Consider the following 144179-nt stretch of genomic DNA (forward strand, 5'->3'; position numbering starts at 1 on the left):
TGAACAAATTATTAGACCATGGATGTTCCTCCAAACAAATTCAGAGAGGCACTCAAGGAGGTACTTCCTAATTAACTTCTGCAGAAGGGAGTCTGACGTGCAAGTCTTATTTGAACAGTCACCTCATCCTGTGCATGTGGATGTGGCCCACCCTCCTTCCATGTTGCCCTTCCTCATCTTGGAAAGGAGTGAGCATTCAGCCTAGAAATACTTTGTGCTGGGATATAGATCAGGTTTCCCTCCTTGTCCCTCCTACAACTTGTGCTCAGTATTTTATTCCTACTACCCTGCTTGGCTCATTTGAGTGATTCCTCTTGCACACTTTGGCCCTTATCTTGTATTATTTTACTGTGAGATTCTGGTGAGAGGTCTCTTTTGGAGCCAGCTGTTCTTAGTTGTGTGTTATCAGAGAGCCTATACATAAATCATTTGTCATTTTGAGTTACAGAAGGTTTGTAAGCACAAGGGGTTTCTTTCTCATGACAGGCACAATTTAAGGAGGCTGCAGAATTACCCAAGCTTTTGTTCTTTCATTAACTAGTTGAAGATATTTTCCTTAATGTGCTCACTACACAGAAGTAGTGTTCAGGAAGGGCCAAATTCAGCTGGCAGCTGGCTAAGCATAAATCCATACTGACTTTTCTGGTTTTATTTCAGGACATTGGATTAATGCATCGAAACATAAAACACAGACTTTGACCTTGGCAGAGTGACCTTATCACCAGTGTAACTTTCCTGACTTTGACAGTGGAACCCATTGCAGCATTTCCAGCATCTCTTATGGCTGTCACAGGCCCCATATGCTTGGTAAATTTATATAAAGTTTGAGTTCTCCATGACATGTGTGAATGTAACAAAATTACAGCTTTCTTTAAAATAACTAGGGAAAAAAGGGTTCTGGTACCAGGCAAAAGAATTTGAAAGTGTGACTCCAAGGCTCAAACCAGAGGAAATAAATAGGATCCAATTAGCTGTGTTTCTATATTCTGTCTCATAGGCTGGAACAGCTGGAGTATAGTTCAGGTGTTACATTAGGGTTGACTGGCTCAAGTGTTTAAGTACACGAGTGGGTTACATGTGATATCTAAATATTATGCATGTAAGTTTTAGAGGGGAAAAAGAGTAAGAAAATCCATCTAAGTTGTTTTTTGTCTTAACCTCAAGTTCTTTAATGTTAGTTACATTTGACTTCAGTGGAAAACCTCAGCAAAAAGTCTAATTGAATAGTAAGGCCATAGGACCTGTGTAAAAGCATGTGTGATGTCATCTCCTGAAGCAAATACCATTGTGACAGCCAATTCCCAGAGTGAAAAATAAATGTACCCTAATTTACCACTGGTCCTTACGTGTCTGATCTTGCTACCCCTTCCCTACAAGTATGCTTGTCTGCAGCCTAGTGGCCCACCAGGATGCCCACTGAATTCGGTGCTGAGTTCCCCCTGCACACCAGGGGTACATCTGCAATGCCTTTTGACGAAGTCACTTGGGCTGGAGTCAGCTCTGGAGCCACCTGCCAGGCAGTAAGGAAGTTGGCCCTCTGCCACTCAGCTTCAGCTGGTAGGGTAGTGGGCATATTGAGGAGCAGGTGCTAGGAATGGGTATCCCAGCAGAGGTATCCATGAGGGCTTTGGGAGGATGGGGAAGGAGCAGGAGGATTTTATGCCATTAAGGAAAACAGAGTATGAAACATGGTAGGTTGTTATTTGCAACCTACCTTGTTTTCTGCCTGTCTTAAACTTAGGCCACAAGTCCTTGCCATGCTGTGATGTTACTTCTTACAAAGTTTATGGGCTTTTAAGTCATGAGCCATAAGCCTCAAATTAGCAGGAGATGCGCACAGTTCCTTGCCCTCTGCTCAGATAAAAGGCAATCAGGAACACCAGCTCTGTTCAAAGCAAAGCAAAGCCTTCTCTGACTTCACTGAGTCCAGTATTCTGCTCAAGCTTCAGTTCCAGACACTGGACCATTTCTACCCCCTCTTGCTCTATTTGAGAGACTCAAGACACACAGGACAGAGGGTCTAAATGGCACAATGGTGGACTTCTACCAATGCTTATCAGCTAACTGCAACTAGACTTTAATTTTGCCTTTTCCACTCTTAACCAGTCTTCTTTAACTGCTTTTATCCAGGGTAAAAGTAAACATGAGGAAAAAGGCTTATTCAGCATTACAATTATCTACTCCCAAGCTGTATAACAAAATGTTTTACACATTTAATTGGTTTTGTCTAATATTTCCACGTATACAGTAGTCCTATTAATGAATATCATAGCTTCATTACTGCATATCACATTTTGCTATGTTTTGTACCATAAAATAACGTCAGCACATCAATAACTTAAATAACACAAATGTAAACTCATTTTCTGCTTATTATGATTTTAGCCTGAAAAGGCTTTTGATTTGTAAGACCATTCACATAATATGGAATGTAACTTTTATTTGTTTTTCTTTTGTATATAATGAGACACCGAAAGCCCTTGTCATCGCTTAACAGGATACTAAAGCAGCTCTGTTTCATGAATGACAGCACAATTAAAGCTAAAAATCTTAATTAAAAAAACCCTTTTGTACTGTACAATCTCAAATTAAAGCAAGAAAGATAATGATAATCTTTTGCATTAGCCAGGAAACGTGATTCTCTGCCACTGGGCTGTTTGTTCTTGTTGACAATTCACAGAATGTGTATATGGGTGTAGTTATAGGTGTGTGTATATCCTATGCAGAACAGCAGTCCCTATTTTGTTGATCTAGTTCTTCTAATTGTTTAGTTAAACTACCTAGCTGTTACAATTTAGAATACTACATTAACACATTTAACATCAAGTTTACATACTTGCGTCTTTGAAATACTAGGAACTTTTACACACTTTATTTGGCTTTGTAAGGACTGAAATATAACAGAATGCAAGCTACTTGTCTTTGAAAAATATGGCTGTTCTCAACTAACCCTCTAAGGTTCAGAGTGAAACATGTTTCTCCTCATATCTGTAGCTGACTTCAGAGAAGAGTGTCCTCTTGTCAGTCTGATGTTACAGTACAGATTCTGCAGAGATAGATATATTTAATGAAGGAAAATTCTCTCTGGACTTTAGAGTCAAGCGGTTGCAGCAAAATTACTTCGTTTAGACTAATTTTTTCTATACAAATCTCAAGAAAAACCTATTCCAAGTATGTTTTGTAGTAGTATCTCCACATGACCAGAGGAGGGCACTTTGAACATCTTTGCACTGCCCAGGAGGCAGATGCAGAAGCACAGTGATATCCAATGTTGCACAGTCCTGCCACCTCTTCCAACTCAAGCAGGCACCCTTGTGTCCAACAAAAACACAGAATCTGTATTGTACCACAGAGTTCTGTTTTGAAAACAGTGGGCAGATCTATCACTCTCTTCTTGCTAATTAGGATTTCTCCTGATTTTCCCCAGTTAATTCAGTGTTGCTGCAGGCTACATTAAGAGTAACAGATAATTCCTAAAAATCCCATGAAGGGATTGTCTCCTTCTCCTTCCTGAACATCCCTCTGCTATTAGCCCCTGGTAATTTAGAAAATATTGATTGATTGATTTAACCCTCTATGACTTATCCTGCTGCAGAAATTCCTTGCCTTTAACTGAAAAATGCACTTAGAAAATGCACTCTCTGAGATATGTATTGCAACAGTGCATGTTTTCACAATAAACTCTTGTAAAAGTACTGCTCCTTTCCACCTTCTGAGGGAGGTGACTGTGTGTCCCAGCTCTGCTCTCCTAGCAGAGTACATAGCAGAGAAATCAATTGTTTCTCTTTTCCATTCATGACCATAGTGTGGAGTTCAGCGAGTTTCCATGCAGGAAACATTTTTTCAGCTTCATTTTGGCTAAAGGTATCAACCTTCTATGGAAAAGATTTTAATTCTGCAATCTTACTGTTATCATAGACAGGGTTTTTTTGTCACTTTTGCTTTGTTTTGTTTAACGCTGAGAAATTATTAGAAAGTATTTAGATTTTTTTTTTTTTTGGTAAATGAAAGTCTCTGTTTCACCCTGGGGAAACACACTGCTTATTTAATGTACTTTTCTTCCCCCCTCAATGTTATTCCATTTCTCTTTTCTTCTCTTCTCTGTTTTCTTTCCTTTTTTCTTTTTTTTCCTCTTCTTTCTTTTCTTCTTTTTTTTCAAGAGCAGACAGGTACAAGAAGGAAGGTGTCTTTCATCAGCAGTCCTTTGAGACAGAGTAGAATTCAGTGAGTCCTCACCATGATAGGATCATAAACTTACTGGGTTAAACCAAGCTAACTTTCCCTAAGCTGCCAAGTTTTAGCTGCACCATACATATATGTTTCCTTGTGCCTTTTTTTTTCTTATAATTTTGTTTTTCTTGATGACCCTGAGCTATGGCTTCTTGTTTCTACCACTAGTCAACCTTCCTTTCTTTCCTGGTTTTGCCGATATAGGCCTCAAAGAAAAAATGGCAGAAGAGCACTAAGTAGCTGAGGTACATGAGAGAGGACCAGATGATGTTCTGCACGTGGGAATGGCACTGGCCCTGCTGCATCCAGGAGAAGACCAGGTAATTGATCACGCAACCGATCAACATCTGAGTGATCTGCGACAAGGTGATGAACATGGCAAACTTGCGTGAGACTCTGAAGCCAGCAGCCCGCAAGGCATAGTAAGAGTACATAACAGCGTGTACTCCGTAGTTCATGGTCATGAACCAGCCACCACCAGCCACCATGTCCTTGTAGGAATACCAAGAGTAAAGTAACACAGTAATGTGATGGTACCAGTGTAAGAAGATGAGCTTCTGTTTCCTAAGAATAATGAATATAGTATCACCTGTAAAAAAACAAAACACACAAAAAAAGAAGGGGAGGAAATGAGAAACATATCAAACAATTCCATAATTAGTGCAGTGCTCTCTTCCCTTTGCTGTTGCTGGAGTATACACTACTTTGGAGCATGAAAAACCACCTCAGCACTAGATCTGAGTGCCTGTCTGATCCAAGAGCGAGTCTGGCTCCTAATCTCTAAGCAATCTTTAGAAAACCAGTGTATCTACATTTTCCTGTGTGGATAAACCCCATGTGTAAACTCCATAGGTTTACTTGGCAGGTCTTTGCTGCAAATATAATCCATGAAAGTCTGCAGATGTATGTGTATCATCTCTGTGACATTGTCCATTATATATACTGTGACTGGAAGAGAAATGCAGCTTGACAAAGAGCAGAAAACCTGAAGAGAAAGCAGCACACTGCCCTGTGCTTCAGACGTCTATATGGAAACTGAACCTAATTAAAATCAGTAAAACCTTATGAGCTAATATGCAAAAAAGCTATTGCATATGCAACCTACAATACTGAAAGGTATATTATTGCCAGACAGAGACGCTTATACAAAGAAATTTAAGTTATGCTGAAATGCACATCCTCTTCTGCAAATTCATCTTACTATTGTAGAAAAGTAAATTTTATTCCTCTTTCCTGCTTTTTTCTTTCCTTCTGCTTCTTATGATTGCAATGAGCATCTCAATTAGATATATGGATATACACAGGCTACTTGTTTTCCATTGTTTTCAAAAAGATCCCTGAAATTTCAATCTGGGGACTTATTCTGACCAATACATACCCAAGGAACTATGAATATTAGTCATAGGTGGAAGCAAAACTGCACTGTCTGCACAAGGTCTATAATAAGCCATAATGCTACTGTTTACTTCATTAGCTGCAAGATGTTGCTTCACATTTTAATAAGTAATCATACATTCATTTATTGTTGTCATGCAGCTCTAGCTGATGTTTCCCAGTTTTAACAACTAAATTTCTGTGGGTTTGCAGTCATTTAAGCAGCAGGAAAACAAGGGATTCTGACACAGCACAGCAACTGGTGTCTGTCTCTTTCTACTTTTCATGCTGATAAATTGCTCTCTAATTTGCTGATTCAAATTATCTGCTGCAAGGTAAAGTCTTATTTTTGCTATACACCTGAACACAGGGAGAGCTTCAGCCCTTTGAGGTTTAGTAGGGGCATCCTCCAAAATGAAGGCTGGAGGACTTCTAAATCATTTCCTCCTCCTTTCCATTACAGCAATCCTTTCGTATACTAACAAGCTGTGGATGAGAACACATGACGACTGACTATTAGGTTGGCTTTGGCATGTTTATTGTAAGTAACCTTGCCACAAAAGCTGCTGGAAAGATAAAAGTTTATAAAAATCAGGACTGGAAAAGCTAGGGACATTATGAGAAATGTGCTTCTATTCAGAGGAAGAAGAGAGCCACAGTTTTCAATGCTTACAGAGGAAGCACCTTACTGTTCCTAATTTTGCACTTAGATGTGTATTAAAGGATGAATGCTGCAGAATGGAGGTAGATCCTGACTCAAAGCTTCTCGCTGACATAGCTGATATAGCCCACCCTTCACTGCTGTACCCACGGGGTGAGTGGCTGCCAATTACACTACTCCTATTTGCCTACAAGTAGCTCAGGAAGAAGTACGTACCAGATTGCTTTTACCTCTTGACTGACCTGCTGTGTATAATCACTGCAGTTTATTCCTGGGCTGGGAATGGTCTTATTCAACTGCACATTGCTCTAACTTCAGCCAGGCTGGAATTCATCTCTAGAGACTAAAATATGCAATTTGGGCTTTGTTATGTTTACTCAGTTTTTCTAAGACTTATATGAGATTTTGACAGCACTGAGACCCTTTTTGTGCTTCCTGCATGGACATTTCTGCTTAAAATATGCACACTGAGCAAAAGAGAGAGAGAGTACTCACCTAGTTCAGGTGCTTTGCTTAGCACAAATGCATATGCCCAGAATTTGCTGACAGGTCCAATGTAAAAACTCTGGTCGCACACTGACTGTTTCAGGCCTTTGGTCATCAAAATGTACAGCATATAAGCACCAGTTCGAACAGCACCAAATATACTTTAAAACAAAAAAAGAAAATTAAGACAGTTGAGTGGACATTTGAAATCTACATGACATCATTTCAAATCATTAAGGAAAAAGACCATAAACGTGCTGAAATAGTAAGGTTGAGACAGCCTAAAGGCTGAAGCAACTCTGCTGGCTTCTAGGAAGTTATTCTGAACTCAGACTTCTAAACTGGACTGCAGCTGTATCCCCTGTTGAAAGTCTGGAATGGTAACACTAATGTTTTTAACTTCATTACTACAGGAATGATTCTTCAGTTTTCAGGAGCACGGAAACACCTACTTCAGCTGAAAACAACATGTGGAATTTTGATGGTGATGGCTGGGAAACTAGAAGAAATGAGTTCATAAAGAGCTGTATCATTAACATAATCAGGACCAATTTCCTCTTCTGGTTTTCTCAGAGTTTTCTCTTGTCTCTCCCTGTGTTTCTCAAATCCACAGGAGCTTGAGCACAGACAAACCCAGGTAGGGTGCACAGATTCTGATGGGCTGTCTCAGTCAGGGCAGGTGTTTTGATTGCACATGTTTGACTTCATACTCAACTCTCAACAGGTCATTTCTAGCAGAGGAAACGATTAGTTGAATCAAGCCGTAAACAGCAGGTTCACCCTCACCTCATCAAAGTGAGATGCAAGCTAACAGTGTTCTGTAAATGAGGAACATGGAGAGATTTGCAACTATATTAATTAGTGCAATTACAGAGGGGATAGGTTGACATCCACCTGATGTAAGGAACAAAGGCCTCTGTCTCAGCAGTGAGGAGCTGTGCAGAAGAAACTGACTCACTTTTACAGCAAGAACGAGCTTGCCCACTGTTTACTACTGTGGCTTGTTGGCCATTTATAAGCTATGATGAATACACAGTGAAGGAAGTAGCTTTTAAAAAAAATAAGAAAAGATGGACTCAGTCTCCTTTGGGGTTGAATATATCCTACTTTATGCCTACATCATATGTCCTTGTCCCTCTACCCAGCTCCATCTCATCTCCCCTCTGACTTCTTTGTGACCTTGACCTGCCCTGGTTCTTGCTGTCTTGTCATTACTATTGCCTGGCAGCAGGCAAAACAAGCCACCTAAAACTGACCTATAAACAGAAGTGGGCAATGCAAGCTATCATTTATGCAAAGTATGTGAAATAAGGAACAGTTACTCTGAAGTTACAGATTCTCTTACTTGTCCTTGTCTTGTGAAGTCAGTATTCTTAAAAAAACTGTTTTAAAATCATCAAGGCAGCCTCAAAAGCTGAGGTCTGTGGTAGTTCATATGGTGCTGGGTTAGACTAGATGGTTCTAGTAAGCCTGCTGACATAAAAACTGCTGACGTAAACTCTCATATCGTTTGCACAAACTATTTAGATTTCCAAATCTGCACTGATATACCCAGTCAAATGTGCCTGCTGGTAAGGAACAATGCACGTTGCTCTTCCCTGTCCACTGCATTGAATCTGTAACCAAATAGAGTACCACACTGTCTGGTGCTCTTTGGGATGTTGGTGGCATCGCAGCCAGGTCATGATTAGGAAGGGAGAAGTGATACATCCTGGCTCCCTCACCATTACATTTTGAGGTAGCCATTGCCTGAGGTTTCACTGTGCCATCGGGAAATTCAGGAAACTGTGACCACTTATGAAGCTGCTATTATTATTTGCTATGTCCATGGTGGTATTTGTTCACATGCTCTGTTGCCAGATGAGTACTCTTGTGCTATGTGCAAATAAAATAACCTCCTGCTGTGGTACAGGTGTGCTGAAAAATTTCAGCTGAGTCTGAGTTTCCCATTAGCACTGCCCAAAGCAATGCCTGCATTCCCAGTCTTAGACAGGACAGACACTGCTATCTCTTGTGGTCATCCACCTCTGTGTGTAGAAGAGACAGTGCAGTATTCTCAGCATCTATGCAGCCCATAGTGCATCCTCTCCATGAAGGGTTGTTTCCTCCCAGAAATGCTCTCTCTCTCAGCACTCTTCTCACGTCTTTGAAGCATTGGTCCTTTTACTTGATGTGCCAAAACCTGCAGGAGGAGTTTTGAAATAAGGTGCAATTTGTTCTGTGTCTTCACTTCGGTGTTTAACACATGCACTTTTTTTTTTTTCTCAGGAGTTGCATTTCTCATTCCCAAGGAGACAACAGATCCTGACAGAAATGTGATCTGATCACCTCCTGAGGCAGTGAACTCCTCAGGCTAACCAGGGCATGCTGCTGCTTGCTCCCATTTTGGGTGGTGGTAAAACTGTGTGGAGGAAGATCAGACAGAATAGTTAATGATATGCTGGTTCTCCCATTAGCAAATACCACAGTGCTGACATAAAAGTGGGGGAAAAAAGGAAATTTTAAATTATGAAATCAAATAGCTGCAAACAGTACGCCTTTTATTGTAAAGAAGCTATACTGCTTTTCTAAAATATCATTTATTAATAAGTTTTTAAACCAAAGAGAATTCTGTGCCATGAACACAAAGACAAGAAGAGCACTTGTTTGAGCAACAGGGAAGCATTGATTTAACTCTGATTGAGTATGGACATCCAGGGATCTAATCAGGACTGATAACAGAGACAGAGTCTTTGTCCAGTGGGGATTACAGAGTCTCCCTTTGCTGTGTTTGAGATTATCCTGGTGTAGTCCTTCCTGTCTTTCTCTTTAGCAAGTTCTCTTTGGAGTAGACTTGCACACACACATTCATTCGCACTCAGACTTAATTATCTGTAATTCCACAGGATGGTGGCTTCCTCTAGTTCCATGACCCTAGAAGTGACTCCAGTTCTCTGCACAGTGTGAGTCAGACTAATTTGAATTTTTTATCAGTAGAAACCTACTTACATTTTTGTATAACTCACAAGGGGAGGCTTTATGAGTAAGGAGGATAGCAAACTGGAAGTAACTGATTCAATTACCTAAATAAACACCTTGAGCACATAGGTGTCTATGAGATATGCTGCATGCCAAAACACTACCTTGCCAACAAGCACACGCCACTGGAGACAGAAAAAGGTCTAATGCATGCCTGCAAATGTGTCTCGGACCCAGAGCACCAGGACTGCTTTTTCTGCCTCTGCCACTTAATCTTGTTTGTTTCTGTAAGGTAAGATCAACCAACAAATTTCTATCTTGCAAAGACATGATGTGCAGCAGAGTGATGACATCGCTTGCTCAGTAAATCACTTCTGCTTCATTCTGTCCTCGCCCTGCTCTCTGCTGTAGCTTTTGTGAGGCATTGAAATGAACTGCTTACCAAAGCAGTCTGTCTGGTGGGAATCATCTGCAGGGATTTTAGAAATAAGGTAGCAGTGAATTACTGTACAATTATAGTCTTTTGCAACTAGAGAGACCAATCAGAAACAACCTGTACCAGCTAATGCAGCTTTCTGTTCTATTCAGACTCCAAATGTCCTACATTGTCCTCCATTCAGGCAGTGACTTGTCTTGTAGATTTAACAAATGCTCAATTGATATTTTACTGTCCATAGTATGATCAAAATATATCCATGCGTAAAATAAAAACTAATACATTTCCCTCTTAAACTTGTTTTCAAACAAGGGTTGGTAGGTTGACTGTGGCTGGACACCAGGTGCCCACCACAGATGCTCTATTAGCCTCTCCCCTGGACAAGGGAGAGAAAATCTATCAAAAGGCTCCTGGGTCAGGGCAAGGGCAGGGAGAGATCATTCACGAGTTACCATTATGGGCTAAACAGAGTTGACTTGGGGACAGGATTTTATTACCAATCAAATCAGGGTAGGGTAATGAGAAACAAAACCTAAATCTTAAGAACACCCTCCACCTTCCCTTCTTCCTGGGCCTAACTTTATTCCTGAATTCTCAACCTCCTCTCCCCCAGTGGCTCAGGGAGGAGGAGAATGAGGAATGGGGGTTGTGGTTAGTTCATGACATGTTGTCACTGCCACTCCTTCTTCCTCAGAGTGAGGACTCCTGACACACTTTCCTTCTGCCAGCATGGGATCCCTCCCACAGGTGACAGTCCACAGAATTCTCCAATGTGAGTCCTTTCCTGTAACTGCAGATCTTCATGAATTGTTTTAGTATGGCTTCCTTCCATGGGCTGCACTCCTTCAGGAACAGGATGCTCCAGCGTTGGTCCCCTGAAGGGACATAAGTCCTGTCAGCAAACCTGCTCCAGCACAGGCTTCCCACAGCGTTACAGCCTCCTTTGGGCTTCCAACTGCTCCACTTGTGTCTTCTACGGGTTGCAGGTGGATCTCTGCTCCCTCACAGATCTCCATGGGCTACAGGGGAATAGCTGCCTTACCATGGTCTGCACCACAGGCTACAGGGAAATCTCTGTTCCAGTGTTTGGAGCACCTCCTCCTGCTCCTGCATTGACCTTGATGCCTGCAGGACTGCTTCTCTCACATATTCTCAGTCCCTTCTCCATCTGCAATTGCTCTTCAGCAGTAGCTTTCCCTGTTTCTTAAATATGTTATCCCAGAGGTGTTATCACCATTGCTTAGGGGTTGGCTTTGGCCCAGCTCTGGGTACTTCTTGGAGCTGGCTAGCATTTATGGCACAAGGAGGAAGCTTTCAGCAGTTTCTCACAGAAGACATCTCTGTAGCCCTTCTGCTACCAAAATCTAGCAACGCAAACCCAATACAAAGAGCCTCAAAACACGTTCCATGCACAAGTCAGGCACTGCATTAAGAAAGAGGAAAACTGAGGTCTGGGGAGCTGCCTGATGGGAAGACAGTGCAGGCATTACTGGCTGAAGTATATTGTTGCTTTCTGGTGTCTCCATCCTGCTTGCCAGGAGGGAGTAAAGTATTGTTTCTCAAAAGCCCAAGAAGGCAGCAGATAGCTCAAGACTTCAGTCCAACTCCAGATGTCATTGTAGCAGGCTCAGCTCCTCCTTGAAGTGGAAGTCACTGCCCATTTTTGCTAGAGCTGCTTCCTATGCAGACCCACACCTGCACTTGGCTCCTGACACCTCTGGACACCCCAGTTCAGGATCAACACTGCAGAACTGAGCAAAGAATGTAACTTCTACATAAAAAAAAAATTAAAAGTTCAGCACAGAATACTTCAACATGTCCTAAAGGCTAATCACAGAGCAGAAAGTCTCTGCTCTTATTTGTATCTTTTAAAAAAACTTCACCCAACCAACCAAACCATGAAATCTGTATATGCAGAACTAGATAAAGATGTATTGAAGAGGATAAAAGTCCTGACTATGGCTATGGTGATTGAAAAATATGTTAGCTACAAGGTAGAGATCAGAGGTGGAGCATCTTTTTGAAAGCATGCCATCCTGCATACCCAGCACCAGCAGAGAGCAGCAGTGAAGGCTGCAGACAGCAAGACCCATCTGTGTTATACAAAATTAAGGGCTGGTAGTGACTTCAAGCAGAGCTCCCCTTACCCAGGCCCACAGGCTGTTCAACACAGCCCAAACTACTGGCACCAGCTGATTTAACTAGTCTTTGAGGTGTCTCACTATCTGCTGCTGTGGGCATGCTGGGCTAGTCCAGAAGCAAGCTGGTTGGGCACCCAGCCAGAGATCCCACGGGTCCAGCTCCAGCTCCCAGTCTGGGGCCCAGCGCTCAAAAGGGAAGAAATCTTAATTTTGCCCCAACCTGCTTACATGGTGACTCACAGGAGTCCCAGCAGGTGAGTTTGTGCCCTGGGACCACAAGGAGGTGGCAAAAACATGGTCCTCCTCTGTGAAAGCCACATGGAGCAGACAGTGGTCCTGGGAGAGCAGCTGAGATGACCACACATGCAAATCACAGCCCTCTGACTTGCTTGTACTGTAATGGCAATAGGGAAGCAGGTTCTTTAGTGGTTTGTTGACTATTTTTTTTCATTCTAGCATGTGAAATATTTACAGAGGAAGCACTCTGAATTCAAAAGAAACTTCAAAAGGGCAGGAAGTGAAGAATGTGGAGCTTTCTACTCCTTCCTTCATGACAAATAAACCATGTTCACCTTCTCCTTCTGTTCAGCAACAGTAATTTGGTGGTCATACCAAGTTTCCCTTCTGCTGCTGAAGAGCTGGTCTCTTAATGTAACAAAATGCCCTTTCTGTGATCTTCTGAATGAAAACTCATAGTCCTCAGCAAAGAGGAATGAGTTGTGCTGCCAATGCTGGGGCACCAGGAGCACGGTAAGCACAGCGACCCCCTGGTTCGACAGGCCTGACCAGCAGCGTAATCCAAGAGCACACCTAGAGACAGCAGTTACTGTAAAATGGTGCCAGAGAATATGTCTATGCTTAACAAAGCAACAGAAAACAGGTAAAATACAAACTGATACTGGGAAATGCAGGGAGGAAGCACATGCAAGAGAAACAACTCTCAGAACTAAGTTTCTTGAAAAGAAATGCAGGTTCGTCAAACATTGCTGAACTTCCCAACAAGACAGTTGTCAACTCAGTAAAGAAACTCAGACTCTCCTGGCATTACCAAGCAGCATGTACTATGGTAGGTGCATCTCCATGTGAAAGAACATCTCATATCCTTCAGCCATTCGCTTGCTGTTCTTCTCAACTTATTCCTAAAAATCAGTTTGTAACAAAGCAATTTTTCAACAGGAGCGGTAGATTTGTTTTGCAGTTCTCTAGAAATATTTTTTAAGTTTTTTTGCTCTACCTGGTAAGGGCAAGCTTCTCTCCAATCACTCTTACCTTCTGTAGTCTGGTGAAACCTGGTCCCAGAGTACCAACCCATGAATGATGTGCAGCACACAGATAACATAGTAGAGACGGGTTAGGTGACTGATTTTTTAAGAAATTGATGGATTTTTTTCCTGAAAATTGATTTCTGTTTGTCTCCCATAAACTCCTGCTTTGGCCATGTGAGAAGGAATAATAGTTTTTGGCTGACCTAATAGACACCGAGGCATCTCTGGAGAATGCAGGTAACTAAAGGGGCCACTCCCAAACCAGCAGAGGGAAGGGTTTTTTCCATGCTTGCTACAGTATTACTTTCTCCTAGGTGACTTCAGTAAAACTGGCAGACCAATGTTGGTGAATGGCCCATTCCAGGGAGGAAGTACCTAAGTCCTATCGAGCAAACAGAGCAGTAGTTCCAGGAACATGCATTTGTATGGCGACCACACACTAAATACATACATACATACATATATATATGGAGAGAGAGAGATCGAGATCCATATTATAGGAAGAGATACCTAAACTATTATCTGTGTAGACAGGTGAGTTAGTCAGATCACAGTGTGCTTGCTGCTTTGCTATTGCTGTGGTGATTATACTACCAAACCTCTGGGAAAGACAGAAGATTTAACGAACCATTGGCCTGCTTCCAATCTAAAATCTGTGGTGGTTTAAGGTTTCCTAGGAGCAGAGTACTCTGGGAAACTGATACTCTTTATGGCAAAAAGAGAAGACAGTCAAACAAAACTTTAGCAGCTAAACCAGAAGGTTTATGGGAGTTCTCCCAGGATATGGCTATAGAGAAGGTAGTTTCTTTTTAAAGTTGAGCCAAAACAGAAGGGAATGTCCAGGTTAAAATTCTTATCTGTGTGGTTTCAAATGAGAAAAGGATATTAGGGTCTGGTTTGTGCTGACCAGATTCATGGATCAACAGCCTCCTGACTTTTACTGGTGCCTGGGTGCTTAGTCAAAACCTATTGTTCCAAAATCTTTTGTGGGTAGACATGCCAAACTGTTTTGAGGCTGAGAAGTCAATTAAAATCATAAGAGTAGCGTCCTTAAGAGCCTGCCTGACAGCAACAGCATTCCTTCCACCACAGGGACAGGACTCATGAAACCTGGTCTCACACACCAACCTTTCAGCACAGGGAAGCAAAGGGTGAGTGAGAAATATGTTTCCTGGCTAATTAAGTTTCCTTAAACTTCCACGTCCACAAGCACATGTTTACAGGGTATCACAGACAGTGAATGGGTCCCACTTTCTGGGAGCTTGACTTGTGCAAGAACAGCACAAGCCACCACAATTTTGATCTGCTTTCTGATACCCAAGCTGCTCTGGGAGGTGTTTGTGGACTGGCTGGATTTCATTGCAGCTGTTCCTCTCTCTTTTTTTTTTAATGAATCACCTCTTAACTCTTGTGATTTTTATCCAGTGATGTGCACTTTAATCCACACTTAGCTGGCTCTGCAGGGGGAAGGGAGGAGGTGCACCACCTTCACCGGGCACTATATGATGTTGCACTACAAAAAAATGTTTGATTTTCCAGATGGAATAAACTTTCTAAAAGAGAGGAGGAATCAATTAAGTCTATGAAAACCTTAACATAGAGTTTCACTAAAAGGTTGTCAGACTACTTAAATGTTGTCTCAGATGTGACTTCTGTCTTAGTTTGCCTTGATGGTATTCAATAAAATTGAAGTTACATAAGTTCCATGAATTACCATAAAATCCTGGATCTTCTTGTACTTAAACAGGTGTAGAAACTCTAAGGTTGCTTTAGGCTTATCTTTGATTGCTAAATCATGGTATTTACACAGTGAGAAACCATACAGTAAGAAGCCAATCATTAAGTACAAATGAAATACGGGTTATGACTGAAAGCTATCATTTGGCTGTTGTACAGTGACCTAGATGGAATTAATGGCTCTTATTTTGACTTCACAGAGTTAATGAGACCTGTGGCTACTTGTCATGCAATATGACATGTCCTGTACTCTCACAGAAAAGTAGTCTGGAAAAGGATCTGGCACCCAGCATCCTAAATGGTCAATGTGACACAAGGACAGCCTATATGAAATATTCATTTGCATTAATAACTGACTAGAAGAACAGCTTTGTAAGTCTGCACCTGGTTATTAAAACTATTTTGCTAGGTTTGTGGAAGAGGGTTGTAAATTTTCCAAATTGAATTAATCAGTCTCTTGGTTCGTGAAGGATATACAGCAATGCAGTATTCATGTAAGTAATAAAGAAGTTTGAAAAAGCGTAGTACTGACTATGGATTTTGTGTTTTACAAGCATTTACAAGACAGGACTTCTTAACAGTGAGTTACCCGGAAATCCTGGAGACACTTGTTCAAATTACAGCTGATGAACACGACTGTTATTTTTAGAAGAAATGACAAAGAAAATTAATGTAATTAGGCTGTTGTTTCATCATCTTTCAACATTTCTGAAGTGCTTTCAAGCAACGACAAGGTTACTGATGGAGAGGGAGACCTGTTCCTGCAAGACTGTTGTTATAAGACACCCTGTTTAACCTCCCAGAACCGATCCAGGTACCTCCCCAGAAGACTCTGTCTCCTCACTGAATCCACTTAAGATGAAAAGGTCATCTCCATTCTTTCCACACAGCAGACCTGCTTGTTGCTATACCAAAATTTTGGCCTTCTCTTCTTTCCAACAGCCAAGTGACCTACCGCCTCCAGCTTGAGCTGTCCCAGAGATACCAACACCTCAATAACATTCAGGGCAGCAACTGCTTTAGATCAGATGTTTCTGTGTGAAGAACTGCTAAGTATAAAATTGTCCACAACATGGGGTCTCTTCAGGTTCAGACCTAACTTCCTTCAGACTTCTGTTCATGCTGGCATCTCCAAGGCCCTTAGCACTGTATTTGTGAATACCTCACAGAACCTAATGGCCTTTACTCATGTGACAGCCTCATAAGGTGGTTAAGCGTAAGATCCATGTCAAAGACAGAGAGGCAAGGTAAACAGAAATTTTAATTGTCCTGTCAAAAATCTGTGTCTGAGTTTGGATAAGAAATGATGTGCAATGTCATGAGTTGTGGTTCTGTGCCCTTCCCATGAGGTCTGTTTGATGTAAGCAGAAAGACATTTGACCTCACTCTGTATTAGTGAAAACAATATTACTGAATTAATAGTAAACACACTCCAGCAGGACAAATTTTTTCAGAGTCCTTTGACCTACTATAGATTTTCTTTTCACTTTTTAAAGTTGCTCTCTGAACCTTCAAGTCCGAGACTTTCCATCTTTATTGCCTAAGGTACATGTATATCTTTCAAGATAAATAGTTTATAAGCATAAAAGCCGTTGGTACGCCTCTTAACAACACACTTCATTGTCTGAACATTTGATATTTTGACAGCACACTTTTGAGACCTAAAAATACAAGGGGATGGTCACAGACATGCAGTGCAATTTTACAAAGCTGTGCTGTCCTAGGAAACACTAAAAATTTGAAAACTTTCTGATCAAACCAGACGACCAGATATGCCTTTCATAGACTTGGTCAGACCCTTGCTTTCCCTGTCTTTTCCCCATGATATACTGGGTGAAACCAGTGTGGATTTGACCTGATACAGCTGGACACAAGCCACAGAGAATGTTAACCTACTAAGTGAGTTTTAAGAGCATCCCTGCTTCTATCTCCCCCCTCCACTGTCATACCAGTTGAATTTGTGTAGGAGCAGACCACAGCTACTGACTTTAACCATAGGAGAAAATATTTGGATTTTCTCCCTCCTGGAATTTTTGCATTTGTTCTAACTATTGTAGTTGTTTTTCATTAATGCTCCTTGCCAATCCCCTTACTTGCACCAGTGGACTCCAGAAGAAAATCAGGTAATGATCAGAATCCATAACGGAGGGGTGCCTAACTCCTTGTAACATGAGCAGGTACAAAAGCCATGTTAGTGAGGTGGAAAATTCAGTGCCAATATTCTTAAAACCTCCTATTTTCTTTTACCAATGCCTTCGGTTGATAAAATTACAAAACTGCACTTTTAATCCTATTCAGCAGCAATTGATTCTGTGGGACATTAATTTTAAAGGGCTTCTATCTACCTAAGTCTTTGAAGAAAAGCCTGAAGACATAACCAGTGAGTCGATCATGGACAAAAACACAACCCTAAATTCTCACTGTAAAATGAAAACATCTGATTATTTCTAAGTTAGTCTTGCAGAGGACTGCAAGGCTTGGTTTTGTATGTTTGGGATTTAGGACAATCATAACATTACTGAGCACCTAAGCTGGACTCCCTTCTGCTCAATATTGTTTGCATTTCACGGGGAAAAAAAATCACACTGGCTATAATTTTCTCATCTTTAAGAGAATTAATTTGGGGCACAGATGTGAAAATATGTTACTGAGTCTTCTCTGGTGCTGATAAACTATGGTAACTATTGACATGTTCATTCTATATTTAGCAATTTTAGTGTAAAAGCAGAGAAGAAGGTTTGTACTACCATATTTGACCCCTTGTTAATTGTGTTTAGACAACCATGTGCTTAGTTACTACAATTCAGTTGCTAGCAGATAATTGAAAGCACAGGAACTTCCTGTGTCCCCCCCTAGACTAGCATATATACAAAATTATTTGGGATCATTATTTATTCTCTTACAATTGGCAGGAACAAGAAATAATTATGGAAAAAGCACCTTGGTCCTATGGTAACTGAACACCTTTAAAAGCCCATTTTCAAAAATTAACAGTCGTTTAAGAGTACTTAAGTTAATCTTACTCTTTAAAAAGAACAGAGAACTCATCCTCTTCAGCCCATGTGTCTGAAAGGCTGCAAGGTATCTATCTGTATTCTTCATAATGACTAAACCATTGTAATCAAGACCACAATTTTCACAAATGTTTCAGACGAGGAAATGCTTTTAACTTCCTAAGTTTCCTTAAAGCTTGTAATGACCAATGCCTTTGTTCCTACTTGCAATTTTACCCCTCCAACTGAGAAAAGAGAGGGAATGCATGATTTGTAAATGTTCCCTTACTTGGAGGTGTATGTGATAACTTGCAATGGGCACCCTCTGTGGCACTTCTCTGCCCTGAGCTCCTGTATCCACGCATTCCACAGTGAGCTCTGCTGGCCCTCTTGAACTGGGGCTACCCCACAGCTCAGTCCCCACTCAGGGTGCTGCCTCCAATGCCCCACTGACCACCCAGCTGTACTGGTGCTGCTCTGGCTGGTTACACGGCCATGCTGTTTAACTGCACTGGGGAATGATGCAACTTAAATAGTGTCTCCTCCACTTTTAATTTTTTTTTTAAAAATTACACAGTTTCATTGCTCTTAGTCATAGTGGGGAAAACAAAGAACAGGGAAAGTAGGAGCCTTTCCAGCTAGCCTTGGCACTAGAGATTTCACAGTGTGGTGTGGCATTGAGCTCTGAGCAGCTACTAAGCTCTGGGAAGCCACAGAAAAGGCATTTAAGGCAGTCGTTTGTATCTCTGCTGGATCTCGTTTCAAATATGGCTCCTCTACAGAGTGACAGAAAATCCCAGGACTGACTCAAAATCTTGGAAATACACACTACAGTCAGGAATGCAGCAAGAACCATACCAATGCTGTATTAAGTACCATTATATTTATTACAAATTCTCTCTGTAAACCACTGCTCTGAACAACAGAACTGGGTTGCTCCAAAATATACTTACACCAAACAGTTTCTATCTCTGCAAGGGCATGAGAACACCAAAAATTTAAGAAGGCCCAACAGCATAAAGTTCTGTCTGATGTCTTGTTGCCCAGCTGCTCCTCAGCTTCTCCCCCTGTCCATCTCCTAACTGGAAAGGAGAAGAGATAGAACTTGCAGCTCACCTACTCCTCTGCCCTCCTTGAAGGTGATGGAGACTCATTCATGGTGGAGTCCAAGCCACAGCATTGTTAAAAAAAAAAGTGAGAAAAGGGGAAGATAAGCAATAACACGTTTTTTTTCAAAGTGGTGCTTGCTTATCCTAAAATCTGATGGTTAGCTAATAATGGGGTGTTCTGGCTCTCAGTACCATGTGTATGAGCACAACCTGTGTGGCAGACGACTTTTTTTTTTTGCATAAATTCATGCATACGTTGGGGTTTGGGTCCAGTCCTATCAAAATCCCAAAGTAAAATGTGAGAGAATTCCCCTTCCATCCTAAAAAGGACTCCAATCACTGAACCAAGCACAAAAGCCTTACTTTTCAGACCTGTCTACCACGTCTGATGCAGAGGCTTTTCTAGCAAGTAATGAAAAATAATTTGAGTTTTCAGTTGGGATCAAAACCTGAAGTTAGGCCAGCTCAGAGTGATTTAGAAATTGTGCAAATATTTTACATGGCTCTAAGAAAGAATATATCATTTGTGCAGGTTTATACACCCATAAGCATATGCATACATGGCCTGGGTGGTGTTCAGTATCCCATGTGATAAATTTTGGGGAGGATAATGAGGTCCATTAAAGTGACAGCTTGCTCTGTGGTTTATGAGTGAGGGCAGAGTGCGCCTTGCATCAGCCTTTTTTTCCCCATCGGCAATAAATCCCTCAATGTGGGTCAACTCCCTTCAGCCCTTCCCTCTCATCGGCAGATTTCTCAGTCACAACTCACCTGACTCCCAAAACCATTTCTTTGTCCATTTTATTGATAGAGGTGGAAAGAAAATGAGACAACGTATTTCCTTCCCTCCTCAGGGACCTCATTAAGCATACCCAAACAGTGACATCTCTGAATGGCTCCCAATCAATGGACACTGTCATCTGGAGATTTTAATCACATTAACACCACAGCAGAAGAAAATCCATCTGACTCTCCCTTGCTAAAGTGGCAAACTCAACTAATTCGGCCAATTGCTGCAGCTACTACTCACAAGGCTTTTTCATATGTGCGGATAAAAATCAATCTACCACAGCTACTGCCTTCCAGTCCCTCCTCACAGAGTCTGAATTCCCTCTTCCAGGAATTGCAATTTGATCCCCTAGACTGGCCTTCCCTGTGACTGGGAATCACTATATTCAGACAATCCTGAAAGCAGAGTACAAAGAAAATCAATAAAGTGAAGTTTTGTGAGCTGGTGCAAGAACATGCACTGCTTACAAGGCATAAGTAGAAAAACAAATGCCAAGGCTAGATTCCTACCGGTAGTCTGTGTAACAGAGGAGAATATAATTGGTGAAGGCAAAAAGAGTTATACTTTTATGAAAAGTCTTACAAAGCACTTGGTAGCTATACAAGGCCCATTGGGTTTTGCTAGAGATAAGCAAGGAGCAATGGTCAGGCTGAAGGGCAGCAGCACTCAATCATTACCCAGGAAAATAAGCTGCCTACAGGGACACCATATAATCATACACTGCTGAAAAGCATGTTACTGTTTTCTTAAGTGAATGAAAAACAATTTTTCAGCTCTACCAATGCATCCCTGCATCTCCTCTGACTTCCACAGAGTCAGTTACAAGCTAATCAATAGTAATTACCTATCATCTGGTCTTGCTCTCCTCAGAGTGCTGCTACCTGACACTGCTCCTTGATTATCTGGAATGTTGTTATGGGTTTAGCCAGGTGGGCCTAAATTTAGGCTTTGAAGTTCAGACTAGGCCTGGAATTGTCAGCTGACTTGAGCTGGGCTGAGCTAGCTAACAGGTGACATCTTCTAGCCAATAATATTGTATTCCATACCATATTACATCATCTCAAAAGGGGTAAAATCCAGTGTGTGGGAGCGGCTTAGTCAGTTCCACCATGGCCGGGCTACAAGCCAGTGGTGCAACTTTTGTCCTGGAGTGGGCCTTGCTCCTGCTGTTGCTGCTGCTTGCATTTTGTTAGAGTTCAGGGAAGTAGAAATATTTTGTTGTTCTACCTTCTCTTTCTTGCAGGGTGTCTTTTAGAGTACTTACAGATCTAAAGTAATACACTTTGTATTAATTGGGAGTGGGAAGTTATTTCTTGTTATACATAACTTGTGTGTGTTATATTGTAGTTTTCTCTTAATTTTCTCTTTTCTGTATAAATACATGTAGTTAGCTTCAGCATAAACCTGGTTTAGAGGTTTTTTTCCTTTCCCCTTTCTTTTTTCCCTTAGCTGGTTGGGGGGAGGAGGAACCCTTTCTCTCTGTCTTGGACAGCTGGCGTTTTGCCGGCTCAACCCAAGACACATGTGGAGGTTAGGAACTTGCAGGAACCGTGTTTCTTGATGAAAGCTGTTACTTCTCAAGCAGTAAGTCACTCTTTCATCACTAAATAATAATTGGACTTTTGTTGTAGCCAAAGTTCCCTGGCACCCTATGAAGGCTATATACCTGGAGAGATGGTTTTCTGCCAAGAAACATTTTCTAGTTCTTAGATAATAATTTCAGCAAGTTTGGACTGTTGCTAAATCACTAAAAAAAAAAATCAATTTTCAACTTAAGCCTTGTATTTGGTTCAAAATCTCGCAAGAATTAAAGAATCCATCTGAGGATTTTTAAAGTAGCCCATGAGGATTCACAAGCACAGTGTACCTCTTCAGCAATCCTTAATGAATGCTTCAGGGGCATTTGCACTTGTTCCTATGTCGCTACTGAAATTATTCTCAGCATCCAACATAATCTCCAAGCAATTTTAGAATAAGTGTAGTATTGCAGAGATTTAAATGATAATCCGAAAAAAGTGGCATTATCTAGTTCTGCAGGATAAATTAGAGATACTTACAGGATCAAATGTATCAAGTTGGTAGAGTAACTGTCATGTATAGCACTGAAATGTATGTATTCAGGAGTTTGAAATTATCCTATGCAAATAAAGCCAAACAGTAATAAAGGAGAAGATTTAGCAGAGAATCAAGCCAACCAATGGAGCCAGTCACCAGTAAAGCCATTAAACCGGCAGATAACAAAGTAAGCAAAACCTAAGTTACAAGAAAAGAGTAGCATTTGACAGAATTAAGAAGGCTTGAAGAAGCTAAAAGTTATAATACAGCTGTAATGAGCTACTCAGATCCATCAATTTAATACCAATACCAGGCTTGGAGCCACTGACCTCCTTTATCACTCTCCAGGGCAGTAGTCCTGCAAGCACCTAGAGAAGTTCAGATCTCAGGGCATCTGCCTACAGTTGGAAAATAATAAATGTAATTTTTGTATTCAGCGACCTAGGGAAGATGCTGAATGGTACAGCACAAGGATACACATTTGTTTAGAAGAAGTTGAACTTGTCACAAAACAGTGACTCTGCTAAACCACAGCTCAACACCCATACGCAGCCAAGTCCTGCATACAATCACTGCTGGGTTTGGCAGTATTTATTAACAGCTCGTGCGCAGATGAAGTGTTGGATTTGATAGGTCATGCAAGTTAACACCTCTAAGTGTTTTATTCCCACTGTCTCCAACAAGCACAAGCTGTTAGGGACTTACTCAGAGGAAAATACGTGGAGATTTCAGTTCCCTGGGGATTTCTGCACTGAGGAAGTCTTTTTACCATGCTCATGAACGAAGTATTGAACCTGAGTAAAATGCAGAAGTAAAGTAAAATGCCACCACAGAGAGACAGAAGGGAGGCTTGATTCCTTTTGAATTAATCAACCACTTTATCTCTAGTGCAGTTCTCTTCTTAAGCCACCAGATAGATGTCCCTTATTCCTCAAATACACTTTTCAGTCTGCTCCCCATTTAAAACTGAGAAGCAAAGTCTCCCTCCGAGGGGCTCTGCTTTGGGTACCGTTCATGCCATGCCAAATGGTGGCCTGTGAGGGCTCTTGTGGGCTGGGACTGGGTGATCTCATGAGAAAGGTGTAATTCAAGATGACACACTGAGTATCAATACGCTCATTGATTGTGAGAGAGGGGAAGCAAAAGGGGCAAAATGAGCACAACAACTTTCCAAATAACATACTGAGTTCACTGTGCTAAGATGACCATTTTCCAGCATCAAGACAAGTAAGCTAAATAAGAGAAAAAAGAGTTTTAAAGAAAGGAGGCCCAGCTTAGCACTGAAAAAAGGTATTTTCATAATAATTTTTAGCCAGTCCTATCCATATCTCCTGTAAAGTGCAATCAACCAGGTTTCACAGTGATTCCTTGATTTACTCTTAATTAGGCCCGATTAGGTAAAACCAGTAAAACCATTTCATCTTCAAAATTACTTTGATGGACACAACAGAGTTCACAGCAGTAAGAGCAGAGCAAATTAAGGAGTGAGATTTTAGAAGAGGGTGGGCACAGCATTTTGTCACATGGCATCAGTTACAATTCTGGGAATAAGTATAGTAGATATTGGAGATACATCTTCTTGACAGTACTTTATTGCTCTTGTCTATATATTTTTATTTATTTTGGTCTTTATATTTTTATCATCTCTGTACTATTTTTTAATGCTAGCTAGAATTTGTTTAGCACTGTAGGAATTCACTGTACATATAGCACTGTTTGTTTTCCTACTGGGATTACCATTAAGCTTACGGAAAAGAAACTTTTCTTCTTCAACTGTTAAATCTCATCCAAGGGATTTTTGTCTTCTCTCCAGTCATCCTGAATTCCTTGTGTTCACCCAACTTTCAACTTCTGCTCCAAAATGGTAATTAAAAAGATGCTTCTTTATTGTTATTTAAGAAAACTAGGTAAGGACATAAAAGATGAACATGGTCTTATAGAAATAAATGTAAAGTATGTATATATCTTAAGCCTTTTACTGATTTGGGTTCTGAGAAATGTCCTACTATATGCCTTAATGCTTCCCAAATATAGGGTATGTTTCACTTGGAGTTCATTTGCTTTTAAATTTGTGAGAAGATTATTAATTCACCTGAAATGCTGCTCACTAATTTTAATGTTAATTGGTAAACATTCCTCTTTTCAGTAATTCATTTTATCTTTAAATGTACTGTCAGGACCTTATAGAATTTCAGCGTATTTTAAGATTTTGACGGGTTGCTCAGCAACATATGAAATTAAGTTGTGTTATAATCACCATGGCAAGTATTTGTGAATAGCGGCTCTTGTTGACAGGACATAAATCTCAATAATCTTTAATCAGTTTTCCTACTTTATAAGCATGATAACTAGAATGTAGTTCAGAGTCACAAATCCAAGCAACTGAAAGACTTCTTTAAACATATGTGTAGTCTTTTCCATTCAATTCAGGTCAGAACTGAATTCCTCACATAAAGATGTGTCTCAGACTGCCTTGTCAGGAGCCCTCTGTGGAATGTAGCTGTGCTTCCAGTAAAAAATCAGTTTACACCAGTTCCGTAAAAGCAAAGTGAGTCACCTTCTTTTAGTGAGCCTTTTTGGTTTTGTCTTTCAAATGTAAGGCTTGTTGCTGTTGGAATAGTTTGCTTTTGAGGCTCTGGTTAGCTTTGTAGCAAGCAACTAGTAACCTCTTAGCTACATTTGATATAATTTCTACGACTTTGAGAGGAAGTGTTTACCAGGAAGAAAGACACTCGGACCCCCTGTATTGATACCAATTCACTTCCACACTGCTACAAAGAATAGCTGGGTTTGGATTAGAATGTAGGTGATCTCAGGGGATGATAATTGCTTTATGGTGATGTGGTTTGGCTAGATGAAGAGATATTTCTCCTATGACTGCGCCTACCAGCCATAGTCAGGCTTAGCCTCTGCCTACAAATGATTGTATCACATTAGATGTTTTAGCTTCTTTGCCTCCCACACTGATATGACAGTACTCCCTAGGGAAAACAACTTTTTACTATTATTAGTTAGTGCCTTGACCCTGAAACGTCCGTTGTCAGCCCCTTAAGGATGGAGAGCACATGAAAATGTTCTGATGCTGCTGTCTTGTGTGAAGAGATCAAACACATTAAGCTCCTTAATAGAGATGCAACTTACACAGAGACTACAGGCCTACAAAAGGAATTACAAAAATCCATCTGAGAAGTAATGAAAACATGAATTAATAACTTTGTATCCTTCTGTGAATCCTGGCCTCAGCTTTGCTTATTTCTGTGGATGCCAGCGTGAGACTTTTGATATACTCCTAGTAAAACATTCAATGAATGGCCCTAACTTTGTGTTCAAAGTGTCATGAATATAAAACTGGCAATTCAGGTTTCATGTGTTTTGCAGATTTTTTAACCCCAGGAAATATTCAGAAATGCAGGGCTGACTGTCACTTTGATTATGTAGGTGAATCAGTAATGGTTTTCTTGGCATTTTATTGGACTGAAGACACCTTTTGTGTCATCTTCCTAACAGCAGGTTCCCATCGACACAGGACAGCACAGGACTGCTCCCCCATGACCTCAGTACATAACCAGACTGGGCAAAACCACTTAATTAAAGTGCAAAAATCAAAATGAAACAGGACAAAACAAAAGACTGGAAACATTTCAGACAACAGATCTTCAATGCCTGAAACAAGGCAACAAACCTGCCAGGGACCAAAAAACCAAACCAACCCCACAACTCAAGAAAAATATCTCTAATTTCTCAGCAAAAAATTCCAGAAGATCATATTTTTCACAGTGGTTTCCAAGTGAAAAGCAAGATTTACTGTCATTGCTCCTCAGAAATTTTCACTGAGAAGTGGTAACCTATTCCAGAGACAAAATGTTCAAAACTAGTCAATGCTTTCAAAGGGAAATAAAGCTGCTTTTTTCCTCAGAAATCCTGCTGGTTGCCAGTGTTGACATAAAACTCACTCTTGACCAGGCTCCTGAATGCTCAGCAAGCTCAGCAGGATGGTGTAGTTGTTTTGTTTATTTATAAGCGTTGCAAGTTTCCTACTGTAGCTGCTACCACATTTAAATGATCTTGGCAAGAGCAAAGCATACAAGGATACATTCTGAAAGAAGGACCATGTGATTGCCTGGCAGGCAGTTTCCTCTCTTTTTTAAGCCCAAAGCACATCTTTTCAGCCTCTTCTAAGTGTTACTATTTGTGAGGACATTTGAAGCAGGTAAAATAGTAGCAGTGCTACAAGGGAGATAAGTAGTCCAGAAAAGAGCCTGACACTGCTCTTGAGGCAGAATACTGAGGGCTCTCCAGGCAGGTTTTTCTTCCTCAGTACAACCACTCATGGGTGATAAATGAATTACTTACCATTTCTGCAAGGTATAGTAAGAGCCATACCATTTTAGCATCCCAGAAAGCCAAAGAGAAAGTATTTTTAAAGTTAAGGAGAGCTTTCCTGAATCCATTGTAAGTCTATAGGCAGAACATTGGCACCTAAATCTATCAGAATTGACCTTTGGAGGAAGTAGGAATGTCTTTCAGGCCAAGCAATAAATAAATGAAACATCCAGTTATGCAAGGAGCCAGAAAAATATGAGATCCAAGTTACCTGAAAAGTTTACAGCATTTAAAGTGCTGCTTGCTAAGAGTCTGTACAGCTGGGAGTGACAAAACAATGCTGCTGAAGGAACAGGTAATGGATATTCCGAGAAACACTTTTGTAAGACTTTCATAATTCTTTGGCATCTCCTCTGTTTTCCAGGGAAGAACTCAAGGGGTTTTGTGTGGGATTGCATGTTGCATGAAGCCACAAAGTTTTCAGGCTCCGTCTTACTGCAAACATTTGGGATTGTTTTTCCCACTCCCCTATTTCCCTCTTCTTCATACTACTTAGAGCCTCAGAAGAGCAAAGCATAGTCATATAATTTGCATAATCAACTGATGTCCACTAGCAAATCCAGAATCTTAAATGCACAGTGCTTCTGTGTAGGCCAAACATCTCACACTCCCACTCCTGTTCAGCCCTCCCCCTCCCTGCTGCTGTATTTCCCGACATACAGAGGAAAGGGTAAGTTCTGCAGTGCTTGGGGAACACTTGTTGCTGAATTGTGCTATTTAAACTGATGGAGTAAGAGAACCCTGCAGTAGTGAATCTTCTCTAACTGTGCCCTCCTGGCCAATGCTTCGCATCTGCAAAAGTAGAGTGCCTGCCCTGAGGTGGTCTCTGTGGCAGATTCATCCTGGGAACTTGTAGCTTCAAAACATGAAGTCCATATATTTTTTCTATCACTCAGCAGCTCATTCTGACCATGAGTTAGCTATTTCATTGCTTATGATGGACAAGTCTAACTAGGAAGTAATCATTATGTTGATTTCAAGTTCATCTAGGCAGTGTAGTGTAAATTCATGCTATTCATTGATCACTGCATCAATCACTGACAATTTTCAGAGGAAATTAACCAGTGAAATTGCTTTAAAAACCTCACACTGTGAATGTCAGCCACAGACCGATCTCAAAGTAATGTAATTTTTAAATTCACCCTAGAGATTTTCTGGCAAAGGGCAGTTCTGAAATCATACTTCCCCTCCCCAGACTGGGAATTAAACTACAAATGCATTGCATAAGCCAGCTGGTTTCTAGGGTCTACATTCGGTAAGAAAGCCGATCAGAATGTGCATTTTGGAATCCTGCTGGCTACAAATCACCTTACAAACTGATCCCCAAATGAAATGCTATCTAGGAACCAATTCAACAGCTGCTGAAATTCAGACATTACTGGAACAAAGGACAGCAATTTGCCTACGGGACACCTGAATGAAAAATGATGTTAAATGCTGCCATAAATACAGCACCATATGGAACCAGATGAAAATTACAGTTTTTCACAGTGTTCTTGACTTGCTCTCAAAGTTATCCAGATTGCTAAAAGTTTTGCCTGCTCTTGGACATTTTTAAGGTGTTGAGGAACTATTAAAACTAAGCCAAAATACAGTTCCTCTGTTAGTATGTCCTAGCTGTTAGAAATAAAATTTATTTTCCCCTGACAGAGTTTTGGAAAGTGTCAAGGTGATACAATTTTGGAGGCAAAAAGCAAAAGCCATGAAAAAAGCCAAACTTCTCCATTCCTGCTTCATTTCACTCTGTAAAACCTCTCAGCTCTAACTACTCCCATCCTTTAAAAATCATGCACCATTCACAGCTGCTCAGTAAGCAATCCTGTTTTATGTACTTGTGAACCAATATAATCTGTAATTATTATACTGACATTAGAAAAAGATACAGGCATCAGTGTTCAATAATGGTGTGTAAGTGGTCTCTGTGTTGCTGAGTGGGCTATAACTTACAGTCCCAATAGCCACTGAAATGAAGGATCCTCAGGTCATCTGTATACTGTTACTAGTAAATTGTACCAAAAGTTTGTGTATTTGCAAGGGCTATTTTTATAAGCATTTGTTTGTTCATTCATTTATCTTCAGCCTCATTAAAAATTAGCATATTAAGCAGATAAAAGAGAATTCAGGTTGGTCAGTTGTACTTCTGACTTCAATACCTATCAAGAATCTGAACCTGACATTCCCCATACTCAGTGATATGAAGTCAACACACAGCCAGAGAGCCGTGCATCACTAAAAAAGACTCTCCCTGTGGAGCCACCTTTTCGCTACACTCATAAGCTATTTGTGATGGAATAACCAGAAGCCAGGTCCTGATTTCAATTACAGTGGCCTAATTTACCTGTCATCAAAGCAGTGATTTTAAGTTTACTTCACTGTAATGGAGAAGAGTGTTTTGGCTAAATATTCCATATATACACACATAAAAATGTAACACTACTAGTAAGTGAGAACAAGACTAACATTTTAATGTGTTTACTTCCATTTGTAGCTTGCATGGTAAATTTATTGCAACAATAAGCACTTTTTCTCGTGTCCTCCTTTATTTTCACTTTTGTTCTTCAAGAAGGTTATTGATTTCTCTCCTCTTCAAATAATGTATGATCTGGCAAGTCAAAGGGGAATCATTTCAATGTTGAGGAGCAGATCAGGACACAATCCTGAATAGCAGAACTAAAGAAATGCCATTTCTGGGTGACCCTTTTGCACTGGCAGTGCTGTTGTATGTGAGGATCCCCAAACCCCCTTCATAGCCTAATGTCAAGGGCAGCTGGTGTGCAGAAGTGCCTACCTGAAGACGGCGAGGCTGAGAGACCAGAGCACTAGCGGTTTCCTCAGTTCAAACTTTGCTCGTTTGTTCATTAGGTGACGACCACCAAATATAAAGGCAGCATACAGAGCTGAAAATAGGAATGATTTCTTCCTGCAAAACAAAATAAAAAAAACACCTGTCAAGTGTTTAATTAGTAATAGGCACACAACAGAGTCACATATAGATATCACTGCTAAGGGCTTGTGCATTTCCTCAGAAGGAAACTCTTTTGAAGATGTTCCTGCATCTCAGCTGAGCTTATAATTTCTGTATGAATCTACGTGCCTGCACATAGAGTCAGGGCCAGCAGCAGGCAAAACTGATCCAGTGGAAGTTCTGAAAAAGGACAGCCAAATTTGGCTTCCATTCTTCCCCAGTTTCTGAAGATTGAACTTCTGTGAGGAACAGGACACTGCAGAGCTCAGACACACTTCTGCAAGCCCGACATTGCTGATACTTGAATCAGCTGATCACATTTTGCACCTCATTTATCCTTTTCACATAAATTTTTGTTTCCTGCAGGATTCTTGCTACCTAGCAATTTAATTTCCCATTGTTTCCTCCAAGAAGGCACTTAAAGATCAGGAGCACTGTAACATAACATGATGAGCCTCATGAAAAGCAGAGAACCAGTAAGGGAAGGTCAATAGCCCCATTAAGCAGCAGCGACCATGCTGGGTGGCATCGCCCTGCAGCATTTAAGCCCTGCCTGTGAGTGCCGGTTCAGGAAATCCAGTGCACTGGCTGAAAGGTCAGACAAGGTTCTGTTAATGAACTTCAATGATACTCTTCAAATTGCAAGTTTTATTTTTAAAACTGCCTGATAGTAGTCCAGCTCAGCAACAATTCCCAAACTTTTGAACTCCACTACTGTAACTCATTGTAAATTGACCAATGTCAAAAATAGATTCAGCCTGGGATTCCTTCCCACCCAGCACAGTATTATACTGACTAAGACTTAATGTGTGTATAGCATTAATGGTAGCCTAACTGGATGGGCATCTATTCAAGAACAGAATTTTCTCCACAGAATCTGCAGTTACATTCACAAATATCAGTGGACTACAACTTTGCACCAGAAGGTTCTAGCTCTTTCTGGACCCCAAAAGAATGACAAAGACTTTCAGGAAAGGTAACTACTTCACTAACATCCCAGAAAATGCAGCAGCAAGGTAAAGACCTTTTGTTCCTTCTGATGCTAGAACCCCAAAATACAGGAGCAGCAGACAGGCCTGTGATCAGGTCACAGCATGCTGCCCAGGCTTCCCATCAGGGGCAAGGCTCACCCATGTTGTGCTCTTGAGCATTTTTACAGGATTTTCAACTGGACATTTAAATGAAAGTATGTTGCTTCACCTCAAAATAAAGACAAGTATATGCTGTGGTGTCACTACTGGTGCCAAGAAGATGCAATCCTCAGGCTTGTTCACTACGATTAGCCAGCTGAGGGTATCCCCATGGCAAGGAATCCATAGAGCACAGCCAAGCAATATGTGCAGCACAGTGTGGCACAGCACAGCATGCACCTGCACCTACTCAAGGCAACTGGTACATGGATCAAGACTCTCAATGAACAAGGGTCTTTCTGTAAGGTTCAGAAACACTAAGAAAAGCTGTAACACATCTGTTTGGAAATACAAAGAATGCACATGCAGCCTTCATTCAAGACAAATGAATTTTATATGTTTGCAAGCTAAGTAAAAACTAAGTCCAAGGAGACTGAGGCATATCAGCATACATTCAGCAGCAAGCCATTTTCTGCCCAGTTAGAAACTCCTCAGTTTCTACTGATGTGTTTGTAGCTCTCTGTTGCATGACAGAGGTAACTGCATGAAAATCCACCTGATACTCTGCACTGAGAAGGGAGGACCCAGTGCCTGTGGTTTCTGGGGTGAGCTTTAGCACACATGCTGGCAAAAGCCTCGAGAGTAACACGATGACCACAGAGCCAGCATTCTCTCACATTGTGTGTTGAGAGAGTGTAATTGCCATGGCAATGATTATTGCAACAAGGTTTTGAAAACCACAAAGCCTTAGCCCTTACTCATCTAATAATACAGAAAAAAGCTTTCAGTTTCACTTCTCTGGGATTGAATTTCAGTAGGGGAAGGCACAGAATCACCACATTTGATCATATGATTGGAGTTTCGCTTGTCTGGACATCAGCAAACATTTGTTAACCAGTCTCGGTAATGATGAACCACCTCAAACTTGCTCCTACAGACAGCCTTGCTGTTTACATAATATTTATGGGCTACAAGATAGAAGCAGGCTGTCAGCGTGAGGACTGACTGCATTCCCAGCTCCTTGCCTCTGCAGCCTTATCAGCAGCCTAGTGCAGAGAAGCTCACTGCCAACCTGGCGCTGGCAAGGGAAGGCAAAGGGAGTCTGATGGGCTCTACCCACAGTCTGCAGTGCTGTCCTCACTGTCCCTGGGCATCAGGAGAGATGCCTGCTCTGAATGCTTCTGCCCCTTCAATCCTGCAAAAATCTGGCCTTACAGTGCTCACTACAGACTGACAGCAATGCACATGAGACAAGGTATGGAGATATGCCAGGTGACAGCCAGGGGCCACACAGGAGTGTGCACGCATGCAGCCTCATGCAATGAGGTAGGTGTAAATCCCCCACTGCATGACTGCAGAGGCAGTCCTTCATGCCAGAGGAGGAAAGGTCTGTCCTGCACTGATGCATGCATGGAGCTCCAAAGTAACCAAGAGGAGGATGACATCTCGAGTAGTGCAGGGGAAAAGACTGCAGTACAGTGCTGCCATGCAGCTGCCAACAGGGAACAGGCTACACAGGAGACCATCAGAATTCAGGAGCAGTAGCTAAAGATAGATTTGCAAGAAGGCAGGGAAGAAGTAGTTCATTTCTGTATCATATACATCGAAGACTTCAAAGTAATGGTTTGATTTCATCTTCAGTTCAAGAAAAATAGATGAATTTGATTGAGTTAGTAGCTCAGGTCTGGGTTCTGTTTGACTTCTTTCCTCCTGAGCTAGATAATCTATGTATTTACAGCAAATAACATTTCATTTTGCTTATTACTGAAACTGTTTTTTGTGAGTTCAGTCAGTTTGTTGAAGCCAATAGTTACATTACACTAATTAGAACAAATAAATTTTAGGTCACTTTTAACAGCTTTGAAATGAGTTCAGCATTATTTACAATGATGGTAAATTGTATTCCCACTGTATACAGCTTTGTATCAGCAGTGACAGACATGGTGAGATTTGACTGCACGCATGACGAGAACTGCAGAGCAGCTTCAGAGTAAGCAGTGTCAGACAGGGCAGGACATGGTAGTATTATCTCCACCACTCTGTTTTGACACCTGCTGACAACTTTAGATAACTTTTTGCATTCAAAGGACTTTGAATTTTCCTCTCTTTGCAGCATAACCATGGTTAAAAGAACTGGGCAGGCCAGGTGAGGGGCTGCAGAGGTATGTAGTCTTAAGATAATCTGATTAACTGCATTAGACTGGTATTAACCAGTTTTCTAATCAAATTTTTATGATTAATTTTCCCAAAGGTTTATGACTATAGTCTGTTCCTGGGCTGGTGACACAAAGCAGTGGCAATCTGACAGCATTCAATTATATCTGACAAGATTTTAGTTGAAGTAGAGTGATATGAAACACACATTTTGAAAGACAGAGGTTTGGAGTTGTTCTGAAGCACTGTAACTTTTCATTACTATTATCTAAGAGAAAACAAATGGAGCAGATCAATGACAAAAAAATTAACCTTGAAACTAAAAAAAAAATCCCCCAAAGTAATTCAGCATCAGACTCACATCCAGTAACTTCAACGTTAGCACATTCTCATGTTTATCTTCAATTCTGTTCTGCAGGGTAGCTCAGTAGATATAAAGACAGGGCTGCCAAATCCCCCACATTTTTCTGGCATTTCTGCTTCTCACAGTTGTCTCCCGCCTTCCTACATTTTCAGACTTCAGGGACTAAGTACTGTCTCTACTGAATACAACTCCAGGTTTCTCTGGTGAAAAGTTGCCAGCTCTTTCCCCCTTTATAGGCTTCTGGAGAACTTATAAAAGGCTCTGCTTGGGCTGGTAGTTACTGCTGGAAAGAGAGGCAAGGGTTTGGGGCTACGAGCTGAAGATTTGAGGCAGATCTTCCAGGACAGTAGCACAGAGGTGGCTGTATCATGTGGCAAAGGGACAGGAAGAAGCAGCTGACACAGTGGGAGAAAGAGAAGAGAAAGGACAAATGGCAAGCATGGCAGCAAGTGAGGGGAGCTGGTAACCATGAGATGGGATGTGAAGCTGGGACTGCATGAAGTGAAGGAGGCTTGAAGTCCTTTCTCTGCTGAAGCCCCTGGAAGGATGCTTCCTGCACCCATGGGCACACCTACAGCAGAGGAATGGCGACAGGAAAGAAAAGAAGTATAACTGAGAAGGCAGAAACTGAGGCTGATAAAGGAAGACAGAGGAAACAGAACCCACTAGGAACGAAGCTTCTCCTTATTTCCAGACAGGGAATCTCACCCAAGAAAGCCCACTCAGGCACCAAGGAGTGACAGGAAGGCATCAGCCACCTAAGCCGCAGATAGGAAAACACAACACTGGGAATAATCCAAAGAGGAAAACAAATGGCTAAGGAGTAAGAAATCCTGACTCCCAGAAGTACATTATTTATAAAATACTGAAAATATAAGTATTAAGAGAGTATTCTAAAATAAGGGGCCAGAGCCTGAGAGTGCACCTCATGCACAGGAGCTCAAGACATCCCTGTGTCTCTGATGCAAAGTGAAATAGTCCTGAACATTGCAGTGCTGCTGAAGGAGGTGGTTTCAGCCCAGATGCACTGTTGCCATTTTCCCCCCTGAAAATAGCAGACTGAGTCATTATTGTAGAGTTCTTTGATGTTAATGAGTAAACTGAAACAGAGGTATATGTGTGTTATAAAACTATTTCCTTATAGAAATGACCAAAGGACAGTCTTATCATAGATCTTTTAACTATCTTCTTTCATGTAATACAGAATTAACTGCCCTACTGCATTCAGAAGAGGAGTAGTAAAATGAAGCAGTGTTCAAGCCCTCTTTTTACATTCTATAGGATTTTTTAAACTTTTTAAAATCAAGACATATCTACTTTGCACATGCAAAGCTCTTTTTTTAAATTTACTACCACTTCCCCATATGCTGTAAGGGAGAACAACAGGTAAAATAAAATTCCGCTGCAGTTGCCAGAGCAGAGTGCTTCTGGCACGTAAAAGGTCAGTTTCAGGCTCCTGATGCCTGATCTTCTTTTGGCCTACTTCATCACCATTTTATTGATGTAAAAAATAGATTTACTGACAAAGAAAAAAAAGGAAAAAAAGAATGTTTGGCTGTATGAAATATAAGGGAATTTTCTTATGGGTTTCTCCCAGCTTTCAACAGAAAACAACAATCATTTGGGTTTATAATTGAAACTGCTAACTTGAGAGTCTAACTAACTTGCTTTAACCCAAACCCATATGAATCACACAGCATACCCATGTCACAGATCACAAGTACGGCTGGTAGCCTTGCAAAGTTACTTTCTCTCTGGTGCTTATTTAACAATCACACATTCTGTACAAAAAAAAAAAAAGGGTGTGAAAATACTTCTCGGTCTCTCAGTGTTTCTACTTCAGAAATACTGTCATAGCAAACCTTTCTCTCTCTCTCGTCCCTGGTACGATTTTGACAGAACCAGCAAGAAGAGAACCAGTGTGTGGATATGCCACATTTGCATATGAAAATATAACCTGTACTCCTGACTTTGAGTTTCTGCAGCTGTTTCCCATTGGCCATACCAGTCTTAACAATGGAGAGAGAAGGACACACAGAGGAGGATACACACATACCAACATAGTCTGATTTATTCCTACAGCTCAATATCCTTTGACATTTATATTTAGCACAGCAATGACGACAGTCACATACACGTGTAGGTGACTCACTGATGATGGTCTTTGATGTAACAAGCTATCAGAGAGTAAACAGGGACGTATCTCATACCAATCATCTGATCCCTTGATTTCTAAAGCCTGCCTCTCAAAAGACCATTTCAGCCTCCTCATTACAGGTACTGTTGGATATGCAGGTCTGTGCTTTCCCCAAGACCAGAGCAGCTCTCCAGGTACCCCTCTCCCTGCTGGGAACAAGGGAAGGGGAGTCGCAGCCCTGGAAATGTACAGTCCACGGACTGTTATTCCCCCACCTCTGCCTTCTCTCCAGCATCCCGTTCTCAACACCCAATTCATGTTATTACTGACAGACAGTACTTGTATCATTGCCCAGAGTCCTTAACCCACAGAAAGGAAAAGAACACAGCACTGGGAGGCTGCCAGAGTATTAGCCATATACTTAAAATGCATGCAGCTAGGGACAAAAACAGCAGCAAACTTTTCTTGCTTTCTCTGTGAGTGTGAAAATGTAAGAGAAGCATAAGGATGAGAAAACAGTTAAAATTCAGGAACAATTTTTCATTGTTTTGTTTTCCAGACAGAAGCGGCAAACTCAACTCTGAAGCATATAAAGTCTCTTGTTCTTTATAAGCCTCATACAGGCTTGACAGAACAAACCATAAACCTGTCAAAACCGCAAAAGCTACAATCCCAAATATAAACAATATCACAAGAGAAAAGAACTCTCAAATAGAAAGCACTTCATAAAAAACCAAAACCTGAAACAAAACAAGCTCCAAAACTTTGGCTTTTGAAACCAAGTTGCCAAAATTTTGTTATCACTACAGGAAAATCAGCTTCATCTCTGGCTCTGCCCTGTATTTCCTCCACTATTAAACTATGGTTTGAATGCGGACCTACCCAGCGGACACAGCAGGTGATAGTGTGCCTGCAGTGGCAACAGCCACCCCTGAGTTTTCACCTCACACAGACAGCAGTGGGTTGGATTGCTGGGATGAACCCCACCATACCCTCCTACCCAGATGGCATCCCAGGTGAGACGGTCCAGCCTGAGTCAATGACTGCATCACCCTATCTTCAATGCCCTCACTAATCCCCGGGGATGGGCCAGCACCTGATCTCACTTACTGACACTGAACACCTGTAACAATCATTTTTGCATAACCCTACCAAGATTTACATGGCCAGAGCTGGGAGTTTAATTTAGCCTCAGAAGAGTCATAGGAGCCTACTGGGAAAATGATGACCATTCCCATCCCCATTAATAGCCTTTACAGCAGCTTAGTATGGTCAGAGAAACTCTTTCTTTACCAGGTGCCTCTGCGAAATCCATTCATATTACTCTATCAATATATCTAATTCTTAAGACAAGGGCTTGGGGTTATAACAGTGACTAAGTAGGGGGTCCCAAGGATCCCTTGTTGAGGCTTTGTTGAGGCTTTCAGGCAATCAGTGGAGAGATGGCAGAAAGCAGAGAAGCTAATGTAGGTCATGGGCACTGCAGTTCGGATGAAAAGCTACAGTACTTTCATTTTTAATTTCATCAATGTAGATGTAAACCTCAGGCATCCACAGTAAGAACCTGGAGCTAGTAAACACAACTGCAAGTGAACTTGGGGACTACTAACCTACATCTCTCCAAGCTGAAGTCATTCTGTTTGTTCCCACATCTCATCTGAAAGCAGTTAATGAAGATGCTAGTGGAGGTCTGTCATATAGACACAGCATGAAAATAACTAAATCTCCAACCACCTTACTCCTTTGATCTGCTTTATCTGATTAAATCAATCAATGATTATGACATTTAATAACTTTACACTTAAAGGAGTATGTCAACATAAGTCCTTCAGCTCCAGGAAGATCCCTGAAGAAACTCATAAATGTTGTTTATATAGACAAGTGCTGCTTTTTTAAACTACTTAGCAGACACATACTTGTTTATTTAACAGGACACAACACAAGATAAGTAACAGATCAATAAGAATACTTTACTGAAGCTACCTTTGCATCTGCACATGCAGAAAGCCTATGCACCCCAGTACTGTACTCAGGTCTCTCTAAGTGCAAATGCAATTTGTAAACAGTCTTGGAAAAAAATGTCTGTTGAATGTCAAAAAATATTGAAGTTAAAAATAAAGCAGTCACTCAAAATGAAACATGGAAAATGCAGGGATTGCAAGCAGTATGTTACTCTTCTATCTATCCACCCAAAAAGACATTCCAGCAGACGTTGCTCCCTTCCAGCCTTCTGCAATATGACCTCAGAAAATGATGTTGCTACAACTGTCAGTAGATTGCAAAACACAAACAAATAAAAACTGTTCTGATTTTCCTCAGAGCATTCCCAGCCAAAATAGTCATGAAAGATTTTCCTGTGCAATTTTAGAAACAGAGGAGCAAAAAGTAATGTACAAATAAGCCCTTAAAGCTAGGGCTTGGTGACCACCTTATGGAAAACATCACTCGATAACACTTTCAGTACCGGAAAACTACATTATCCTGGAGGAAACCAAACTGAGAGATTGCCTTAAAAGCGTAATTTACAATATATATCTACAACTCTTCTCTTCCATATCTAAGGACCTAAAACCACATAGACAGATCAGAGCAAGGCAGCAATACCATCGGTGGCCTATTTGATTAAAAGAGAATACTGGTGTCGGTGACATTGCAGTAATGAAACTGCAGAGTAAGATGTTTTGCTTTCAAACCTTGTGAATGCTCAGCTGCCCTGAGGAAGAGAGGGGAACAAATGGAACTCCTAAGAAAGGACATTTTGGTAGAGAAGCAAATGAAAGAACATCTTCCAGCATCCCTTACTGAGGAAAAATCAGGTCATTTTGAGAACAACTGCTCTGACTGGTCCCACAGTACTTTTGGATGCATGATGTCAAACACTGCTTGATGTATGTAATTAAGTCTTCAGGGACATCTGACCTTTGTCTATTGCTGAGAGAGCAAATGACAAGGGATGCTAATGGAAATGCTGTAATGAACCTGGACCTAACTCATGACCAATAGGAAACCAGAAAAAAAAATAGGGCAATCTTGTCATAACCTTTTCAATTACCTCTATAAAATAAAGAGCTCTACCCAACAGCCATCCTCTTAGCCAACTGGGAATCAGGTCAGAACAAATACAAAGGTGTTTCAGCAACAGGAAGCAGTTCTGAGTTGCTAGGAGGCAGGTTTACATGCTGCAACCTCCTTTCAACATGATGCTTTGCCACTTGACCACCACATCCTCTGGCAGAGAAGGTAGCATTAGCTGCTTCTGTTATCATTATCAAATGGCATTTTCATGAACTAAACCTTACCACTACTTACACAAGAATTTTTTGCTTTTCATTCCCAGTGGAGGATTCAGTTCCCAGAATAATCTGCTAATAAATTTCACAGAACTTTCAACCTGTCACAATTCCATGTTACAGACCAAGACCTATTGCTTCTCCATTAAAACCAGAGTAGTTTCACTTGAAATCAGTCAAGGCGGTTCCTTTAAAGCAGACACTTTCAAAGGTAGAGGCAAACTGGCCTGAATCCAACTAAAATTCTTTGAGGAGTACATTAAACACAATGAGAAATACTGCAAGCAATAAACAAGTAGAAGTAATTTTCTAATTACTGTCAGAATTTTCAGGATCTAATGTGGACAAAATTTAAGAGGCAGGATGACATACCTGAACCTGTAGTGGAAAAAATGGGACAGAGGAATGTAGCAAGACCTATACATTCACCAACACACATTCCTCAACTAAATATAAGAGCCCAGCTTTTTTTTGGCTAATTCCTGCAAAGATCCCACTTGCAGTCCTGAACCAGCCTGAAATAATCAGAATAAACCAGGAGAAGTGGCACAAAGCAGTACAAAGTACATGGCATTAATGTTGCTTATCTCTATCCTGTCAGCAATATGTTTGTGACAGCTTGTCCTGGCTTTCCACCTCTGCCTACAGCTTTACTCTTGGCACATGCCCCTTCATCTCTCTCTCGAGGTGGCAGGACCTGCCAGCTCTCCACAACTAGTTTGGGTCTTTCTTTTTGCTTCCAGCTCTGATGGTTTGGCTGACTGCATTCTGCCCTTAGCCATTCCCTTACCTAATTAGATGGAATACTAAACTGCTTAGCAGTATTTCACTTTCCATCACAGTATAAGAAGACCAGGTTACTAAAGGATTAGCAAGTTTAACACTAAAGTGTTATATACACAAGAGGGTTGCCTGTCCTAGTCTCTGCTAAATGCTGGTCACAGGGGACCTGTTAAAAGGAAAGACATCACAGACAATCAAGGCAGTATCTGGAGTATGGTGGAAGTGGCTGCATAGCCCATGCAAAGGAACAGGAGCATTACAAGGAGTGAGCAGTGGTTGACATCCAGCTCTTCTGGACAGGTGGACAAATGGAGCAAAGCATGGCCATAAATAGCGGATACATTTTTAAACAATTCACATGCATCAACAGTTAGAACTTAATGGTTATAATCACTGAGGGGCAAAAAGGAGAAAAATATCACAAATTAATAAGAAAGCCAGTTAGTATGTCAGTGATACTGCTTCATATTCTTTTCAAACAGGAAGGAGCATCTCATGAAGGTGGAGAAATTAAGTAAGTTACCCAATCTTTGTTTGTTCCCAAAAGTCACATGACCAGAATTTTTTTACATCTCCAAACATATTTCATTGACTGTTCTTTTTCTTAATTGGATTGTTCACAACTGATTATCTCTGTAACTTGGGGATTTTGCTCAGGTTTCTCTCCATGGCAAGTTTACTAACTAATGGCTGGCCTATAAAGAGGTAAAAAATATCTGTTCTGGTAAAAAGCCCGGCTACTCCTACATTATTTTCTCTATTACATAGTTAATATAGTAAAATATCGTCTATCCTCATCATCTACGCTTACAAACCTTTTTTCATGTGGCTGTTGTAAGAGCAGCAGTAAATCCGCCTCTTGTATCTGTCCATGGTTTGCCATGTTATGATCAGATGACATGCTCTATTCTGTTTGCAAAGGGAACAAAAGAAACTCTTGGCTCCTGAGTACAGGATCTGGTAGGCAAGAGAGAGGGGGAAGAAAATGCTACTATTTTCCCTGAGGTGCTCCAAGTGCTTTGCAACTCTCCCACCAGAGCCTGTGCCAGCAGCTGAACCAAAAAAATACCCAGTCCTTGGTGACCCTCACTGCAGCTGGTGGCTCCATTACACCACTCACACATGCCAAGACTGGGCATCTTTCATGCCTTCTTGCTAAGCCCACAGGATCCAAGTCCCTACCACAGTCTCCATGGGTGGGGCACTCCAGTTTCTGGGCATTAAATACACCTTAGCAATAGCTTAATTTTATGAGCCTCTCTCCTCTGGGAAGGTAAACGCTGCCTCTTTGAGGTTGGTAAGGATCAACATAATTGCATATTTGCCAACCAGTTAACCTAAGCGCCCTGAGAAAAAGTTCTAACATTGTGTATTCAACAAGTTCTTCCACTTCCATAACACCCTAGAGCAAATGGAGTTTGCTAATGTTTATTGCTTTTGGTTTTGTTTCTTCTTTAGCTGTAACTTGCTTTAAGAGTCATGAGTGTAAGCACACTGTAAGTGCATATCTGAGACTTTGACAATTACTCTGCACCTGGACCAGCATTTCACTCCAGCATGTTGGAACTGAAAGCACCAAGGAACAAGAGTTTACTTATGTTTTAGGGACCTACACCAGTGATTCCATTCCTGTCCCATTACAAGGGGCTTTCCAGTCTGTTTTGATTTCTCTAGTTCACTGGGACTCCAGCCTACTGAAAACAGAAATATTTTGGAGATCCTGACCAGCACCAACAACTGACAAACACACACAACTGACAAACACAGCCCCTATGTTTGCCTGCATACTGCCTATAGTACTGCTGTGTTGAGGTCAATCTGTACCTGCACTGAGAGCCAGGGCAATGGTCTTGGGCATGACCTCTGCTTTGCTTCTCTGGGTCTCTGAGCTTCTACCTCCACATGGTCAGCACAGTGCAGGGGTGCACTGGCTCATGTGGACGTGTCCAACGCAGGCCTTCATTTTGGTCCTTCCCACTAGCCTGAATCACCGAGCTGACGGCACTTGCAGAGATAAGTAGCAGAGAGAGATCTCTGAAGAAAAATATTTGGGTCCTCTGTCTTTTGACAAGAAGGCACAGCACCCATGTTCAAAGTATGTTTCAGTTCAGCAGTTTCAGTCTCATTGATACAACAGGCTGGGCCAAGCAAAAACACATTCAGTTTGTGATTCATTGCAAATTATTTTATTTCAGCCCACAGTTTTAGTCCCACTACCTGTCTACTCTACCAGGAAAAAGAATCAGCATCTCCCCACCTTAGATGTTTAGCAACCTCACAGGACACTGGTGACTTGTTCAAAGATGCATAAAACCTGCAGTTGCCTTTTAGGGACTGAATTCTTATAAATACAGCTTTGCACTTCTTATCCACATTTCTGAAAAATGCTGGGTCTGTGTTATAGCACCCCACCCATCCTGCTCCACCCCTGGCAGCTTTTGCCCTAAATCAAACAAGGATATTAACATGGCTACAAACCAGATGACGGACCTAACTAGACTTTATTTACAGCTGTGCCAGTCGTTATTACTTAAATCAATTTGTGCTTTTTTCTTCTTCTGTCTAAACATTGAGCTGATATACACTGAACTCCCTACAGCACTATAACGAACTTTATCCATGTCTCAGATGTGCTCATTTGCTTGGATGGCGGAGGAATAAATCCCACTTCTACTCCCCACTCACTGTCCTGGCCTGGCTTATTCTTGTATGCCAATCCATTTTGGACAGTGTGAGCAGTCCTGGAAAACTCTGCATCCGAGGCTCCAGGAACACATCAGGACTAGGCCTCCTTCACACAAGGAAGGCTCTGCTCCTTCACTGTGTAGTTTGGTTTCCCAGCGAACCTTGTGAACTTTCTAAATTGTTTCCCTGGTCTACCTCAGGGCAAAATACAGGGCTCTGCTGTCCTTTCTGAAGCTGTCAATACTGGACCAAACAAATGGATGAAAAACATGGTAAAAAACATGAAGGAAACTAAATTCAGGTCATGGCAGTGAGTCAGGTTAACAAGCTGCAGAGTGAAGGTAAGTCCTTTTCTTCCTCTCTCTCCTCAACGCCAGACTTGTTTAATGAGACTCACCTTGGTGAATTTTCTTTCATAACCAATGAAAAGGAAACACGCTTCTCTGCATTAAAAAAAAAAAGAAACCCAAAATGCAGCTGCCTTTTGCAATTCATTTTCATTTTTAATAGTGGGAAAAGGCTTTGTTTTTCTCTGCTTAAGTACAGTCTTACTTTTCAGCGTTCTTTAATTTGTGAGGGAGAAGGAGAACAAGTGAGTGTCTTCAGTGACTGAGGATTTCTGCATTTATTTTAAATCATGAACACTAACAAAATAACAGTCTCTAGCATGCTGGCTAGGAAAAATCTGTTGCAACAAACACAGTGTGTGGCTGATCTCACAAGGTCTGAAAGACTATCTAGATCCTCAATCTGTGCTAACCATACATGCTTTAAATTTCTTTTTTTAAAAAAAAGATCTTCTGATGCCTTACATAGGCTCACACAACTCTTTCCTGATACATGCCTATTAAAAAAACCTGGTAGGTTGAGTTTTCTCTCATATAAGGGGGAAGGTGAGGAAGATACATAATCTCTTCTCTTTTCTTGGCACCAGAACAAACCCACAGATGCCAGTCACCACTAAGTGTAGGCAGGAACATGACTCGCAGTGATTAGGACATCCAAACTCTGTGAGACCCTGCTTTCCAAGTGCAAAAAAGTTTGCCTGCTTCAAAAACGGGGCTTGGCAAGTTTGGGGAAAAAAATAAATTGAAGACTAGGTGATGGGCTGCATGATCCTTCAGGTCCCTTACAAAATAAACCTGGACTTGGGCACTCCTGCCTGCAGCCCATCACTTCCTGGATGACTGTACTGAAAGTGAACATTGAGGACACAGATCCAGGACAGGAAAAGCTTGACGGTGCTTGGTACAGCTGGGTGTGACACGAGAAGGTGGCAGACAAGTTTCACCTCTACTCTACAAAAGAATAAACACAAACAGAAGCACACAAACCTAGCACCTTTAATTTGCAAAAGCTTCTCTCTTGCATTCTGGCACTTGTAGTGTCAATGCAATTCCACCACCTCCCACCCCCCCCCCCCCCCCCCCGCCCGGCTGCAAGGCTGGGACGAGTTAAGCAAAATGTACACAGTGAAACTCTGACTGAGTCTCCTGTGTAGCACTGCAGCATAGAAGCAACAACATACAGCCATCCTCTAAGCAGGCAACTTCCTACAAATCTCATCCTGAGGAGAGCTATAGAGTTATCAGCAAGGAAGGGAAATTCAGAGGAGGAATTAAGGAAAATTAAGTTTGTAAGCATTAAGAGACAGACAGATCTGACCTTGTACAGTCATTTGGTGACAGTCTGCCCAGTTGCTATATCCTCTTTTGCATCACTTCTGCATCCTTAAAGCCCAGTGGCAAAGGATAGTCTCTGTTCCCTCTGGAGACCAGGGCTGTCTAAACCCCTCCAACACAGTGACCAGGAGTTGTGAGGTGGCTTGGGAAATGTCTCCTTAGTCTGGTCCCTGAGATGGGCTTTAGTGGCTGCAGCTGCTCTGGCAATGGGATCAGCAAGATCCCAAAATGGTCTCTGTCAAGGTATCCAGCCTGCCTCCTGCACAGTACTCTGTAGACCCAAAGGTTTTGGCTGCACTGATAAAAGCTGGTAGCTCAACCCAAAACAAATACATTAAAATTAAAATTCCTTTGGGGCTGACTCACAGCAGAAGTGTAGTCTTTTACTGGCCTGTGCTCACCTCCCTTGCAGCAGAACAATGAAGAACTGCAGTTTACCAGCAAACAGGCTCCCACACCTCTCCAAGTCAAGCTCAGCTTTACCCAGTGCTCCACTTCTCTGTAGCTCCAGTTCAGAAGGCAACTCAGAGCCAAATGTTTACACACACCTGACTCAAAGAGCTCACTGAACTGTGCCTGTGCACAGATTCCCCTTCTTTATTTTCATTTGTTTTGCTGAAATGCTTTGCTACATTGATGTGTTTGGTTGACAATAGTGTGTTCCTGGGAACTAAACAATAAACTATTTGCTAGCCCATTCCTAGTAAATATGTCACTTGTAGTAAGAGCATGTTTTTGCTTGTCTTGGTATGACCAGTGGCATTATTCTGCAGTGGTATCATTACAGAGTAAGAAGAGGATAAAGATTTCAGGGTTTGGCCCTACACTGTGTGTGCAGAAAGAAGAGAGAAAGGGAGCCTGGCTTTTAAAAATAACAATATTTATCTGAGCTGAAGTCTTGGTAACCATAACTTTCTACCAGCTGATGCTGACAAGTCTTTTGCAGTTTCCACCCCCTTCCTGGAGACCTCCTAAAGGACAGCACTGCACTGATGGCACTTGGCAGCTCAGCCATTATTACTGCAGCAGACACCAAAAGGGCTGAAGGGGAATTAACTGAGTCACTCTCTCACTCCAGGCCAAGTCAGCCCAGGTCATGGCTGAGGTGATGCGGAGAGACGGGTACTAATCAACCTGTAAGGGTCAACAAAGGGCTGTCAAGCTGGTGTTCGCTCCCAGTTGTAAGTGTGCTTTTCCACATAATTCTCTAGCTGTGACCATGCACATATCAAGAAAAAATAGAATCACAGAACCTTTTATGTTGGAAAAGACTTTCAAGACCATCGAGTTAACACAGCACTACCAAGTTCATCAGTAAACCGTGTCTTTAAGTGCCGCATCTGCACATCTTTTAAAAGCTACCAAAGGACAGTGACTCAACCATTTGCCTGGGCAGCGTGCTCCAGTGTCTGACAACTCTTTCTGTGAAGAAATTTTTCCTAATATCCCATTTAAATCTTCCCTGGCACAACTAGAAGCCATTTTGTCTTATCAATTTTTACTTGGGAAGGATGTCGAGAGGATCAAGCCAGACTGCTCAGTGACACCAAGCAATAGGATGAGAGGCAGTGGGCAGAAACTGGAACACAGGAAGTTCCACCTGAACATGAGGAAGAACTTTACTGTGAGGGTGACTGAACACTAGACAGGTTGCCCAGATAGATTGTGGAGTCCTCTGGAGACATTCAAATGCCATAGGGACACAGCCCTGAGTAACATGTGCTAGGGGACCCTACTTTTAAGCAGGGAGGTTGGACTAGATGATCTCCAGGGGTCTCTTCCAATGTAAAGAATTCTGTGATTAGATGAAAAAAGGCCACCCCACCCTCCCTACAACCTTCTTTCACATAGCTGTAGAGAGCAAGAAGGTCCATTCCTAAGTCTCCTTTTATGTAGGCTCATCTCCCTCAGTGGATCCACCTCCTGAGACTTGTGCCCCAGACCCATCACCAGCTTCACTGCCCTTCTTTGAGCACACTCATAGGTTAGTGCAACTTATATGGCAGTGAAAGTAGGGAACAACCCTTGTTTAGGGCATAAACTGGCAGAAAGCATCTATTTCTACAGCTGAGAAATACAGCTCAGCAACTCCAAACAAAACATAAATTCTGCAGGCAAAGCTGTTCTACTACCTGTCAAATAACATACATAGTTGTATCCTGTCCTCTTTATCCACACAGGCTCAGTGGGAAATAACAGTGAAGAGGCCAAACACTGCCACAATATGTGGTGAAATTGCACAGAAGCTAGGAGAGATTGTACCTCTCTCTTACTTCCAGAGAAACACTTAGGTCTCCTTCAGAGTTCAGGGGCATTAATGGAAAATTCCCTACAATTTCAGAGCACTTTGGAAAGGTTGCACATTAATTGTGGACCCTGTTTTTGTCATTTTTCATCCCTAAGTCAGACAGCAAAACTCAACAGCTTTAACAATCTTACTTAATTTCTTACTCCCCCAAGCCCCTCATCCAGTATGCTTTCTTGATTAGGCAACCTTTATTAATGAACAGAGCAGCTTTCAGTGACCTCTCCTTCTATTCAACGTCTTCACAGGCACAGGTCCATTGAGTATCTGTTCCTTTTCACTGGTGTTCCCTGCAGTACCTCCAAAGTGTTCAACTCTGCCTTTTTCTCACTTGGTTGGTAAGACTGCCACTCCCTATATGCGTATGTTGACTGTATCTATATTGCTTACTAAGTGAAAAAGAAACAGTTGAAAAAGCTGTTCCTCATCTAAAAAATTCATGTGGCCCACCTGCCAAGATTGAGTTAAACAAAGGAATCTCAAGAGTGGAACTACATGTTTGATTGTGTTCCTGCTGTGCCAATCACAGGAGTCAACTCAAGACATTTACAACTTCTGCATCCTTACAACAGGCATGAGCTGGGAGTAAGGAATGGAATAGATATTACTGCAGGCTTCCTGGTGATCATCCTTGTCTGACTCCCACTTACTGTACATAGGTAGCAACATCCCTTGTCCCACTGCAGCTTAGCTTTTTCTTGAGACAAACTGAGAAGGACCCAGGCTACTGAGAACATTCCATACAAAGTAAAAGCAAGTTGTACTCCACTAAATAAAAAAACCAATTTGTCTCTTTCTATTAATTTTTGGCCTGTCCAACCCAGCTGAGCCCATTACAGTTCATTTCATTGGCAGTTGTGGCAGTACTACATGACTGTATTTGCACTGGTGCCAGGTTGTCTGCATTGAGAATTTGCATTGTACAACTCCATTACACTTACTCTAGTGCAGGTTTCTCTAGAGTATGTCTGAAGAACAGAAATAAAACAGAAATTACTGGAGCAAAAGTAACTCAGCCTCATCTTTGGTTTACAGTAGCTCATTGGATACTGCATGTATGTGACATATGTACCACCTCATTAACTTCATTTTAGGTCACTTGAAGTACCTCGGGTTAGTTTTCTAGGTATAAAATAAATATAAAATTATAAATAAAATAAATATACTTTTTCTATGTCTGCATTGACATCTTAAACTTTGGAGATCCCCACCTCCTGCAATGTGTCTGTAACACATCTGTGTTTGCCAGAGCCTGCAACAACACAAAAATCAAAGATAACAAAGCCAAGAGGGAAAATATCTTTTTTCCCTAACTTCTCATACCTGTGAAAATACCACAGCATTATGAGTCACATAAAGACATGCTAATATGCATAGATCCATAGTAATAACTACCCATATACAATACATTTCCTAACAGTGGACTGTTGGCAAATGCTGCTGACTTCAGGCCATAATTACTACATAAAGTGGTTCATCCACCTGAAATGCCTGTGTAACCTTGTTACTGCTCACACTCTTACGCTCTCTCACTTCAGCCCAGAACAGGCCAGTGCCATTTTACAGACAGAAGACTGTGGTACAAAAACAGACTTGCCACATTCCTATCCTTGCTTTTGAGTCCCTTCTGTGGGGGAATGTTGTCCAATGGAAAGAACTAGCAGAAACAGATTTCAGACTTCTTCCCCTTTCTCTCTCCTCCTCAACTCACTCACCCTAGGAAAGAGATAAACATATCTGGACTCTAGAGCAATTAACTTCTCATAGGGACTATAATTATAAATATGGCGCTCTTGGATGACCCTTAGCAAAGAACTATCTCTTTGGTGTCAAAACAGCCAGCTCTCAAACTGTGCCTGTAGGGGAGCAGTTTAGTGGTTTGGAAAACCTTGAGACTTGCCTACAAACCACTTTCAGACTACACCTATTCCTGAGTCTCACATGGAGCTGCTTCCTCCACTTACCTGCACACATGTGGAGGAACAGGCTGTTTCAGTGGCCCCACTGAACACCTCTTGGACCATAAATGACCACAGGACAAGGACAACTTTGTTTTTTTATTCTTTAAGGTAGCAGATACCTCCAGCTGTGTGCTTACACCTCGACACCTCCATGCCATGCAGGTTCAGGAACACATGGGAAAGGAGGGATAATAGCAAAGGAAGGTAACAGTTCTCACAGCAGCATTGGAACCAGACCTATCTGACCTGCTATACTGGGTATGGGAATTATGTGGTGGAAAAATTCACACACTCTGAGCAGACTAGAGTCATTGCAGTGTTGGGCTGCTAGGTTAGAAGTCAGGAAGCTAGAGCTGCTCAACCAGAAACTTTCCTGTGATCTTGAGCAAAGAAAAACTAACCGTGTCCTTAGTCACAATCAGAAGCCAAATTCCCACTAAAATACCTGAACCTTGTGGGCTCTGGTCAGAATTCCTTGGTATATCCAAGTCTCACTTCTGCATATCCAAACTAGTCTTGATATTGGGTTGCATTTGGTTTTATCCAAGTTAATGACAACCCTCCTTTCCCCACAACCTTTCTCTTCTTTCATACTTTCTGGTGTCTGAGTGAGCAAATAAGACACAAAATACTGCCCAAGACCCTTCCTCTACTCAAACACACTTCTGGTTATTAATTTCATTAATTGATTGTATGAAGGAACTGCAGCATCAATCACATCACATTTAGGACACATTTGCATTCTCCTTTTTAGTGCCTCTTCATGATTTGCAATGTATTTCTCTCATTTAGAAGCAGAATAACATTTCCTAACGCAGGCTGAATTTATTCAGAAGCACAGAAGTCAGTTGCCTTTTCCACTGACAGATGCACTTCAATGTAATTAGTTTCATGACTATTAATGAAATAACTCATTTGAACTTTTGCCACTAAAATGTTAATGAGTACGACCAGATAGTGATTTGATAATGGGATATAGATCCTTTTACAGTTTGCTAGTTCAGATCTGGCCCATGTCCACCATGACCAAAGGTCATTACTACCTGAAGACTGTTTGATACTCTGTGCAAGACAAGCTGGTAGCATTAAGCCCATGCTTAGCAAGAAACAGCCTTATAATTTGCTCTCAGTAGAAAAGCAAAGTGGAGAAAGGTCACTGCAGTGTGCTTTTACCCAGCTGCGGTCAGACATTTTCAGTCATTAGAATTGTTCACTCGCCATCTTTCACCAGCAATGAATTCAATGATGGTAGAAGAGAAATAATTTAAGCTGAAAAGGCTTGTGGATTTTCTGTGTAAGATACAATTAGCCTCTCTGACTCACTGTTGCAGATTGTTTGCTTTTAGCACTCTTGTAAAGAGGACAGGAAAAATAAAGAAATATATACTAAACCCATAAAAGATCATACTTGGTCTTTCTAAGTTTCAGCCAGTCTCTCATTAGGTTCAGAAGGGCAATTCAGAGGTGAACCACGTTATTCATGGTATGTTGTTCCCTCTTGTCAGTCCAGCAAACCAAAAGGTTAAACATGACATTCAGTAGTGACCAACACATTGCATTCACTCTTAAAAATTACGCTCTTTTGTATGGGCACTGATATAATTCAGTCCATACATAAGCACATCCCAAAATTAATAAATTCACCCTGACGGCACAACAGTGCAAGCCTTAAAATGTATCACCACCTCTTCACAGACAGTAAAATGTAACATGCACATGCAACAGAATTATTTGCTCAAGGACTTAAAGGAACTAGGACTTACTAAGTTTTCACAGGAAACTTGAGGAAGGGAAGGCACAACATAATTACTCAAACAGAAATTCAATCACTGCACTCAAGGTGGCAACCCTTCTCTTGCAATGGCACATGGACTCAGCTGAGGTTTTATGTCTCACTAACGGAGTGATACTTTCGGCACCATATTACTCCTCATTGCCATCTAACTCCTGCCTTTACCCTGAGTCACAACACAGATGCACAATGAATCCTGAACAAGGATCATCCTAAAGCACTGATTTGGAAAAAAATAGGCAATGGATGCAATAAATGCAACTCCCTAGTTTACCTTAGCTTTCCCCTTCTTCAGTTTCCTATGAATATAGTTTTGTTTGGACTAGCTTATCTTCTGCAAGAGATTACTGGAGGGAGATCTCACAAACCCTCTCCATTCTTTTGGCTGTGGAAAATGAAATTAAAACTGCTGAGTGCCATCCAGGCCTCTGTTGACTTGACACTATGACAGGCATACTATTTCAAATGCAGGTATGGGCTATGGTCTTCAAATGTCCATGTGTGCAGATGTAGGATAAATAAAATGCTTGCAGGGTTATTTAATTACCTTTTAAAAATAATGATCAAGACATAGCTTTCAGTCATATTATGTTAAGACAGTAATTCTAGCTTACTCTTTTTTCAAAGAATTTCAGCGTGGGTAAAAATCAGTTACTCATCTGGGCAGTTGTCATATATTTACTTTTGCACATATAGATAACTTGGCATCAGCACTTAACAACATATGAAACAGCCAAGAATAAATTACCAAGCAGTGTTGTCTTAGATGTCACCGGGGACACTGAGTACACAGTCCTGAAGCTTTCAGATGCCAAGATCTCGGCAGTCAGTCTGGTTTTTAGAGCGGAGCTGCTCAGTACCTCTTGCAGACTCCCATAAGGTGTTTCTGACTAGGAACCTACTGGCAAGTTACTATAACCATTAGTCACTCTGAAAACCTTGAGACATAGTAGATATCCAAGGTTAAGCATCTCACTTCATGCATGTTTCAAAGGGAAACTTTCTGATTGCATCCTGTAGCCTTAACTCCATCGTTACTGGCCTGCTCACAAGCACCCTTTCCCCACCATTTCTAGTTTTCACACAAGCATGTGCAGCAATGAATGTCATGCATAAGATTAAAAAAAAAATTAATCAGTTAAGAACCCTCCAAAGCCCACACCACACAAACAAACATGACTTTTGCCCAAGTTACACATGCAACTTTCAGTAATAACTCAAGTGTTCCGTGCTTTCATTTATTCTGCTCCAGCTGTGGTACTTGTATAAACTCCTGGCTCCACACAGACAACTTCCCCCTCTCTTTGGCTCCAACCAAAAGACCTTTAAGAAACTTTGGTTTCTTGATGAGTGGCTAGTACTTTTATATAGGAAGCACCAACACAGTTAGTGATATCATCTAAACTACAATCACATTCAAATTATTTGTTTATTGACTTTAATACTTAATCTAAACAGATTGGCAGCTTCTGAAACCTATTGATATTAAAAAGTAAAGGCAACAGAAGAATTACCTCAGTGTAGCAATTGTGTCTGAATTCAGAGACTCGACAGAAAAAAGTGCACTCCTAATAGCACTGCTTGAATATAAAGCTTTGATTCTCTAGAAAGGGACTTCATTCTGTATTTATATTTTTCCTCAAACAACAAAGCTATGGCACTATTGTACCATTGAGATCTTTTTTTTGCTGCTTGCAATAATTTTTTTTAAGTATTTGTGATTCTTCTGAAGTGGGATCTCATGCACTTCACAGTGACATTCCTGAAATAACTTTGAAGAAGAAATAATAAGCCTCCCCTTACTTTACAGGTTCTCTAATACAACGTAAGCAGCTTTACAAGGCTTAGCTAGTCTCTGCTGACCTAACGGCACATTTTACTCCTACAATAAACTAAAATAAGCAGTCTGCTTCCACAACAATTGACTAATTAACATAGTGCTTTTGTTAGTTTCTTATTAAAAAACCAATCTTAGTCTTTCAAAAATCAGTCATACCAAGTAACAGTAGAGGAGATTACCAGAAAGAGACACAGAGACAGACACAGATGTATCTCGATAAGCAAATCAGTGTTCTAAGGTTGTTGTGTGATGTTTGGTTTTGGTTGCTGGGGGTCTTTTTCTAATTTCCAGCAATTTAGCATAATTTTTTTTTTGCCTCTGGTTCCTTTTCTCAAGTGCAGATACTATGTTCAAATCCCTGTTGGCTGCTGTGTTTCAGTGCTTGCCAATCAGAGCTATGATGTTTATATGGGATCTGTCTGCTATTGAGTCACTGTGTCCCTGCAGAAAGCATGAGGTCACTTGCTGTTAGATCAGAGCACCCGCAGGGACGGCCTGAGCTGAGCCGGACTGTGGCAATGTCTTTTACATAACAGTCAGGTTCTTCTCCTCTGCCCAACATGAACTGTTCTGCCTCTGCTCCAGAAGAAGCCAAATAACGGGCTTTTTAATAACACACACATTTAGGAAAGATAAGCTCACAAAATGTACAACCTGGACCGCCTATGTATCTTGCACTGTGCAAAAACAATACATATGTACTGGGAGGAGATGGCATTCAGTTGGAACAAACCCCAAAATTGTTTTCTCATACTCAGCCCATCACACCTCTGATGGCAGACAGCATTTAGACAGGGTGTCCCCAGTCAACTTCTTTTGTGTTTGCCCACAAAGGAATCAGCAAATGATGCCTCTCAGAGCTGGTGCCTTATGGAAAAAAACCTAGGCAGCACTCAGTTCAGTTCAAGCTATCAGGCAGAAAATTACATGTTGATGCAAACTTAGTTTGCAAGGGTTTAATCATTTTCTTTTCAAGTATTTCGTTCTATCTTATCTGAAAATCTTGGTTCTTAAACTCAAGAGGCAACTCTGAACAGCAGTGTTTCATAAAAAATCCTGTCATCCTCTAGCTTTACCCACTGCTAACATTTTTTGCTTTCAGAAAAATAAATGGTTTGCTATACATAACCAAAGTTCAATGGCATCAGTATTTTTTGATTCCTCATTTTCAGAGCTTCATTGGCTGATTAATTTGGTCAAAGGTATGTGTGTGTGTGGCTCGGCTTCGCGAACGAAGATTTGGGAAGGGCTGTCAAAGGTATAAACAAAAGAACATAATACAGTGGGAAAAGGAAGGCAATGGTATTTGTAAGTATTGTTACATCCACAGTATGTAATAAAACTATGTAGGTAAAAGACTGAACATACATTTAAGCTGATCCTGTGAACAACAGTGAGCAAAAGTAAAGAAAGGCATGCATCTAGTTTCCAGCAGCTGTTTCTGTGACAAGAAGCCTTACCTCCCAGAGGTGCCACCATCAACACTGGTAATACATGAAATTGTACAAATCAAGAACTGTATATGGCAGTTACAGTAATACAATTTTTTAGCCTTGGTTCACAATTGAAATTCCAGAAACTCTACATGAAAGCTTCTATCTAGGGACTGAGAAGAATATAGCTTTTTCTAAAGATGTAACTATCTCAAGCAGAACTGACAGAAAACAGTTAAGGAAATAGCAAAATCTTCCTAGGTGCCAAAATGTTTTACAGTAGTCTCATTATGTAGGTTAATAATTTGCTCCAATGCATAATCAGACTGCAGTGCTCAGTATTTTCTTTCCTTTCTGGTGCTAATATGACAATTTTGAGTTAAATCACCAGATAAATGTTTGAATTTTTCCTCAGAGGGCATCTTCTGTGACCCCTGAATTATCTGCGAGCTCTTCCACAACTTCTCTTATCTTCCAAATAACACTGTCAATGCAGGATACATGCATATTATATTTTTCAATATCCAAAACTATTTTTTACTTTATTACAAGTTTGGTCTCTTTGGTCACTGACTTGAGCATATTCTGTGCAAGGAAAAACCTGACCTGCTTGTAACAGTAACAGCAGATGCACAAGCACATTCTCCAAAAGAGTTGTTAGGAAACACTGGACGTCCAGAAACACTGGATGTAACATTAAACACTGGCTATGTGCATTTGATTTCTCTACAAGGCACTTTACAAAAGATTAAAAATTATTAAAAGAAGCTGGAATTTCCTTCTTCTTGGCTATAAAAATGAAATACCAAAGCACTCAAAGGCTGAGCAGCACAAGACAAACTGCAAAATGGTTGCTACCCACAAATGTTTGACTGGAGGTGATTCCCAGCCCTTGTGAAGAAACGTCAAAAAAACCTTTGGACGGCTACAACTAAAAGCACCACCTAAGACCTTAGCCACAGTCTCATCAGAAGTAAGCACCAAGGTCCAGCAGAGCACCAAACAAACCAAAGCTCAGCATCTGCTTAACACATGTTTAACACGCCCTTCTGGGGATAAGGAGGCTGAAGAATCAAAGGAAGTGCTGTGCAAACAACTCACCATGCAATTTTGAAGTGAAATTTTAATTGCACAAAAATAAAGGCCTTTGGCACTATCATTACAAAACCAAGTTTATCTTTGTCCTCCTGCATGTTTGAATTGCTCTTGATTGTGCAAGTGAACAAATCACCTGGTTGCGCAAGTTCCAGCAAGGCGACATTTATTCAGCAAATATAGTTAAGAAACTAAACCTCTCAAATACCAGATGCATAAATGTAATTGTTTGGTTTCCTCTAATTACTCTAGGCTGTAATTTAACACAATTGCTCCAGTACAACTATATAAAAAAATGAATTCTGCACCATGTGCATAGATTCAAAAGGCATTCTTTTCTACACCTATGGATGTATTATCAATCCAATCTCTTATTTTATATTGGCTAATCATAAAATGCTTTTTAATGAAAATTTATGGGGCAGAAGCAAAGTAGCACTTCACACAGGAGCTTCTAAGCCCAACCACAATTTCACACACATCTCAGTCATACCATCATCTTGCCAAAGAGTCCATGTATTACCAGCCACACAGTCAAACAAAAAATTATTTTAAGTTAGAACATGTATCTATTTCTTATTTACCTTTCTGTGGCTTATCAAGCATTTTTTGGCAGTCATCCCCCATCTGTATCATTTCACTGTTTCTCCATAAAAATTGCCTTTCCAAAGTTTACATGTAGCCATGCATCAGCACAGCTACATATTCTGAATAATCCAGACAGCTAATCCAGCAAGTATCAAAAAATCCTACAGTTTTTAGTTGCAGACTTACAGGGGAACTTTGAAAACAATTGCCTGAGCCTTGCTCTGAACTAGCACTACACATTTCTGGAAAGATCTTAGTCATCTGGGGCAATTCCGGAAGCTTTCAGGCTTCCGTATGTATACAGTCAAATTCCTCCACTGGATGCCTTGGAACTAACGCATCTCTGATGCCAAATTAAAGTACGATACAATTCTGAGATCCTCAGCAGTGATAAACTTACCAGTGGCATCTTGAATAAAGTTTGACAGCTTTGGAACCCGCCTCTGACCTCACTTTTTCTCAGTCAAGAGAATGGACACACATTTTCCAAAAGAAAGCCGAGATCAATGTTCACCTGCTGCTCTGCTTTCATTACTGCTATTAATTATCCACAAATTCCTTGAACTTTCAAAGGTTTCTGGATACCCTGATGTCCTAGTTTCATTTTGCTGGCACTTAGTAAACATTCAAAGGACTTGCCTGCCTCAGACGGTCTTTTCCACTCTGACTTGAAGCTACATCATTACTATTACATGTGACATGGCAACAAACAGGAAGCCAGGGCAAGCAGAGTAGCTCATCCCACAGAGCTCAGGGGATTGTTTATTTGTGCAACACACACAACTTCATGTGTCATCAAAAGGCAGGGGCAGGCAGGTTGAGTTTTCCAGTCACGTAGTGTGGCTACCTGCAACCAGCAGAAGCCATAATCATGACGATACTACTCTGGGAATGCTTGATAAAGGGGATGGTGCCAAGCTCATAGCACCCCATCTTCCTCCCATGGCTGGCAAGAGGGGTACAGTCTCTCTGCAACTCCTCTTGCCTGAGTACTGAATACAACTCTCAGGGGTTTTTTTTGATAGCAAACTAAGCTGAAACACTTTTCATTACGCAAAGCAATTTGCTCGAATCAGTTCCCAGCAAGTGTGTATGTGGGCATTAGGTAAAGTCAATCCCAGAATAAATAAAAGGTTGGAAAAGACCTCTGAGATCAAGTCCAACCTTTGACCAAACACCACCATGTCAACTAGACAATGGAATGAAGTGCCACGTTCAGTCTTTCCTTAAGACACTTCCAGACATGGTGATTCCACCACCTCCCTGCACAGCCTGTTCCAATGCTTGACAACCCTTTCTGTGAAGAAATTCCTCCTGATGTCCAACCTGAACCTCCCCTGGCGCAGCTTGACACCACTGCCTCTTGTTCTGTCACTAATTGCTTGGGAGAAGAGGCTGATTCCCACCTGGCTAAAACCCCTTCTCAAGAAGTTGTCAAGAGCGAAAAGGTCTCCCCTGACCCTCCGTTTCTTCAGGCTAAACAACTCCAGCTCCCTCAGCCACTGCTCATAGGTCTTACACTCTAGACCCTTCACCAAATCTGTTGCCTTTCTCTGGAAACACTCCAGCACCTCAGTATCTTCCTTGTACTGAGGGGCCCAGAACTGGACACAGCACTCAAGGTGCGCCCTCACCAGCACCGAGTACAGGAGGACAATCACTACCCTGGTCCTGCTGTCCACACCATTGCTGATAAAGGCCAGGATGCCACTGGCCTTCTCAGTCACCTGGGTACACTGCTGGCTCATGTTCAGCTGCTGTCAACCAGCATCCCCAAGGTCCTCTTCCACTGAACCACTTTCCAACCAGTCTTCCCCCCAGCCTGCAGTGCTGCATGGAGTTGTGGCTGAAGAGTAGGATCCAGTGCTTGGTCTTGTTGAACCTCAATCAACACATTTCTCACAACGAAGGGTATAATTAAGAGGGAAATTCCCAAATGCCTCAGCCCACACTTTTGCATAGGAAATGCAATGGAGATAAAGCACCATATTTCTTCTCCAATTCTTTCCTGTTTACATGAAGCTCAGCACTGAAGGGACCCTATAAAGGCAAACCTCGTAACTGCTAAGAGCTCCCCATGTTTAATCGGGTCTGCAAAGAAAGGTCCAGACCATGACTCATAGGCTGTTCTCTTTCAAATTCTCTCTGTTCTAGACTCCAAGAAAGAGGTCTAAAAATACAAGACCCCTTTATACTGACCATTAAGCAAATTTAGGTTTAGCTGTCTTTATACTTGGGAGCCATGAAGAGTGATCCAGAAAGATTAGACAGAATACAGCAAACTCCTTTTGGCCTTACAGGAAATGGCAGCTTAAAGTTCCTTGCAAAGAAGCTAGTTTTCTAAGCCTTTGAGATGTTGACCAGGAGCTTTCATGGTTTTTTTTTTTATTTCCCTCTGTACTTGTTCTCCAGTCTTCCTTCTTATTTCCCAGCTATTTTAATTGCCTCAACTATACTGAGTTGAACTAAATCTAATACAGAATTATGTGATCATCTTAACAATAACTAAAAGTCCAGGGCAGGCCAACTCATTCATTACGATTTTCTAAAATTACTTCAGAATTTGCCTTCTGTGAAGACTGTGACTGAGCCTAAAAACATTGCAAACCTTTTGAGTTTTCTCTCCCTATGTAGACGCTGAAGTGTAGAGAACAGATGACTCTCTGCACAGGTCTGCAAGCACAGGACCAAGGAAGGAGCATGCAGTGTCTACATGAGTTTGTAATTGGGGCTACCCACCATTCCTCTACTGATAATAGGTAGTAAGAAACAGCATTATTGTAATGCTGAATTGGACACACTAGTGTGGTCACACTAACCCATGCAGGTTACTGCATCATCTTTTGTTACTGAGGAATAGCTTATGTTAAACTTCAGATATTATCATCTTCTAAAAGGTTACTATTGAAATATGGAATCTCTCTACACAGTTAACACTGATGTGAAGTCCCATGCTGAGCATCCAGATTCACACACATAACAAGTAAAAGTTTCAGTGATCTCTGGAACTTGGCTACCTGATTTTGCCTTATTCGATCTGTAGGAAAACGTTTGTTTTGGGAAAAGACTACTGTGCTTGTATTTGGTTTGCTGCATCTATTGTATAACAAGACAGCTGTTATGGAGAGAAAAAAGAAATATAATAAACAAGAGAAGAAAGCCTTGATGTCTCCAGAGAAATTATTATTTTATAACTGAGCAGTAATTGTGTTAGACATAGAAAAAATGCAACTATCCACAGAATAACCTAAAGGAAAGTGATCTTTCTTTGGAGAGCTTTTCCGGAGAACATTTCACCTCTTATTAAAACCTGAAATGGCCTTGTGCTTTTAGATTCTGTAAGATTCTGTACTTGATACTTTATTTTCTAGTTACTCGACTTAAAACTTGGTCCTGACTTAAGAATTTACTTGCAGAAAAGGAATAAAGTATAATGCTGAAAACTCTGCTATATATTTCAGACCACATTGTTTAAGAAAAAGGTCTTGTCAGACTTAGGATGACTACCCAAGCAACACCAAAACTGTACTGTATGTAACTGGAGAAGTTACAGAACAGAATTATACACAAAAGAACAGTAACAGTTATTGTTCTATATTTCACTTGCAAAAAGTAACCCTGCAAGGTTTGCAACCTTCTCTGAATTCAGTGAAATGAACTCAGCTGAACTTTAAAATGTACAGCATGTTGGCTTCTCCACGGACACCCCCCTGTTGCAGGGGAGAAGCTTGCTTGCCCTCATGAGGTTGTGTGCTATGCTGGTAGTGGTATGGTGCCTCTGGTAGGGTCTCCTATGCCAGATAGGTATCAACTGAAGGATTAACGTGAGTCCATGGGCAAGATGGGCTCGCTAGCCCTCTGGCAACCATCCTAACCAAACCTATGTCCTGAGGTATTCGCTGTCACCGTCCAAGCTCGCTTGGCCGTGGCAGATGAACCTTAGGAGTAAAGGGTGGGGCCAGTTCCGCACACACTGTGCCTCACCTAAAAAATCCACTGCACAGGCTCGAAGGGTTCACCCACAGCATGTTGGGATTTTAGACCTAGTTCACATTCATTGTAGGGAATGAATAAGAATCAAAATCAAAGACTTTCAATATTCAAAAACTCTAATATTGTTGAAATCTGGGCCTGAATCTCACTTTGTGCAAGCAGATATGCTGCATCTTCATCCTGAGGTGAACTGGAAGCAGCTCCCAGAGTGAGAGAAAGGGTACTATCTTATGCAGGGCCACAGTCCAGGCTGGTACCAAATAAAATGTGATGGTGTAAAACACTAGAGTACACACAATGCATAGTGAAATGGAAACGGGTTTATTCCCATGTGGCAGTGACTGAGGGTGCAGAAAGCCTTTACAAAGCAACACTCATTACATATGCTTTTGAGCAGTGCCATATGAGACACTGCATGATGCTGCTCAAGGATGCTACTACTTTCTACTCAAATGTGATAAAACAATGTTAGACATTAGTGTGACTGCAGCCTATTGGATAATGCACTAACCTTTGGTGGAGTCCAAATATAGTTACTTGCGTAAGCTGGGTTAGAAATAGGATTCCCATTTAAATACATTTCCATGTGTACTGGGATAAGGTATTTCACTAAAAACAGTGCCTAATGGCAAAACAGGACAACTCTCTCTACAAAGCCCTGAAGACTTTAAAGAAGTGTTTATTGCTTTTGTTTACAAGCCAAAGATCACAAGCTGTCTTAAGCTAAACAGATCACAACATGAAAAAGTGAGAGGCAAGCCATGAAAGTCATATGGACAGAGCACTGACACCAGGAACCGAAGACTACAGCTTTCGTAGGATGGATTTCATCATACATGCTTAACCACTGAATTTAACCAGTGAAAGTTCTGTGTACCTCTTCATGAACTAATAAGCAGCCAGGAAGAATTCAGAGGAATATTAATTAAAGCATACTTGTAAAAAACCTCAAAAAAACACCACAACAAAATTGTGTGAATATATTTGCAGACAGGTTAAGTACAACTTCTGCAAAAACTGCACAGATATGATGGAAAATCATAGAATTACAGAATGGTTTGGGTGGGAAGGAATCTTAAAGCTCAACTATTTCCAATACTCCTGCCATGGGCTGGGACACGTTCCACTAGATTATGTTGCTCAGTGGCCGATCCAACCTGGCCTTGAACAATTCCAGAGATGGGGCATCCACAACTTCTCTGGACAACCTGTTCCAGTGCCTCACCATCCTCACAGTGAAGAATTTCTTCCTTACAGCCAATCTAAATCTACACTCAGCTTAAAGTTGTTAGCTTTTGTTCTATCACTTCATACCTTTTTAAAAAGTCCCTCTCCAGCTTTCTTATAGGCCTACATTAGGTACTGGAAGATGCTATAAGGTCTCGCCAGAGCCTTCTCTTCTCCAGGCTGAACAACCCCAGCTCTCTCAGTCTGTCTTCACAGCTCCAGCCTTCTGATCATCTTTGTGGCTTTGCCTGGACTCACTCCAAGACGTCCACGTCCTTCTTATGTACCCAGATCAGTGTTCCCACTTGGTACTTTCTCATAATCAGAGAAGAGTTAATAAATAAAATTTGTCACATGAAAGTACCTGCAATGTAACTGCAATACATCTGTAGGGTATAAACATCAGCATTGTTTAAGGCTCAAGCAGATTTAAACAGGCACTGAAATGCATTTACTCAAAAATCAAATATATAAATTCCAGGATTTGCACACATTACTTTGAGTTATTAAGCAATGAAGGTCAGCAGACATTTAGTGCCAACATACACTAAAGAAAACAAGACACAGAAAAACCTGACAAAATATTTAATAAAATCTCATAAAGATGCTCTCTGTAAAAGAATCAAGTATTTACATGCCTTTGAATCTCTTCTAAGTTAGCATTTTTTTATGGCTGCTTACACTATAGGAAAAAACTTGCCCTATGGCATTAGTGGAAGCTTTGCCTCAGCAAAGCATGACAAGGCTTTTTTGCTTCCTGAAACACAGTTGCAAGAACCAAGTAGCAGTCACAAGCAGAGACTTAAAAACCGCTTTCGCACTTTTCTGAGACTGGCCACAAAGGTGCCCCTTTGAAGAGACAATCAGTCAGTTGGAAGATGTTCTCTCACTGTATAGGTACAGTTATACATCTGCAATTCTGAATAAACCAGGGAATCATCAACAGTCTCTATATTAAGAATGAAACACTGATTCTACTTTTTTTAAATAAAGCAGGTGTACATGTAATCTGCATTTAGTTTAAAACCTGACTTACAAGATAAAAATGCCTGATCCTGGAGTACCACCAAATCCTAGCTAGATTACTTTTTAATCACTGCAAATCAGGATAGAAACTGTCAGCTACTAGAAGGCAGATTAAATGCTAATGTAGTCCAGAAATTCTGAAATTTAAAACTGAATCGCTGAAGAAGCACTTTTATGCCAAAAGGGAAGATGTTGAAACAACACAGAAAAAAGTTGTGACTGATACTTATTCTATTGTGCTGTAGCCAGCAGGATGTTTTTCCCAAGGAATCTGAAGAGAGTTGGAAGCATCCTATGCTAGGCTTCACTTCACTGAACAAGGTCGCATGGTCTGTTGGGCAGCTTCCCAGACCTCCTTGGCTGGTACAATGTTTTATGCCTCATTTGATCCAACTAAATCTGTTTCTCTCACCATCAGCCTTCCACCCAGTGCCTCCACCTGGCAGACACATATAGGGACCATTTTTAAAATCACCCAGTGATGCTGCTTAGAATGACAGCATCAGGCTCCTTTCTACAGAGGGCTTGTAATCCAAATGCAGAATTTAATTCCATGCTTAACAGCAGCAGAAAGAAATTCATCCAAGTATCTGGGAAATACAAGTACTCTTTCAGAGAGCTGCCAAATTTGAAGCTTTAAAAAGTATCAACATACTGCCTAGGCCAATAAGTAGTACTGGATTAAACATGAATGCTAAAGGTCTAATAAAGTAATGAAAATTAACAATTTGGACTTAATAACCTCTAACTGCATTAAGATGTGTCAACATGCTTGTAAAATTAACAGCTGGAAAATCTGAACTAACTATCCATATAACTAATATATGGGTATTTCCTTGACTCTGCCTGCAGCCCAAACCTCTTCCTTTATCATACAGAAAAAGTCAAGTGGTCACCTTTGGGCTGAGGAGAGGATATGGCACAAAGCTGAAGAGTCAGTAGTCTGGGAGCCAGTCAGGGTGGGAGTGGGCTTGAGGTTTCCAGACTACAGGATGCTCTGGTAAGGCAACGAAACTTCTCCTCAACTCTCTGAAAAAGGGCATTTGAAAGCGGGGTGGCAAAGTCCTGGTTTCCACTTTAAAGTCTGCTAAGAAGCAGCTTTTCATCCCAGAAATTCATCATCCAGCTGCACAAGGGGACATAATGTTACTGAGAGCAGGTGCTGCAGTCTGGAGGTGGAAAAGAGTTCATCTGTTCCAGTACCACTACTCACCCAGTCCTGTGAGAGTGTGTCATGCTGAAGAAAAAGCTTATTGCTCACCTTAGGCAACAGAAATGAAGAAATATTTTGGTAGAGCAGATCTCAACAGAACATGTGCTACCACTGATAAAGATAAGGCATTTTTATTAAAGCTCTCTTATTATTGTTTGTTCTGGGACTGGTTTCTGTTCACTTGGATAAAATAAATCTAAATGTATGACTTACAAAAAGGCCATGCCAGATGCTCTTTTCCAGTAAATATAACACAAATTGAGAGGAAGCTGGAATAGAGAAGATAGACTAACATTGTAAAACAAAGGCTCTGCTCATCATTTAGTTCTCACTGCATGGGGTCAAGGTGCCAGGCACCGCTTTTGAGAGTCAGTAAAAATACATGGCTTTCAAAAGAATTTTTGACAATTTTCTTCCTTTCTCAAACACTTCTTCAGCTGCACTGCCCGTATACAATGATATCAGCAATGTACTGAAGGTGTTCCAGAGCTTCATCCTGCTTCAGTGCAGACTAGGTAAGCCCATAGCAGATGGTAGGGCTGTATTTCTACCACTGTGACAGTTGATTTCAGGTACACTGCATGCCCCTCCAAGTGAAAGCAAACTGTAGCCTGCACTCTGGTGACAAAGGGATTGAGAAAAAAGCATTAACAAACATACAAAATTGTGTGTACAAGCACACATTGTCCTGATATTGTTTGAATATGTATTTGGTATATTATGTTTTCAGAATCATTAACAAAAATGTAAATCCTAAAGTGGGGAAAGCTGGTCACAAGTCCTTGGCATTGCCACTGAGATGCCTGGAGGGCTTTCAGAGTTTGATTCAAGAACCTGACAGTCATTTCCATTATGAAGAAACAGGCTGAGAGAGAACACCAGAGAAGCTGCATGTTTAATGCCCTCCAGCACATACAAAAGTCACGGTCAAAAATGCCAAGATTTTTCCAAGATTTCTGTTTGCAAATGCTAAATATCACTGATCTCACTGAATGTGAAATACAGTAACCCACAGTAAGAAATCTTATAAATACTATTTAACTTGGGAAAAGCATTCATATCTAGAAGGAACCAAAAAAGAAGCCCTTTACAGGCTGAAGTTCCTTGAAGTGTCCAGGTACTCAGAAGACTGCCTCTGTATAGCTGCTGCTGTGCAGAGCTGGCACGTGGAGACACAGTTTCAACACAGGGAGAGTTTTGAAGGTGCATCATCAAAGCTGGATTCTGCTTGGTGATGTTGGGGAGCACTCCCTATCTACTCCCAGTCTGATACAAAAGTGGTAAGCAGGAAAAGGCACAAAGGGAAAAAGCATGTTTCATTTACAGCAATGCTGCTAAAAGGTGATTCTCTGTGGTATGATCTCCTGGGAATACATACATAACATTCTTTGAACCATGAGGGAAGAAGCTGCTAATTAGTTTCCTGGCAATTGGCCATGCAGTGTCATTCCTTGCATGAAGACTACTGTGAAAATATTGGACATCGTCTGATTAAAACAGGAGGCAGGAGTGTTATTTGATGACAACTTAATGAGATGGGCTTCAAACTAGACCTAAACAATCTGGACAAGAAAAATAAATGGTGGCCTGTTCAAAAGACATTGAGAAGACAAGATAGTTGCAACAACTTGTGATACTCATATACAAAATTTACAGGCCTGGGCCATAAAGGAAAAACACCTGAAGACATAATTGTCCTTGGAAACTAACCTGGATCCACAAACATTTTAGCACAATCACTTAGGATCACTGGTATTTGAGAAGACACGTACCTTCAGAAGTACAGAAGCACTACACGTCAAGAACAGGCATCCTTTGAAGTGGCAAGAGACACAGATACAAAGTGGCTTTGCGCGAAAGATCAAAGTGGGAAAGCAAGCTGGGCTTACAGATGCAGGACTGCTGTAGCGCAGCCAGAGAGGAATAGCCAGATGAAGCCCTTCCAGGAGAACTCCACAGCAAGGGCAGGTGGTAAGCAGGGCCTTTGATCACCTGCACTTCCCCTAGAAAAGCAAGGACAGCAGGGACCCAGCAGCTCCGCCGTGGTTCTCAGCCATGCCAGTGTATGGCTTCCACTTTGAAAGCACTTCCAGACACAGGCTGCCTGTGTTAGCAACTTCTACAGGGAAAAGCACAAAGCTGCCTACAGGCCATTGCCCTAAGAGTCGGGCTCGATGATCCTTGTGGATCCCTTCCAATTCAGAATATCCTGTGACTCTGAGTTTAAATTAAACAGTCAAAACAGTTTGAGGGTGGGGGGCAGTGTCACGACACCTTGAATCCTCTAACAGGGCAGGACCTGAAGAGACAGCAACACTGAACGCAGGTGGTGCGAAATGCCAGGCAATGATTTCGGGGATAGCCCTGCCCCAAGAGAAGTGTGTCACTGACCTCCCTCCCACGCCAGGAGGGGTTCAGGCCCCTGTATTTTGTTGCTATTATTCACCTGTGGGTGAATTATATTATTAACATTTGTATCCAAATGTAGATGCCTCCCACCCACACTGGTGCCAACCACAAACACGCTGATTATACAGTGTCTGGGGCACAGCCCTAGTAACAGAGATAAAAATCAACACATCCAGGGAACAAGAAAGAAAGCAGCAGTGCAAGAGTGAGTCAGCAAATGTAAGCAATATGTTAGTCAGGCAAGCATTTTTGAATGCACCACCAGGCTGCTCACGCTGCAAAGTCACTGCCTCAGTAACCTGAACGACACATCACCCTGGTGTGAGGGTCCTTCCCTTTCATCTTTGTGTTTTCATACTGGTTTTGGGAAGGTTTAATGTAGATTTCCTTCACTGCTGCCCAGCTCCTCCCTCCCTCCCTGCCCTGCTCCCTACCTTAAGCCTGAGAAAGGAAAAAATCTGTGCCATGTTTCGAAAGCTGGAGATGCGAGCACAGAAATGTGGTCAATCAGAGAAGCCTGGCGGTGCTGCTGTGTCGGGTGTCATGGTAAAGGCTACAGATTTCCTGCATTAACCTGGTCACTTTGCAGGCCATGAAATGCTCCACCTAGGCTGTTTACAAATTGGCCTGTGGTCTGGCTCTTGCTCCTGCCAGCCCGCATTTCTCTGCAAAACAAGTGACAGTGCCTCTGAGTACTGCCCTGACATGTTCCCATCAGCGGGTGAACCTGCTCCTCTGCCAACAGCCGTAGGGCAGCACGGCTGCACTGCGCCTCTCTGGGGTCACACACACCACAAACCACTACACCAAGTCCAAGGGACACAGCTGCAGAAAGCAGTGAGGGGGAAGAAAAACCAAGGCATGAGGCCAGGAAGTTTCACAAAAATCACCAGATTTCAAGTAAACTTACTTGAATTTCTTCTGATCTAAATCCTGTTGTTCCGCTGCTGTGAAAATGCAGACTCTAATTAATTCATATTCTTATACACTCTGGCGCCCTGAAGGATACTTGCTTTTGAAAATGATATTTATATAGCAAGGGCTATTTAATACCTGCTTAACATATATCCATAACCTTCAGAATGTCTCCTATGAGTCAACACAGCCTGACTTCAAATGACATCGTTCCCCCCTCCTGTTCTGTAAGGCTTTCTGCAATGTACAGCCACTACCTCAGAGCACAGAAGGCATCCTTACCCACTGCTAACATTAACTGGTTCAACACTGGATATGAGTAGTTTTATTCTGGAAGAGGAGCACAGAAAGGATTGCATGCAAGACAGTGCCTGGGAAACAAACCCATTTACTCCACAGCCAGATCCTGCATTTACATCCTCTTCACTGGTATTTCTGTGGGAAGCCTGTGGGATGGAGGCGTATTCCAACTTCAGCCAGCACTCGTATCTCTGCATCAAAGCTACAAGTAATAGTAGACCATCTCATGTACTTATGCACAAAAACTTATATCCTCTTCCCATTCACATCACAGATGTCTCCCACTGACCCCACTTTTAATAATTAAGGTCCTTGGAAGTCTATAGTTCTCCAGATGGGTGCCTTACTGACTTTTTTAATGAAGCAGGTCTCAGGACCACACCACAGAGCACTATCATAGCAGACTTCGAGATCCAGTTAGAGAATAATGTTTGTCTAATTCACAACTTACTAGACAAACTAGAAGAAGAAAACAGTTCTGACTGCATGAGTGCAACATTTTGGGCACACAAGCACCTCTGTATATATGCCATCATGGGTACTATTTAGGCCACATCACCTGCAAGGCAACCCATCTTGACATCACCCTGAAGAGACAAGAAGAGAGACATCAGCTGAAAGTCAAAAAAATGGCAATTTTCATTTGTCAAGACTTCCATTTGCAATGGCTTCAGACAACTCTCAGAACAGCCCTGGTGGTTATGCAGATCCACTACTTTCAAAGCATCCCTCCTGTTCTTAGAAATGTTATAGAGCTTTCTGTCATTAAAGCCTCTCACCAAGAATGTGACTGTGAGACTCTGTCTAGACCGTATCAAAAGGAAAAAGACACTAAAATACTGTAACTCTCCATGGTAATACAGCAAATATGTGTCCCTCTTTCAAGATGTACAGCAGTTTTAACAACACAAGAGCTACTTGAAACTCCATCGTCAAGCATCACTCTTGAAAATTTAAACAAGGCAAATGCGTTAAAGATGTCTGAAGTCAAATTCATGTCCCCTGTACACAGATGCAACACTATCTAGTTTAATGGAAAGGGGCATACCCCTCTGCTAGCAATAAATACAGATTTTAACTAAGGTCATCAGGACACTACCTATGAAGATAAAACGCTGGAACATAATCATAAAAGAAAAGTGTAGGCCTGTGGTCTGTCAAAAGCCTCCCTCAATTCCATATGCCATTTTAAGGGAACCAATTGAAAACTGCTTGCAGTACTTGCAACAGTTCATTGAGATACACCAAAGTACCACGTACTTTACACACTTAGCCTACCCTGAATCCTCCAGCACTTCATCAGGGAAGATGCTCCATGATACCATAACAGCTGAAGTCACAGGGACTGCTAAGGCAAGAAGAGCATTTGGAAAGCCTGAGGTCAAAATCTGCATTCCCAGCTTTAATGACAATCCATGAAACTAACAGATCCCTTTTTATTACCCTAGTCCATTTTACTTCTTGGTCAAGGGCATGCTACTACAGAAAGCAGAGAGAGGAGCTTTGCTTGTTCATCCCACACTAAAAACCTGTAATAGCTCTTATAATTACAATTTCTCTTTAATCTCTGGATTGCCCACATTATCAGCTTGGTGTGTATTTTTTCCTAAATGTAGACACAATTTCTTTTCTCCTTATTTTCTTCCAGCATCTTTCCCAATTATTCCATTTACAGTAATAACCATTTCAAAATATGTGAATTGTCATAATAGTTTTACATACCAGATGCTACATTACATTTAGCCAAACATGTACAAGTTTAGGAACTGAATCTCTTACACTGAAGCCAACAAAAGTTTTACAGTAGACTTTATTTAGGATTTTTCCATTTAGTGACTGGAAAGTGGCTTTTAAATCAGAGGGCCCTTTTATACCAGGATACAACAGGGGCTGCAGAAAGCTACAACCAAGAACTCTTCTTACTGTTGCCTTATTTCAGAAATCAAGGACCAAGTGACTTCATCAAAAGGTGCTCATGGTCCTACCCTGATGCAGGGCGTTTTCTGTTCATCCAGAGACAGCTCAGGGCTGGGGCCTGTGCTGCCCAGTTCCACCAGCCCAAGACCAAAGCATGTGCCAGCTGTTTCCCACCCTGCAGGTTGTTTTATAGAAGCATACAGCCACCCGTGCTGCTGACTTGACTGTTCCTAAATGGGAAAAAGATATACAGAAAGAGGGAGGGGGAAAGGGTGATAAAAAGTGAAGAAAATTCATGGTGGGTGAGGAAGTAAGAAGGATCGTGTGAAAATAGCTATGATCCAGTTAGTTCCTGGAGTCTCTACATTTGTTAGGAGAAGAGAGTGGTTTTAGAGTACAATTCTTTATTTCTCTCAGCTCCCATCTTCCTATGAGATGACTCAGACACCTTACATAGCAGGCATCCATGGTCAGACAAACCCCATCACCAGGGTCTCCAAGGTGGTCAAAGGTCTTAATGAGTGAACAGTAACATAAACTATCCACAATCAGCAAATACCAGGATCTGGGACATCCAAACATCCTGAGCAGGATCAAAAGATATACATGGAGAATCTGGGAAGGGCATCCAGTGTAACTACCATTTCATGCAAGGGAACCATTACACAAGGACCACCTCTCATGAACACTGAGGGACATGTTTTCAAAACATTTCTTTCATTTCCTAACAAGAGTAAGCATCCTGGGTACAACAGCCTTGTGACAGTCTGGTTCCAAGTGTTGCAATAGGAATATCTGATGTTGATCCTATCTTTCAAACAATATTTTGGAATTTGTCCATGATCTAAGCACTGATATAGGAGAGGAGCTCCTGGAAAATGTTGGAAAACTCATGTGAATTTGTTAAAAATGTAAAATATACATTTCAGACATGATACTAGAAGTCAGTGAACCAGGACACATTAGCTAAGGAATCCTTTCAGTGCTATAACATTACTTTTCTTCATGATGTTTGGCTGTCTGGAACCATCCTCTCTCTGCTGGGACAGAAGCAAAACTCTCCACTGGGTCACAGAGACGGTGGCAATGTAGCTGCACAGATCTGGCTCTCATAGTCCACACAATACTTTATCTACACCTTTTCAAAAATAGTAAGTTTTGTCTGTCTGGGGTACTAGTCTTAAACTAAACCCATAAGCTGTTGTGGGCAAGATAAGAGTGTTTCATTGCATCCATGGGCAGTGCCTTGCCCAGAAGGAATCTTGCCAAGCATCAGATTTTCAAGCAAAATTTAAAAATAATGTATTTAACTCCACAGTATTTACAGAGCTCTAAAATAACAAATAATGATGTAACAAAATAAACAGATTGTCTGTGTACACTGCCATTGCAAGAGGGAATGTCACTTCCAGACAGTCTTTGCGTGGCCAAAAATAGTGTTTTCATTATCAGGCCCGTGATCAGAAAAGGATATTTAAGCACACAGATGAGGTCAGATCAAAGGTTGAATTTGGCCAGGATCTTGTTTCAGACAGTAGCCAACAGCAATACCATATGAAAATCTCTAATGGGTAAACCATAAAGACACCACTATGCATCTTGAAATACTTTTATCTGTTTAATAACCTGTTTCGCCATGAGTCTGCCATCAATGCTGCACACTCGCATCAGCAGTTCCACTTATCCTCACAGCTTCTGCTTTTGTCTAGGAAAGGCAGTGAAATCACCAGCAGGTTTTGCCCAAGCACATGGCCCGGACCCCGGTCCACACCCGGGAGAGGGGCTGAAGTGTGACACAGCCCAGGGTAGATGGCAGGCCCACAGCTACTATATCAACAGAGCAGAAGTCTTTGTGAAAGACAAGGTAGACAAGAGGATCTGGACAAGAATACAGTGTACAAAAATAGCGTGGAGACACTGTAAACATTTGTTCATAAACCCACTAGTTGAATGGCACAGTGCAACAACTTTGCCATCCTGCTTTTGTTTATATCTAAGGGATTTTACTGTCAGGTTAAGAAACTCTTAATGGCTCTAAATAAATTTTTAAAAAAACCCAAATAAGCAAAAAAAAAAAAAAAAAGAAAACTGAAAACTAGGCAATTTTATCAGTCAGAAGATCAGATTTCTCAATGATACCATTCTGGTACTTTTTCTGAAATGAACTTGGCTTATTGTTTCTTCCCCTTAAAATATTAATTTCCATTTCCTGGGATTGCTCTTTCCAAATGTATTTATACTACTGATGGCTCAAGACAAATAGGACAGACATTTCTCCTTAATAATGCTCTTGACTGACCTTAAGTTTTATGTCCAGGGATAACTGAGGCCATCATCAAAATCAACATATTCAATTTGAGTTCACAACCTGGATGATGGACAATTCATTTTTCACTCATTTTGCAGACTTCATATACTGAAACTAATTACCGACAAATTTTAAAATTTCTATTTAGAAGTTATCATTAGATGTTGAATTGTCAAGTTTTCTTGGACTATTTGAAGGACAATTCCTTTCTGAAATTGGCAATTAAAAATGGTCCAGCCTTTTGCAGTTTAATCCCATGATACCAACATTAAACTGCCTTGCCTCTCTAATAGTACATCAGCACTTCTCAGTCCTCAATTACCACAATCAAGGAGACAAACTTTGCACCACATCATTGGCAAGAGTAAAGTATTCTTCAGTGCTAGTACAGGTGTAATGCTGTGCAGTAATAGTGTAAGACGACTAATTTTTTCTGTGCTGTTTTAATGTAGTTATTCACACAGGTCTTACCACCTCAGGATCACCTCTTTGACACAGTAGAAAAACAGCTCTGCATATCCCCAGAAAGGAATTTTCCCTATTTTACAGATGATTTTCAGAGATGACACAGGTTTTTAATTTCCATTGAAGTCATAGGACTCAGGCACCCGATTGATGTCTGACTTCTACAAGGTGGCTATGGCTGCATTCAGTTTGAAGTCAGACTTTCCACATTCACAGAGGGGTATCAGTCCCCTGCATGCCATGCATTGCATAAACCACTACACGTGCTCTGCAAAGTGCCAACTCCACTGGCATGAGGTGACATTGATTTTCATCTTTTCTTCCTTATTGTGAATACCAGATCTTCCCACAGGAGGTAAAGGACTGCTTAGCAGATATAAGATGTGCCCATCATTTCATGTCTGCTCTTTAGGACCTGGGTCCCTCTTCTAGCCAAACCGAGGTCATGTTGCTTTTAGAGTCCTTCTACCTTGGTCCTAGTTCCTGTAACTAGAACTTGAAGCAGTCAAAGGGTAAGATGTCCTCACAAAAGTCAACAAGACTTGCAATTGACAGTTTGCAATGAAGTACATAGTACAAGGCACGCCATGAAGTGCAGTATCAGGTACTGTTCTCACTTTGGATCTGAAAGCAATAATAACCGTATTTGCAAATCCTGCACATGAACTGGTACAATTTTCTCCTTTTGTTAGCCTGGGTCTAACCACAACTTCACTGTTTCCCACTTTGGTGCTAGCTTGCAAAATGCTAACCTGGATGTCCCTGCAGAGCTTCCCACCAGCCTGCACTAGCCTTCCCCAGCAAACCCAGGCAGCCCCAGAGAATGCGATGCTCTGACATGAACAGGAACAGCATGGCTTGTAGTAGCAGCAGTCTGGGATGCTTTGGTCAGGGATGGGGCTGCACAGTAGAACCCTTCTACTCCAACCTGGGACAAGGCTCAAGTAGGCTGACAAAATGGCTGGCAAGAAAAATAGGTACTGGGTGGCAGTACATGGGTAATGTGGATATACAAACATCTCATATGTTGATACAGCCTCAGTCAATGAAAAATTTATTTTACATTTTAGATTATGCTAATTTACATTTAAAAATAACAATATATTTTAACCTGTGCTCATTTCCATAGAAAGTATTTCAACTCTTAATTAAGCTTTCCAAAAAGTGTTTTATATCATCTTGTCTTGTGCAGTCCCAGTGGACCCTGCACTACAGAATCATTCTCAAAGCTGTGAAGAGCCCCATGAACACCAACAGAAGTTTACCCTCAAAGCAAAAAAAGAAATCCCAGCTTTGGACCTACCAACATTTCCAGTTCTGTAAGCCTTTCCCTTAAAAACTTTTCCTCCCTTTTATCTCTGTATTTATTCCTAGGAGTCAGGACATTAAAGTCAGCCAAAAAGGACTTGGAATAGACTCTTCACCAAGGGGCAGACACTGTGCAGTGACATGATGGAATAAAGAAGTCCAAAAGATCCTTTATTCACAGTACCACTATAGACAGCTGTGGAGAAGAGATCAGCAGCAAAACACAGTGCATAAACTTGAGAGCTAAATAGTCTGATAGACCTTTCACTGCTGAGACCAATGGGAATGTGACTACATTTGACTTTTTAAAGGAGCACTAAATGCACTGGACATGAATGCTCACTGCATTTTCACAGGAGAGTCAGGGGAAAGGCCAGCTATGTAAGGCAGTGCAGATCAAACTGAGTTACAAGCAGCAATCTCTTGCTTTCCCTGAGCCCATTTAAAGGCAGCCATTACAAGAATGGAGTTTGTTAAAAGAACAGGAACTAACAAGTTATTTTAGCCTGTCTACACTTCTTTTACCAGACTATGGACAACCAGGCTGTGCCCATTTGGGAGAGGAGGAGAATACGGAAGCTGTTGCCATGTAAATTTTATTCACTGCTTTTAAAGAAGATGTTTTTTAAACATTTCTAAGTTGAATGAAAGGGACAGCACACATGTAACTAGCAGGTGGAAAAAAACACACCAACCTCAGTAACAGTGGGTCATCATCAAGGAAGAACTTGGAAATTGAGAAAGGAATACTGCTGTGGTGTTCAGGAAAGGCTTAGAGCCACATGCAACCTGACAGCAGAACAGCCAACAGCAACTCATGTGCCAACATACAACCTGCTGTTTCCTCAAGGTGAGGCAAAACAGTCCCTGAGATTCAAAAGGGCTAGGGCATTCAGAGGAGGAAGGAGAGAGCTGGGAACTCTGCACTCCAATTGCTCGGGGAAATCGGTTTCTTCCCCTCACTCCTCTGCCCAGCCAAAAAAAGCACATTGCCTCCAAGGGTCCACACCACCACTTGCTACTCAGCCTGTGCTTGTACAAGCATCCTTCTGCTTTCACAGTGTATGCTTAGTTAAGGATATGTACTACTTTTTCAAAAGGGTCAAAATAATTCACAATTCTACATCTCATCCCAAACCCAAATGTTCCTGAAGGCCCATATTTACTTCTGAAAATGATGGCAAGCTTCTAAATTACCCCTTGCTCCATTCTTAGTAGGGTATTATTCCCAGAAGCACGTGGTGTTTCGTACAGTAGAAGAGATGTCTTCACTCTCAGAGGCTTACAATTACTGAAAGAATATGATGACAGGTATGTTAATACCCTAGGGAAAGAGTAAGCAAAAGGCCAAGGCCTATGTTTCAGTAGTATGCTGAACCCAGAAGACATTGATGTATTTATGTTCAGGATCGCATTTTGGTGCCCACCACATTTTTCTTTTATTTCCCAAGCCCATACACAGACTGAAAACTGAAAATACCTGAACTCTGAAAGGACACTTACTGTTATTCCCCAAAGACTCTACCCTTGTGTTTTCAAGGAGCCAAAGCTCTGTCAAATTTCATCAGTCTTTTGCTCAGAAAGGCCTGTGGGACGAAAGCAAGGCAAAGAGGTGGGTATCCTCTGCAGCACCAAAGCTGCCATCCACTGATGGCCTTGTCAGCTTTATGGTCAGTTTGCACAAGAAAGCAGCAAAAATCCCGTCTGGAGAAGAACTTGTAAAGGTAGTCTAAATTCTTGGGCCAACTGAATTTGGCTCTCTGTAAAACAGTTTCTCTGTTGAAAAGAGCAACTCATACATCTTCCCTTTGAGTCCTTGCTGCAGCATAGAGAAAAGGACAGGGTGATTGCAGCGTCCCTCTCCACATCCTTCACTTGCAAGAACGCAGGAAAAAAAAATAATTTACATCCGTTTTTGGCTGCACATATGCCTGGAGAGATATGCTCGTAGCCTTCCATTCTCGATTTCTGCATGAGGCAAGAGCGGCTTAAGTGGATGAGGAGAGCTTGTTCTGCATTTAGGAAACCAACTTGTCTAGGCTGATGGTGCTTGTGTGAATTATTAAGAAGCAAGTGTATTTACAAATCCAAATTAGCCGACCATATGCCCTTCCACATCTATCTGCACTTTTAACTTGAAAGAGAATCACACCAAATGATAAATTTCTCTCAGCACTGGCTGCATTTTCTGCCTCTGCCACATAAAAGTTTCTGTAACAAAATGTTAAAAATAACTTCCTGCAGGGATGTTTGCTTTCAAATACACAAACATTTATACTCATCTAAGGTCCACAAAGTTAATTTCAGAATCAAGTCTGAGTTGCCAGAGCCCTTTAAAAACCAAAACATGCCCAGTACTTTTCTCCTTACTGAATCATTACTTTTGTTAATGATAAAAAAACTAGCCTGTTTCTGCAGCAGAGCTCCACAGTATCTTTAGGAAAGAACCAGTTTTGCTTTCATCCTGCTCGTCTTCCTGCACTCCTGCTCAGCTCCTGCTACTACCTGCAAGCACGCTGCCGGCTGCCAAGGGTTAAACCTCGGCTTTTCCGGGAGAAAAACAGAAGAGGCAAAAGAGAGAGGATCAGGAAAGCCCTGCCCAGGGCAGCAGCTGACAGGAGGGCATCGATGCCAGGGCAGGGATGTCTGGAGCGCTGCAGCAGCCGACAGAGCAGCAGAGGAAAAGTTTCTGTGATTTTAGGCAAGCCCTGGTGTGACGTCACCTCGCCCAGATAATCTCGGCGCAGTCAGCACAGGCCTCCTGGCTCCCCATTGGCGAGCCCCTCGTCAGCAGACATCTGAAGATAATTATTATTGGCCAGACAATTATAACAGGAACGACTACCACTTTGTGCTGATGCCCGAACCTGGTGCTCTGCAGCACGATGGAGAAGGACTCCAGCGGTCACCACTCCATCCAGGCATTTCTGTCACCTCGGCTTTCCTAAGCACCAGACAGTTTTTGCTGCCTCACTGGCTGCAGCTGGGAATCAACATCTTGGCACTGCAACCCTCTTTGCTACATGTCTATGACAAAACTGTACATTTTCTGCAAAAATAATAATATACTTACCTATGACATATAAAGGACTAAAGCTGCATTAATTCTCATACAGCAGTTTAAGGAAAAAAAAAATCCTCTGCAGACTACTTACTTCACACTACTCCCCTGTTTGAAGAAGTTTGGGAGAAGGTGCTGGGAGAGTTTGATTTGAGAAATCATTTTAAGCAATATTTTAATAAACATTTGACTTAATGCTGGTCATGCTTATCACAAACTGTCCATGGTTTCAGCACAATATGATAGTCTATCTTAAAGGAATACTGTATTTTATATTCAAAGCTACCCAATCGCACTATAATTAAACTTCTCAACAACAGCTTTACCACAACATAAAGTGTAAGGAGTTTCATGACAGTAAACGGACCTGTTACTTCTTTAACCTCCGGAAAACCTGCCATTGCTTGTTTAGGAAAAGCAACTAATTGGTAGCTCTTACCATCAGAGACCAGCAGGCTGCAGGTCTGTCTTCGCAGCCTCCAGCCTTGCTCAGCCACTCCTGCCTCTGTGCAGGAGAGAACCAGGCATTCCGGGGGCTACACCATGAAGGCATGCATAAACATAAAGCCAAGCACTCAGGGAGGTGAGAAACGCATCAGCTTATAAGACTATTCATTTTTCCTCTGTGTCAAAACAGTACCCTCTTTACAAAACAGTACCCTCTTTACAGCAAGGCTAATCCAGGCCCAAGCTTCAAAGAGGTCTCGGTGTGATGCACGTTGCAAGATGAGATCCACCGTATAGTGAAGCAGGAACATCTGGAATGAACTCACTGCCATTAGACCTATATGCCATCAGATGGGCTCCGTTAATGCCAGACATAGAGGGATGATTTCCAGGGGCAGATGGCAGTGAGGAAACAAGCCCCAGGATGGGAGTGTGCTGAGGAAAAGCCTGGGTGCCAGTGACTGGTGAGGGCAGAACACATGCACTTTCCCCAAGGGGTGACAAGAGCTTGGAGCAGGCTCAGAGGATGGAGGCAAAGGAGGGGCAAGCCTTGGCTGAACAGAACTAGGCACTTATTCCTTGCACCATGATTCTTTCTGACCAACCATACCAGTACCTAGGGGTATGCCATTACCTCTAGGCTTTGCATTCAAGCTTTTCCAGCTTTAGCCTTATGCAATTTTAATTAAAAGGGCTTGTTGGTGCTTTAACCAGCTCAGAAGTCATGTTCATCATCAAACTAGTCTATGTCTTCATATGCAACCTAGTCAGACTTCAAAGACACATCTCAAATCCAAAAGTCAAGATCAACTCGTTAGAGCTACTTCATTCCCCCTAACACACTACAGCCTTTTTTGTGTGTTATAAGGTATCAAGAAATACTTCCGAGATGAAGTAACAAATGCCACACCTAAAGAATTTCCTTCCATGATACACATTGTAATAGTATTGCACGCTAATTTAAATTGTGATTACAGTGTAAAATCCTGCCATAGTCTTTCCTTAAGCAAGTGACCTTAGTCTGTCTTCCTGCCCAAAGAATGAAAAAACATGTTTATTCCTACAAACTACTACTTAACAACCTCATCTCAGAACACTCTTATATTAATGATGTGTACATTAAGGCTACGCCTACAAAGTGTAGAAGCCATGTACTGCCACTGCTGTCTGCATACACAAACCTATTGAGTCACTCTGACAAGAAGTAAAAAAGCCTTCTTATATTGCATCGAGTTGCCGTATTTTTCCAGTTAAGCTCCCTGCAAAACTCAGGTGCTCAAACAAGACCTGTTTCATTAAGCAAATGCATTTCCTGAAGATAAAAATTCAGTTTAACCTGAAATTCTGAAGTCTTCATCAGCATTTTCAGGAAAAGCCTGTCACAACAGAGACCTCAGAGGGCACAGCTCCGTTTAATTTCCAGAAACATTCCTAACCCACAAGCTGATCACTCTCCTTTACTTTCATGTTAATCAAAGCTATTAATTCATCAGTTCCCTTAGAGAAGGCGAAACTAGATCTAAAAGCGTGTGCACAGGGATGATCACGTCCCTTTAGCTGTACAGCAGCACTGATGGTCTCCTGCTCTGAACCAGAAGTGGGAGCCCAGCGTTACAGAGTTCCAGCTGGCAACTTCTGCAGCACATGAAACTGACAGGGAGAGTTTAATAACACTGCTTAGCATTGATATAGTACCTGACATCTTCAAGGCACTAAGCAAACATTACTTAAGTCATTAAAGCACCCCATAGGGGCATTTCAGTGTTACTATCCCCCGCTCCCCTGGTCTTCCCCTGCTGGGGAAACTGAGGCCTGGGAGAGGTTATGTAATGTTCCCAAGGTCATATCATGAAGCACAGGAGAGCCAAGAAGATGTAGGAGTGCTGTTTACTTGTCATGTTCTTTAGTCTAAACTGCATCTTTCCTGGGTTATTTGACTATTACGTACACTCATGTATCACCCCTCCACCCTCTTTTACCAGCTTGTCCTATTCTGATGCCAATTTTCTTCTGGAATATGGACAGAATAGGAGGCATCCAACACTCCGAGCCCAAAAATATCTATGTGATCTCCTATCTCCTGAAACATGAGTGACACCAGGCCCTCGAGAGCTAATGAGCTCTCCTGGAGGAGAACAGAGGGAGACATACATGCACTTAAATGGTCATTTTAATTATGCTGCCCTTAAAAGTCCCCAGACCAGTCACTAGAGCATTCTAGCAAATCTCTGGCTGAGATCCACCTAGGATCTAGGACCATTCTGCCCTACAAATGTAGACACCGAAACTTGAGCCCAGAGACAGTCCTATCCTGCCAACTGTCACATGAGGGTAGCAATAGCAAGTTCCTCACTGGGGAGCCCAAAAGGGCAGGCAGCACTGCCAAAGGGTGGCATGCTGGAAATGGGAAAGTTGGGGGGTAGCTGGGGAGACATACCACAGGAGCAGCAGACAGGGCAAGACTGGGGACCCAGGCGAGGGTGGTCAGGGTGAGTGCAGCAGCAAGGTGCAGGTGAGCACGGGCAAGTCGTGAACACAAGGCCCGTGCAGGTGGGCAAAGCCAGGGCAAGGACTGGGACAAGGTGTGGGCAGGTGAGATGGAGCGAAGGGATACCGGCCCCGAGGACAGTGGATCCCGCGGAAAGGGCAGGGGTAGCTGGCGCGCTCCCTCCATGCCCGCCTCCATGCTGCCAGCCAGGGCCCAGGGATGCCCCCGCGGCAGTGCTGGGCAGAGAGCAGGCTCCCTGTACAGCCACTCCCCTTCGGCGGACCAGGCTGTGAGCGTGCGTGTGCTCCTTTGCGGGTTCATCAGGCTCCGTCTCGCCGCGACCCGGGAAGCCCCGACAGGTCTCTGCGCAGCCCCGGTCCCGCCGCGGCTCGGCTCGTCCCCCCTCCCCGGCCACACTTACACGCCGGGAAAGTTAACAGCCGCATGGCTGCAAATGAAGTTTTATTAGGGGCAGGGGGAGGGGAGGGGCAAGAGAAAGGGGCTCCGCGGAGAACGCGGGCAAACGCGCAACTTGTTTGAATGGGGGTGCAGAGCGGGGAGCGGGAGGGACGGGTATGGATGGAAGCAGGGATGGAGGCAGCAGAGGCCGAGGGAAGAGCCGGGGCACGTGTGCGGCTCTGCGCCGCCGAGCCGGGGCGCGGCAGGAGGGGGCGGCGGTGGGGCTCGGGGCCCGCATCCCACCGCGCCGGCGGCGGGATGCTCCGGCCTTGTGTAACCCAGCAGGGTGGCTCCAGCCCGGGTGCGCAGGTAGCGCCGGCGGCAGCGCCCGTGTGCCCGCGCACGGCGGCGCAGACCGAGCCCCGCCGCACCGCGCCGGCAGGGCGCAACCCGCGCACCCGGATGGGCTCAGCGCCTCCCCGATCCGGCCAGGCGGCGGGGCCCGGGGGCGGCACTCACCAGTTTTCCTGCATCCACTGGATGGCCGCATGCTCGTTGAACTGCTTCTCGAATTCATATTCCTGCAAAGTCAACACTGACATGTTCATTGGCCCGGTGGCTGCGGAGTCGCTCCCCGCGCCGAGATGCTGCCTGCCGCCTCCTCGGGAGCCGGGCCCCTGCGCGCCCGCCGCCGGAGAGCCCCCGCCTCTGGCCTGGCCCGCCCCGCCTCAGCGGTACCCCGGGTTTAGCATAGCTCCGCTCCCCTCCGCGCCTCTCCTCCCGGGCCCGCCGGTCTCCTCCTCTTCTGCGGCCGCCGCGCAGCGCCCGGGGGCGGCGCGGTCTTAGTGCCCGCCCGCCGCCGCCGCCGCCACCACCACCGCCGCCCGGGACACCCGCCCCACGCCGCCCTTCGCACATCCCGCACCGCTCCTCCGTGCTCCGCGCCGCTCCGCAACGCGGCTACGCTTCTGGCGGGGAGGAAAAGCCCCCACCGCCTCAGGCCGTGAAAAATAACTACAAAAATAGGAACCCCGCCATCCCTTTGCGGAATCCATGCCGCAGCGCCCTGCGCGCCGCCCCCGACCACCCGCGAACTAAAGAAGCACAAGCTGAGATTTAAGCAGAGGGGCAGACGCATACACTCCCCCAGAAAAAACCTACGCGCCACCTCTACGCGTTCTTTTTGCATTTAGATCCCAGTGCACCTGCTGTGGCTGCTGCCACCCCGCGGTAGAGGACCCTCTCCCCGGCCGGGCCTGGCGTGCTGCGGGGTAAGGGGTTCCAGTTGGGTGTCCCCGTGCTAGGGGACACTGTCCTGCAGGCAGGCTGCCCCGAGCTACCTGCTGCGCACAGACAGGCTTTTAGATGTTATGGTATGCGTGGAGCTGCTGGAATATGAGGCAGAGATCCCGAGTCTATCTATCACCTGCTGAACTCCTGTCGCAGCTCGGTAACACGGTGTTTTTGTAGCCTTAATTTTGCTTTCCTGTCTCATCTGCCACTTGCTGATGTCTCCAGCTGCGTTCTTCCGACTCCAGCAGCACCCTGGATGTCTACTGCAGTACGACCTGACCTAAAATAGTGGTCCCAGCCCCCACGGAGCTTGCAATCTGAAGGCAGGAGGAGAACAGATTTCGTGTCAAAAAAGCCAGGCGTAAGTGAGGCAGATCCTCACAGGTCAGCATGCTCTTAACTTTGGTGGACTTCAGTTCTCATTGACATGGAAGTCTTTAATTTTAACCCAAGCACTAAGAAAATAAAAGGGAGCCCTAAAGTTGTGGGACATCAAGAGTTAACCAGTCTGATGATCCTGCTCGCATTTTGACTACCGAACTCTTGAGAGTCATGTTTTTCAGCACATTAGCCAGAGGGTCTGAGACCAGATCCCTTACACTGGCAGCTTCCTAAAGTTGGTGCCTGAGCTGGTGAGGTGCACAAGATTAAACTGAAGGTTATAAAATGCTATGGCAAGGACTCCTTTAGGATTTGGACAGCCACACGGTTTCAAATGAGTTCGACTATTGCCCTTGGGGTTTCTGTCTACCTGGGAGTTCAGCTGCCATCCAGACTCGCAAAGCACGTGACATTCAGTGCTCATTCCGAAGTGCTGATCTGCAAGACATCACAGAGTCATAGCATATGACTTAACCATAGTTAAGTCATAGCAACACTTGAAAATCAACTGTAATAGTTTCAGGAAATACATTAACAGCCTGGAAACACTAAACCCCACTGGGATTCATAGGAGTCTCAAAAGCTCACCGTGAGTTTTCCAGGTTTTCTATAGCTCACAGGACTTCTACATAGTTTAAACAATCTGCAATGAATCCTACTTTCCTTCCTGTCCTGGTCTCATGGGGACTATGTGAAAATTTCCCCTAGCATGTGACTATCTGCAAATTAATACTGAAGCTTGGGATCACTAAAATACCTGCATGAACAATGGAAGAACATATAAAACTTTGTTGGCCTTGAGGAGTTTGTAAGCCCTGCTTCTAGTTGATTATATTGACTGCAGTTCAAGGCAATAAACAAAACCATATGGTCTATTTTAAGGGGAAATAACTTTTATGTAACCATTTTTGAAGTAATTTAATTAATTTTCCCATAAATGCACGAACTTGACATAGTAAATACCTCTCAGAGAAAGCAGGTGGGGAGCATGATACAGTTTCAAGAGACAATCTTAGTCCCTCTGTGCATGTTCATGTGCATACCTCTATATTGTTGTGGTTTTTTATGGGGTGCCCATCTCGTTCAGTAAGTGGATAGTTATTGAGCATTACTTTGTATTCCCTTTATTTAACATCTCTCCTAAGGTGGTGTAGAAGGTGCAGCAGCTAAATGGTATTTTCTATCAGATATATGTTAATATCATTTCCATTTACCCAAAGCCCTTTGGTTGAATAATGCAAGCAGGATTTACAAATAACTCTCTAATCAGGTTGAGCACCTTACCATTATCATTTCTGCTACTAAGCAAATACTTTTTACTCCCTGTCACAGTGTTAATTTATTGCAAAAACCATTAGGCTTCTATTGCTATAAGTAATTTTGAATAGCTTATTGTACTGATGTATAGTTAAGTCTCAACTAAACTCTTAACAGCTGCTGGGAAATGAGATGCTATACTGCTGACAAGTCAACATAAGGTATAGTAACTGTCAATGAGAGTTGACATCATGATTTAAACATAACATCAATTACTAAAACACACAAGGACTTGAAGGAGGCTTGTGTGCTCAAAAATGTTAATTTCCAGCTGTATCAATTAATGGATTAAAGAATTTAATCTCTGTCTATGATTTTGTCATACTTGAAAGCAATGCATCATACAAGTATTGAAAGCCATGGAAAACTGGATTCTCTGATATACCCTATAATTGAGAAACAGTTGGGTGATGCTCCTGGATAAGATAATGGGAGTTAGTATCAAGAATGAATGAATAATGGACCTCCCTAGGACTACTGGCTGGTCCTAAAAAAGAGAAAGGTTTCATCAAGTGATGGGCAATAAACAAAAAATAGCCAAGGGATGTTTATGGGGCAGCCCAAGTCTACCTGGCAACTCAGGTCTGCCCACGCTCATCTGTGCCACTGCATTAAACCCAGACTCAACCACAGGCACCTGGGAAGCTACTGGAATGGATGCTGTGGTGAGTCTAAGCAAACCCCATGAAGAAATTGTTGTGTCAGCTGGTGTCAGCTCGTAATAAATCAATAGTAAGCACTAATCTGAATTAAAATGTTATAAGGAAATTTAAAGCAGAATTATTGTGTCATTTTTCAGGTCTGTAAACTAACCCATGACTCAATGTACTCCCATTCTGTTGTGCTACATTACCCAGGGACCTCACCTAAATCATACACTTAGAAATTACCTGTGAGCTCTGAAGCCACCCAGATCTAAGCTCTTCTGAAATATTTTTAGTGCAGCTCATGACAGTTACAGCAGAAAAGATGATGGGCAGGAGCAAGCTGCAGAGTGCACTGCTAGGTCTGGGCAGCAACTCCAGGGTGCAGCCTTTGTGGGTAGCTCAGATGGAAATCTGCCCCTCATTGTCAGGGCTATGGTTTAGACTGGCTTGATAAGAGCTTACCGTTGTAAGTGGGATAATTCTGTCTTTCTCTTCACATGGTTCACCTCCTTATCCGCTCTCAGTATTTCCTTCACAACCATAAGGAGCAGAAGCATCATTTTTCAATTTGTGCCAAAGCTCTAGGTTATGGTTTGTGGCAAGAAGAGGAAAATACCTGTGATTTCAGAGAACATGAAGTCTTGTGTGTAAAACACAATCCAATAGCAAGACCTCCCTCATTATAGCCATTTCATGTAAATCACAGAATTTGTATTTGCTATCTTTGTGCACATTAGTAGCAGTTCTAACCATATCCCAGATGGTATTCAGTCACAGGCAAAAGATACCAGGCTTCTTCTACATTATCTGCCAGCACATCTGCAGACCTATGGAGTGCTTCATCCCTACAAGCCAGAGAGAGCACGACACCAACAGCATCCTTCCTTCCCTACAACCTTGGGTAGGGTGATATCAGTAAAATGTGAGAGAAAATAAATTGTCTTTCACTGCTCAGAGCTCAACAAAAATAATGTTTTGTAAGGCAAGGAGACAAGAGGCAGAAGCAAAAGGCAAAATAGTTCAAATAGAGGTACACCATTGTGGAGATGGATACCTGTGCTGAACTACCTAAGTCTGCATGCTGAGGTTATGCTAAAAGTCTATGGTAGAGGTTGGAATATGAACTGACTTACAGTATTTGATGTTAATCCATATATTTTCTTGACATTCCTATGTATTTTTAAATGTTTTAAGTTAAAAATGGAAACATTCTAAAGACTATTTAAATTTTACTTTACAGTCAAGAAGAGCCACAGAAGCAGAAAGCTTCAGATGCTTAGTGCTGTTATTACAGGTGTCTATTTATGAGTATATGGGTGTATGTATATTTTGGGTGATGAATGGAAAGATATAAACATAGCCACAAGTGTATGTACTTCAACCTTAATGTTACATGCTTTTTTATACTTTGGATTTCTTGAAAGCCTGTTTCTGCATATTTCATGATCTTGGACAGTGAGCAAAAAGCTGACAGGCGCTTTGATAAAGTGGCCAAAGAGCCAAGTACTGGGCACCCTGAAAATCTCATGGTTGGGTTTTTCTCTTCATGATTTCACCCTCTAGCAGTGAGATTGCCTGCCAGTTGGCAGTTAGGAAAGTGTCATCAAGCAGGCTTGGACTCTTCACCTGTTCTGTGCAGGTTTAGCTGCTTCCAGAGCCAGCACAACTGATATTACTATCTCTCCTTAGCAAATCAGTTAACTCCCTTCCTTAAAACAACCTGGTAATGCAACAGTGGTATTGCCAAATGGCTTATAGGCTTTATCCCAACTTTTTCAGCTTGCAGTATATACAGATTGTGATTCTGCTGTGGGGTTTTGTGCTGTATCTTGCAGTGGCTCTGGAAAGTCCTTTTTGACCTCAGCAGGGACTAGATGTGGTGGCACACTTGCTGTCTGAAGTAATGGAGTCAGTGATAGGATTTGGAAAGAGTGCTCAGCCCACTTGCTGCCTATTTGAAGATGCAAACCTTCACTTAGGCACTTCCTTCACAACAGGAAGGCAATAACAGAAATAATTTCTCTTAGTTATTGCTTAACCATTCAGGTTAAGGTTACTATTACTTTCTACTATTATTAAATCAAATGTGAATGTGTTACACAAATGCCATGCATAAAAATGAAGGACAGGACTCAGTTATCAGTTACACTTCATAATCTTCCTGCTGCTGCTGAGATCATACAGGTATGCACAGAGGCTCACTGATTAGAAAGGGGAAAAAGATCTCACTTTTCCATGTAGCAATGGGGCATTTAACCATACAAATATTGATTGTGTTCTCTTTTAGGGATTTACCAAAAAATAAACCCCTAAAATGATGTCTGGGCTGTTTCTTCAAGACTGGAAATGGGAAATGATTGCTGAACTTTTCTCTTGTTCACTCACTTTACCGGTCAGATTAAATCCTGCAGTCAGTGAGGAAGGGGGTTCAAAAACTGAGTAAATCTTTGTAGTCACCTCCTCTAAAATCTTTAGTTCTGCATAGCAAAGTCACTTGCTCTGTGCCATCTGAAACCTGTGCAAAAATAGTATATAAAAGAACTTCACTTTGCAATTTAGAGATGCATACACTTTAGAGTACAAGAAGGAAATGTTTTATAGAAAAGTCGTTTCACGGTTACACAGAAAATCTGTTTTTAAAGGGCTGCCTTTAATTTTTTATACATCTTTGAACATCTTCTGCACAGGTATTTTTGGCTTCATAAGTGCTTTTTGCTGCCATAAAAAGGTGGTCTATGATAGCACTAGATTGAATACATGAAGAAAGAGGAACAGCTTGAAATGATAATAGAACTACCAGGATTTTTGTAGGAATTCAGTGGGGTCAACAGGAAGCTTTTCTACCCAGCTGTGTATAAAATCTGCTGTCACCATTTCATAGGTATGGGGTAGTCTGTGGGCAGCCTCTATGACTGCTACTCAAGCCTTGGAGTACCCCATCTCCCAGACAGTTTTATCTGTGTAATTGGAGCTGTGTTGTGTCATTGTTGAGGACTCTAATATTAGTCACTTCAGTCTCAACTAATTTTCAGAGATGGGTGTCTGGTACTGCTATTTCAGTTGTCCTCCAATATTCTTCCTGACCTCCAGCAGCTGTTTCTCTACATCCCATGTCCCATCTACCAGCCCCTGGAATGGGGGATACCCTAGCCCACCTACTGGTGGAAGCAATTTGGTAAATAACCATGGCTATGTGCCACAAGATGTTTGCATTCCAACGGAGGAGCCACAGGAATGCCAGTCGTTTGGAGGATGAATGCTATTTGGGGAGCGTTCCAAAATAACAGGTCATCCTGCTCTCTGCACTCCAACTGATTGCCACACTAGCAGGCAGAGACTTCCATGGTGAAAGGGCTATGCCAGACTGGTTGCCACAGAAGGAGAGTTTCTGGTCCCTGCTGTCCTGTTGGTCATGCACTCCCCTTGCTTCTGCACCCCTGGCACTCCACTGGACCCTCCATCAGTTGATTCAGTTCACTACAGTAGGTGTGTAAGTTACTCAAAAGAAAAGGTAAATAGCTTGTGTAGTGAATTGCTTTGGCTCCCTGAAGGATCATCTGGCTCATGGAGGAGGTAAGTAGTAGTGGAGCTGGAGTCAGGATGCTCCCTTGCACTCTCTCAAAGGGGCTAAGCAAGCCAGCAGGCTGTAGTGGCCAACTCCTGAAATGGTGCATTTGGCCCAGGGGCTGTGAAATGAGCAGGGGAAGAAAGACTAACTGCTAAATTAAGTATGGCAAGGATGCTGAAGTGTTTGTTCTCTTTGGGTTTTATATACTCCTGAGCAGACAGGTTGGTTCTTAGTTTCAACTATCTGCTTGTTTTAACATTGTTTTACTGCTTCAGTAGTTATCTATCTACCAATCTGTAAACTGGGAAATGCATATTGTTACAGCCAGGTGTTGCCCAAGGATAAGCCCATGGCACTACAAGCTTACAGCAGAAATGACTTCTCACTAATAGAAGCAGAGTGCCTGAAATAGATTGTTATATGACCAGCTATTCTGACCAGAAAGGGGCAAGTTCAGTCTTCCTCAGCTTGGATGACTTGTGCTCTGTGTGGAAGAGGGCTCTCTTTAAAGTGAGTTTTGGGTCCTGATTTGGAAATGGAAGGTTTCACAGTTCTAGTATTAGGGTCATACATAAATTGTCACATGGGCACAAGGTAGGATGAGAATATGTCTGTGTAAGTATTATTGAATATGAAAAAAATGGTGATATAATCTGAAACTACAATTTTTTTCCCATCCTTTTAAAATGTAGAGATATTGGGAAGAATCTTTCCAGGGATAGGAATTGCCTTCCCACAGGAAGATAGAGAAATATACTACTTTTAGTTCTTATAATCCTTTTCCCAGTCATTTCACTGTCTCTTTCCCAGGACAATCCAAAGAAGAGAGAGGAGTTTTCCAGCATGCTCATATTATTGGATGAAGGTTTGAATACACATAGGTCTGGTATAACCACTGATTAGCATGGGAAACCGACCAGCGGAAGAGTCTTCGCATTTCTCTACTGTCTTGGGTTGAGCTGGCAAAACACCAACTGTCCAGGACAGAGTGAAAAGGGTTCCTCCTCCCCCCAACCAGCTAAGGGGAAAAGAAGAAGGAGAGAGGAAAAAAACCTTCAAACTAGGTTTATGCTGAAACTAACTACATGTATTTATACAGAAAAGAGAAAACTAAGAGGAAACTACAATATAAAACACACTTACACAAGTTATATATATATATATAACAGGAAATAACTTCCCACTCCCCAATTAATACAAAGCAAAGTCTATTACACTAGATCTGTAAGTACTCTAAGAGACACATAGCAAGAAACAGAAAGAGTAACAACAAAATGTTTCTACTTCCCTGAAACTAAAACAAAATGCGATGTAGCGGCAGCAGGAGCAGGGCCTAACAGAGCAGAACAACTGCAACAGTCTTCTCTGCACTCCAGCCATAATGGAACTGACCAAGCCACTCCCACACACTGGATTTTACACCTTTTGAAATGATGTAGTATGGTATGGAATACAATATTATTGGCTAGAAGAAGTCAGCTGTTAGCTAGCTCAGCCCAGCTCAAGTCAGCTGACAATTTCAGGCCTAGTCTGAACTTTAAAACCTAAATTTAGGCCCACCTGGCTAAACCCATAACACCTACACAGCTCTTTGTGAGCTCCCTTAGGAAGGGCAGTGAATCAATGCATTTCCTATCTAAGCACCTCATCTGTTCAAACCAGCACTCAGAAGACTGGAAATTTCATCACTTACTTCCCATGTGTATAACGTGTCACCAGAACCTCATGGCAGAGGCTCCAAAAGTAGAAGTACTGATTCTTAATTACAGAAATTAACAGAATATTTGTTGGACTTCAGTCAGGCCCTAGAAGCAGGCACGCACAAGCACAATTTATAATTATACCCCCAAACTGTGAACTTCAGGGGTTTTATTCATTGAGCTTAAATGGGTCAATGGCAGAGTTTCCAAGATGCTTCTGACAAGTCACTTCTCTGCTTCATTTTCTCTCTGAAGACCAAAACTAACAACTCTCCCATCAAAGCAGATACAGCAAGGCTAAATTCATTATTGAATGTTAGAAGTTGTGAGCGCCTTAGAAGAAAACTCTTATTTTATGTACAAAGCATAATTGTTGTGTTGCTTATCTATTACATACATTGTCCACAAAACTAAAATGTGCCATATCTGTACCATTCATAGCATAAATGCTTGTCTGTGATTTGTGGTCATCATCAGTGAATAAAGACCTAAATGCCATAGCACTGTAGCTTGGTGTTAATTGCTTTAATGTTGTATAATATGAGGATTGCTCTTGCCATGATGATATACTGAGACAAACAGAAAACTCAAGTGTGCTTTTAATTGTGCCACAGAGGGAGAGCCTTGACTGGGGAGACCACAGAGCTAAAATGAACATTGAGAGGCTTCATAGGAAGAACAGGTCTCTGAGCTCTCCCTTGCGCAAGGAAGGCACATCTACTGATTTGTAACTCCCTGAGGGATGTATATCAGTTTCTCTGCACATGTTGGCTCAGAAGGAGGATGTCCTTTCCTCTGCTTTTCCTCCTTTGAAATGCTGCACAGGCTAAGTGACAGGAAAGTGAGCAGAGCTGTCCCAGCTCAGAGAGTAAAAGTCTCAAGGCCCCTGCCTTCCCCTTTGCCACATGGCCAAATCCTCCTCTCAATCATAAATTTGACCTTGCATCACTTACCCCTGAATCTAGTATCATATCAGTGGGAAGAAATTACAACTCTCAGCTTAGGAAGCCTGCCTGATGCACATATCCAAGATAAGATCAAACATAACATTGCAAATAAAGCAACATTCTGGCTGTGCTGGCTTCCTTTTACCTGCCCGGACCAGGCACTCACATGCTCTGGTGCCAGACGTGGACGCTGCACCACTCTTGAAGGTGGCAGGGACCAGGGTGTTTTTAAAGAACCCCAGCTCCTTTTACGATGCAGCTGAGGTCAACAGGAACCAGCCCTGCTAAGTGCTGGGGCAGCTTACCTCCCAGGAACATCTTCCTGTTGCTGCTGCCTCTGTGGCTGCCCCACCTCTCTGCTTCTGCTGGGTGGCTGTGCCCTCTGCTGGAGTCTGTGTTTTGGACACTGCTAGGTAAGACCTGACCCCAAACTAGGCTTGGGCAAAGGGGACAGTCAGTGCCAAAATCCAAGTAAGCCATTCAAAACCCCTCTCCCACCAGCGTGTGCCCTTGAGGGCCAGACAGGCTGTGCTTCCCAAGCTGCTGTTTCAGGGATGATGCCTGTAGCAGCTCTCCCATGCAGGTTTTAAGGCTCCATGGGTTTCAAAGGTGTCACTGTTGGATGTGGGATGGACACTGAATAAACTGTAGGGTCGGGCACATGAGCTTTGGTAAATTTTAGGTGCAGAGCGCATGAATTCTCACTATTCGTTCATCTCTGCTCCAGTGGGAATTTAATTAATCCCTGAAGTCTACACAGCAATTTTCAGCCTCCGTGCCCACTCCATCTCCTGCACTGAACAGAGGCATGGCAAGCACCAGTCTTGGGTGGTAAGTGGGTCCAGCTGCTGAGCTAGCTTTTAGTGTTGCTTCCTCCTCTGTTTGGCAGGGAGAATCAAGACTGTTGCACCAAGAGGTAATTTGGAAGTTGGGTCTGCAAGCTGTGGTTTGGGGGAGGTGTTTGTCACAGCTTCACTGGATGTTTGAGTTGTGCTGAGTTCATTACTCAGTACCATCTTTTGTACTGTCCTGAATGTTATTAGGTACTTCCAAGCTATTTCCTTCTCTGCAGGGAAATACAACTCACATGGAGTTAAATGAAGCAGGTAAAGCAAATATCATGCTCTGTTTATATGACTTATTATTTATAAACTTTAGGGGAATTAACCTAGTGAAATGTATTCTACTGAAGGATGTCCTACTCTGAAGAATGTTTAGGTAGGAAGAGGGGCACAAGATGGATGAAGGTACTTCATGAAACTCATTTGCTAATAAGAGACAGATTTGGGGAAGGACGAGAATTACTGGGGCAGATTTTACTGAGGTTCAGCCATTTGAGCTGAGTGGAAGTCAGCAGAAGTAGGGCAGTAGACATCAGCTGGTCCAAGTTTACTATGAAATGATCACAGCTTTTTCCTCTGCTGACAGCAGTGTAGGGAAGGACTCTATTTCACCTTCACATCCAGTGCAAACATTCCAAATCATGTTTTCATTAAACACTTCAAAATGAATAATAAAACGTGTTACTGACTTATTCTTTCGGAGATGCCTTAATTGATAAACGTGATTTGCATTTTGTGGATAGTTTATGCTCTCACATATAAGAAGGGTTGTGGGAACACCTTGAATTTACCTTAGAATAGTTAAACATTTTTGAGGGGAGACTCCTAGGTTGAGAAACTGTGTTCCAACAAAGTTAATACTCATGCACACACACAATTACTATGGTCCATGCATAGTGATGGGCAAGATTTCAATCCAATTGCAGAGTGATCCTGGAAAATCCTCCCATATTACTAGCATTCTGGCATCTATAAATGAAACCTTCCACACTGACTTGCTGTGGACAGTCTAAAGTGTCCCCTCAGGAACCCTGAAGAAAGTGCTGTATGTGTCCATGCCGTGGTTGGTGTCTAGAAAAACATACCTTGTCATGTCCACAGCTTATGTAGGTCACAGTCACTGTTTTGCTCAGAGAAACAGGAAACATAGCCATATTTTTTTCATATTTATTCTTCAGTCCTCTGGTAATAGCAATCCTTTAGGAGTTTTTCCTGGTTGTTTACAGGCTTTTCATTTCCTGATTTACGGACCTGAAACTTGTCACCTCTCAATTCACCCAAAACCAGTAAGCCTCGATTTTGGAATAGTTGAGGGAATAAAGATGAAAAACAGCACTACACATTGCATAGAATAAGTTACTACTCCAAAAATTTAATAGTGTAAAAAAACAAATACCAAACAGAGCAGAAAGAAACCATATCTTTCTACCCATCTGCACACATATGCCCCAAACCCCTTCAATTGTGCCTGGCATTTTGTACTTCTACACCACAGATTTTTCTAAGCACGTTGGCATAAAGACATCCTTGCTATAACTCCAGTGACATTAATGACTGGCTTTCACACAGGCTACATTTAACCTCAAAAGCCTGATGCACTTGTTGGGGCCAGCATTGCTCAAAGGAGATCCTCATCATTTTCAGTCTCAGGCAAAGTGGTCAGACTGGCTGTGAGCCTGTACTTTTGATTTCTATCATCTGGCTGGACCTTTGGAAATTTCCTGTGAAACACTACACCTGAATGCACTCAGAATAAAGCCTGGACTTTGTGTGTCAGCCCTTACTCTTCTGTTGTGATGGCCAAGAAGTCAATCTGGAATAAAATCAAGTCCCTTTTCAAATCAATGGCAAAACTCCTTTCACCTGTGTTTTCTCTGCAGGGAAGCCATACTCTGAAGAAGAAGACAAATAGCAGGGACAAAAACTACTGAGGATCCATGAGGAGAGGCGAGAAAGGAAACTAAAGTCAAAGGGAAACTATTCTTGGAGAGTGTTAAATAATCATGTTCATTCATTCAACTTTGTCACTACCTTTACATTTTCAGAGCCTGGATGACAAGTGATCACCTCAGTCAGATGTTAAGGAACTGGTTGATATCTCCTTTGTTAAAATAATTAATAAATAAAAGTGGCATAAGAACCTTAACTGTGGAACACATTTTAAGGGCAACTCCTGATCTATAGATCATAAGCATCTCTCACCCTCTAGATAAAAATATTTCAGGGATTTTCTGGCAAGATTTCTTTAATTTATCCAAACCCATGTGTATTTACTGAAATCAAATCTTAAAACAAGCAATATGTCATTTTTATAACACCTTTTCTTCAACATCTAGACCTATTCCAGATCAGAAGCAATATTTATTGAAATAGTAAGAAATAAAAAAATTAAAAGGAGTGGGAATTTATTTGAAATAATGTTATTGCCAGGCATAGACATGTTGGAATAATCCAGGCTACAGCATGAGCAGTTATACCATAAACTTTAATTATTAAACAAAAAAGAAAAAGCAAGTCTGTATTAAATTTCATTAGCAAATATAGTTAAGTGTAATAGAGAATTCAGTCTCAGGTGAGATCACATGAATTCAGCTGAATTAGGTTGGATCCTGTGCTCCCCTCTGCCCCTGATAACATAATTTAGGATAAGCCAAAATTTCATTTCAATGCCTTTGAAACCTCTTGGTTCAAATTTTCATTCTGAAAATGTTTTTTAATTGCTTTTTCAGCTCAAGAGTAAAATTAAAAGTTTCAGTTACCAGAAAACTAGAGGAATATTAAATTGTTGTTCCATTCTTTAATTCAGGGGGAGGGGGGAAAAAGTTTCAAACAGACAATTAAAGATCAGTTCAAGCTCATTGCTTCTGTTCCCAACCTCTCTCTGGCCCTGCAGGTCTGGCCTGGGTTCCCCACAATGCCACTGGCATTCCTGCTTAGCTTTCCCAATTGCCTGTGCATGTCTCAGGTCCCTGTGAATGGCTTGGATCTTTCAGCCTACACTGCAGATAACACAATGGAAAGCACTGAACAGTTTTACTGTAGATTTCCTTTCTGGCTCTTCTGCTTTCTCTTGTGAAAAAGAGTCCTTTTACTGTTTCTTTCCACGTCAGAGTGCTGGGAATGGGTTCTGCCGGAGCCAGCACTGAAATCTCTCAGCTCCCCTGTGCACCAATGTACCTAATTGAACCTGCATACAGGTACAACTGTAATTTGTGAGATGTGCACTGAAGCGTGCAGGCAATGATCCCGGCATTGTAGTTGACAAGCAGAACAATAAGGTGTTCTCCTGTGCAGCTTGGATGCCAACAACTTTCTCAGCTCTGCCAGAAAAACAGCAACTCAGATTTTACAAAGCAGGGTTTTGCTGCTCAACGTGTCAGGTTTTTAAAAGCTACATGAAAACACCTGGGAACTGACAGAGTTGAAGTACTCTTCTATTCCTACTGCATTATTATGAGGTATTTAGTCTGTAAGGGTTATGGCTATATAAAGTGTCCAAGTTAAAAGAGTGTGTGGGAAAACACCCTTTTCCATTGCACCAGCAATTCCCCTTCAGTGAGGCAGTAAGGTGTCTTTGAGAGCCTCAGATAGGACCGAAAGCAAATCATCTGCTTCCAGATGAGAAATCTCAATAGCAGTATGCATGATGCTATTGGCCTGCAGAAGTGGAAATGCAGATCAACTTCCAGCTACAACTCTTGCTTGCAAATGCAAATAAAGCCAGTCATGGTGATCTCCAGGATCTGGATATTCATCTCACCCAGAGCCTGGCTGCCAGCAAGCAGCTGTCACACCATGAAGGGTTCTGGTCACTAGAAATTGGGATTATATTTAAACCAAGAATTTGCAATGGCAAAATTTTCCCTTCTGTTGTCCCCTAAAATGACCCGAGAGATTTGAAGTTTCATAAGAAACTTTACTAACATTATCAAGGTTCAACAAAGGTGAAGTTGTTAAACACCTTCAGTCGTTAGGTTTTATTACTTAATGGAAACTGGTCCCTCCCTCCTCCTGTACTTTGCACTGTGCACTAATTGTTGCTTGTGACTTTGTAAGGGACAATCAGTGTGTTGCTGAAATGCTTTTTTAAAATTTTAATTTCATTAAAGTGTTCTGGTAACATTTCTAATCCATTTTTTGTATTGATTATCTTTCCATTCCAGGTAATTTAGCTAGTTACAGCAATGCCACTAAGAAGAAAAAGATCAACCCTTTGATCTCAGCTTCTTTTATCAGACTCAGAAATGCATATTCTTTCTAACCTACATCTTAGAACAAAACTGTAACAATTAAAGATAGAAATCAAAGTCCAAGATGTCCTCTGTCCCACCATCTGCTCAGTGGGGAGAAAGGAGTTGCTATTTCCGTACAAATAACACCGTTATGTACTGATTTTAGCAACAGCAACAAAACAAAAAGCATAGTATTTCTATTTTACAAATACAGTATCCACATAACTTTGGCAATAAAATTATTGAGCCTAGAGTGTACGTTTTTGCTAATTATGGCTGATCCCTAACAAATAATCTAAGTTGAAGTCTGCTGTCTCATAGGCATTGGATATTATTCTTCTGAGGGAGATGTTTTTCAACATACCTAAGTCTCAACATCTGTGTGACCACAGACCTGATTGTGCAAGAAACTGAGTCTGCGCTCTTAGGCAAACCCAGGCTTTTCCTTCTTCCTGAATTCAGCCTGTCCTTTGTCTAGTAAACAGCTGAATAGAAATGGTTGGCAAAGGAGGATACCTGCCAAGAAACGTGGAAAGAGGCATCACCGTTAATATTGTAAAAATCTATGTTCTAGATTCAGTACCTCTGAATTTTCAGATCTTACTTACGGTTTTAATTATTACACCTAAAAAGCAAGCTAGCAAGATGCACAGTGCTTCCGCAGCAGCAATGGTACCTGCAATCTCACAGACACAATTTATGCACTTTATGCATTTGCATAAGGCTTTCAGTGATTCTGACAGGAGACAAGCACTTAGATTCTGAAATGAGGTGGCAGCTGACGAATATTTATTTTTTCCTTTGGTATGTTTCTAGTCTGCTTTAATTGCCTGCTTGGGAATGCACTTGGAAACCTGACACAGAGTGCTAACACTGTCTCCTTCACTGTGGTGCTCTGAGATGTGGGTGGGTGCCATCAAAAATATTCACTTTTTAAACCCAAGTGGCAGGGGGGGAAGTTTGAAGATGACCCATAAGAACTGATAAGGCCTATACACATGATTCTATGCAAGAACTTCAATTTCCCTTCTCTCCTTTCCCTTCCTTTCCTTACTTTGCTGTTGTCTGCTTGGGATCTATCTTCTTTGAGTTAGGAGGTATTTTTCTTTTGGTGCTTTTATATTTCATAGCATAGTGGGCCTGCCATACAGAATTAAGAAAAATAACAACAATGACAATAACAATAATGATACAAGCTACCCTGGGAAAAAAACCACTGACCACCACTAATAATCATAATAATAATAATAATAATAATAATAACCTGAATTCTCCTACAATGAATTCAATTACTTCCTCCCAAGTTGAATTTGGCCTACTTTGAAAGATACTGAGACAGGAAAATAACCTAATTTCTTTGAGGATGCGCACTGTGTTGGGGGAGTTTGCAGTCATTACCTTTTAAAAATTAGGGTATGAATTTTTCACTTTTACATTTTCTAATGAAAGCTAATATTCAGTAATTTTAATTTTAATTTTTGAATTAACTGAACTTGAAATGTTTTGCAAATATGTGTCCATATCAGTGAAATTTAGAAAGAAAGAAAACAAGCAAAGTCTTTTCAGCAGGTTTCTTGCCTGTCTCACTTCCCAGTCACTTGGCACTCTCTTCCCTGGGGAAAAGATGCCAGGTAAGCTAGTCTTCCTGGCATAGAGATTCCTGGCAGACAAAAATTTTTGTATTTCTAGGGCTGAAGACTCTAGCAACATTTGCTATGCAGACAACATTAGTCAAGAGTAAGGATGCCTTCAAGTGCTGACATGAAGGACTCAAATTGTTTTTTCCACTTGAATTAGGTCAAAACCAAACTATGTAATCTCCAAATCCTCAAAGACATAGAAATATGTTTCTTTACATAGATTTGTGGTTTTGGATAAGTCACTAATTACATTAATAAAGGATTTCTGAATAATAGTCAGAAAGACAATTAGAAATCTTCTCCAATGGTAAAAGCTTGGCTTTCATTATGAAAGCTTCCTTTGCTTGTCAGCAACCCTCTACATTCAGCATATTGTATATAAAAACATAGGGTGCTTGCATAGGCCTGATTTTCTTCCCCCATTTAAAGGTTATTCGACCGCAGCAAAAGAGGCGTTTCCTTAGCTAGCCGGGAGCATAGGTACATAAGGAACATTAACTCAGCACAACAAGTATACCACATCTTTTGATTTCAAGGACACTTGCATCTCGCAGTCGATAGCTGTGTAAACTGTCTGCTACTGGTCCAGAGCCACCGTGGATGTGTCTCTCTGCTTCAGAGGCTGCAAACAATCCATGGCCAGCACACAGAGGCCTGTGTAGCTATGAATATTACCATGATGTGGCTGAATCTGTGAATAATAACTACCATAACTGTTTGTGGCAGATCCGAAAACTGATGAAATTGTGACTGATGATGCGATAGAAGTTACTACTGTGGAGGGAGCAGCAATTTGGCTTTGTGGTCCCATGACAAGTTTGTGGCTTCATCAGTATGCAGGGCAAAGCAGCTACTGTAATCATAAATGATGGCTTGGGGTTCCTGGACTCCTGAGGTCTCTGAGAAGACTTGGGATTCACAGACTGGCCTAGTTTTCCCCTCTACCAGAAGGATGGAGCTCATACGCCAATGCTTGCCTCAGCAATGGTGGGAAATAGCCCCCAAGTGACGAGGAAACTCATCCCAGTCACTACTCACCCCAACCAGGAGGTATCAGGGTAACACATTAGTAATGTTCAGAAAGGCTGGGAGGAGCCTGAGCAGTGCACTGTGCTGCTAGGAGTCACATTTGTACCAAACCAAAACAGGAAGGCTGCCTGCAGCCTTTCGCAGGAGGAAACAATGGTTCTGCATGCAATTGCCACAACCTCACATCACACATTTGGCTGTTTTTCTCTCCCTGAAATCCATTTATGCATCATTATTTTAAACTATTAAATATTGTGAATATTTGTTTTTCAAAGCACATGCTGCATTTTCTTACAGGTATTAGACAGGCATTAGGTGGCAGTATGACCTGGAGACTTCAGCATGGGGCAAGGGGCAAGATATTCATATTCCTTAACTCCAGTTGTAACATGAAAAGATTCTCTAAGCTTTCTTTTCTGTCTAACAAATGGAGGTGTGAGTAATGATCCACTGACATCCTGTGATGATTAATTAGCTGATGTCTTCACAGAGCACTGTGTATGAAAAATGCACTCCGTGAGTACAGAAATAGTCAAGTAGTTTTTCTTTTACATCAGTTTAATGTCACACATTTTGTCCTTGGTTTCAGCAGTGACACATTTGATCCATAATTCAGCCCATACATTCTCAACAATTCTATTTTTAAATTTCAGAGAGACTCAGATTGGAATTTACGGCTAAATCTAACTTCCCAAACCATAGTCTGACAGGACAGATCAGAGCTAAGTACACAGTAGTTAGTGAAGAGCTGACAAAGTGCTTTCATAAAGTCATCACAAGTTAAAGATGGAAAATGCCTAGTGGGTCATCTCATCTATCTCCTTGCCTTTGAAACATTTTTCCTTATGGTACAGTTGTGCTAGTGCTGTATCTAAGCTGGTGAAAATGTTGTTAGAAGTTTTCTAGGGAAATTCCCTGTCCCACAACCAAGGTAGATCTAGATTTCCACATCAGCTTCAGAATAATTTTGTCCAGGTTTCAGCCCATCACTTCCTGAGCAATGTGCCTCAATCCAATCTGCATCACTTTCAATATGCAAACAGGAGTTTGGCTAAAGCCCGACAAATGTCAAAATACCTCAGCTAAATTCTAATCCAAATGTACTTTGACCCACATCTGGATCCTGCTAGAACTAATTTCAATTACTTGAAAATTGCCTTGTATTATTGATATTTCAACTCACAGCACAGTATTTTTCTTCCTAGGAGAGCAGAACATTACCAGAGCATCTTCACCTGATGCTATACTTGGAAACTGGCAGCAGACCTTCCTATAAGTAGAGTTTAGACTCTGAGCTTGTGTTTTTACACCTGAAATCCAGAACTAATGCCATTTTTAAGCTACCATATCACATGGTAGAGTCATTTCTCTGGCTATGTACTTCCATCTTGGCACATTTCTTATCTTTCAGCATACCTGCTCTGTACAATTTTTGCTTCCTTTGGATTATTTCCATCTTTTCCTCTGTTTCAGCAAGTTAATTTACATATTTTCACCCTGAATCTCACACTGTTATTCTGTGAGTGTGTTGTTATCCTTTACATCCTTTTTTGTCTCTTATTTTCCATTTGCTCCAGGTCAGTTACTTATACTTTGACATCATATGGAGTTTTGCTTGCTCTCACGTAAGTGACAACACCTGCATAAAAAGCGAGCCTAACACAAATCCTTACCTCATCCATTTTCCTTTTAGGACTCATTTCACCCTCATCTGTTTGTGTAAACCCCTGCTTTTCTCAGACCTCCTTGCATGGCAGGGAGTTACTTGGCTTCTCTACTACTCTCATTGCTTCAGGCCTTACATATGTTATTTGCCCAACCAACCTTTTCACTTGCAATGCTGGATTCCTTTTTCATGTCAGCCTCAAACACTGGAACTTTCTTACATCTCTCTTGGCAGGCACTGTTCTGTAAGGTGGCTGTTTTCTATGTGCATGTGGGCATAGAGCAATTATCTCAATATTCAAAGCAGTGTAAAAATTTGACCCTATGCTTTCATTTATGGTTGTGCAGCTGATCATGCAATTTTAACTCACTTATTGTTTGAGATACTCTAGTTTTCTCAGATTCATAGCTCCTGAGGCCAACAGGGATCACTCTCAAGCAGCACTCTCCCATGTTTACTCTCATTAAAGTATATCTGTAAGGAAAAAAATAGTTTTGCAATCTTGCTACAATAAATTTTATTTAGAACCTCACTGTTAAATCCTGTGCCATACTTCTAGTTCCATTTTTCTGTCTTCAAGACTGCAGAAAGACATCACCAAAGCTTTCCTCCTTTGTAAGTGCTTTTGAATTGCAAATAAGTCACCCTTTAACTTTCTTTCTATGAAATACATACTAGCTCCTAGATCATGGACTTTTGGTCCATAGTAAATATTTGTCAGCTTCTTAACTGTTCTCTTAACTCTTCTCTGAACCCACTTCAGTTTGCCAATATCCTTCTCAAATTGCCATTGACAGAACTGGACACAGGATTCCATTAGTGCTCTCTCCAGTGTCAAACACAAATATCATTGCTCCATTGCTATTTGAGCTGCCTCTGTTTCTACATCCAAAAGCTGCATTAGACACTACCCTGTTAAGGAGAAGCTTATTAGCTCACCAAACCAAATTACCCTTCCCATCTTTTACAGAAATGCTGCTTTCTGGGATGCAGGAAGATTTCCTCCCCTCATTTTTATTAGAAATTGCAGATCATGTCATTGTGTAATAGACTGCAGGTTAAGACCAACATTGTATAGCTTACTCTCAGTTTATTCAGAGAACGATTTTGTTCTGTATGACTTTTAAGCCCCCCACATTGCTGTCATTGTAAACTTCTTTGGTTTCTGACAGGCAATGACCAAGAAGCTGTTCCCAGCTGACCACTCTAAAAGCAGATATGCTTGATCATGGTTACCTGCTTAATATGTACTGAAGACCTGTCACTCATCTCATTTTTTTATCATCAAAATATTATGTAAGATCTAATCAAAATCTTACCAGATGTCTGAGCACATTATATCCCCAATGCTAGACAAATTTATCCTATTTTTATCTAGTACTCTATTTCAAATATGAAAGCATCCATTTAAGCTCTTTAATAACGAGTAAGAAGTAATAATTATAATCCCATTAATTGTCTCCTCTATTTTCTTATTGTATCCCATTTAAAATATTTTACTCAGAATAAATGTCAGAATGAGAAATAGCAGCTGAAAGCATCTGAGTCATGCCATCTTCTGATTGTAAACATTGGCACAGCACTGGAGATGCCTTTGTCTCTAAAGAGTTATTTAAAATTCATCCTAGAAATACCAAGGTCCTCAGCCAGCTCACTTAAAACTCCTGGTTGTTGAGAAATAAAAATAGCTTCTTTAACAAAGTTTTTATATAATGTGTCTCAGACTTGTCTGGGAACACAGTGAAACTGTCTAACAAAACTATCCGTAATGGCTCTCTGTTTCAGGTAGGTACCCTCAAGATTTCTCTCAGCTGCCACCTACCCGTGGAAGCAGCAATATCCTAATTGCATCTGTATTTCTCTTCCTGGAACTAATCCACTCTGAAACAGTCAAATTGATACTTTTCTCATGTATCATGCTTGCAAAAGCAGCTACCAGCAGCTCCTTTAGTCTGGTTCTTGCACAAAGCTCAGTGGCAAGTCTGAGCCCCCATACCCTTTCAAAGAGGTGACCTGCAGTGTGAAAGGCAGAGGCACCTGTGCCTTGGGACTTTTCAATTTGATTTGGTGAGATGGGAACAAGTTGTAGCCCTTATCTTCAGAGGATAGTCCTGCTTAGAGTCTGTCAAATGGATTACCACTAGCCTGGATTTAAAATGAGGTGAAGGCTTCAAGCTGTATTCCCTGAAGCATTCATTTACATAGCTATGGTGAAGGACCCTTGCTAGGACCCTCTTCCAGTTCCTTATTGGCCCAGCTCTCCCCACAGCCAAGGATGTGTGGAGCCCCAGTGCTGGCATGCTCTAGGCAGAGCTCATAAAACGCCCCCCAGAAATTCAGCCCTGGGGAGGGCATTTTTCTCCACTTGAACTGCCCCATTTAGTGTATGTTTCCTGGTGGGAAACCCAAGCAAAGGATGAAAGAGAGATATAGACTTTTAAGTTTATGGTTCCAGTTAAAAAAAAAAAAGTTCAGATCCTGTTTCATACATGACCTGGCCTCTGGTTTTATTTGGCATCTTTTGTGTTAAGAAAATGTTCAGCAGGCAGGGTAAGAGAAGAGGGTTGGGAGCTTAAAGCTGTTTTGCTGCTACAGAAGAGATGGGTGAGAATAAACTGTGTAAAAATAATCCACCTAAAAAATAAGTAGAAAAATAATACTAATCCTATTTAGACGTGGTGATTCTTACTATATGTTTTATTTATGAAACTGTAATCCTAGAACAGTAGAGTGCTATTCTTTATCCTCCCATGAAGATAATGTGGTTGAAAGAAAGGTATGTAGCATGCAAAAAATGCACACTGAAGGAAGAAATTGATCATATAATTAAGAGATTTTTTCATGGAGCTTAAGAATGTTTTAAAACATCATTATGTAATGGAGATTAATAAGGGGTTGCTTTCACAAAACATACAGTACACTAAAAATGAGGGGAAAAAATTACCCAAATATGCTACTTTTCAACTATTTGTCATTGCACAAATGTTCTTTGTCCACTATAAAACCAGATGGTTTCAGTTGAGACTTTTTACTAAGATCAACTTCAGCTACTGCAACTGAGAGCAGGCTTGTGTATGCCTGTGTGAACGCAAGCCACACAAACTCCTCATTTGCTCCTCAATTATTCTTTCTGCACTACTTCCCAAGGACTATTTAGCGGTCCTGGTTGCTCAGCAATCCCCCATGGTTTCACACTGAGCTACACGCTGTCAGGTGGGGCCCGAGTTTCTGCCCATAATGTGCTAATTGAAACTTGGCTTTGGGAAGGAAACAAAATGAGGAGAACTGTGGCTGGGTCAGAAACCAAAGTTGAATTTTCCTGGCTGGCCAAAGATATGAATGAGGTATGTCCTAATTTTGTGCCAAAACAGAGCTCCAAGTTGAGCTGGAAAAAAATGTAAACACCTCCCATTGGTTTCGCTCTGCCACCTAGCAAAAAGCATGTGATTTTTTTATATAAGTAAAACCCCTGTTCTTGGCTTTATTCATTCAAAGCTTCATTGCACCTCATGAGGCAACAATTAGTGATGGCACAGAATTAAGCAGATGTGACCTGTGAATTCAACCACTGCAATAGCTCCTGCTCAGGACTTCCACTTTTATCCATTTAATATTTGTGATTTTCACTTGACATCTCAGCCTGTGTCGTAAGGAATACTGTAAAAACACATTTTCTTATAAGCTGCACCACAAACCTCTCCTTTGCTGTGATGGTGGTACTGTGGGAGAAGGATTTCTTGTACCTTTCCTGGTTCCCCAGGAGACCACTGGCAGCTCCTTCACAGCCTTCTGCCCCTACTTTTATGGAAGGTATTTTCAGTGAGACCACCAGCCATGACTGCCTTGCTTGACCTGCTGTGCCACTTAGACAGCCACAAGTCTGTGGGACCAGATGGGATCCAACCGCAGGTACTTAAAGGAGTTCGCAAAAGACCTTGCCAAACCACTCTGTCATGTGTAATCAGTCCTGGTTAACTGTGGAGGTCCTAGATGACTGCAGGTTAGCCGTGTGACACCCAGCTACAAGAATGGTCAGAAGGAGGATCTGGAGAACTACAGGCCTATTAGCCTGATCTCAGTGTCAGGAAAAGTTATGGAACAAGTCATCTTAAGTGCCATCATGCAGCATGTACAAGACAAAGAGGGGATCAGGCCCAACCACCTTGGTTTTAAGAAAGGCAGGTCCTGCTTGGCCAACCTGATCTCCTTCTATAGCAAGGTAACCCTCCTAGTGGATGAGAGGAAAGCTGTGGCTATGTCTACCTTGACAGTAGTAAAGACTGACACTGTTTCCCACAGCATTCTCCTGGAGAAGCTGGCAGTCCATGTCTTGGACAGTGCACTCTTTGATGGGTTAAAAACTGCCAGGACGCTGGTCAAGAGAGTGGTAATGAATAATTCTATAACCAGTTGGCAGCCAATCACCAGTGGAGTTCCCCAAGGCTCAGTATTGGGGCCAGCCCTAAAAAGCTTTACTGATGATTTCAACAAGGAGATCGTGTACTCACTCAGTAAGTTCACAGATGACACTGTCTAGTTGATATGATGCTGTTTAGTCAAAGGTTGGATTCAATGATCTTTGAGATCTTTTCCAACCCTAATGATTCTATGATGCTGTATGTCTAACTCCTTCCAGTGTAGTCCTGTATATACTCTTATTTTCCACATACAGCAGAGGTAAAGGTTAAGGTGTAGCATCATTATCATTACCAATGCACAGGTCACTGTCTAGCTTCCCCGCAGTGACTCAGAAGAGCTGGCTCTTACTCCTGCCCCTGCCATTTGCGCAGGCACCACTGCTGCAACAACAGAATAGTGCAAACACACCTAAGTTAGAAACTCGTTAGGTTAGCTACTGCTGCAGCACTAAAAGTCAGTGTTGAAGTAACCATTTAGCTTCTCCAACCCATTTTGCAGCACTTTCTGCAGTACCTGATGTTGTGTGTACAACACACAGATATTATTCACTCTGTTGCAAACTAAGCCATCCTGAGCCAGCTGGAGGCACCACTACCCTGCAAGGCCTGTTGGGAATGACTGGAGATTGATTAACAGTTCATGCCTCTATTTTGTCTCTCTGCAAAAAGGATACTGAGGATTGTTGCTTACCTTTGTAGAGCTTTGAGGATAATAATGTAAGAAATTTTCTACACATCTAAATACATTATGCCTTAGGAAATCAGCTGATTATGCAGTCCTGATTATGCAGGACTGAAACAGACAGTTTCTACCTGCAAATCAGAAATAAAAATCTTGACCTTAACTTCTTGCTTCTTCAAAGGCCATCTGGTGGTCAACTGGGCATTGGTTACGCAAGTGATGATGTGCACACACTAAGAGAGACTTTAGAGAAGAGCACAGCACTGCAGCAGTGCTCCTCCAGCCCCAGCTTCACAGCTTCCAGTAGAGCAGAGCAGAAGTCTGCTCCCCAGGCAGCAGTCAAGTGGATGCTGGCAGATCTCCTTGCACACATACATGTGAACTTCTGCCAGCCATTTTCCAAAATTATCTGTTCTATTACTTTAAAATTTGAACTTCAGTGAAGGCCAAAATACTGCCTGCAGTCATTAGAAGGTCTGCAAGCAGAAAGGAAAGGGCCTGGTATTTGCTTCTAGACTATCCCTGGCATACGTGATGCTTGGGGAAGAGAGGGGGCTGTGCAACTTCAAAGAAGAAAACCTCTTTTTTTTCCTTAAAAAAGAATATAATTGAAATAAACTTGTGCCTGAATTCCAAGCAATCCCAGTTTCATACTTTTTCCATATACTAACCAGCCATACCAGTTTGCAAACAGCACTAAACCATCAGAGAGATGTTGATGCTCTTGAGTAACACATAAAAATAATAGGCTGCTGTTCAGTTTTCAGTCTGAAATAGAACAGCAAACCACCCTACACTAGGGAAATTTAGATTTCATTGTGCATGTGCTGGCTACTTTTGAAATACTGCATGTATCAGCGTAGAAGCCCCATCAGCACTTTACCATTGTCAGTGGGATGCCTGGCTAAGAATTAATTCCTGGTTTAGATGGCTTCCTTTCATATGACTGTATGGCAATCAACTTCTCTACTCACAGCCAGTGATGACATCAGTATCACTCCCTGCCGATAAAACCTATTATTCCCCTTGGGATTCTCCTGGCCTACATGCTGAGCTGTAGCTCCTGGCTGAACTCTGCACTGCAGAACAGATATTAAAAATCATTTTTCTGGAAACTAGGTGGCTCAGGGGAATGTCAATGAGGGGCTGCCTTTGCTTTTCAAGCACTAGTAAGACTCCAGCTGGTCCCTTTGTCTCATGCTTAAAGGCAACTGAAAGCAGCTACCATCTGCTTGCATAATGTTTCTCTCTGAAGACTTGGTATCACCAGTCAGTCATAAATGCCTGTGTCCATACAGACTACATATTTAATTTTCAGCAAGAAGTTTAAGGAGTCTAAGGGACATGAAGATCCCCAAGTTACAATTTTAGTCTATGAATAAGTACTAATTTTGCCTTGGTGGTAGCTGTATGGCAAAAACATAGTGACACATACAACATAATGCTGACAGCATTCTCCTGTGTAAGTAAGTAGAGGGAGAGGACTGTGCTCTGGGCAGAAGACTGTGTATACCATTGAAGGGAATTTGTCTTTGGAGCTAGCTAGGCACAGAAAGAATAACACCAGATCTACCAAGGACTTGTCCTATCTTTCCAGCAGAACAAGGAAGCTGAGTCATGGAGCTCCATCTGTGCCTTGCCAAGAGCAGTATGCCAAGGGTGATCCCAGCCCCTTCTTATGTTCTTCAAGCGCACTTCCTTAGCTATTTAGAAATATATATGCCCAGCACTTTAAACCTCCATTTATAGCAATTTCTTAAACAAGAAGCTGGCTTTTGCTGTTATTGGCCCAGCTTCATTCCCATTTCCAGAAAAAAAATTAAAGTGAATATCACAGGGTAGATATTATACTTTAAAATCAGAGGTTTTTTCTCACAGTTAATGCAGACATCTGAATTTAACAGTCAGAACTGGGGCTGGAGCTGAGTTACCTGATCTTGTAGGACAGTGCCCATACCTGCCCCTGAGAGTGCTAGTACTGATTATCTCTGGTTGATAGCAAATAAATGGTGGTTGGAACTAAACATTGCTGATGAATAGAGATAAGCATTTTGGAGCTGATCCAAATATTTGCTTGTGTTTTAAAGACAGAATATGATACTAACTGAATTTATAATACATTAAAAGATTGAGCAATGAAAGGGAAATTACATTGCTGGAATAGTTGACCACTTTTCTTCTTTCAAATTGAATATTGATATTTAAAAATTTCCAATTTACAGCTGGATACTGTATACACCTGAAGAATATTATATTAAATCCCTATATACTAGATACAGCTAAATGCTGGTTTATTCCAATGTCTCCCATAGTGTTTTAAGTGGACTGTAACTGACTAGGAACTATTGGTTAGTTAAATATTTTAATTGAAATTAAATCAATGACATGTTTTTCTTTTCCCAGAGTGTACATGCTCTGCATTATTAGTGAGTTCATTCTTTGCTTCAGGTCACTTGGATATTTACAGCTTGCTTCAAGAATGCAAAGAGCCCTTTTGCTCTTATAATTCCTACTCCACTGTCCAGAAAAAAATGTCTTGACTCTTATTATATAGTCCAAGTGGGGAACAAGGATTTTGCCCAGGTGCATGGTATTGTCAATTAAGGACTAAAGTAGTAATACTTTGGAACTGATAGTATCTTCTCCTTCCATTATGGAACTTGGCATCAAAGCTATTGTGACTCAGCCAGCTCTTTCCATTTAGAAGTTGACTATCAATCCTATTCTTTAAAAGAAACTTCAGAGATGTTTATCAGAACACTTTATCCATAATCAGTTAGAAGATGCATTTGCTTTTTCCAGGTCATACAGATATTTGGGGCTAAGCAACTTTCAGGTTTCATTTTAAAAAAATAGTCTGCAAAATATGGTGAAAATTTGAACCAGGGTTAATTCCTTTTGCACTTCCATTGGTGTGACTGACAGGCAATCTGGGAGGTCAATGGTCTCAAAAAAGTGCAAGCAACTCATGTGTTCAACTCGATATAACTGTTTGTTTCAAAAGCTTATCTGAGAAACAAACACTTCTGCTATGGCAGAAATGAATGGGATTAAAAGTAACATAAAATTAATTTTGTGTTCAAAGTACCTTGACTGACAGTCTGAGTGAGTCACTGGAAATGCACAAGTTTCCTCCCACACTTTCCCATAAATATGCCTCAACCCTTGACAGACCGTGCAGGTAAAGGGTGGATTTGTGACCTCAGCTATCTCAGCTTTAAATCAGTGCCTAGCAGTTCTGCCGAGCTTCGTTTATATAATCAGATAAAAATAGGTGGGAAATTCTATTTACTATTAGACAACTAAGTGCTAAAGGTATGAAAAGTTACATCTGGCCTACTCTGTTTCCTTGAACAGGTTTATAGGACTGGCTAAATGCATGGGTGATTCTAGTGACCATACTATATCAAACCTACAGAGACCTATTAAAAAAGAAATGGCAAATAGTGTGGTGAAACATTTGGCTTTGTTGCACTTTGCCTTCTGCTAACACTACACTGCAGCTCTGCCTTGTGACCAAAATTGTGCCACTCTCTGGATGGAAGCACAGTCTAAATTGAAAGATTGTTTTCTGATCAAAACTGTTTTGAATATTTAAACTGTGAGGATTACATTTCTTCCCAGCAGCATCTCATGACTACTAACTAACTTATTGCTCTTTTAGATTGCTGAAGCTTCCATGAGACTGTTTCCCACTTGAAACCCCAACTCAAAATAGAAAGGTAGTAGTGCTCAGCTGCTAAAAATGGATGTAGACAGGTAGCAAAGACCTTCTGGTAAATCACTGGGTGCAATATGCAGGAGCAGACTAAAATGTATGAATTTATTTGAGTGAAGCAGGAAGGTAATTCTAAAGGACCCATGGAAGCACTGCCTTTCCAGTTCTGCAATCTTAATGAATGGTTTAAAACCATCTTAGCAATTTAGCAATTTCTTCTATTGTACTTGCCTGACAGACATGCCGCCTTTCTACTAAGTCAGTATAAGGAAGAGGATGGCATTTACAACTACCACTGTCTGCCTGCAACTCTGCTGTCCATGAGACAAAGAAAAGATGGAATTACCTAAAGTAAACAATTTTCTCCAGTAAAGCAACTTAATAAAAAAGAGGCTAGTAATATGATGTCTGTTGTCTTTTTTTTTTTGCCTGTATTTCTTCAGATTTTATCCTACAGCCTGCCTATAAACCCTTCCAAAATATCTGGACTACCTTTTTGTTTGGCAGCAGATAAGGCAGAGAGGCCCTTAGATTTAATATAGCTTAGAGATAAAAGGTGATAATGCCCTTAAATGAAAGAGTTGGAGTTGAAGTTTCCTAACCTGCCTAACTTCCTCCAAAACTCCAGATGTTGCACAGTTACGTCTCTGTCTGTGGTGCAGGATACCAGAAGCACATGATAAGGGGACAGCCACTGCCCCAAAGCAGGCAGGACAGAGTGGGTGGGAGGAGGAGCTGACAGACCTGCTCAAGGAAGGACCCAGAATGGGGCAGCAGGAGCTACTCTGGTCACTTCTGCATACACCAGTGTCTGATACTGCTACAGCTGCCTTTGCAGAGCCTACAAAAGACATAAATATGTGTTTTGAATATCTGCTTTCTGGCACTTGTTTTGAACCTTTGATGCCAACACTTGAAAAGTATCTGCAAGTCTGCTGAAAAAAAGTAATGTTGACAGTGTTGAAATTCACAAACCATACACTGAACATTCACTTTTACTACTACTTTGTAAATAAGGTTATCAAAGAAATTAATAAGAAGGTTCTGTGATGACAAAATTGATCACATCCTGCAGCACAAGGATGCTCTCCTTCTCTCATCTACTTTTGAAAAACTCTGAGACTTTTAATACCCAAAATAATATCTTGGAGTTGACATAATAGCTGTTTCCTGCAATGACCTATTTTTATTGTAAAAAAACTCCTCACTTGCATGAGCCTGGTGAAATGTAGGAGAAAGAAACTTTTCATTCAGTGGAAGTCCCTCATTCAAGCACACCCAGGGTCACAGAGTCACTGTTGCACAGCTCCTTCTGCCACCCTCGAGGGGCAGGGGCAGACACACGAGACACAGCAGCATCTCTTTGCCACTGAGGCAGCTGCTGCTGCCGCCTGCGCCGTCCCCAGCAGCAGATACAAATTGGTACAGAAAGGGATGATGCATGACAACTTTTCTGCTTTCTCCCTCATGTTTTTAAAGGCCATTGATGATGCCAATAGCAAGCTGCCTTTTACAGCTTTCACGTATTTTTTCAAGTTGAATGGGTGGAGGCTTCCTTCTCTTTTTTACTGCTATATAACTCACTTTTCCTTCCTATCTCTTTTCACCTTTACTCTTTTTTCCTTCAGCTTTCTGGTCCTGTGTCACTTCCCTTTATCTTGCTGAGCCCTCTTGATGATGAAACAACAATTCAGATAGCTGCAAATTGCAAAGATAGTCCAGAATATCCTTGCCAGGTGTGTTGCAATTTATTGTTGTATATGACACTTGGCAATTCCTTCTCTGTTTCATTTAATTGAAATTTAATTTCCACTAGTTGTAAAAAATACTGTTTTTCTAACTCAGCTTGTGTTCTAACACTAAACTACATTTTCAGGTACAGTTTATTCCATTTACAGAAATCCCAAATCTCTCTATGTCTCTTCAAAAGAACCCAGTTTAGAATGGAGCTTAAGTTCTGTTTGCACAAATGCATTGTACTATCACATTTTAAAAGAAAGGGAATGGTTCTCTGGACAAAAGCACAGTCGGTATCTTTTAGGTATTTTACTAAGATCTAGTCCCAACTGAATAAATTAAGATTCACAACACCAAGATGAGCAGTATGGTTGGCATGCCTGAGGAATGAGATGTCACACAGAGGGACCTGGACATGTATGAACCTCATGAGGTTCAACAGGGCCAAGTGAAAGGTGCTGCACCTGAGCTGGGGCAACCCCCAGTATCAATACAGGCTGGGGGATGAAGGGATTGAGAGCAGCTCTAGGGAGAAGAATTTGGGAGTGTTGGTGATGAAAGGCTGGCCATGAGCTAGCCGTGTGTGCTCTCAGCCCAGAAAACCAATGTTATCCTGGGCTGCATCAAAACCAGGATGGCCAGCAGGTCAAGGGAGGGGATCCTGCCTCTCTATTCCACTCTGGTGAGACCCCAGCTGGAGTACTGCATCCAGCTTTGGGGTCCTCAGCACAGGAGTGAGTCCTGAGGAGGGCCACAAAGCTGATCAAAGGGCTGGACCACCTTTCCTATGAAGACATGCTGAGAGAGTTGGAGCAGAGACAGATATTCCCACTAAATAAGCAGCAGCTACCCCTGCCAACATCCTTCTGCACAACAGCAGTGACCTTCTCCACCTCTCAGTTGTCCCCATGGACAAGAGCAGCTAAGACCTCAGAAATCTCTTCTGTAAATGGAATACATGTCAGCCAAAAGTAAGATGTCAGTGTTCAGGGCTATACTGCCCATCATGCAGATTCTATCTGATCTTCCCTCTCTGCTTCTGACCAGTCTCATGTAGGAAATCTTCATTCAAAGCATTTTCCCCTTCTCAACAAAACTACGGAGATCAGCTAACAGAATGGGGTTTTTTCTGAGTTTTTGTTTTGGCCTCCCAATACATTGTTCTAGGTGTCCCAAAGGAGGCAAGTAGGCAAAGAAAGCCAAAGTTCCCTGAAAGAGTAATGTCTATAGAGGGAAGGCAACGCAGGATCAGGACTGCCTGGAACTCCTTGAAACTCTAGATGTCCTTGAAGTTTGTCTTTGGGACATGGCAACTTGGCTCTATGTGGCACTTGGGGATGTGGTTTAGTGGTGAACACAGTGGTGCTAGATTAATGACTATACTTGATCTTAGAGGTCTTTTCCAACCTTAATGATTCTATTAATCTATAAAGAGGTACTGATAGAGCTTAGCACACTGCACCAAGCACTTAGACTACAAATGCCAATTGGGAGATGCATATGGAAGAGCAAAAAGCTCAGCAGTGTGCAGGTTCATCTGTTTCAGGCAAATACAAAAAAGAGGAATTTTGTTGTGTTTGTTTTAAAAGAAAATTGTTTTGAAATGGCCTCCCACATATCACAATTTGCTCTCTGCTTACTTTTCCTCAGAAATTCCTTTTTCTTTGGCAGATGCTTACACTATGCAGATATTACTGAAAACACAAAGTAATACTTAACACCTACGGTCAGCTTTTGCTTTGCAGTGAGCCACCCTTAGGCAGATTCCCACAAAACTGAAGAGAGGTTAATGCAAAAAACCAACTATCAACAAAATACTGCCAATTACTGTTTGTTAGCTATTCCCAGAAACACATCTATCCACAACAAAGGAAACACATGTGGCCAAACAAAGTAGTTTGAAATCCTGCCCCAGTACTGCATATATGACTGTGAGGTTATAATAATTATGGCAGCACCATTTATCTGGCAGGGAGTTACTGTGTCCATAAACAAGTATACTGCTGAAATGAGAGATCTGTGCCTCAAGGTGCTACAGTGGCAAGTGGCAAATAAGAGTAGACAGCACATTTCCCTCCTTATGATAAACACAATTATATAACTTTATTATAAAGTGATATTTTTCACTGTCTGCTTTTGCATATATGCCATTTTAGAAACACAATAAATAGCTGGAGATGTTCTTCCCAATAGATGGGACTGCTTGACATTATTCACATACTAGAGATTCAATGCTCAGAAAGTTAAACTGAACCCAAATAATGGAAATCAAACTCACCATTACAGAAATGGAAGAGGATTTATTTTCTCAGGACAGTTCTCTATAGGAGCTGTGCATCAATTGCAGATGTAAGTACCAAACAAACACAGTGGCTTCCAAATGAAAAGGTGCTGGTAAATAGGAACTGCTAACAGTAGGCTAGATACACATTGCTTCTCACTTGCTTCTCTGTCCTCCACCAAGCAAAAAGGGGCAACTTTTCTTTGCAGTTCCTCTCAGTCTCACAATCTTTTTGCTTTTTAATGCTAAGGACAGAAAGAAAGATAATGGAAAGGCATAATAATCACTCACACTATCTTCCTTCCCTCATCTCTGTTGTCCTATCTGCTGACAGGAAAACAAAGACTGTGGGTAGATTGATGAAGGGGATTGATTAGGTTTGATGTGGGAATCAGAATTAAAAAGCTGGCAACTATTAATGAAAGTTTCCTTCTTGATTTGTAAACTAGTGAAAGGATGAAAAGTCATGAAAAGCTTGCAAGAGAACTTGCAAAGAGTATATTGGTCTAGTCAACTGTACTAAATCAAAACAACTGTAGATCTTGTGAGTGAAAAGGAAAATATATGAGTAGTGCCTTCGAAATAAACATTTACAATCAGGATATTTCAGATACATCCTGAGGATTTATTTTTTATTCTCCTTCAATAAATTCACAATTAACATCAGAGTCTTCATCTCTCTGAGTCTTGTCTGAGACTTCAAGTTTAGACTGCAAACACTTCACCAGTTTTCATGAAACCGAGTGTCATTTTCTATAGAAACTCAAAAGCAGTACTCCTTAAACCTTTTGCAGATGCATCTCTTTTAGCAGTGCCTTCCTAAGTGTTTACACAAGCCAGGATAAGAGCTACTTTTAACTGCTGACAGGACATCAGTCACACCAAGGTGGACATTAGACTCAATTGTGAAGATTTCAGACTCCTCCTCTTTGATCGCCCATAATCACATCACACTGTCTGAGACACATTGACATGGAATATAAGAAATAAGAGGGTTATTAGTGCAGCTGCTGTTTTTTTTCTGCCATTCATATAGCAATATTGTTCACATGAACTTCATAATTTCAAGATAGCTATAGAAAAGATATAAATCGTAACTATAACCCACTAGAAATTCAAATGTACCTGGGACTACAATGAGCAAACATGAACACCCAGACAATTCTACTATTTGAAGAACTCTACACAAATTTATGGTGCCTCATTAGCAGGAAACAGTTGTCTTCATTACTAGTGCTAGACCAGACACAGTTCTGTTTAGCAGGAAAGCAGGAGAGAGATATTGTGACCTAGTGAAAAGTATTAAAGAAAACAGTCCTAGCCCTTGCAGAAGCTCTCACAATAAAAACAATCCAGAGCAGTAGTGATTAGACGGAAGACACTGCAGTGTTTAAAGGGTGTTATTATACAGTTCACCCTAGATTGTAGATAAGATCTACAATTGGATACATTATAAATGGGAATTTCTAAAACAAGAAGAAAATGTTTATAAATGGGAAAAAAGTCACTGAACAGCTCTTCAGTACAGAGGTTGTTTAATGAGCTAGGTGAAGGGATTTTCAGCTTTATAGAAGACATTTTTATAGTTGGGCTATATTTGTTAAACTTGCATTAAATTCATCACTGGTGTAATCCCAATGACATTAGGCACAGGAATCAACCATGGGTTGGGGCTATGCATTTACTACAACTTCAGCTGGACTAATTTCCTGAGCCTGAGACAAATCAAGGAAGCACACAGACACAGGTCTCCAAGATGGAAAAAAATCAGATAAAGCTGAGTGAAGAGAGGTGTCATTTAGATTTCTACACCCAAATTAAAGCCCCGAATTTGCTACTAGGTGCTAATGTTGAGGCACTTTTTGTCCATAGATTCTTCACTGTCCCCTCAGTCTCAACATAGCTAAACAAAGCAGCTCTAGGCAGTGTCCATGCAAAATCAGGGTCCAGAAATAAGCTTTTTTCTGGCTAAAATTCAGTGCAGTAGATATTTCTAGACTGATGTAGAAATCCTGAAATCTGCCACCATAACAGAATCTAACCAAAGAATATGTCTATTTTCCATCCCATTAAAACAGTAAGAAAACAACAAGCAAACAGCATCTCTGGATTAATCATATAGGTGAATGATCGAGTTTGAACACCTATGGAAAACCTTAAGGTTATTTATGGAGGAGAGAAAATACTGTGTGCAGAGACATTTTTGGGAGTCATACCAACATTTAAATATGTGTTATTTATAGAATCCAAATAATGGCTACCACATAAATCCTTCATAAAACCCAGGAATTAAATCTGAGGACAAATTTAATGCCCTCTATTCACATTTGTCTCTTTACCTTAATTTCACTTGTGTTCAATCTATTGATTGCATCTACCTTTTATCTAGAGGATTATTGCATTAGGTGTATCATGCCATTCATCCTTACTGTATTTAAAAACAAGTTTTACAATTGAAAATAAATATTTTATGACAAACACTGTCCATATGAAGTTCACGTGAGGTTAATGGGCACTCACCTGGTAGAAAAGATACAGGTGGGCATTTTTTTCAGCCTAAGTAGCTGGAAACAAAATCCACTGTCAAGCCAAATATTAAATTTCTATCTATACACATGAACAAAACCATTTTTGTAAACTAGTTGTAATAATGTTAAGAGGTCTGATTTTATTTCTTTTCCATATAATATAAAAGAAATTCACAGCCTGACAGATAGGATTCTAAATATATTGCAAAATCCTCATTCTGGCATCAGATTCTGATTTCACCACTTTAATGGAGCTTCAGTAACTTAAATGACTTCAACAGAACCTTAAATTGCCTTCACAAGTCTCTCTTAGTTTCTTTAATCACATTTCAGTCATTTATACTACGAGAACTGCCAAAGTATGTCTGTGTAAATCCAGACTTGGCCTTTTTTACAGATTTATAACTTGAGATGAACATTCAGGAGTGATATAAATAGCTATCACAACCTAATTGAGGACAGCCTCAGAGAGAGATAAGAATGAGACTACACAGAGATCCTCAAACTTATGATTTAAAACTAATTAATACAATTTATTTTGAAAGAAAAAAAGAGAGTGATAAGAAAGAAAATGCTTTTCTGAAATTATTTCAATGATTGCAGCTGAGAGAACTGTGTCACCCAGACAAAAAAAATGGGGTTCTACAGTCAGGAGAGGAATTCAGTAAACATAAGGAAGGGAAGGTGTCACTTGGACAATTAGATTGGCCAAACCTGTAAAATCTCAAAAGTCACACCAATTATAATGACAGTGCTAGGATTATAAATTGAAAATTTGAGAACTTACTTCCTCAAAGAAGAAAAAGTGAGGAAAAGACAAGAAAGAAATGAAAATCAGGAGACAAAGATGTACAAAGTTTTAGGGAAGAGAAAAAAAGAGGGCACATTAAATGTAAAATGCACACATAAAGTGATAAAAATTGAGGAAAACCCAAAGGGTTCTGGAAATGCACACTGACTTTGCTAGAGAGATTCATGATTTACCTCTTTGATATCAAAGCCTATCTGGCCTGAAGATGATACACTTGAGGAATTCATCTTAGAGTAAATGAAAACTTAGCTATTTTAAAAGACATAACACTTAGTGGATGAAAATTTAATTCCAGCTACTTGCAAGTAAAGTTCAGACTCAGAAAGGGAGAAATTCCCCATAACCATTAAGGATTACACTCTTTGTTGTTGCTATTGATGTGGAAAGTGATAAGACACTAAGGCGAAATGTTGCAGATACAGAAGTGTGAGACTGGTGGATTTGATCTAATAGATTTGCAAAGGGGTTATTTTTAAAGAACACTATCTTTTAAATTAAAAATAGGTCTGTTAGCTCTCTGTATCTTTAATGACTTTTAAGATATGGTTCACAATTCTAAACTATTTGTACTTGTGAGGAAAAAGAAAAAATGCGGTGTGATATTTTATGAGCTGGTGCTATAAATGTTCACTAGTTCCATCTACAAACATCAGTCTGGTACAGCTAATCAGGATGTTTGGGTGTTGAACTCTGGCAGCAACCAGTGGATGAACTTCGGAGATCTGTGTCACTGCTTACCTTTTAAGAGTCTGGCAAGTAGGTTTTTAGATATTTGAATGACATTTTTAATACAATCAAAGTGACTTCAGAAAGAAATCACATGCTCTAAGAGAGCACACTGAGGTTATGTGCCAAATTCATCCCTGGGATGCCTAGTGGAAGCCACCACTTTTATTGTCAACAGAGAACTCTAGATAAAGCTTAGGAGGTGACACTGAGAAGGTTAAGCACAACAATGAGGAGACATAAAATGAGAGTAGTCTAAAGACAGTTGTACCACAACCTTAATGGGTCGATGAAAAAATTTCTCACCAGTTTCATTACGTTGTGATCAAGGTTTGCAAGAAGGGGAGATCTTGACTGTAGGCATAAAAAGAAATACGACTTTTATTTATTGCACCTCTTATATTTTATAGAATCTCCTGGCATTTCCTGTTCAAAAGAAATCATACAAAGAGCTATTTGAAGCAATTGCTATGGAAGGCAATGTACATTTGGAAGACATGTATTAAACTTCAACATTGTTTGTAAAATGAAGCAAAGAACTGAGCAGTACCAAAACTCAGAGGTAATTTCAATTTCTTAATTACATCAGCTCAACTGAGTCAATGCAATTGTAATGGGTTGAGAAGGGAAACAGCGACCTGGCAAATGAGATAGCACTTTACTCACTGTCACAATTTTCAGTGTTTCTATCAGAACAAACAAAATGTGAAGTGTCCCCAGCCAGACAAAAATGCAGGAGAATATCTCATCACATTTGTCTACACCTGACCTATATACTGTGTTACATCTTCCTGAAGTTAAGCAGGAAGCAGATACTTCCCAGATTTTCTCTCAGATGGAACATTCCCAGCAAATGCATCATACTGCTATAACTGGGAGTTGGACTTTTCTAGTATGGACTCCCATCAAAATTTACTAGTGAGGTATGAGCCTGAGCTTCACTGAGTGCTTATATGTCAATGAAGATTAAAAGTTTCTATGTCTTGTAGAAAACCAGCTAAACTTAAGGGCAACAAGTTGTGACATTCCATAAATGCACCATTCTGACATGTGTGCTTAAACCTATTGACTGAAGATGCAGAAAATCAAGATTTTGCATCAATTTTCACAGAAAAGATCAACCATGGGTTCTTTTTTTTCAGGAACAGTACGTGCTTCTAGAGTTTTGTTGCTCCCCTAATAAACCTTATGGAGGAAGAAGGAAAGGTCAGGAGCACTGATGTAGAAAAGACTACTGCAGCAGTCTAAAAAAAGAGCACTGAATATGGGCATGAGAGTAGTCTCCAAGTATGTAAATGGTCTTCATCTGCTCCCAGTTCCTCAGAGGCTGCACAAAAGGCACTGAGCTTACACTGATTTAGTAGGATGGACTAGATAACCTCTCAACCCTCAGCCCTATTATTTTCCATGAATCAGCAGAAAGAGAAACTCCCTTCTTGTACAAATCTTGGTTCTTGAGGCTCCAAACTCCCATTTTTCTTTTCAGGTGTCTAAATTATATAAACACAGGAATCTTGTAATTAGACATAAACCAGACTCAACATAATTACAACACACATCGGTTATCAGCAGATTCTTGGTCCTGCCCTTATTGACTTTCTTAGAAGAGAAGTACAAACATATAAAATATGCATGACGCAAATTTTTTCACACACACAAAAAATAGGAATAGTCACTGTGGTGATTCTAGTTGTTGGATTTGATCATCCGTAATTTTGCTAATTTTTGTCATCAAGGAAAGTCCATTTTGTTCACACTTTATCATTGTGAGCTAGGATGCTTTCATGGTATCTAACAACTACTGCAAGTGTCTAAAGTACCATTTATTTCCTGCCTAATTTCATCTGTATTCATCATAGAGTACCCTATAATTACACATATTCAGAGACTTTAATAAAGAGATTTTTACTGCCACAGCTATATTCACCATAAAAAAAGATGTTTAGTCAGGCTGGCAAGTTTCCCTTTCCTTAGAACTGTTTCTATTGCATATTGAAAATGAGATCATAGGACAGCAAAATCAGGTGAAATGGACTCTTGCTGAACACATACTGAACATATGGGTTTGCTCCATTTTTCCTGACATTACTGGCTTTCCTCAGGCTGCATCATTTATGAAAGTCACTTTGTGATCATTTGTGATGGTCCCAAATTAGTCTCTGCTCTTTGGTGCTGCAAGACAACATGCCAGTTCCTTGGAAAAGCAAACCAGCAGCACCATAAATGATAAGCTTTCTGAAGTCAGACATATATACATGTTTCTTGTTCCAGCCTTGTCAGACAAGCTACAGAGATCTTTAACTCCAATTATTTGTAACTGCCTGGAAAACAGTATAAACTGTCCATATGGGAAACTTGAGAAACCTGTCAGTAATGCCTGTTTCACTGCAGATCTATGCCAAAGAACCTTCTGCTCATACAAAATTAGACAGTGATCTTAATTTTTCATTTCAGTTCTCTTCTCTGTATTTTAGGAAGAAATAAAGGAGCCTACAGTTAGGTAAAAATGTAAGTCAAGGATGTATGCACCAGGAAGCACTGAGAGCAATACACCAGGAAACATAACTTTGTATCCATTACTGAGCACCCCCCACCCCCAGACACGTATCTGACTGAAACCACTTTCGGCAGCTTGCACATTTTTGCACACAATTTATAGTTGAATTACATGTCACTAGTCTGGGAGTTTAGGCAAATTAAGTTTGGCATCTGATTCTCAATAACGTGGGAAACACTAGAATAATTTACACTTCCATAGCACTACTATGCACCCAGAGAAGCACAATTTAAACCAGTAAAGTGTATGAGCATCTGAGAGGCTGAATTAATTTATAGCATAGCTTTGCAGTTTATTTCTGAACTAAACCCCAGGTTCTGTTGAATTCAATAGGAATTTTACCACCTGCTTCAGCACAGCCTAGATTTTATCCTTATGATGTGGGCTTGCACAGCAGAGGGAAACTAACAAGAAAAGAGATCAAAAGGATTTTCTTAGTTTCATGTTCTTGGCTGAAATGGGCAGAGCTTGAAGAAGGAGTCTCTATTTGACACTGCTAGTTTTTAAATTTGGTCAGGAGGTCTAATTTGGTCCCCTGTGGTTGTGGAGACGGAGAGCCTCTGTGGCTCGGGAAAGCTCCAGCAGCATAGGAAAAGTGTTGCTCTTTTGGGAGCAGCTGCTGCAAAGGCTCCTTCAGGCTGTGAATAGCTCAGCGCACCCTACTAAGAGGGAGAAGAGAGGCATTGCCAGACCACACTCAGGCATCTGCAGGCCTGGAAGTGGCAGGCTGTGGTGTTTTCCAAGTGGACTGAGGTCTGTTTCTCACAGCCTAGATTTGGCACCAACTGAGTGCTGTTCCTTGGCAGTGTCCATACTGATTAAGATCACTGAAGCAAACAGGGAAAACAGTCCCTTCTTCCCTGAAAGTAGTTTCTGCAGCGCTAGGGTTAAGCAATGAAGAGAAGCTGTATCCCATGTGCTTTCTTCTGGGAATCACCAATACAGTTTCCTGAGTCCTGTGTCAGTTTGTGACATCTCACCAACACACCAAATAGTGTAAATGATAGGGAAATGCTCCTCCCCATACAATCACAGCCATTTTAATAACTGTGATACAAGTACTTCTACACAGAAAGCACTGGAAAAGCCGGTATTATCCAGAAATTTCCCCAGGTAAAGTCAGCCATGACAGCTATGCCATTTAGAAATTCTGTCCTGAACTTGGTGCATTTTCTTCATGGGACCTCTGACATCCACTTAAGACTACAGAACATAGGTAGTTGTTCTAACTGGACTATTGTACATTGAGGAGCATGTGATCCATGCACTGATTACCCAGAGCAGGCACAGGCACACATTGTGCTGTGCCTCACTGTGCTGCACATGTTTCTTGGCCTTCAGGACCATGCTGTGCTCTACATATCTCTAAACCTAAACTCAGCTGGTTAAGCATAATGGTCACTCTCACCTGGCACCAGTGAGGATGCTATCAGCATGTCCATGTCTTTACCTTGAAAAGAAGCACTTATTTTTCTAAGAAAGTCCTATAAAACCTTTGAAGACCTCAACATCAGTGAATCTCGCCCCTGACAGGAAGTCTGTGCAGTGTGCCATGCCCTGACCATAGGTCAGTCTGATGCTGCATCTCTCTCGAGGTTCCCAGCACCAGAAGGGACACAAGATTTTATAACTTGCTACTGCCTTTGGTGATGAACCCACACTCCTGGTATAAGACAATGCAGAGAAGTGACTTTAGCATCCTTATTTATTCCTCCTACCCAAATACTCCTGGAGACATACTGGGGAAGTTAATTGGTGCTATTCAGCAGAAGCAAGGACAGGAGGATGTGAACCTAAACACTGCAAAATGGCTGATTTTCCAAACTGTTTTCCCTCTTTACATCACATTTCCATCTGCTTCTTTGAAAACTCACATGCTTATATCCAACCAGCCAATAATCCCACCCTGCACTTTGAGAGCCAAATTTACTGGGTAACTCAGGTGGGTCATAGTTCACTGAGATCAGGTTTGATACCAAAGCTTTTCGTGGAGTCAGATTGCAGGCTTCAGCTGGGAGAGCTATCCTCTTCTGAAATACATCCTATTGAACTTAGCAATGATACAGAAATACAATGCCAGAATTATAAACACCTAAACAACCCCAAACTTGTGTGGGATTTGCTGCTCCAGCTGGAACTCTGTAAGTCTATAGGGCCTGATCAGATTCATCAAAGGGTATGTAAAGAGCTGGCTTATGCCATCCCAAGATCTCTCTCAATGATTTCTGAATGGTCTTGGGAATCTGGCTAGGTCCCAGTGAACTGGAAGCTGGCAAATATTGTCCCAATTTTCAAGAAGGTCAAAAGGGATGCCCCTGGAAACTACAGACCTGTCAGTCTCACTCCAGTAACTGATAAAAGCATTCAGATTATTTTGGGAGGTACTAAAGGTCACTGATCTCTCTGGTGACCAGTGACAGGACCCAAGGGAATGGCATGAAGCTGTGTCAAGGGAGGTTTAAGGAGGATAATAGGAAAAAGTTCTTCACCCAGAGGGTAGCTGGGTTCAGAAAAGACCCTGAAATATCTTGAAAAGTGGAATTCTTGATTCTTCAGCCGGGCAGCTGAAATATGGAAATTCAGGCATTTGTAAATGAATTCCTGTGTTGTGCCATCCCTCCCATTCCCAAAGGCTCTGATCTGGGTAGCTGGCAGGATACTGCAGCTGGCAGAGCTCCTGTTCCCTGAGTATGTGAGCAAGTGAGGCACACACTGTCAGCTTCAACACCTGCTAACTGGGAACAGAACTCGCTGCAATGATGCAATATCCATTCTATCACTTGCAAAAATATTCACATCTATATCCATGATAGAACTGAGGTTTTTGGTTTCTTTTAGGCAATTTTCTGGTGACAGCTAGTGCTGCTTTATCATCCCTGTACACCTCATGCCCTAAAAGTTCTCTGAACAGCAGTGGATATGAACTGCACAATCTCTATTGCAAAAGCACTGTGAATAACTCACTGAAGACCTTATTAAAGAGTTATATTTATGGTGAGAAACGCACCAATTTGGAGAAATCTCCTTTGCCATCATAATGGGTTCTCAGATGTACTTTAAAGCAGAATCTAAGATTATTACTTCAAAATATATATATTATTACTGCCTGGTTTTTATTTACACTTTTGGCATGGAAATGTTATGTCACAATCTGTAAAGAATCTTATTTTTGTCAAAAAGAGCCTGAGCAACAGTTAACGCTTTTCAGCAAATAGGGCCATATCCTACTCCTGACCATAAAACCAGCCATGACAAGTAAGCAGTTAGCCTTAGTTTATTGTTATTCAATAGACTGTATCTTGGAAGAAATGGCTTTTCAAAAAAAGAGGAGTTTCAGGAAGCTTGAAAGTCTTTTAAAATAGGCATTTCTATTTTCCGTCTTAAACACAGGACAGCATTCCTGCCCAAAATCTTGTTAGCACAGCTGAGAAAAAATGCTAGATAGAAAGGCATAAGCCACCAACTCAAAAGATGGGATCAGCTCTTAACATATGGAACTGAATTTAAAAAAAAGCTTCCAAAAATATTGGTGGGAGACACTGACTCTCTGTTCCTACTCTTCTTTCAAGGATTATCATGACTCTTTTCTTTTTTGCTTATTTGCATGTATTTCAGTAAGTACCTCTTTCCCTCATTCTGTTTACTGCTAAGCTCTGTAATATTTGACATATTTCCGCCTATTATTCACCTAGTTTTTCTTCTTTTATTTTTGCTTTGCCTTTGCATTTTTAAATGTCCTGAAGACTCCTCAAGGGTTTTTTCTTCCAGGCTGCTCACACCCTGAAATGTTAGACCTGAAAGTTCAATATGCCTGTGATTATCTTTAGGGAAGATGGCTTTCCTTTTCTTGTCCTCCAAACTTCCCCACAAATGCAGAACATAGTGGGTCTTTCCTTACTTTGCTTCAGAGAAGGAGCAAAACAACAGAGCGGGGGTTTTTTGTTGGTTGGGGTTTTGTTTGGTTGGGTTTTTTTGTTTTGGTTTGGGGTTTTGCTGGTGGTTTTTTTTTTGTTTTTTTGCTTGTTTGTTTTGGGGGTTTTTTGAGAGAAAGAGGGAGAATGAGTGAGAGAGCTAACAGCTACTGTTTGCATTTCTTCTCCTGCAGTGATGAGCATCCCATCAAGCACCAAGTCCTTGCCATTTCTCTTTCAGTCTCTACTGCCTGGTAAATCTTCCCTTGCTTCAGCACTGAGGGAAGAAACACTTCTGTTCACAGATGGCCACAGAAAAAAAACCAAAACTCAGTGGGATTAAATCTACTGCTTCTTAATTATTTTAAGATTTGAGCAGTTGGTGCTGCAAGAAATCAGACACATGACCCCTTGCCTCCTGCTTTTAAAAGAGTTTCTGCTTGGGTGCTGAGCACAATTGCATCTTCAAGCAGGGGTCTGAATTGTCAGGTTTCAGTGGAAAAAAAGAAAAGTCCACCTTCTGTCTCCTAGACTGACAGGTAACAGCATTTTGCAGAGGTAGGTGCAGAAACAAGCAAAATAAGCAGACACTGAATGGCTGTGTACTGCGCTATTGTGGAAGAACAGCTTTTGTCAAACAGACTTCCTAATCTATTAGTCTCTCTCACCCCACACAGACACACATGAGAAAAACCTGTAGGCTACCATCACTCCTAGTAATACAAGGCAAATGTATTTATGCATCGACTGTTGAACAGCATGTTATGCAACATGTCACCACACACATGCCTGAGAGCAGAGTTCAGAGCAGGAAGCATTTTGCTATTGAGGTTTGTTTCAACTGAACTGGCAGAACAGAAAGATCAGCAGAGCAGTGCTGTTGGATGTAGCTCCACGGAAATTACCTGTGACCCATGTGACTGGCCAGTCAGGCAAATTCCTGCAGCACTTCTCATTGAGGGACTAGCACCACATCTTGTGCAACATATATCAAAGAAGCATTTTGTTATAGTGACCATGCAATTCTTTTGGTATAACATTCTCCTCATCTGCTTCAATCACAGACATTGTTGGCTGCTTTTACATAGGTATACATGTTCTCTCCCACCTTGCATTCTACTTTATTCCCCACTAATATCAGCCTGGAGACTTCTGTTTATAGACATATATATTCCAGGCCCAGAAGTCTTAGAGCTAAAACTTTATGTCCAAGATTAAACCACTGAAGTGATAAGGCTGAGATGAAAGCAACCAGTCCAAAAGTCCTATGTAGCATCTCAAACCAAAATTTCATGTTAGTAGGAAACTATGCAAAAGACCAGGATTTAACAACATTATTGTGATGGGAAAGTGCAGGAAAAGTTAAAAGTGGAAGAAGAGCTTGGGGCACAGGCCAGCAAACACATATTCTTAGGTATACTGAGATAAATGTTACTTAATGTAGTGTCATGCAGCTGGATGCATATCAAACTTCTTCCAGACTCTTAGCATCCTGTTGCTAGCTGGTTACTTATAATTAATGAAACCCAAAACCCATTAACAGTTTTTGCAATGCAATATGGTCACGAACTATTAAATGAGGTAGGGTTCTGGGCTGTTCTGCTGGGTTTGCAGTTGTCACTGTGTCACTGACTTGTCACTGTACCTTTCATTATGTCATGACTGTCTAATTGCAATTGGAGACTACTGAGGAAAAGGATGAGACTTTGTCTCACATCAGCTGCTTTCTATCAAGCACAGTGTAGGCCATCTCTTACTTGAGAACTCCTGGTAGTCCTGGAGAAAACTGAAACAGAAATATTTATAATTCTAAAAATCTCCAGGCTTCAGGGCTGGTTTTCATGGATTCAGAACATCGGGAATTAGGCAGACCTAGAATGGGAATGAAGCTGTCAGCATACTGACTGAAGAGTATGTTTACATCATCTCTGAAATTCAGGATTATGAAACTGACAGGAGAGGGAGATCCATGGTGTTAAAACCAGGATGTTAACATATATTTGAAAAGCCAAAAATGCCCTAAGCTCATGATTTCCTTCTTCATCTGTAATTTCTATTGCTTTTGAACTATTGTAATTTATTTTCCTGAAAGTAAGATAGATTTTTTTTTCATGTGCAATAGATACCAAAAATTATCTTTGAGAGAAAGATTGTTTTGTGGGTAAAAGTGTGGCCCAGGACTCTAGATATCTTTATCTGTATTCTGCTCCACCACAGGTGATCCTTATTATGTTGGGCCATTCATTTGGTCTTGCTTTGGCCCATTTTCACTTCTCTAAACTGAAGAAAATAATCTGTCCATACTTCCTAGAAGAGTTATGGGCATAAATTAATTCATATTTATGAGGTACTAAAGGGATTCTGATGAGTATCATGTAAAGGTTGACTTACAATGAAAGCCCTCTCTGTCTTTAGTTTTTCCACTGATATAGCTATTTTTTCTCTACTTCTTAAAGCTAGGACCTTTTTTTTCCAGAGTAATATTTTTACTTGTGACACTTCTTGATGTTACCTCAGAACAATAAGTACTTGTACATTGCAGTTGCAGCAATTATTTTTATGCACAACATGCTATATATGAAACTTTCAGTGTCCTTTATGGCCGAACAGAACAGAATAGTTTCTTTAAAGATTTATTTTTTAAGGCTGTGAGAAAGCACCAGACTTGCAGCTGACAAGGCAGAAGCATAGCACCTTTACACGTAAAGTATAGGGAGGATGGGAAACAGAGAAGAGCATCACCATTCAGTCCTTGGAAGAGCTGACTCATGTATGAGACAGCAGAATAGCATCCAGTATGTATAAACTCTGCTGTCTTACTCTGTCTGTAAAACAGAGATTTGTAGGTTGTCAGTCAAGATATTCTGAAACTTGGGGTGACAACCAAACAATAAACAAATCAGGTTGAAGTCTCTCAGAAGAAAACAGAGGAGACTATTCTTCTGTTTTTCACCATTCACAGCTAAAATTGAACCACTTTATTAGCAAAAAGTCCAGGAAACCTTTACCAGAATCTATCACACAAATATTAAATCCTGCTCAGAATTTTAACACCAGCTTTGTAAATTAAATCATGTGCACAAGTTAGGTTTCTTTTGTTGACTGAATGTACTTATTTCCCTATGTATATTTATCATGACATCCAAGCATTATACAGAAATTAGCTACACAGCGCTGCTCTAAAATTCACATAGGAATTAAAAGCTTTCAAAATATGCAGGGAATTAACTCTTTTGACTACTATAATAAACAGCTTTAAAAACTTGAGGAAAAAAAGCAATTCAAAATCTTTTCTATGCTTGAGCAGTATTAGGAATAATAGGAAGATGTGTGACATCATTCAGACAAACAGATTGTTTAAAGTAAGTTCCTAGTCAGGAGAATTCAGTCAGCCCTCCAATTATCCTTTCTTCTTAATGTCATCGAGCTGGATGAGAAAGGGCCATAGAGGAAGGAAGAATTTTAAGCCACATACTGCCACTTGCAGGTCAAAAGAAGTCCATGACAGGCAAGGATAGAAGCACGCAAATTCATAGCCACATAATGCAGGGCTTCAGTGAGAGATTTAGTAGAAGCATTCTGGAAGAATTTATTTGACAACTGAGAGAAAGCAAGTTTGAACAAAGCTAGCTTTGCTTCTGGGGAGGAAGTGGTTAGCAGAAATCATATCTCTTAGAGTAACTGGGGTTGCACGTTCAGGTGACTGGTGGCACAGCAGGATATACAGGTTTTCACAACACAGATATGAATGAATGGAAATATTAGCATGTTGAGAAAATGCTCTTGGATGACAGGAACAACACAACACAGCATGTTGTCAGCCTGGGACTGCACCAGGGTAGTCCTGGGCTTGGTGAAAGGCAATGTGTTTTTATGCCATCTCAATCTCTTCTCAGGGCCTTTCCGGATCTTGATGCCAGTCCATGCTGCTTTGGGACAGGTCTACACTCCCTGTGGGTGGCTCTGCCGGCTCAGAGTTGTGCCCTGTTCTTCCCCTTTGCTGAGGGAGAAGCGTAGATTTGACCATTTAGGTTTCTGCTCTGAGCTACTTTTCTGTTAAAAAGCTGTTTTTGAGGCTGCTTATGCCAAGGGCTTGACTCCTAATTGGGAGGAAAAACAGCAGTTCAGGATACGGAATTCTCCAGGCACTCTGTAGAGGAAGTAAGGGAGGATCAGCAGTCAGGAGGGGAAGGAAGGCAGGAGACCTGCCGTTCCCTGCGCACCATGGTGCCTGAAGCCTCGGAAGCAGGCAGAAGGGTTGGGAGGTGGCAGAGCCAGGGTGACACTAGTTTAGTGTGCCCCACTTGGCATGCTCCCTAGGCTGAGGTTCAGCAGAATTCCACTTCAGGTGGCACTTTGAAGCTGCTGGCTGCATATGAGCAGCCCAGTGGGGCTTCTGTGTACTCCTGGACCTGAGAAACAAAATACTGCCACGTTGGCCTCTGGGTCTGCATCACAATTTATATTTGAAGGGAATTCACTGACTTTCTCCTGAGCTGGAGGAGGCAGGGAGGAAAATAAAGAGTTCAACACCTATGTAAGAGGTGGCCCTCAACTCACAGCACATATGAATTGCTGTGGGCATTTAAAATTAACTTGTAAATGGCACCTGACTTTCACTGTAAATAAGATATTCTGGCACATCCATACTATGCATGCATGATTACGTTGCAATAACATCCTAGCCATAATTTGGGCTGATGTAAAAATTAAAACCAGTAAGAAGTGTGAGATTATGAAAATATGAATTGCTTTCCAGGCACTAGGGTGACCAAGCACTGTACTACTTCAGTGAGAGAAGACAACCTGGGATCTTGTGCTCTGGCTCCTATGCTGCTGTATTCTGACCTGCTCAGAAAAGTGGGAAAGAGAATTTTTTGATGTTGTTGAAAAGGTGACTGAACCTTCTTGGGTTTGGTTTTTAGGTGCAAAGCCAGCTTATTGAAGTGTTTCCCTGAAGTATTTTGAATAGATGAGAAGCAAGGAAGCTTAAATAATGGTATCCACTAAATTAAGTGGAAGTAAGAAAAATGCTGTGGAATTAACAGAACATACTGCTTGATGTAAAACTTAATTGTTACATTTTAGTAGTAGATTATACTTATTTCACGCATATTTTTGACAGAGAGAAAATCATGGAACTCAGCGTCCTTATTTATTATTTTCAGATAATTTCATTCCTGCAATCTTTGTAATTATTTTGTCTGAAGCATTCTAAAGCAGTTATAAATAGTTTATATTTGTATAGGGTTCTTTCTGACAGATTTTAGTATAAGTATGTTAATTTGTAATATGAGTTAAGATTCTGATGAGAAGGTCTGAACTTAAACTATTAAGAAAAGGAAATGTCCTACCTATCCATGCATACAACATTAATTTCAGGACTCAAAACCTTGTGTAGTTCCAGATTTTTATTTGTTTATTATTACTGTAGTACACTATTTAAATTTTGAAGAATTTTGGCAAGTCTACATTAGCACAAGTACAAAAGCATCTTAGGCAAAATAACAATGTATTGGGCTCTTCATAATTTTCTACCGTTAGTCTTTCCAGAAAAAAATACATAGAAAATTGATATTTAAATGGAATAAATATATTAAATTGTTTTTTTTCAAACCACTTTCAATCTTGCAAGAGTAGATGAAAATTATATTTGAATTTAAAAATTGGTACATTTTCAAGATAGATCTCACTTCTACTTCCATGTTAATCAACTCCTCGAAGGTGCAGACACCTGTCACTCCAACAATTAATGGAGAGAGAAATCACATCCTCCCAATCTTTCCTGAAGCACTGTACATTGCTGGGCTGTTTGTAACTCTCTGGTTAAGAGAGGCACAAGCAATATATACACCTTTGTTCTGCACACCACGAAGTTCCATCAGTGAGCTTTGATTGCTCTCAGATACCTCAGACCATGTCTGGTTTGATGCCACAGGCATCAGAGAACTGCATCTGATTTCTGTGACCAAAGGGTATGGGAAAATAACAACAGTCAATTAAACCAAATCTTGCTTTGCAACCTGAGCATAAACTTGCTTCCCAGAGCAGGGCTGAGCCATTTAATTTCCTAGAACCTATATTTGATGAAATTGCTTTCCACTTTTCTCATGTTATAATTTAGCTCCTTTCCATATCTTCTGTTATGGGGTCTACGTATTAGATGGCACTAATACTGGCCCTAGAAATTAACCAAAAGTTTCCAAGTAAAAAAAATTAGATCAAGGACTTTGACTCCTTCAAAGAAAAGCTATTGAGGAAATTTAGCATAATAAGAGATACTTGAAATACCTGGAATTCTTCTGTCAGTTCCTTAAGTTGCTAAAACAAAAAAAGCACAACTGCATAAGAGGAGGCTTCCTTCTGTTTTCAGACAGCAGTTACCACAAGTTTTTGAAAAATATACTGTGTGCACCTAAGTCTAGGCCCTGTCCCATTTCATATGTGCTCAGGTCTCGCTCTCAGCTGCCCACTCCCAAGAAGAGCCAATTGTTAACCTTCATGAACACATCAGGGTCCACTGTCCAGAGCTTCTTCTCCTTTCATGCCATTGACTCTTCAACTGTATGCTACATTATATATGCAAATATTCTGCTTCAGTGGCCCAACACTCTGTGAGCCAGAGAAGCCAGAGGTTCTTTTCTGAGGTTAAATTGTGTGTGGCTCATCTTCACGAACGAAGATTTGGGAAGGGCTGTCCCCACGTGGGTGTGCCCTTCCAGCCTGCGCAGTGGATCTTTAGGTGAGGCTCAGCGTGCGCAGAACTGGCCTCACCGTTTAAGTCCTGAGGTCCATCTGCTACGGCCGAGCGAGCTTGGACAGTGCCAGTGAGGTCCTCAGAACTAGAATCTACAGCACCCGGCATTTCTCAAGAGACCTCCCATCCAAGTACTAATTGGGGGCTGACCCTGCTTAGCTTCCGAGATCTGACGGGATCGGATGTCAGGGAGGCATTGAACTGCCCTAAACATTTGGGAAGAGCTTTCCCCACGTGGGGATGTGCCCTTCGAGCCTGCGCAGTGGATTTTTTAGGTGAGGCACAGCGTGCGCAGAACTGGCCCCACCGTTTAAGTCCCAAGGTCCATCTGCGACGGCCCAGCGAGCTTGGAACGGTGACAGTGAAGTCCTCAGGACTGTCTACAGCACCCGGTACTAACCGGGGCTGACCCTCTGAGATCTGACAGGATGGGATGGCAGGGAGGCATTTAACTGCCCGGTACGGTCTCCACTGAGACTCGAACTCACGACCTTGTGATCAGAGTTCGGAGTGCTCACCATTACACCATGGGACCGCCCACAATATCACCGGATTTTTGTGCCATGAGGGGAGAACCTGCTGCCGACTAAATCTGAAGTAAATGTGCTCTACGCTAAGTAATTTATTTATTGGACAGGTTTTGGCAGAAGCTTTCCCTGAAGCCCTAAGTCACACTGCTGTAAAAATAAGCTGAATCCCCAGAAATATTGATATTTCTTCATCCATTTTCAAGTCAAAGCTATCACATAGCCTCCTGATCTATGTCCCAGCTGATCAAGACGCTTGTCAGGGATGTGAAAGAGATGAGAACTTGGACGCGGGATTCTTCCATTGCAGGGGAAGCTGTCAATTACATCTGGGGAGGAGAAAGTTTTGTAGGAGAGATGTCTGAGGGCTTACAGCAAAGCAGGAAATTAAAGTTGAATATTTTGCAGAAAGAACAGAAAAGATTCCCACCATATTGCACTACTCCTGTTGCAGGATGCACCTGCTTTCAGGAGCCAAATTTCTACAATTATGACTTTTCCTCCCCATGGAAATTTTTCCTGGATGCAGTCCAGAACTGAGACAACATTCTGAGTTTTTACATAGATTAGTAAAAGTTGATTTTCTTTTAAAATGGACAAAATGCAGAGAAGATCTAACAATATGAAGTTTCAGTTTGGGCTATAGAGGACACAAACCAAAACATTCTATTACTTTTCAAAAATTGTGTAAACTCAGACTAAGATTTTAAAGACTATGTCAAATTTCCAGCTTAAATATATGTTCAAATCCTAGGCTCCTGCATCTGTATTAAGAAAACTAATTCAGTTCCAAAGGAAGATTTAAAAACATCAGTAAGACAGGCACCTAGTGTGAAAATGGCAAGAAATAAGAAATGCCTTAAAGCCCAGAAGCATGTTGCAGAAGCAATTATAATAACCTCATGAAGTTCAGTAACCTCATAACCTAATAATTAATAACCTCATGAAGTTCAACAAGGCCAGGTGCAGTGTTCTGCACCTGGATAAAGGGAATCTCAAGCACAAATACAGACTGAGTGGAGAATGGATCGAGACCAGCCCTGGAGAGATGGATGTGGGGGGTGTTTGTGGACAAAAAGCTCAATATGACTTCGCAATGAGTGCTCAAATCCCAGAATTCCAACCACTTCCTGGGCTGCATCAAAAGAGGTCTGACCAGCAGGTCGAGGGTCATGATTCTCACCCTCTACTCTGCTCTTTTAAGACCCTACCTGGAGTGCTGCATCCAAGTCTGGGGCTCCCAACAAAAGGTTACCAGACTTGTGGTTGTTCAGCCTGGAGAAAATAAGCCTCTGGGAAGACTTTGTAACACTGTTCAGAACCTAAAGGCTGAATTACAGCCACTGCTTCACTTTTTGGACTGACAGCAAGCCAAGTACTCTGATTTCTTCTCCTGTGCAGTTAACACAAGAGCACAGGCTAGACACTGAATCTCTGCACAAAACAGCCAAGAGCTCCCACCATGCAAACATGGCCAGCTCCAAGCCAGATGTATCAAATCCACCAGAACTTACTCTGACTTCAAAAGAGCCCTTTGGCTATAGCTCCACCATGTTCCCCCAGGTTTGAGATTACAGTCCCTCAAAGCCAGCTTTGGACCACTGCTGCTTCATTTGATCTCTATTGAGGCTAAGTTAATAAGTCTAATGGGACCTAAGCTGCTTTGCACAGGTTGGCATCCAGTTTATCAGTCAGGGGTTTAATAGCTGTGGTGGAGAGCTGAGTGTCCCAGTACTAAATTTGGTCAGGTACTTAGCATCTTCTCTCTCAGATACTGTTTTTGAGACCCCAAATGTTCAGCCATTCAGACAATGTCCCATTTATTTTGTTTTTCTAGTTTTAAATCTTGTATTAATGCTGTACTTGTTACTTGGCCAACCAAATAAGACTGTGACTATTATAAGTTAACGGCTCGGAAGCCTGGGGTTTAATACTTCATATAAATTCAGGTACCACTCAATTTTCTCAACAACATGTTCTCAGAGTTGACTGAAATTCTAGGGGGAAGTGTTTTCCATACACTAATGGCATATGGAATATGCCAGTTCTGCCTCTGACAAAGTTTCTTTAACCAGATGTATAATTGTTCTCATCAGCAAACTGAAGAGGTATGCATTTTCTGTTACAGATGCAAATGTAACATTTGTATGGATCAGTAAATACTTTTTCTCTGCCATGTAAATAGGCTTGACAGTTTGAATCTGCCATGAACTTCAGTGATAATTATGCAAATGCCATACAATACCACAGGAAAGCAGTTTCTTAAATATTCATGTGAGAATGTTTATATTACAATTATTATAGCAGAATACATAATATTCAAAGTATACTGACCATGAAATGTCTATGACAGCTCTATTCTGCATGAACAGTAAGGAATACTCAGAGCCATCCTTCATACTTGTGGCCACAATAATTATTGAAAACCATTCTTGATCTGTCTCCAGGGATATGGCTGTCTAGTCCATCCACAAGAGCTCCAACAGCTAAGTATGTACTGCCACGTAGACTGCCAGAATATGCCACTATGACACTACCTCTGTATGCCATAGAGGGTTGCTTAATCTGAAGGAAAAGGCATTACCTGTGATAAAAGCATCTTGCTTTTTCTGAGTTTTTCAGTGTTCTTGGTAAAATTCTCATCTCATTTATATGTCTACAGATTAACAGCACTTATTGTCTTCAAGGGAATTTCATACATAAAGGACAGTTCACTATGGAGTGTGATGAAATTCACGCCATCCAAATATTAGACATGTAACATTTCTGCTATTTTAACAGTAGACCTCACTTTTAGATGTTCCTGTCTTACATGAACACTAGGTGTAGATTGGTACTGGGCACAGCATTAACCACTTTTGCCTCCTCACTGTTGGGAAACCCAGACTCTTCAACTGCCAGTATCTGGGGATACAAAAAAGAACCTCTGCTGAGTCCCTTGTGACAAGGGACCCTTGGCAGAATGAAGGACTCCTGGAATTTCAACAATAAAATGTAGCTTTTGGACTTGTCATTTTTAATTTTTTTTTCTGAGAAGGGTCTGTCTCCAAATGGTAAAGTATTCCCCATATCACAGCTTGAAGTCAAACATGCTAACAGAGCTATCTCCACTATCCTGAGATGATGCTCCAAGGTAGCGATGAAGTCCTTTCTTCTCAACAACTGGGACATTGTTATTTGCAAGAATGAGATAGATCTTACCTCCAGCCTAAAAGCTGAGAGAACACATTAGGAGTACACCAAAGTTAGCTGGCCTACAACTAATACCTACTGAAGTTTTCTAATTATGAGTGTATTAGAAAAGGCCTATTTTTAAAATCTGTTGCAAGAAAACTTTGAATCTTTCAGTCTCAGCAGACGTTAATAAAATCTTCTGGTTTATGGGCCAGGGATTAAAAGATATAATAAGGAAAATATCCTACTAAGATAAAAATCATTGGAATTACAGAAGAAGATGAAACAAGGTAAAAAAGGAAGGATTATGTTAAAACAGTCCTTTCATCCCAGTTTGATGAGACTTTACACAGCCTTAAAAATAAAACTACATTTGTTGTCCAGACCCTTCTTTGATCCAGTCCTGTGAGATGTTAAGGTAATACTCTTGCTTCCTAGCATGTCTTTCCACATACATGACAACAAGAAAACTCCTTACATTGCATCTGAATTTAAGACTTGCGGAAAGAGTAAGACTTTAAATGGTGTTAAAATTCTTCTTTGTAAGAGAAACATGCACACTTCAGACACACAAATCTCCCACCACTGAAGCAGCTTTTGTACTTGTGATACAGACCTCTCTGAACAAGCATTTCTTGTCTCTTTCTCCTCAACTCAATGTGACTGTTGTCACTGAAACTTTGGTGGTCTTGTTAAAAAAAATCAGTGACAATGCACCGCCAGTTTTTGGTTCACCTTCATTGTTTAGAGGACCTGGTTGTTTCCTAGCAAGGTCACAGTGCTGCCTGTTTCAGTAAGATCCCACAATGAGTCCATCTGGCATACCTACTAAAGATGTGAAAGTCTAGCCGGTATTAATAACCCCTTTGAAGACAAGGAGAATGTTTTTCACTGAGGTACCTGGAAACACAAACAAGAATATTTACCTGTAATTTGTTCTCTGACCCTTTCATACCCCTGTGATCAGAATTTCAGGTGTTTAGATTAACCCACGATTGATGATCAGAAGCCTGGCCTCTACACCAGGCCACTACCACAAAGAAAGTAGCTGTATACCATGAGTGATGTGCACAAAACTTGTGCAACCACTTAGACTGCAAAGTCAAAGATTGGAAAGAAGAAAGTGGATTGACAAAGAAACAGAACATTGCCTCAGAAAGTTTCCTGCAATTCTCCTCTTTTATCTAAATTGGTCTTCACCAGGGGAAGTTGGTTAAAGGTTGTCACACTAGGGGAAGAGTTATCAAATATCATATACATTCTATAATCTTTACTGCACTAATTCTGTTAATGATTAGCTCCCTGCCACCTGATTACAGCATGAAATTACAGTCCGGATGAAATCTCTGTTTTCTGATTTAATCTCACCATTCCCTCCATATTTCAGTGTTACAATAGTAGATGTTATTCCTCAGATGAACTTCCTGCATTTCTGATAAAGTTTTTATTTCTGCCTTTAAATTTTATAAAACTAACCTGTATTAGCAATAATACTAATCTTTAACACAAGAATATCTAAAAAACCAGACATACTCTGACTAAATTAAACATCACTGCATCCTTTCAACCTAGACTACATCTCTTCAAACTATGAAAGAAGTAAATGGAATTTTCTGATATAAATCTCTACCATATGAATATTACTTGGTTTAGACAATACAGAAAAACTGATTTGATGCTATGACTATATATTTTACATCGTAACATATAGGAAATATCCTTCCACATCTGCAAACATCTCTGTATTTACTGTGCTTTAAGAGTGTCTAATCAATCTAACAATAAGCTTCAGTATGGCAACAACTGTACAAATTCAAAGTTTTGCCTCCAGATGATTTTCTTGGTACTCTTACATTTGGATTCAGGGTTAACATATCCCTCAGCTAGTCTAGTATAAGAGAGAGAGCAGTGGTTCAAGAGGAACATAAAATACACACAAGGGCAATGGGGTACACATCTTTTTTATAAAGGAGCATATTCATTGCTAGTCCACAGCAGAAGTAATAATCAGAAACTGTCAGTTTTGTTAGCAGGAAGCAAAAAGCTCCTGTACCTCTCTGGCATTCATCTCCGTTCAGAGATCATCCTTGCCTTTGGACAGTGACCCCTGCCAGAAAGGAGTCTCCTCAGCCCCTTATCAGCCACACAAGCAAACTCAGCACTCATCTTCTGCTGCTCAGGTTGCCAATGAAGCACCCGATTCAACTCCTAGACAGGCAGCAGAGGTCAAATAAACACCCTTTGGATCATCCTGGACCTGTTTTCCCCTTCTTCCCACAGCTACTGCATTTGGGTGTCAGAATCACAGCCCCCCTCGAGCTCCTTCTAAAGGAATAATACATGTAGTCCTTGCTTCCCATGGTACCAAGAACTGAACAGTTCCCTCCTCTCCAGGTCATGTTGGACATACAGTGCATGCAGTATAGTTCCCCCAAAGGTGTCCCCCACACATGGAATTTACCAGGTATATGGATGGTCCTACTGCACCTTTGAAACTTTTCTTCCTGTAGTCCTGAAGTCCTCACATACACTTCAGAGATTAAAAACCTTTTTTCTCCTCAAAGCAGATGACTTAAGGCACTACTTACATGTGCCCTCACAGTAGCTCTGTGATACCTATGCCTTCTGCATGCTTTCAACATCCTAACAACTTCCAAGGCTCCCTGAGGAGGCATACCCTGTGAGCAGCTATTCTCTCAGCCAATCCAGCCACTTCTGCAGCCCAACAGAAATTGCAGCGTGCATCCACACAGTCTTTCAGCTCCACTGATAGGAAAAGTAGAAAAGGTGGGTACAGCAGCTGGGAACTCAGTTTTGTACTTTTCCAGTTTCAAAGCAAAAGCACACTTTGTAGTGATTTCTAGATCTACAAGGATGGCAAGGCTACACAGAAGGAATCTTGAATTCTTATTGTCACTATGACACATTCCTCTTGGCTCCATTGTTGTCACATACAGGTGGATAATCAAGGTGGTTCATTTGAAACAGGACAATACAGCATATTATGTAGGTGACTGCCTAGCAGGTAGTTCAGAACTGTCTTGTGTCCCTATGGAGGTGTGTGCAGTGCTGTACAGGCAAATTCACCACAAATTATCACTCAAGTGGGAATGCAAGAGGTTCCTGCCGTATTGTTAAGGAGTTGAATCCTCTTTCAATCTGTATATGTTTCACATAAACAATAGCCATGCAAAAATTGCTATAATACATTTTTCAAATAGCTATCAAAGTAATTTGCATATCATGCCTTTTCCTGCCCTTGCATTTTCTTATCTCTGAAGTATGTCTTATCTGTAATTTAGATTTTGCCAGGTGCTGCAAGGCTAAAGGTACTTTAAATTTCTTAAGGGATTCTCTTGCTAAGCACATTTCTCTTTGCAATTTGATTTTTTCCTTCCTTGGTTTGAAATCATTGCTGCTGATCACGGTAATCAGGACTTCAGCAAAGTTTCCCTTTTTATTCCTCCTCAAATAAAGTCCTTGTTCAAGATTTCTTGGCAGTGTTAGAAATGTAGTCTCACTTGCACTCCCCTGCCTCAAGACATGGTAGCCATTTCAATGCTTTTCAAGAAACACAAGCCATCTTTTCATCTCTGTGTGAGGCACTGAGTGCACTAACTGGTCTTTACGGCCCTGACCAGCCCCATCTAGGACTAACACCCACATCCCTACCTGTTGGGTGCTGTATAGGGTCAGGTTGGGCTTTTACTTCCATCTTCAATCTCTGTCACAGCCTGTACCTGGCCAACGACTCTTACACTCTGGACTAACTTTTCAATTAGGCCTGAGCCCTGACTCACCACTATTAGCATCCATGTGTCCTGGTGCTCTGTCAGAAATCTTCCTTTTAAGGATGGGGCTTTCCTCAAGGGGTAGTCAGTTTTTGGGGCTATAACCAGGAAGTCTGTGGCTTTCTGAGGAATGATAACCTTTTCCTTAGCATCAAAACCAGTCTACTCTGAAGACAAAAATTGTAGCCAAGGAAATAATTAGAGTTTGAGGGAAAACTGCTAGTTTTGAAACATTCTAAATATCTGTTCTGTGGCCATGTAAAGTTTTGAAAACCTTCTCTTAGGGATGGCATATGGAGACAGATAGGATTTCAGTCTTAAATCTGAGTTACTTCCAGGATTAAGAAATGTTTTTAGCAATGCTTAAATGTAGTAAAACTCTAAGGCTATACTCTGTTTTATTGTACAATGTAATTTTCATTGGTTTGACTTCAGTTAACATTACATAAGAATTTGGAGCTGTAATTGATTTACTTGTTTTTAAGCAGCTGGCATAAAAGCATCTAATCTCAGCAGAAGCCTTGATATACTGAGCTGTAAGATGCCAATAATGGGTGTGACATCTCATGATACCGCCACACTTATGCTATGGAAATACATATTAATTTGAAAGTCACAACGCTGTACCAATTATACAATGGGCTCAAAGGGGCTCAAAGGATGTTCACTCCCCTGTTTATAATGTTAATGGAGCTCTTGTACCCCTCTATCTGACAGAAAGTTAGGCAGTGAAGGGGCTGGGCAGAGGTTAAATCATAGAATTACAGAATATGCTGAGTTGGAAGGGACCCATCACGGTTATCAAGTCCATTTCCTGGCCCTGCACAGGACACTCCGAGAATCATGTCACGTGCCTGTGAGTGTTTTCCGAAAACTTCCTGGTCATGGAAACTGAAGTCTTCTAACATCTGTTTTGTACCCAGGCATAGCAATAAGAGAAGAATATCTTATAGGAGCATTTATTTTTTTTAAGAGGTTACTGTATTCAGGTTCCTGAATTGTGAATATTTCATTAATAACTGTCAACATACTTACGATAACTGATTTCTTTTTGTACTGAGACTTCCAGAATATGAAAACTAAGCATTGTACTTATCATCATTAGCATAACTTCAGAAAAATGCTATGTCAAGTAATTTCATTATGTCTTTAAAGCAGTGCAAGACAGGTCTCATGTTGCTCCTATGAAATGCACATTGCCTTTGTTCACACCACTATTTCCTTCTGCTCATTGCTCAGATTACACTCTTGTTCAGTATCCTATCTGTTGTTCAATTAAAAATTAGTCTTCCTTGATTTCACATACTTTTTCCTGTAGCAGAAAATTAATCTACCAATGATATTTCTGATTTGCTAACCCAGAGTAACAGCATACTTTGCTGGCTCGGAACACAGCATTTCATGTTAATGATATTCATATCAAGGCAAGTTGTTCTACCTGCTGGATCATCTGATATGAAAAGCCTGCGAGCTTTTCCTGTGAAGTGCTCACCAAAGAAGGTCATTGTACTCTCCACCATTCAGCAACTGCCAGTAAAGACAGTACTTTAGCCCTGGGCATGAGAAAGGTTTCTATGCACCTCTACTAAACAACCCTCTTCTGCAAGTGGTCCCTCCTGAAAGCTCTTTGCAAAATGCATTAACATTGCCTACTGGAAGATACACACAAAAAAAAGACAAAATTAAGAGCTTGACGAGAACTGTTATACAGGTATACTGTTGACCAGGAGTCAGAGATTGAACAAAGGCAGTCATGGCATAATACAGTTGAAGAAAACAACTTCGGATGACATGAGTGTACCTCTCACTGCTTTGGAAAAATGATCACAATAGGAGTAGTGTCAACAAAGTGTGAACTGAAACCTCATGGCCATATTCCAGAAAGTACACCACTTCTCTTAGAAATACCAGAATAAATATTGAGCATCTGAACAGCTAAACTTTTGGGTCCCTATATATTGACTTGTACAAGATTCCTGTGTATGTCAGGATTTTGACCATTTTTACAGAGTAGGCTCCTTTTTCATTACAGAGAAGTAACCTAACAGCTATCAGGCACAAGCCATGGAACAGTTTAATTTATGTAGTAATGAAATGAAGTCTAGCTGTAAAAATGACTAGGTAAAAAGAAGTACCACAGTTCACTTCATAAAAAGTACATTTGGGAAGCAGAATGACCAAGTGCACCTTAAGTATCAGCAAGATTAAACATCTGACTTTAGAATGGGATGGCAGAGAAACATCATCATTCTGCTGTTTACATGAGAAACATGAGTTACAGAAGAGGTCACGTAGATGCAGTAAGAGCCTGTTCTTTTATCTACTGGTGTCTTTTTAACAAAAACCACTACTAAAGGATGTACCTAAAGCACAGAAGTTGACAGTCACGTGCCCGGCAATCTCCCAAACAAACCAGCTTTTGAAACTTAGGGCCTTGTTCATACAACTTAGAGGTTATTTAGCTGAAGGTCTCTTTTCAAAATCTTTCTGTGGTAATAAGCATTCATATCAGTCTATTTTATGCTAGCTTCACTTTCCATATATGAGAACACTAATGCTATTTATGTGCAATTTGACACCCATCAGAACCACTCCTGATGAAAGAATAAAGTCCAACTACATGTAATAAGATAGAACCATTTCTTGCATTTCAAAATGTACTGGTGAGTCCTGAGTCAACTATTAACCTTTTTAACTGGAGGACTAATTGCAATACTACAGTATGGGAATCCTTCTGAAAATTAATACCCAGTTTCCATTTAAAAAATGTACTGCACTTAGAGCCAACAGCTGTGGCTACCTATACTCAAAATACTGCAAATCTATCAGCACAAGTCTGAAACAGGACAGTACCTTGATATCATTTGCATAATGAGGCACACCGATGGCTTGCTCACTGCCACCTTCATACAGCTGCAAAGTCATCTGTTTTATGCTTCTGGGCAGTGAAGAGAACAGGAGTGTTAAGTCCAGATGTTCTCAGGATGACATGGATGGGAGGGAGCACAGCCTGGCTTTTTCAGTCCAGTCTGAGTGACTGGCCAACAGTGGAGTGGATTATCTTCACAGAGAAGCTAGTATGAAGAAAGGGAAACAATACTAAATCAGGAGGAAATAATTTTATTCTCCACACCTGTTCTTCATTGCTATGTAGGTGAAACATCTGTTCCTATTTATAAATGAGCAATGAAGTTGCCACAGAGTAAGACAATAGAAGCTTGTCCTCACGAGAATAGCTAAAGTACCTTTTCAAGATAGGCAACTCAGGAAAGCAGCATGGTTTTCCATATGGAAAGTAAATAAAGGAAGGTAATTCATAATCTGATACAAAAATCCCTCAGAGCCACATTTCCAATGCTGCTGGGTTACTTTAGCTCACAACTTTTGGAATTAGATGATAAAATGTATAGAAGTAATCAAGCAGCTCTGAAGACAGGCATAAACACAGGTCTGGTCCTGGTTGCTTTTATGTTGATGGGAGATGCACACAAGAAGCTGCGCCTGGAAGAGGAAATTGAACCTGAAGTGTTACACATCTGTCATTGAGTCACAAAGGTGCCAAAAATAGACCAACCAAAACCAACTAGGTTGCCTCATTAACTGCCCAGCTAGGGATGTATTTTTACATATATCCATCCTCCACAGCAGATATATAGAAATCTTAGTCATCAGGCCTCACCTCAGAAAGCAAGTTCCTTTAGCCATCACCTCCTTTGACCACTCTCTTTCCAATGCTTTTATTCAGATCAGTTGAGGCCATTTCCTTTGCTCCCTGATCGTTGCCTGGCTTCACCTCTAGCTTTCTGGGTGAGGTCGTAAATCCCAGCAGATCAAGGGATTTAGAACTGTATTTAAGAGACTAGTTCATGCTGTTCCCAGGGGGAAGACGGCTTTAGTGATTTGCTGAATAAAAGCACTTTCTTTCCCTTGTTAAAACAATTTTTGACACTCCTAAAGCTGTGGACATACACTGGAAAATACCTGAGAAGTTGAATTTTACAGTTTTTCCTCTGGAGGAAAGCATTGATGTGTGAGGGTCTTTACTGACCCCAAAAGAGCAATGCAAAGGGCTTTGAGGAGACATTATATTTAGTGTTGCAGAAACGAATCAGGGACAGTACAAACGATAGGCTGTCTGAACTGAGCATGTTCCCAAGGACTTGATTAGTAGACACTGTGGACAGAGCATTCCTTAGTGGGAGAGACAGTACTCAGTGTAGTTACTCAAAGGGGCTAGGATACAGGGCTGAATGTGGGCTCAGCACTGCTTGGGAGAATCACTCTAATCCCTGCTACGCTGGGTGCTCTGGCCTGGGTGAGCCTGTGGGATTAGTGCTGAATTTTATTTTCTAGAGGAATGATGAAGTCAGATTTCAGAGTCCTCCTCTGAGCCCTGCATTTATAGTCATCAGATAAAAGGCACAATAGGCCACAGAGAGAATTTGCTTGGACACCACTTCTTGTCACATACATGACCTGAAGCAATATAAGAACTTTCCTGTTCGCAGGACTTTTTCAGTATATTGCAGGAGACAGAAAGTCCTGAGTCTTACTATAGTGCAGGAAGAGCTGGCACAAGGAGAGTGCAAACATCCAGCTCAGTGTGGCAGTGGCAATAATCCAAATGATCAGGGGACCATAATCAGAATATTTTTCTTAAAATAAGATGGTATTTCTACCTGCAAGCCTGCAAGCTTAGGTATAGTCAGAGGCATAATAGTGGTTTTCCAGGATAACCCTGAAAAGCAGGTGCTGACTTTTCTTTTTACTACTTATATTATCTTGATTTTTCCTCACGAAAATATTAAGTTAGAATTCAAATGTTTTGATTTTTGTGGTTTGTTTGTTTGGGTTTTTTTTTAAGTGATTTACTTTTTTTCTGGAGATTCAGCATTAAATTGGATGCTTGAGTTCACTAGGAAGCACTTGAAAAACTGGGCTGCTTGTTAAAATGCTTCATGTAAATCTGAGAGTCTCAGCTAAGTATGTGCCAAAATATTGCCACAGGACGATAGGGAACACCTTGTTCAGCATTTTAAACTACAGTGAGTCTGCCTTAAGGCAAGGCTCTGAACTCTGCTTTCTCTCCAGTACTAAACGTGCAGCTGTGTCTTGGAAGAAGATAAGAATTAAGAAAACCAAACCTCACCTTGGCAAAGCAAAAAAAAATGGCATTTCTATTTCTGTATCTAGAACATTTAGGGGGGTTTGCCTGATACAGGTAAAACAGCACTGTTAAAGTGTTCCACATAACCAGAAGCATTCCCTTGCAATCTAGATGAAACAACACCAGAACATCAGCAATTCAGATATCTATCCTAGACTGGGACAATGGACAATTGGAAAAGTAAGGGAGGACCGGGTGATGGAAATAGATTTCAGTGTCCTTTTACATTAACAACTTTGTTAAAAAGACAGTATTGTTTTGAGTCACTCCATACCTTGTGATGAGCTTTAGTTCCTTTCCCCATTTTTTCCCTCTTACAGCCCATATCTGAAGATTTGAACGTGTCTTGTCAATAACACAGGTATTACAGACCAAATTACATAGCATAGCTTTGGAAAAAAAAGAACCTGACCTTCCAGCTGGAGAAGACAGACTCAGATCTTGTACAGAGATGCCTTTATATCATAGTCAACTTGATGTACAAATTTGTATATAAGCTTAAGAAAATTATTAAAGTTCTGTCTCAAAGATAGCTTTTTATTGACATGTGTCCCTATAGTAATGTATCTTTCTTCAAAAAATTTTTATTACCATTATAAAAGTCACATTGAACTTAAAGATGTGAGAAGGAGTTCAATAGATTGCACTTTGTTTTATTGTTATTATAAGTAGATGCTTCAGAAACAACTTTCTAATCTTGGAAAAGTAAGGTATGACTATTGTGAAACTATGCTGAACAGTTTGTCCTTTGACTTTTTAATCTTTAGACTGACTCATTAGAATTGAAAAACATTGTTGATTGCACCATAGATGTCAGTTTTGATAATTTAGTTGGCAATTGCTTTGTCTGAGAGTTCAAGAAGTGCTCTTCTCAGCTGAGCAGATATTTTAATGGAATTATTTAATTTAAAATAACTTCATTTAAAGTTGCGTCATTATAAGAAAGGAGCCAGCAGAATAAGAGCCTGTAATATGAATTACATGTAATAAAAATTACGTATTTTGCATTACAAACAATCAAGATGAATAGCATATACATAATTATCCTATCACTTCATTTCATTCTCCCCTTCCATTTTTCAGTGACCTACTGTTTTCTTGCATCTAATACTGGCATGTACAGTCTCTGGGCGTGGACCAAGTCTCTACTCTATGTAAAACATTAGGCTGCTCTTGAATATATGCATACAAATAGAAAAAAAGTTTGGTGAGGAAGAAGCATCAATCATCCTGTGTTTACACATTGCCCTCAGATGTAGCAATAGATGTAGGCCTGTGCTTCTTGGTCTCTCTTCAATGAACAGAAGTGGTATTATTGACTTCAAAAGGAACCAGAAATAGCCTGAAAACAGCATATACAAGTTGTGGTATGTGTTTCTAGAAGACATTAGGACAGAGGCTGAAAAGTTGTCTTCTATATTCATATGGATCATGGATATATATCTGTGATATATATCCATGATATATGTTATTTTGCTATATAATTTTTGTTCCTTGGTATGTTTTGTGGCTTGAATTCCCAGAAGCTCTTGGAAGAAAGTTCTATTTATTAAAGGAAGGTTCCTGTTAAAGTCTATCATTGGGGTTTAACAAAAAGGAAAATAAAAAAGTGAATTAAAATGAGAAAGGAAAGAAGGTTCTGCAAGAAATACCTGGTTGTACAATATCCCATCCTGCAAAACACCAGTACTTAAACTTCTCCAGGGACAGCACAGGCAGGGATCATAAAAAATGAAAAGTGAATTGGTGCATAAGATTCAATCTCGTTTGACATCCTATTATCAGTGGAGAAGGTTTAGTACAAAGGGTTAAAACCTTGAATAGGATACAGACAGTCCAAGACAATATGTGATTATTTCCTTAACTGTAAGCCTCTTTGACTTCATTTGGTGTTGGATATAAAGGATGTGACTTCTTAGCTGGTCTTAGAAGGAAGATGAAATATTGCTTTGATCAACTGTAAGGTCTGAAATTCTTGTTTTTGTTTTGTTTTGTTGTTGTTGTTGTTTGTTTGTTTGTACTGCTTTTTCTTTTGTGCTAAATTTTGCTGTTAATTGTGACTTTGGCAACCTGTTCTGCTCCACACAAGCTCAAAATAACATGTTATACACCTGAAAAGTAAAGATGTCCTCATCCTTGACTACTGTGGAGACACCTATTATTTTAGTTTCTGCTGGTCATAATAAAAATTAATGTAAATATGACGACTGACTGTTGGCCAAAAAATCCTACTCCCTGATCAGCCTGGGTTTGCTAAAATAGAAAAAAATATTTTATATTATTCTTTCTGTGTGAAAACATTTGGCTGATTCTTGCTCTGAAGGACTGCTTCCTCCTTTGAAAAGAGGGGGAAGTTCATAGGTCAAAAAAATTAAGATGAAGTATTAGTGAGACCATTAATGGTGTCTGCTCAGTATGCAGTGAAGGACATGACTCCCAAATAGCATCAAATAAATATTGCTCATTTCACAGCCCTCTTCCTAATGTGACACCTCTTTCAGGCAAGCTTGCTAACTGGTACTCCAGTGCATATACCTCGCCACCCCTCACATACACACCTGCTTATGAAAGTGTACGTTGCGAGCAAGTTAGGAATTTGCCTGGGAATCAGTCTACTGATCTCTGTCTATCTCCTGCTCTTCTTAATCACTGCAACACCTGTTGGCAGTACCTGTGGGGAGGCTGATGCAAATAGAGCTAGTCCTTGAAAGAGAGGCATATTACATGCATGGCAAAACAGATGAAGTAAATGTGGTGGAAGTCCCAAAGACAGCTTGTTCTATTTCTATTTTGCAGCCAAAGAGATTCAGTTGGGAGGGAGGGAGGAAGGGAAGGAAGCCAGATCTATAATTGTTGACTTCCTTTCATTCCCCAATCTCTTGATTCATTTTGAAATGCCTTCATATAACTATAACCCTGTTTGCAAAGGGGCAAAAAGAGGAATTTTGTTATATAATAATAAATGAAGCAGCTTATGCAACTACTATTATTTTCATCAGCTTCATCACTCTGGCCAAGAAAATGAAACAGGTTACAGACTTAGGAGTAACCTAAATACATATTGACAGAAAATTGCCCTAAGATTACATCTCCAATTGAGCAAAAACATTTAACTGTTGTATCCTTTTCCACTAACTTGATTTCATTAAAGAAACTTTTCTGGTGCTAGAAATCATGTGAATAATTATTTTTCTGTGACTTGGAATGACTTCTGATTCACCTTCAGCAGCAAAGGACCACAGAAATTTATACAGCAGAACAGATTAGAAATCTTCTTAGTCCACTGCTCTGCTTCTCAATGGCTTCATAAACAGCATTGAGGGCCCCTCACTGTGAATGAGCTATATGTGAGACTATGATGAAAGGTTTTCTAATCTGTGCCAAATTTACTGCCTTTGAAAGTCCTATGAGTTTCCTTGATATTATATTATGGCATAGGCAAACTATCTTAACCTAAGGTACTAATTATTTTTACACCGTTATCATATGCTATTGCTCTTTTTGCAGATTTTCAAGCATTTATTATGGACTCCTGTGGAATGGTTTCCAGTGCATACCGTTTTAAGAGTGCAAGATCCAGTGTCTTAAACTTTTTTGGTGATTAAAAGGATTAAAACCATTCTGTTTGCCTTACCATTTAGTTTGATGACTTCATTTATTTCCACTGTATCTTTTCCAGTAGTATGAGAAATCTAAAACTGACTGTAAGTGAAAACAAGCCTTCAACAGAAAATACTGTTTTCCAGAGTAATCTCAACCTGCTCAGTGAAGGTAGTATCATGCTTGGATTTAGTACTATCTGCTGCATGCTGAGGAGACACCACTGCTGGACTG

General features: G+C 41.2%; 1 protein-coding gene across 3 annotated transcripts; it reads right to left on the minus strand.

Moving 5' to 3' along the window:
* Positions 1-2420: 2420 nt before the first annotated feature.
* ELOVL6 (ELOVL fatty acid elongase 6) lies at positions 2421-79473 on the minus strand. Of its 3 annotated transcripts, none has more exons than XM_071555999.1 (5): positions 79224-79473; positions 78818-78879; positions 29407-29538; positions 6761-6912; positions 2421-4819 (listed from the first exon to the last, which is right to left on the minus strand). In XM_071555999.1, the coding sequence occupies exons 1-5, from the start codon at positions 79434-79436 to the stop codon at positions 4395-4397; spliced, it is 984 nt and encodes a 327-aa protein (XP_071412100.1). In that variant the 5' UTR covers positions 79437-79473; the 3' UTR covers positions 2421-4394. The 3 variants fall into 3 exon arrangements, with proteins under 3 accessions (XP_071412100.1, XP_071412102.1, XP_071412101.1); XM_071556001.1 differs by lacking the exon at positions 79224-79473 and adding an exon at positions 79037-79101; XM_071556000.1 differs by lacking the exon at positions 79224-79473 and having other exon boundaries at positions 78818-79122.
* Between the last annotated feature and the right edge of the window lie 64706 nt (positions 79474-144179).

Source organism: Pithys albifrons, chromosome 5 (genome assembly GCF_047495875.1).
Source record: "Pithys albifrons albifrons isolate INPA30051 chromosome 5, PitAlb_v1, whole genome shotgun sequence".
NCBI classification, from domain to species: domain Eukaryota; kingdom Metazoa; phylum Chordata; class Aves; order Passeriformes; family Thamnophilidae; genus Pithys; species Pithys albifrons.

Bases quoted from the DNA above. Each gene is read 5' to 3' on its own strand.
- ELOVL6 (XM_071555999.1), bottom strand. From the start codon at position 79,436: ATGCGTCTGCCCCTCTGCTTAAATCTCAGCTTGTGCTTCTTTAGTTCG. The intron at 29,539-78,817 runs GTGAGTGCCGCC...TTTGTTTTGCAG, and splicing joins CAGTGGATGCAGGAAAACTG to GAAGAAATCATTCCTATTTT. The intron at 4,820-6,760 runs GTGAGTACTCTC...GTTTTTTTACAG, and splicing joins AAGCAAAGCACCTGAACTAG to GTGATACTATATTCATTATT.